The 144,179-nt window shown below is 39.9% G+C and overlaps 2 protein-coding genes and 1 long non-coding RNA gene across 4 annotated transcripts; 2 read left to right on the forward strand and 1 right to left on the reverse strand.

Annotated features, from left to right (window-relative positions):
• Positions 1-734: 734 nt before the first annotated feature.
• LOC147356075 (membrane cofactor protein-like) lies at positions 735-61,646 on the forward strand. Its single transcript, XM_086342207.1, has 11 exons — positions 735-931; positions 10,979-11,164; positions 11,499-11,598; positions 23,088-23,173; positions 27,866-28,063; positions 33,501-33,683; positions 41,846-41,893; positions 46,560-46,613; positions 47,319-47,354; positions 47,885-48,200; positions 61,484-61,646. The coding sequence occupies exons 1-11, from the start codon at positions 811-813 to the stop codon at positions 61,554-61,556; spliced, it is 1,401 nt and encodes a 466-aa protein (XP_086198333.1). The 5' UTR covers positions 735-810; the 3' UTR covers positions 61,557-61,646.
• A 20,813-nt stretch (positions 61,647-82,459) lies between these two features.
• LOC147356076 (membrane cofactor protein-like) lies at positions 82,460-115,620 on the forward strand. Its single transcript, XM_086342208.1, has 6 exons — positions 82,460-82,688; positions 82,992-83,094; positions 101,689-101,774; positions 102,536-102,730; positions 114,642-114,827; positions 115,451-115,620. The coding sequence occupies exons 1-6, from the start codon at positions 82,475-82,477 to the stop codon at positions 115,552-115,554; spliced, it is 888 nt and encodes a 295-aa protein (XP_086198334.1). The 5' UTR covers positions 82,460-82,474; the 3' UTR covers positions 115,555-115,620.
• Positions 115,621-136,885: 21,265 nt separating this feature from the next.
• LOC147356077 (uncharacterized) lies at positions 136,886-141,596 on the reverse strand. 2 transcript variants are annotated; one of them, XR_015142584.1, is made up of 3 exons: positions 141,457-141,596; positions 139,864-140,041; positions 136,886-137,244 (listed from the first exon to the last, which is right to left on the reverse strand). It is a non-coding gene; the product is annotated as an uncharacterized LOC147356077 (long non-coding RNA). The 2 variants fall into 2 exon arrangements; XR_015142585.1 differs by having other exon boundaries at positions 141,356-141,467.
• Between the last annotated feature and the right edge of the window lie 2,583 nt (positions 141,597-144,179).

Raw genomic sequence — 144,179 nt, forward strand, 5'->3', positions numbered from 1 at the left:
TGGTGCGCTGCAGACCATGGGGTCGCGAAGAGTCAGAAACGACTGAGCGACTTCACTTTCACTTTTCAGTTTTATGCATTGGAGAAGGAAATGGCAACCCACTCCAGTGTTCTTGCCTAGAGAATCCCAGGGACGGGGGAGCCTGGTGGGCTACCGTTTATGAGGTCGCACAGAGTCGGACACGATTGAAGCGACTTAGCAGCAGCAGCAGCAGCAACGCCAAAGACTGAGCAAGGGCCTAGGTGTCGGGACAGTCTGGAGGGCCCCAGGTCCAAAGTGGAGTCCTGAGCTGTGTCTGCCCCACAGGGATCCAGACTGTTTTCAGATGGAGGCGCTTGATTCTTTTTATTTAGTCCAGCGTTCTGGAAAAGGGCCAACGACGACTGCGCCTGCCCTTGATTCCTTCCCATCCTTCCTAAGTAGGGCAGTGACAGTGTGTTCACGAAGAGGCGGTGAACATTTCCCGCGAGCCGCTGAGGTTCTCCTTTAGGTCTGCAGACGGAGAAGTGATGTCCGGGCCGGGTCTGAGCAGGAGGTGCAAAGCGGCCCGCATGCTCACGGGTTAGACCTGGGCGGGGGCAACACCCCGACCTTCCCGGCCTAAGGACCGCCCCTGGCCCGAGGCCCCGCCTTGCAGCCCGCCCATTGGCCGGCCGGGCCGCGTTCCAGGCCACGCCCACCTCCGTGACAGCACCGGACTGGGTGAATCCGCGGATTGTTGCGCGCGGTAACTCAATTCGGAAAGGTCTGTCCCGCGTTGGTCTGCGGTGTCCCGCGTTGGTCTGCGGTGTCCCGCTGTTCGTCCCGAAAATGACAGCGTCTTGCGCGCCTCGCCAGGCACCTCCCGCTCGCCCCGAGAGTCCCCCCTTCCCTTGGTGCTGCGTCGGGATGCTCTTGGCGGCTCTAGTGCTCCCGTTACCCATATTCTCCGGTAGGAGCCTGTAGACAGCGTGCGCCCAGGCGGCGAACTGGAGTGGGTCGGAGGCGGGCAGGCCAGAACCCGGGGCGGGGGGCTTTGCTTGGTGGCGCGGGGCGCTGACACGGAGTTGGGTCCACCGGGGATCCTGCGGAGTTGGGGTAGAGGGCGGGGCGGGTGTTTCCCGGGTTTAGCTGTGCGGACACCTAAGGAGAAGGCTTGCTTGTTGGGGGGCACTGAGAGCTGCGCGATGGTGGGCTCGGCCTGGGTTCACCAGGGCCAGGCTGGTTCCCTGGCAAGAGCTTGTAGGGTGTTTACAGGACAGAGTCTGATGAGGACAGGTGCAGGGCCCTGGTGCTGGTGGGGAGGGCTTAAGTGTCTGGGGATGTTGCGAGGGGAAGAGTTTGCCTTGTGTTCCCTGAGCGGTTGAGGGGTGGGGGGTGGGTTGTGTCCCGCTGGGGGAGCCGGGAGAAGTGTATCCCGATATAAGCTTTGTGAAAGTCACCAACCCAGTGGTGCCCAGTGTGGGACTAGGAAGCTTACTGTTTGCTTTGCATGGGGCTTACCAAAGCAACCGAAAACACATTGGTAGTCAAACCTGGTGAGAAATGAGTATCCTGGAAATGAACTATAAATGATGTTCACCTGGTGTTCCCTTAAAGCTCATAAATTAGAGCTGAGACCCCATTCACTGTTTGTGTGTTTCATTGAATCAAATAAATAATACTTTAAATATGTACAAAAATACATGCTTATTGTATAACACATAAACAAGGACAACCATTTTTTAGTACTTTGGTATATTTCCTGGTCTTTGTCCACAGATGTGTTTCTATGCCCCGGATATTTTTTAGGATCTATTTCATGTAGTCTGTTTGCTGCAGTTTTTCTTAGCAGCATTCACTCAACAAATACTTGTCTTCTGTATGCCAGGTCCTGTCCAGGTCCTGAGGATGCACTGGTGAACAATAAACGCAGCATTCCTATTTTCACTCTCCTGATTTCACTGTTTGTCCCCCTCCCGCACACACATATGCGTGTATGCAGGGACTGAGTTTTGCTCACTGTTACACCCCCAGTGCCAGGCACACATTAGGAAATCAAATATTAATATTTGCTAGAATTTATTGGGAGTGGCAGACGGTAGCCAACACATAAGATTAATGAATATGTTATAACCCAAGAGAAGTGCCCAAGAGGAAAGAAGCGTGATTCTCTGATGGCATTTAACAAAGGGCTGGTGGGAGGGAAGACTTTCTGCTCAACAAACAGGCTAGACTCTGCCACCCTGTCTTCTGCACTTGCTGTTTCCTCAGAGGGCTTAGAAAATTCTTCTGCCTTATGCATAATTAACTCTTTCTTATTCTTCAAGCTCTGTGATGTCACCTTTCCAGAGGGACCTTCTCTGACCTACCATTCCCAGTGGACACACACACTTCAGTTTAGTCCCCCTGCTAACTGGTAGTCACCCACCCAAACTGTGTTCTCCATTCTCTCCTCACTAGAATGCAGAGATCTTGGCACACTCGTGGTTCAAAATGCCCAATTTTTTTTTTTTGCCTCAGTGTCAACACTCTCGTATAACTATCAAGTACTGGAAAATTAGAGGTAACTTTCAGCTGGGGCTTAGATCCCAGAAACAACTTCTCTTGCTTCCAGGAGGAACGTTCTCTAAAGAGCCACACTTAGGATGGCCTTTCTGTGATGCCTAAAAGCTAAGGCAGAGGCAGCTGAGGATCAGAAAGGATTTATATGCCCCTGATAGTAGACTCCTCAGGGCTCACACGACTATAGTCTTGCTTGTTACAGATCATTTAAAAAGTTTATTGCTCTGCAGGAGAGGTGTGAGTGATGGAACGGCCGTGCTATCAAGACATTAAAAGGAATTCTTTAATGATGTTTTAAATATGCTTAAGGCTAGAAGTTGAATGAGATGATGAAAATTGTTCAAAATAGAGAAAAAAAGATAAAATGAATAGATGAAAAGGTTATGTTTAAGGTTGAAAGGTAAAATCAGGATAGGTAGGAAACCTAAATAAGGTATAAATGGGAGCTCACTATACTGGGCATGGAAAGTATGTGGGTACTAACAGTCACAGAAGTGCCTCTTGAGGAGCAGGTTTAAGAAGTAGTAGTTGTTGTGCCTGAAGGAAATGGCAACCCACTCCAGTGCTCTTGCCTGGAGAATCCCAGGGATGGTGAAGCCTGGTGCGCTGCCGTCTATGGGGTCGCACAGAGTGGGACACAACTGAAGCGACTCAGCAGCAGCAGTTGTTGTGCCTGGAAGGCTTGCTAGCTCAGAGCTAGTTGCCAAATGGCAGGAGCCCACAGAAGGGACCAGTCTCATTCCTCCAGAGCAGGGTCTGTTTTTTGGGCCAAAACCTATAATTTCCTTTAATAGGTGATCTCTTCTGCCTATATTAAGTCTTTTCCTTCTTCCTAATGAAAGAAGCCAAGATCAGTAAATGCTTACATGATAGTTTCTTAGTTTTCCTACTCTTCATATTACAGTGCAAGAAAACAGTCCTTATCGGTCAGTTGCTAGGTTACCATACTACTGGGAGATAGACAACAAAAGAAATGATGTGGTCAAATACTTCTCCAGTGCATAAAGTTTTAAATGATTATTTTCAATGGTTGGATTTATTGTACTATATTTTTTACCATTGATTTCTGTTGAACGGTAGTGATACTTTGAAAACCAAAGTGTTTTGAAGAGTGACTGTGACGGACATGCTGTGTGAGATGATGTTGGCCACAGGGATGAAGGGAGTCCACTCTATTATGTGTTAAACATAAAATCATGTAATGAGAAGCATGCAGAGGAAAGTCCAAGTGCTGCTGAACTTCGGTTGGACGACTCACCGCTCAGAAGGTCAATACTTAAGAGACAAGTGCTGGTAGGAATGGAAAGGTTGCTTTAAGCAGAAGGCTGGCATCTGGGGAGAAGGCAGACTTCTGTCCCAGAACCTACTCTGAAGATTCTGCTTGGCCCTGGAAGTTTTTAAAGGGAAAGTAATCTCCAAAGTTAATCATTGTGATGGCCGTGCATGCTCAGTCGTGTCTGACTCTTTGCAACCCCATGAACTGTAGCCCACCAGGCTCCTCTGTCCATGGGGTTCTCGAGGCAAGAATGCTGGAGTTGGTTGCCATTTCCTACTCCAGGAGAATCTTCCTGACCCCAGAGATTGAACCCACGTCTCATACGTGTACAGGCAGATTCTTTACCACTGTATCACCGTGGAAGCCCAGTCATTGTAATAGGGAGTCGTATTTGTTGACATCTCCAATTGCCTGCAGACTTCTTGACTCCTTGTGATCTTTCTTTAGATTCTCTCTCCCAGAGTTTGCTCTCAAGATTACTGAAGGGAAAACTGGGGGAAAGAGCTGGCCATCTCTTAATTATTCTTCATTTCTATTTCTCGAACTTAGAAAAGAGCCAATAGGCAGAGTATTGTGTGATCAAAAGATGTGAAAAGTATGATTAGGCCAGAGGTTAGTTAAAATATAGCTTTGATCAAGTGACAAGCCAAAGGGGACCTCCTGCAGATAGCTCTTTCCTACAAAAAGCTGCTTACACAAGAGAAGGGACTGGTCACTGTCTCCCCAAGGAAGCAGAAACTACTTCCTAGAGGAGACGTTGAGTGAAAAAGGAAGACAGGAGCTGAAGGAGTTGCTCCAGAGCAGGAAGAAAGGTGTTCAGAGCAGAGGGAGGAGTGTGAGCAAAGGCTCAGAGAGATGACATGGCTCGGGGCAGTGGTGACCTGTCCAGCTACCCCACATGGCAGCAGTGGAGTGAAGAAGGCAAGAGGAAGGCAGCAGCATAGATCACAGAGTGAATAATTGTGGAGAAACAGGATAGTTAGGAATGAACAATTAAAATCCTAAAAATCAGATTACGATATTATTACTTGTTCTTTTTGGGCACCGTGAGACTTTTTGTGGGCTCTAGCAAATGCACATCTAAACTCTGCGTGTGTGTGTACTCGGTTGTGTCTGACTTTTTGCAACCCTTGGACTGCAGCCTGCCAGGCTCCTTTGTCCATGGAATTTTCTAGGCAAGAATACTGAAGTGAGTTGCCAGTTCCTACTCCAGGGGATTTTCTGACCCAGGGATCTAACCGGTGTCTCTTGCGTTTGTAGGCAGACCCTTTACCACTGCACCACCCAGGAAACCACATCTAAACCAGGTTGCTTTAATTTCCCCAGGCTCAGGATAAGACCATTTCTTAAGGACTAAATGCAAACGCTGTCGTTAACATAGAGGGTTTCAGATGACCGACAGTGAGGGAACACAGTGTTGGTAATGGAACCAAGATTCCTGGCTTGACCCTGGGTGTGCTACCTACTAGGAATGTATTCATGGGAAAGTTCCTTTACCTTACCATGGTTCAGATTGCTTATCTTGAAGAAGGGAAAGTAGCACTCAATTCATAGGAAGACTGTGAAGGATACGTTAGTTTAAAAAAACACGGAAACAATGATTGGCACAGGTAATGCCTGATTTGCTGTTTCTAAAATGATTGATATCACCAATGTTTTTGTAAGAAACATGTTCTGGAATTGTCCATTGCTAATCTTTAGGAAAAATATAACCTACAGTCTTTGAAGTTCACTTTTAATGTTAAAATACTATTTCTAGTCATAGAAGTGATATAAAATAGGTTTATAATAAAATATTGAAACAAATATTTTGACATGAAAGAAGTGAAAAATTCTGATAAAATGAAATTTTTGTAAAGAAACCCCCCAAAAATGGAAACAGACAAAAACAGCAGTAAAAAAAAAAAAAGGTGATGGTTTGAATATATTTCTGGAGCAGTTTGGCTGAAGAATAAAGAGTTTTAATTTTATCAAAAGTATGTAAAGCTGATAACAGTGCTCCTTCAGCTGTGGCGCTAGGAACTAGAAATGCAGTGATGAATGAGACATGGCTCCCAGGAAGGTTACCGTGTCCTAGGAATATAAGCAATGAGCAATCCCGGCATGAAAAGTGCTATGAAAGAAGTAAATTGTGGCAGCTGTGAGGACACTTGACCCAGTTTTTTGCGTGATAGATGTTAAGAGCCTCAGGGAAGAAGTGGCATCTAAGATGACACTGAAGGAGGAATGGTAAGGTCTCTGGTCAAAGCTGAAGTCAAATGATGCATAGAGGTCCAGAGTGCTACAGGAAGCTGAGTGACTTAATGGGCACTGCTGGTGGAATTGAATGTGGCTTAGATAAGTGTGCAAGAGTGAACAGATACTAAAGCTGTCTTAGCCATATCAAGGAACCTTATACATTATCATGAGGGAATAAGGGAGCCATTGAAATATATCTGACTTGGAAGAGCTCTGGTCATAGTATTAGTATTATATGGTTCAGTTCAGTTCAGTTCAGTCACTCAGTCGTGTCCGACTCTTTGCGACCCCATGAATTGCAGCATGCCAGGCCTCCCTGTCCATCACCAACTCCCAGAGTTCACCATCTCCCAGAGTTCACAGTGATGCCATCCAGCCATCTCATCCTCTGTCGTCCCCCTCTCCTCCTGCCCCCAATCCCTCCCAGCATCAGAGTCTTTTCCAATGAGTCAAAATTTTTTCCACTCTTTGCATAAGGTGGCCAAAGTACTGGAGTTTCAGCTTTGACCAGGACTGATCTCCTTTAGAATGGACTGGTTGGATCTCCTTGCAGTCCAAGGAACTCTCAAGAGTCTTCTCCAACACCACAGTTCAAAAGCATCAATTCTTCAGTGCTCAGCCTTCTTCACTGTCCAACTCTCACATCCATACTGGACCACTGGAAAAACCATAGCCTTGACTAGACAGACTTTGTTAGCAAAGTAACGTCTCTGCTTTTGAATATGCTATCTAGGTTGGTCATAACTTTCCTTCCAAGGAGTAAGTGTTTTTTTAATTTCATGGCAGCAAGACCAGTACGGAGACCTGTTCAGAAACTCTTGCAGCAGTTCAAATAAGAAATGATAGTGGCTTGAGTTTTTAGTAGAAGTAAAGGTGGAAATAGAGAACAGGCATTTCAGTTGTGGAAACTGGATATGAAGAGTCAAAAGAGACCACACTCTGGCTTCATTATGTTATTTGAAAAGGGCAACATCTTCCAAGTAGAGCTGTGTTGGGAGGGAATTGGATACATAGACTTGGCACCCCAGCTAGAGATCTGTGATGGATAGAGCAGTTTGGGAGGTAGCTCTTCTCAGTGTTAATGATGTCATGAGAGTACGTATTCTCACCCAGGGGGATTTGCAGAATGAAAATTAGGAACGTTCCTAGAATAACCCACAAGTAATGTCACATAATGCAATCAGACATAGAAGGAAGAGTAGCCAGAGGACAGACTGGACATCAAGGTCATCTGTTTCCTGAAAACCAAGGGAAAGAGCTTTTCGGGCATGAAGGAGCAAAGGAAAGTGTTAGGGTGAATTTACCTAGAAGGAGGCTACTTAATGACTTTGAAAGTATGTTATAAATGAGTGGAAATTTAGAAGTAAAATTGACAGATTATATGTTAGAATTTTCACTTTGAAGAAGCAAAGACATTTTAAAAATAGATAAGATTTGGGGGAATTATGTCTTGGGTCAGAGACCATGATTTCCTGAGGGGACTACATGAGAAGGGGTATGGGTGTATGCTTGTGTCAGAGACTTATTTTTAATTTTTGCAAGTGGGTAGGTGCCGGGATCCAGCCCCGGCTGATCCAGGGTATTCGAAGGAGAGACGGCCTAGGCGACTATTTATATGCTAATTAGAGATTATAAAGAGTAATAGAATGAGGATAGCTCAGTAGGAAAATTCAGTGGAGAAAAGAGGCTGAGTAGCTTGGTTTACGCAGAAAATCAATATAACCCGTGACACCAGGTTAGCTCTGACCACGGAGGCCGCAGGCACCCTCTCTAATAGCAGAAGGTGCCCCACCTTAGACACCTTCTCGAGTGGGTCTTAGAAGCCCAGGCAAATAAATGGTCGCAGAGGATATCCACGCTCCAGATGGAGACTTCAGCCAGAAGTTAAAGGGAAGAATGACATGGGGAGACCAAGCGTTGGTGAGCAAGGCCTGTAGCTTTATTTTTAACAGGGGCTTATATACCCTAAGTTACACATAGAAGATAATAGGGGATGCAAAGTCAGCAGTCTTTGAGTCTTATCAAAAACCAGGGTTTCTTTCCTGCAAATTTATCGTATACAAATGGTTTAGGTGATTTACATCATCTTCTGGCCAGAAGGCCTACTAACATTTTATGACTCTTGACAAGGACTTATCAACAAAGACTTATTTTCTCTAAGAGTAATTATTTTAAGGTTTGGCGCCATCTTCTGAAGATAAAATTGCATTCCTATAGGGCGGATGTGTAATGGGTTTACAACAAAGAAAATAATTTATTACCTTAAGGGTCTAAAGTTACTAACACCAAGGCCACTACTTATTTTTTCTATATACCAACTATAATTAATACATATTCAAGGATACAATTTAGGGGATGTGAAAACTTGGCAGCAAGCATTGGCTCATCAATGAAATCTTTTACTAGTTTTATTCTGACAGTTTCTAACTCTCTGAGAGGCTCTAAGCTATTTGAATATCTTAAGCTTCCCGGGCCTCTCGAGGCTGGGAGACTGTAAACAATTGTATGCATAGCTGTAGGAGTCCGGGTAAACTTGTCAGGCGAGTTAGAGAGCCATCTGAGGGGTTTGGATTTAAACACTCCTAATTGCCCAGGAACTTTATTAATTGGAGCTGTAAGTTAACTCTTTGACAGAGAGAGTGAGATGGTGGTAGGGGACAGCCCCCAGTAAAGTCAGGTGAGAGCACAAAGCAATAAGGTAGGCAGACTCTGGTTTTTGGGGGGTAGATGCTCGAGAATATCCGGGGGGACTCCTGAGGCTCGATCCCGCCTTTGCGTATGCCGAGCCTCCTTCCTCATGACCTTTGTCACGAGTGGAATGCCTCACCGGCTCCCGGCAGGTAGAAGGCGATGGCACCCCACTCCAGTACTCTTGCCTGGAAAATCCCATGGATGGATGAGCCTGGTAGGCTGCAGTCCAGGGGGTCGCTAAGAGTCGGACACGACTGAGCAACTTCCCTTTCACTTTTCACTTTCATGCATTGGAGAAGGAAATGGCAACCCACTCCAGTGTTCCTGCCTGGAGAATCCCAGGGACGGGGGAGCCTGGTGGGCTGCTGTCTATGGGTCGCACAGAGTCGGACATGACTGAAGTGACTTAGCAGCAGCAGCAGAGAGTGACTGCATAATTTTTGCAAGTGTGTAGAAAGTGAACAGTTCTCTTGATTCATAGCAGAGTACTATATCACTTTTCTATCACTTACCTGGAGTACTGGGGAATTTTCTGAATTCAGCCTATTATATTATGTAATAATACCTATTTTTAAAGTGTAATATTGCATTTCTTGCCTTATTTTTTGCTAATGACTTATTACTTGATATTTAGTTTGTATTTACTTGAGACTATAGAAATGACATTAGACAAAAAGCAAATTTGAGTGAATTTTTATTTGAGTTCGGGTCGTAAAGCATTGGAGACAACTTACAACATTAACACTCTATTTGGCCCTGGAACTGCTAACAAACGTACAGTGGAGTGGAAGTTCAAGAAGTTTTGCAAAGGAGACGAGAGCCTTGAAGATGAGGAGCATAGTGGCTGGCCATGGAAAGTTGATAATGACCAGTTGAGAGGATTATCAAAGCTTATCCTCTACAATTACACAAGAAGTTGTCAAAGAACTCAGTTTCGACCATTCTACAGTCATTCAGCATTTGAAGCAAATTGGAAAGGTGAAAAAGCTTGATAAATGGGTGTCTGATGAGCTGACTGAAAATCAAATAAATCGTCATTTTGAAGTGTTGTTTTCTCTTATTTTACACAGCACCAATGCAGCATTTCTTGATCAGATTGTGACATGCGATGAAAAGTGGATTTTCTATGACAACTGACAACAACCAGCTCAGGGGTTGGACTGAGAATCTCCAAAGCACAGCCCAAAACCAAACTTGCACCCCCTCAAAAAAGGTCATGGTCACTGTTTGGTGCTCTGCTGCCCATTTAATCCACTATAGCTTTCTGAATCCTGACAAAACCATTGCAGCTGAGAAGTATGCTCAGCAAGTCAGTGAGATGGACCAGAAGCTGCAGCGCCCGCAGCCAACACTGGTGAAGAGAAAGGGCCCAGTTCTTCTCCCCAACTGCACCCAACCACACGTCACACAAGCAGCACTTCAAAAGTTGAACATCCTCCATATTCACCTGACCTCTCACCAACCAACGGCCACTTCTCCAAGTGTCTTGACAACTTTTTGTAGGGAAAATGCTTCCACAAAAAGCAAGAGGTAGAAAGTGGTTTCCAAGAGTTCTTTGAATCCCAAAGCACGGATTTTTATGCTACCGGAATCAAAAAACTTATTTCTCATTGGCAAAAATGTGTTGATTGTAATGGATCCCATTTTGGTTAATAAAGGTGTGTTTGAGCCTAGTTACAATGATTTAAAATTCAGTGTGAAGCCACAATTACTTTTGTGAATATATAAAGTGAAGTCGTATTTTGAAATACATAGTCCACATCTATTTTGGTCTTTGAAATCCACAATGCTTAGTTAATAATCTCTTCCTACTACAGCAAGTCTTGAGCACCCAGTGTGTACAGAGTGTAGTAGAAAAAGAAAGTATATGATCCCTTCCCTCTAGAATCTTGCCTTCTGAGAGGAAACCGAGCCTGAATTGACAAGTGATCATATGCTTGTGTTTCAAACTATGAAAGAGTAATCTGAGCAGAGTGTTATAGACTATAAAAGAACTTTTAAGGTGAGAGGTGAGCTTTGAAATAAATTTAGAGAAAAAATATGTAAGGAAACATGTGCTATGCTGTGCTAAGTTGCTTTAGTCGTGCCTGACTTTTTTGCCACCCCCTGGACTGTAGCCAGCCAGGCTCCTCTTTCCATGGGATTCTCCAGGCAAGAACGCTTTAGTCTGTTGCCATGCCCTCCTCCAGGGGATCTTCCCAACCCAGGGATTAAATTCCTAATTTTCTGTTTTTATTCTCTTATTCCTAGTCCGCTGCATTGATCCACCAGTATTGGACAGTATGAAGCTTAAGGGTGTCATTAAGCGCCACTATTATCCTGGGGACAGAATAGACTACGAGTGTTACCGAGGATACTTTTATGTGTGGCCTTATCTCCTCTCAGCCACTTGTGAGCCTAATGGCTCATGGAGCCGTATCGAAGAAGCATGTTTAAGTAAGGAAACTAAACCATTTTTATTTCTTGTTTTTTCCATTCTCTAGAGATTTTTACACATTTTAAGAGTTAATTTTCCACTACAACAGTAATGATTTTCTCATAAGAAACTAGGTTGTAGATAGCAATCCATTTCTTCTGGTTTTGAGAAATCTCCAGGGAATCTTTCTTGGGGATTGGTCCCTCGATAAATGTGAATTTCAAGTTTGCCCTTATAATAATTAAATAAAGAAAATAATATTTCATCAATAGAAAAGAGCAGTGTAGAATTTTGATCTTGATTTAAACGTTTGGAAATTGGTATGAAAAAACAAATTTGAAAATTTTCTTTTAGGAAAATCATGTCCAGATCCACAAGTAAAACATGGTAAAGTAGTTGCCCCAAATGACACATTTGAGTGGGAATCAGAAGCTCACATTTCTTGTGATGAGGGGTAAGTTACTCTTTAGAAAGAAATAAGGTAAACATTGTGAATTTCATTTTTATTTGCTTCTCAACTTGATCATTTCCTTAAAGTTGATTTCATTTTTCTTTCTAGGTGGTAAGTTGACTTGAAATGATGTGTTATACTGAAATGATAAGTTACACTCAAAAAATGTGTAATTAATAGACAGAAATTTAAATTGAAGAAAAGCAAGATTGTATACTTACTATATATTAGAATAAGCCTATTGGATGTGGCAAAAATGTAATAATTATGATAGCTTTATCCTTAACTACAAAGTACACCTGTTTAAAATGGACATTCTCAGAGTTGAAGGAGGGCTCACAGAAATGACTGATATCAACAGTGTAGAAGGGCTCCTTTTTCTCCACACCCTTTCCAGCATTTATTATTGGTAGACTTTTAAATGATGGCCATTCTTACAGATATAAGGTAATATCTCACTGTAGTTTTGATTTGCATTTCTCTAATAATTAGCAATATTTAGCACTTTTTTTCATGTGCCTGAAAAAGACACTCGTATGCTTCTTTGAAAAAATGTCTGTCTAGTCCTTCTGCTCATTTTTTGATTATGTTGTTGTTGTTTTTGGTATTAAGCTGTGTGAACTCCATATATTGGAAATTAATCCCTTCTTGGTAGCATCATTTATAAATATTTTCTCCCAGTCCATAGGTTTCCTTTATTTATGATTTCCTTTGCCATGCAAAAGGGCTTCCCATTTAATTAGATCCCAGTTTTTTTATTTTTGTTTTTATTTTCATTACTCTAGGAGATGTACCCAAAAAAATATTGCCACAATTTATGTTAAAGAGTGTTCTGCCTATGTTTTCCTTGAAGAGTTTTATAATATCAGGTCTTACATTTAGGTCTTTAATCCATTTTGAGTTTGGTTTTGTATTTATTTGTATATGGTGTAAAAGAATATTCTACGTTCTATATGGTGTAAAGTGTTCTCTGTGTAGAATGTTCTATGTGGTGTAAAACAATGTTTCATTCTTTTCACATATAGCTGTCTAGTTTTCCCAGCACCACTTATTGAAGAGACTGCCTTATCTCCATTGTCTATTCTTGCCTCCTTTGTTCTAGATTAGTTATCAGTGTATGAGTTTATTGGTGGGCTTTCTATCCTGTTCTATGGTTCTGTGCATCTCCTTTTCTGCCAGTACCATACTATTTTGAAGACTGTAGCATTACAGTATAGTTTGAAGTCAGGGACCATGATTCCTCCAGCTCCATTCTTCCTTCTCAAGATTGTTTTGGCTGTTAGGGGTCTTTTGTGTTTCCATACAACTTAAAACATTTTTTACTCTAGTTCTGTTAAAAGTGCCTTTGGTAATTTGGTAGGGATTGCATTGAATCTATAGATTGTCTTGGGTAGTATAGTTATTTTGACAATGCTGATTCTCCAAATCCAAGAACACAGAATATCTTTCCATCTGTTTGAGTCATCTTCAGTTCCTTTCATCAGTATCTTATAGTTTTCAGAGTATAGGTTTTTTGCCTCCTCAGATATAGGTTTATTTCTATATATTTTATTCTTTTTGATGCAATAGTAAATGGGATTGCTTCCTTAATTTCTTTTTCTGATATTTCATTGCTAGAGTATAGAAGTGCAACAATTTCTGTATATTAATTTAGTATTCAGCAACTTTTCAAAATTCAATGATGAGCTCTAGTAGTTTTCTGGTAGTGTCTTTAGGATTTTCTATGTATAGCATCACATCATCTGCAAATAGTGATGGTTTTACTTCTTTTCCAATTTGTATTCCTTTTATTCATTTTTCTTCTCCATTTCCTGTGGCCAGAACTTCCAAAACTAGGTTAAATTAAAGTGATAAGAGTGGGCATGCTGGTATTTTTCCTGATCTTAGAGAAAATGTTATCCGTTTTCATCATTGAGTATGATATTAGCTGTGGATTTGTCATATATGGCCTTATTATGTTGAGCCATGTTTTCTCTAAGCTCACTTTCTGAAGAGGATTTTTAAAATCATAAATGGATATTGAATTTTATCATAAGTTTTTTCTGCATCTATTGAAAGGATCACATGGTTTTTGTTCTTCAATTTGTTAATATGGTGTAATGCACTGGTTGATTAATGAGTATTTAAAAATCATATCCCTGGGATAAATCTCACTGGATCATGATGTACGATCCTTTTAATGTATTGCTGGAGTTGGTCTGCTAGTATTTTGTTGAGAATTTTCATTTATATTTTCATCAGTGAGTGACAAAAAATTTTCTTTTTTGTGTGATATCTGGTTTTGGTATTAGGGTGATGCTGGTCTTATACGTTTGGAACTGTTCTTTCTTCTGCAAAGTTTTGGAATAGTTTCAGAAAGATAGATGGATGTTTGATAGAATTCACCTGTGAAGCCATCTGGTCCTGGAATATTTTGCTTTTTGGGAGTTTTTAAATTACTGATTCAATTTCAGTACTGGTGATTAGTCTGTTCTTACTTTCTATTTCGTCTTGGTTCAGTCTTGGGAGATTATCTCTTTCTAAGAATATTTCCATTTCTTCTACAGTAGATTGTCCATTTTATTGGCAGATAGTTGCCTGTAGTAGTCTTTTGTGATCCTTTGTATTTCTGATGTCTTGGTTGTAAGTTCTTTTCCCTTTCTGGTTCTATTGATTTGGGCCCTCTCCTCTTTTTTCTTGATGAGTCTGGCTAAAAATCTATCAATTTCTTTATCTTTTCAAAGAAGCAGCTTTTAGTTTCATTGGTCTTTTCTATTTTTTAAAGTTTATTTATTTAAATTGGAGGCTAATTACTTTACAATGTTGTGATGGTTTTGCCATACATTGACATGAATCAGCCATAGGTGTACATGTGTCCCCCATCCTGAACCCCCCTTCCACCTCCCTCCCCATCCCATCCCTCTGGGTTGTCCCAGTGCACCGACTTTGAGTGCCCTGGTTCATGCATCGAGCTTGGAGTGGTCGTCTATTCCACATACGGTAGTATACATGTTTCAGTGCTATTCTCTCAAATCATCCCACCCTTGCCTTCTCCCACAGAGTCCAAAAGTCTGTTCTTTGTATCTGTGCCTCTTTTGCTGTTTTGCATATAGGGTTATCGTTACCATCTTTCTAAATTCCATATATATGAGTTAATATACTGTATTGGTGTTTTTCTCTCTGACTTACTTCTCTCTGTATAATAGGCTCCAGTTTCATGCATCTTATTGGAACCGTTTTCGAAGTCTCTATTTCGTTTGTTGCTGCTCTGATCTTATGATTTCCTTCTTTTTACTGACTTTGACTTTTATTTATTCTTCTTTCTCTAGTTGCTTTAAGTGTAATGTTAGGTTGTTTATTTGAGATATTTCTTGTTTCCTGAGGTAAGTTTGTATCACTGTAACATTCCCTCTTACTGCTTTTGCTGCAGCCCATAGGCTTTAGATCATGTTTTCATTTTCATTTGTGTCTATGTATTTTTAAAAAATTTCCTCTTTGGTTTCTTCAGTGATTCATTGGTTGTTCTGTAGCAAACCATGTAGCCTCCACATGCTTGTGTTTTTTGCAGTTTTTTTTTTTTCCTTATAGTTGATTTCTGACCTCATAGGGTCATAGATAGATAGCATATTAAAAAGCAGAGACATTACTTTGCCAACAAAGGTCTGTCTAGTCAAGGCTATGGTTTTTCCAGTGGTCATGTATGGATGTGAGAGTTGGACTGTGAAGAAGGCTGAGAGCCGAAGAATTGATGCTTTTGAACTGTGGTGTTGGAGAAGACTCTTGAGAGTCCCTTGGACTGCAAGGAGATCCAACCAGTCCATTCTAAAGGAGATCAGTCCTGGGTGTTCATTGGAAGGACTGATGCTAAAGCTGAAACTCCAATACTTTGGCTAGCTCACGCAAAGAGTTGACTCATTGGAAAAGACTCTGATGCTGGGAAAGATTGGGGGCAGGAGGAGAAGGGGACAACAGAGGATGAGATGGCTGGATGGCATCACCGACTCGATGGACGTGAGTTTGAGTGAACTCTGGGAGTTGGTGATGGACAGGGAGGCCTGGCGTGCTGCGATTCATGGGGTCGCAAAGAGTCAGACACAACTGAGCAACTGAACTGAACTGAACTGAACTGAGGGTCATGGTTGAAAAAGATGGTTGGTATGATTTCAGTTTTCTTAAATTAGCAGGAACTGCTTTTTGGCCCAGCGTGTGATCTACGCTAGAAAATGTTCCATGTGTACTTGAAAAGAATGTGTATTCTGCTGTTCTTGGATGAAATGCTCTATAAATATCAATTAAGTCCATCTAGTTCAACATGTCACTTATGGCTCTTGTTTCCTTATTAATTTTCTGTCTGGATGATCTATCCACTGATGTAAGTGGGGTGTTAAAGTGCCCTACTATTACTGTATTACTGTCAATTTTCCCTTTTTGGCTGTTAGCACTTGGTCATATGTACCAAGATGCTCCTATATTGGGTGCATATGTATTTAAATTGTTATATTTTTCTTCTTGGATTGATTCTTTGCTCATTATATAGTGTCCTTCTTTGTCTCTTGTAGTTCAATTCAGTTCAGTCGGTCAGTTCAACCAGTCCTTCTGCCTCATTTACTCTACTATTGATTCCTTCTAGTGTAGTTTTCATTTCAGTTATTGTATTTTTTAATTGTATTGGTTTCTCTTTATGTTTTCTAATTCTTTGTTAAAAACGTCTAATTTTTCACTTTGTGCATCCAGTTCGCCTGAGTTCTTTGGTCATATTTACTCAGTTCAGTTCAGGCCCTCAGTTCTGTCCGACTCTTTGCGACCCCATGAATCGCAGCACGCCAGGCCTCCCTGTCCATCACCAACTCCCAGAGTTCACTCAGACTCACGTCCATCAAGTCAGTGATGCCATCAGCCATCTCATCTTCTGTCGTCCCCTTCTCCTCCTGCCCCCAATACCTCCCAGCATCAGAGTCTTTTCCAATGAGTCGACTCTTCGCATGAGGTGGCCAAAGGACTGGAGTTTCAGCTTTAGCATCATTCCTTCCAAAGAAATCCCAGGGCTGATCTCCTTCAGAATGGACTGGTTGGATCTCCTTGCAGTCCAAGGGACTCTCAAGAGTCTTCTCCAACACCACACTTCAAAAGCATCAATTCTTCAGTGCTCAGCCTTTTTCACAGTCCAACTCTCTCATCCATACATGACCACAGGAAAAACCATAGCCTTGACTAGACGAACCTTTGTTGGCAAGGTAATGTCTCTGCTTTTGAATATGCTATCTAGGTTGGTCATAACTTTCCTTCCAAGGAGTAAGCATCTTTTAATTTCATGGCTGCAGTCACCATCTGCAGTGATTTTGGAGCCCAGAAAAATAAAATCTGACACTGTTTCCACTGTTTCCCCATCTATTTCCCATGAAGTGGTGGGACCAGATGCCATGATCTTCATTTTCTGAATGTTGAGCTTTAAGCCAACTTTTTCACTCTCCTCTTTCACTTTCATCAAGAGCCTTTTGAGTTCCTCTTCACTTTCTGCCATAAGGGTGGTGTCATCTGCATATCTGAGGTTATTGATATTTCTCCCGGCAATCTTGATTCCAGCTTGTGCTTATTCCAGCCCAGCGTTTCTCATGATGTACTCTGCATAGAAGTTAAATAAGCAGGGTGACAATATACAGCCTTGACGTACTCCTTTTCCTATTTGGAACCAGTCTGTTGTTCCATGTCCAGTTCTAACTGTTGCTTCCTGACCTGCATATAGGTTTCTCAAGAGGCAGATCAGGTGGTCTGGTATTCCCATCTCTTTCAGAATTTTCCACAGTTTATTGTGATCCACACAGTCAAAGGCTTTGGCATAGTCAATAAAGCAGAAATAGATGTTTTTCTGGAACTCTCTTGCTTTCTCCATGATCCAGCAGATGTTGGCAATATGATCTCTAGTTCCTCTGCCTTTTCTAAAACCAGCTTGACCATCAGGAAGTTCACGGTTCACATATTGCTGAAGCCTGGCTTGGAGAATTTTGAGCATTACTTTACTAGCGTGTGAGATGAGTGCAGTTGTGAGGTAGTTTAAGCATTCTTTGGCCTTGCCTTTCTTTGGGATTGGAATGAAAACTGCCCTTTTCCAGTCCTGTGGCCACTGCTGAGTTTTCCAGATTTGCTGGCATATTGAGTGCAGCACTTTCACAGCATCATCTTTCAGGATTTGAAATAGCTCAACTGGAATTCCATCACTTCCACTAGCTTTGTTCATAGTGATGCTTTCTAAGGCCCACTTGACTTCACATTCCAGGATGTCTGGCTCTAGGTCAGTGATCACACCATCCTGATTATCTGGCTCGTGAAGATCTTTTTTGTATAGTTCTTTTGTGTATTCTTGCCATCTCTTCTTAATATCTTCTGCTTCTGTTAGGTCCATACCATTTCTGTCCTTTATCGAGCCCATCTTTGCATGAAATGTTCCCTTGGTATCTCTAATTTTCTTGAAGAGATCTCTAGTCTTTCCCATTCTGTTGTTTTCCTCTATTTCTTTGCATTGATCGCTGAAGAAGGCTTTCTTATCTCTTCTTGCTAGTCTTTGGAACTCTGCATTCAGATGCTTATATCTTTCCATTTCTCCTTTGCTTTTTGCTTCTCTTCTTTTCACAGCTATTTGTAAGGCCTCCCAGACAGCCATTTTGCTTTTTTGCATTTCTTTTCCATGGGGATGATCTTGATCCCTGTCTCCTGTACAATGTCACGAACCTCATTCCATAGTTCATCAGGCACTCTATCTATCAGATCTAGGCCCTTAAATCTATTTCTCACTTCCACTGTATAATCATAAGGGATTTGATTTAGGTCATACCTGAATGGTCTAGTGGTTTTCCCTACTTTCTTCAATTTAAGCCTGAATTTGGCAATAAGGAGTTCATGATCTGAGCCACAGTCAGCTCCTGGTCTTGTTTTTGCTGACTGTATAGAGCTTCTCCATCTTTGGCTGCAAAGAATATAATCAATCTGACTTCAGTGTTAACCATCTGGTGATGTCCATGTATAGAGTCTTCTCTTGTGTTGTTGCAAGAGAGTGTTTGGTATGACCAGTGCTTTTTCTTGGCAAAACTCTATTAGTCTTTGCCCTGCTTCATTCCATATTCCAAGGCCAAATTTGCGTGTTACTCCAGGTGTTTCTTGACTTCCTACTTTTGGTTGATCCCGGGGTTAGGAAGATCCCCTGGAGAAGAAAATGGTAACACACTCCAGTAGTCTTGCCTGGGAAAGTCCATGGACAGAGGAGCCTGGAGGGCTACAGCCCACGGGGTTGCAAAGTTGAACACGACCGAGCACACATGCACGGCAGGTATATCAGGGAACATTCATCTGTGTGAGCTCTCCCAGAGGCTGATATTTTGGCACCAAGACCTGGCCCCACCCAACAGTTTGTAGGATCCAGTGCACCGCTGGGATGCTTTGAACATTTCCTACAGAGGGTCACTTCTCCAAAATCAAAAAAGAGTAACCAACTTACCACATACAAAAACTACAAATAGCAAATTAAAGAAAATGAAAACAGAAAAATATATTTCAGATGAAGCAACAAGATAAAACCCCAGAAGAACTAATTGACATGGAGAAATGGAATCTACCCAAGAAAGAGTTCAGAGTAATGATAGTAAATATGACCTTCAAAGCATCCCAGCAGTGCACTCCCCTCTCATCACTCAAGGGCCCAGGATTAGCTGGCCTGCATTTGTTGACTCAATCTGCAGGCTGCAGGGCTGTAATGTTCTTGCTTCTAGTGTCAGCCCCATGGCCCCTGGAGGTGGATCTTGGTCCTCTGTTGGGCAGGGTCCTGTCTAGTGAAGTGAAAGTGAAAGTCGCTCAGTCATGTCTGACTCTTTGCAACCCCGTGATCTATACAGTACATGGAATTCTCCAGGCCAGAATACTGGACTGGCTAGCCTTTTCCTTCTCCAGGGGGTTTTCCCAGTCCAGGGACTGAACCCAGGTCTCCTGCACTGTGAGCAGATTCTTCCCCAGCTGAGCCACATGGGAAGCCCACATGAGGCTGTGGGCTCAGGAAGTCTTTAGGCGGCCTGTCTGCTCGTGCTCATTTGTTGTTTGGCCTGAGGTGTTTCCAGCACTGGATCCTACAGACTGTTGGGTGGGGCCAGGTCTTGTTGCCAAAATATCAGCCTCTGGGAGAGCTCACACAGATGAATGTTCCCTGATATACCTGCCGTGCATGTGTGCTCGGTCGTGTTCAACTTTGTGACCCCGTGGGCTGTAGCCCTCCAGGCTCCTCTGTCCATGGACTTTCCCAGGCAAGACTACTGGAGTGTGTTACCATGTTCTTCTCCAGGGAATCTCCCCAACCCAGGGATCAACCTGCATCTCCTACACTGACAGGGAGATTCTTTACTGGGCCATCTGAGAAGTCCTGTATATCTGCCACCAATGTCTATATTCCCAGAGTGAATCACAGCCACCCCCTGCTTCCTCAGGACACCTTTCAAGATCCATAGGTAGTTCTGACCCAGGATCCTATGAAGTTATTGCTTTTGCCTTTGTTCCTGGTGTCTATGAGACTTTTGTGTACCCTTTTAGAGTGAAGTCTCTGTTTCTCCCAGTCCTGTGAGCTCCTGTAATCAAGCTCTGGTGGCTTTCAAAGCCAGATGCTCTGGGATCTCCTCTTCCCAGTGCTGGAGTCTTGGGCTAGGGGCACGTCATTTGGACTCAGAATTCACTCTAGTGGTAAAACCTCTATAATTATTCTCCAATTTGTGGGGCACCCACCTAAGGGAATGGGATTTGATTATATTCCTAATCTGCCCTCCTACCAGTCTCTTTGTGGTTCCATCTTTTTGTTTCTAGCTCTAGGGCACCTCTTCTGGTAGGCTTCAGTCTTTTTCGATGATGATTGTCCTGTAGATTGTTGTGATTTTGGTATTCTTGTTAGAGGATGTGAGTTCAGGGTCCTTCTACTCTGCCATCTTAGCTGCTCTGTCTTTGTCTTTTGAGAGTTTGATTATTATGTGTCTTAGTGTGGACTTCTTTGAGTTCTTTTCACCTGGAAGTTGTATTTGTGTTTCTCATCAAGTTTTGGAAGTGGTCTGCCATTATTGTTAAAATGTTCTCTCTGTCGCTTTCTATCTCTCCTCTCCCTCTGAGATTCCCCCGGTGTGTATGATCCACTTGATGATGTCACACAAGTCCTTTAGGGACTGCTCATTTTTCTTTACTCTTTTTTCTTTCTGTTGCTCAGATTCAATAACTTCGCCCATTCTATATTTAGGTTCACTAATTCTTCTTTCTGTCTGCTCAAATTTTCTTTAAATCCCTCTACTGAATTTTTTATACCAGGTATTGTACTTTAAGCCCAGAATTCCTTCTTGATTTCTTCTTAGGTTATCTGTCTCCTCATGATGGGCTTCCTAGGTGGCACAATGGTAAAGAATCTGCCTGTCAATGCAGGAGACATGAGAGATGAGGGATGGATCCCTGAGTTGGGAAGATACTCTGGAGTAAGAGATGCCAACCAACTCCAGTGTTCTTGCCTGGAAAATTTCATGGCAGAGAAGCCTGGCAAGCTGCAGTCCATGGGGTCACAGTCAGACACAACTGAGCGGGCACACATGAGCATTCTCCTTATGACTGTTCTGCTTTGCTCATACATCATTTTCTTGATTTTCTGCACATCTTTCTTTAGTTGTTTGAGCATATTTAAGATAGTCCTTGTCTAATCTATCTGTCATCAGATGTTTTTCAGGAGCAGTTTCTGTTCATTTAATTTTATTTTTATTTTGAATGGGCCATACTTTCCTGTTTCTTTTTATGCCTGGTGATTTTTTGTGGAATACTGGACATTGGAATTTAATAATATGGTAACTTTGGAAGTCAGATCCTCCCCTTTCCCTGGACATTGCAGTTTTTGTTATTGTTTTTTGATTGCTGTAGGATATTTCTCTGCCAGAAATCAGCCTGAGTTGTAAACTGAAGGTCTTCTCAGGCCATTTCTGAGTTTTTCCCTGAATATGCACACTTACTTTCTAAATTTCCCCTCATATGCAGTTGTTTTTGAATGTCTAATCTTTAATTATTGGCTCCTGAAGCATTAAAATGAAGTTGAAAGCAAAAATCAAATTGGAAGCAAATGGTGCTCGATCTTTAAATCCCATGTAATTCACTTCAACCAACAAGGAAGGTCCTTGCAAGCATCAGCAAGACATGACAACAATGGCTACCCACCATTTCCTGTGATCAGGAACAAAAGTCAGCAATCAGAGTACAAATCCTTGGTTCTTGGAGGACAGTCCTTTCTGGGTGCTCTGCCTCCTGCAATCTGTGTGTGAGCTGCTCAGGAACACATGCACAGCTGCCTGCTACACTGCTGAGAGTGGGAATGGGTAGCTGCTATTTTCCTAAGAGCTAAAATTGACTGAAATGAATGTGATTTTCCTGTCTGAGTTTTCCTCTGGAACTTACAATTCTTCAACAGACTCCAAAGCCCAAAAATAGTGACATCAGGCAGACTCTGCCCTTGTAGTTTTTGTCGAGTTATGGAGACAGATTCCTAGTGCCTCCAACTCTGCCACCTTCTCCAAGTCCTCTCCTAAAACACTACAATATACAAAAAATGAGGGAACTTGATGGACAAGTCTACTAGAACCCTGTGCAAGCAGTTTCACTGATTAGTTTTAAATTGATCAAATAAAGATATTAGAACGTCCTGTCATAGATATAGAGAGCCTATTAGGCACTTTGAGAGGTTCCAAAAACTTAAAGCATAGACTGTTCTCAAAAAAAAAAAAATTGAAACACAATATATACTAGTATAATATATTAAAGCAAAATAGTAAATAAGAAGTGACGAATACATAAAATTATTTATGATCATTACAATGAGAGTCCAGAGGGAGGAGAGAGCACTGTGAATTTAAATTATCAGAAAAGATTAAGAGAAGATTGCATTAAGTAGCAGTCCTAAGCTGTTCCTAGGAAGATATTCTGATCTAAAGAATATTAAGAAGAGCTAAAACTTACCCAGCACTCACTATGTGTCAGATGCTACCTTATTCTCTAAACAATCCCATGAGGTATGCTATTGTGTCATTTACATAGATGAGGAAATTGAACAAGAAAAACAGTAGAAAGACTTTCCCAAGCTCAAATAACAAGTCCGTCATGCAACTAGAATTTGAATCCAGGCAGCCAAGCTCTAGAGCCTGGTCTCTCTTTCTCAGTTCTAACTGAACACAGTGGTGGGAGCAAAAGCTTAGAGGTGAAAGTGATGCATTTGCCAGAGAGAGCAAAGATGCCAGCCTGACAGCATGACAGTCATGGAGGCTTTTTGCTGTGGGCCAATGTGTGTTCACAGGCAATAACTCTTTATTTGATTAGAATTGCAGACTTGGTTAGCACTTTCATTTTTATCATGTCACTTAAGAAACGTCTCCCTCCAAGTACTAGAGTATAGAAAAACAGCCAGATACAAGTTTTCATTATTATGTGTGCTGTTAAAGAAATAGTAACCTTTTCTTTTTTCTATTTAGTTATTTCTTAAGAGGAAAACCTATTATAATTTGTAACCTTATTGGAGAGAATGTGTCTTGGAGTGATACAATTCCACACTGTGAAAGTAAGTAAATTCTCACTTTAGAATTCAGATCAAGAATGTTCAAACTTTTTGGCTTCAGGATCTGTTTTTGCTTTTATTTTTTTAAATTTTATTTTATTTAACTTTACAATATTGTATTGGTTTTGCCATATATCAAAATGAATCTGCCACAGGTATACATGTGTTCCCCATCCTGAACCCTTCTCCCTCCTCCCTCCCCATACCATCCCTCTGGGTCGTCCCAGTGCACCAGCCCCAAGCATCCAGTATCGTGTATCGAACCTGGACTGGCGACTCATTTCATATATGATATTATACATATTTCAATGCCATTCTCCCAAATCATCCCACTCTCTCCCTCTCCCACGGAGTCCAAAAGACTGTTCTATACATCAGTGTCTCTTTTGCTGTCTCGTATACAGGGTTATTGTTACCATCGTTCTAAATTCCATATATATGTGTTAGTATACTGTATTGGTGTTTTTCTTTCTGGCTTACTTCACCCTGTATAATAGGCTCCAGTTTCATCCACCTCATTAGAACTGATTCAAATGTATTCTTTTTAATGGCTGAGTAATACTCCATTGTGTATATGTACCACAGCTTTCTTATCCACTCATCTGCTGATGGACATCTAGGTTGCTTCCATGTCCTGGCTATTATAAACAGTGCTGCGATGAACATTGGCGTACACGTGTCTCTTTCCCTTCTGGTTTCCTCAGTGTGTATGCCCAGCAGTGGGATTGCTGGATCATAAGGCAGTTCTATTTCCAGTTTGTTACGGAATCTCCACACTGTTCTCCATAGTGGCTGTACTAGTTTGCATTCCCACCAACAGTGTAAGAGGGTTCCCTTTTCTCCACACCCTCTCCAGCATTTATTACTTGTAGACTTTTGGACCGCAGCCATTCTGACTGGCATGAAATGGTACCTCATGGTGGTTTTGATTTGCATTTCTCTGATAATGAGTGATGTTGAGCATCTTTTCATGTGTTTGTTAGCCATCTGTATGTCTTCTTTGGAGAAATGTCTATTTAGTTCTTTGGCCCATTTTTTGATAGGGTCATTTATTTTTCTGGAATTGAGCTGTAGGAGTTGCTTGTATATTTTTGAGATTAGTTGTTTGTCAGTTGCTTCATTTGCTATTATTTTCTCCCATTCTGAAGGCTGTCTTTTCACCTTGCTTATAGTTTCCTTTGTTGTGCAGAAGCTTTTAAGTTTAATTAGGTCCCATTTGTTTATTTTTGCATTTCCAATATTCTGGGAGGTGGGTCATAGAGGATCCTACTGTGATGTATGTCAGAGAGTGTTTTGCCTATGTTCTCCTCTAGGAGTTTTATAGTTTCTGGTCTTACATTTAGATCTTTAATCCATTTTGAGTTTATTTTTGTGTATGGTGTTAGACAGTGTTCTAGTTTCATTCTCACAAGTGGTTGACCAGTTTTCCCAGCACCACTTGTTAAAGAGATTGTCTTTAATCCATTGTATATTCTTGCCTCCTTTGTCAAAGATAAGTTGTCCATATGTGTGTGGATTTATCTCTGGGCTTTCTATTTTGTTCCATTGATCTATATTTCTGTCTTTGTGCCAGTACCATACTGTCTTGATGACTGTGGCTTTGTAGTAGAGCCTGAAGTCAGGCAGGCTGATTCCTCCAGTTCCATTCTTCTTTCTCAAGATGGCTTTGGCTATTCGAGGTTTTTTGTATTTCCATACAAATTGTGAAATTATTTGTTCTAGCTCTGTGAAGAATACCGTTGGTAGCTTGATAGGGATTGCATTGAATCTATAAATTGCTTTGGGTAGTATACTCATTTTCACTATATTGATTCTTCCAATCCATGAACATGGTATATTTCTCCATCTATTAGTGTACTCTTTGATTTCTTTCACCAGTGTTTTATAGTTTTCTATATATAGGTCTTTAGTTTCTTTAGGTAGATATATTCCTAAGTATTTTATTCTTTTTGTTGCAATGGTGAATGGAATTGTTTCCTTAACTTCTCTTTCTATTTTCTCATTATTAGTGTATAGGAATGCAAGGGATTTCTGTGTGTTGATTTTATATCCTGCAACTTTACTATATTCATTGATTAGTTCTAGTAATTTTCTGGTGGAGTCTTTAGGGTTTTCTATGTAGAGAATCATGTCATCTGCAAACAGTGAGAGTTTTACTTCTTCTTTTCCAATTTGGATTCCTTTTATTTCTTTTTCTGCTCTGATTGCTGTGGCCAAAACTTCCAAAACTATGTTGAATAGTAATGGTGAAAGTGGGCACCCTTGTCTTGTTCCTGACTTTAGAGGAAATGCTTTCAATTTTTCACCATTGAGGATAATGTTTGCTGTTGGCTTGTCATATATAGCTTTTATTATGTTGGGGTATGTTCCTTCTATTCCTGCTTTCTGGAGGGTTTTTATCATAAATGGATGTTGAATTTTGTCAAAGGCTTTCTCTGCATCTTCATTGCACTCCAGAGAGAAGAAATCCAGCTCCACCCACCAGAATACCGACACAAGCTTCCCTAACCAAGAAACCTTGACAAGCCACCTGTACAAACCCACACACAGTGAGGAAATGCCACAATAAAGAGAACTCCACAAACTGCCAGAATACAGAAAGGACACCCCAAACTCAGCAATTTAAACAAGATGAAGAGACAGAGGAATACCCAGCAGATAAAGGAACACAGGATAAATGCCCACCAAACCAAACAAAAGAGGAAGAGATAGGGAATCTACCTGATAAAGAATTCCGAATAATGATAGTGAAGTTGATCCAAAATCTTGAAATCAAAATGGAATCACAGATAAATAGCCTGGAGACAAGGATTGAGAAGATGCAAGAAAGGTTTAACAAGGACCTAGAAGAAATAAAAAAGAGTCAATATATAATGAATAATGCAATAAATGAGATCAAAAACACTCTGAAGGCAACAAATAGTAGAATAACAGAGGCAGAAGATAGGATTAGTGAATTAGAAGATAGAATGGTAGAAATAAATGAATCAGAGAGGAAAAAAGAAAATCTAATTAAAAGAAATGAGGACAATCTCAGAGACCTCCAGGACAATATTAAACGCTACAACATTCAAATCATAGGGGTTCCAGAAGAAGACAAAAAGAAAGACCATGAGAAAATACTTGAGGAGATAATAGTTGAAAACTTCCCATAATGGGGAAGGAAATAATCACTCAAGTCCAAGAAACCCAGAGAATCCCAAACAGGATAAACCCAAGGCGAAACACTCCAAGACACATATTAATCAAATTAACAAAGATCAAACACAAAGAACAAATATTAAAAGCAGCAAGGGAAAAACAACAAATAACACACAAGGGAATTCCCATAAGGATAAACAGCTGATCTTTCAATAGAAACTCTCCAAGCCAGGAGAGAATGGCAAGACATACTTAAAGTGATGAAAGAAAATAACCTACAGCCCAGATTATTGTACCCAGCAAGGATCTCTTTCAAATATGAAGGAGAAATCAAAAGTGTTTTTGCTTTTAAATCAGCAGTTATCCCAAAGAGCTTTTCTTTATGTGCCTTGCTGTGCTAAGTTGCTTCAGTCGTGTCCAACTCTGTGACCTATGGACTGTAGCCCACCCTGGGATTCTCCAGGCAAGAATGCTAGAGTGGGTTACCATGCCACCCTCCTTGGGATCTTCCCCACCCAGAGAATGAACTTGCGTCTCTTATGTCTCCTGTATTGGCAGACGGGTTCTTACTACTAGCGCCGCCTGGGAAACTTTCTTTGTGTGATTTATGTCTACTGGTATTCGTTTTACTGAAATTAGAATGAAAGTTTTTTAAATCATTTTTTATTAAATCAATTTTAAGACTTGTATAAAGTCAATACATGTTAACATATACACCATATTTTTATGAAAAAATAAAAAATTTCCAAAACAGTGAGAATAGTGGCATTGTTTTACATTTTTTTGCAAGTATCTGGCTTAAAGGAAGACATCTGGATTCAGTCTGTTTCAAATTCACAGAATTTGTAGATTCTGGGAAATTTCACTATACAGTTACAAGGATGACAGTGAAATAAGACTCTGATCTAGTGAATGGATATGTTTATAAATTATAAAGAATTTCTTAGCTAGTGGTGGATCTTATTATTATTTTTAAATTAATTAATTTTTTAAATTGAAGGATAATTGCTTTACAGAATTTTGATGTTTTCTGTCAACCTCAATATGAATCAGCCATAGGCTTACATGTATCCCCTCCCTTTTGGAACTCCCTCCCATCTCCCTCCCCACCCCACCCCTCTAGGTTGATACAGAGCCCCTGTTTGAGTTTCCTGGGCCATACAGCAAATTCCCGTTGGCTACCTATTTCACATATGGTAATGTAAGTTTCCATGTAGCCACAAGCATATTTTCTCATTAAATTTTCATCTCTTATGATGTCTAGAACAAAACTTTGCATGTCCTTATAGATAATATAGGAATTTCATATAGATACTTTAATAGGTATTTAAGGAAATGAGTTTGGTTCTTAAAAGTTAATTTCTATATGAGTTGAATTTGGGATAATACATTCTCTCATGGAAACTTTCTCTAAATGGGTAATGGATTCACAGTTAACTTCTAGAAATCCTAAGTTAAAGAGCGTATTGAAGGTAGCGCATAGGACTTTACTAATGCTGTCTTACTCTTTCGCCTTTCTTTTGCCTTCATTTGCTCTTTTTTTCCCTTTTTAAGAGATTTATTGTGGACAACCTCCAAAAATAAAACATGGAAAACACACCAATAGCTACAGGAATATATTTGAATATAACGAATTAGTAACTTATAGTTGTGATCCTTCAAATGGACCAGATGAATATTCACTTGTTGGACAGAACAAGCTAATTTGTATTGAACCTAACAAATGGAGTAGTGACCCTCCTCTATGTAAAGGTAATCATATTTCCATTTATCTCCTTTATTTGTAAATACTGTGGAATACTTTGTAAATAGTTTTGTTGTTGTTCAGTCACTTAGCTGTGTCCGACTCTTTGCAACCTCATGGACTGCAGGACGCCAGGCTTCTCTGTCCTTCACCATTTCTTGGAGCTTGCTCAAACTCATGTCCATTGAGTTTTACCAATAAGTAAATAATTTTTCCAATGAGTAAAACAATCATGAAAGTTTCCTCCTCTGTTTACATTGACTTCTAATTTAATTTAGGCCGAATTGAATAGAAAATAGTTCTAGTTGTGGGGTTTCCCACTCCTCACCCCAGATGTTACTGACATTCCAGTTTACACATTGTGAACTAATATGTGTGTGTGTATAAAAGTTGGGATTTTTTGCTTCAAAAACTAAAAAATTCAACACACACTGCCTTAAAAGTAAAGTTTTTCCTTATATTGCAAGATGTCTGAGCGTTCTGGCTACAAACAATGACAGGGCAGATTTTTAAAGGCTAACTCTCTCATTGATAATAATGACAAGCTCTGGACAAAATATATTTTTAAAACAATATTTAAGGCACTCGAGTGACATGAAGCAAGGAGATGCTAGAGGGGCTTTGACTCTTGGAAGGAAACAATCACTGAGCACAGGATAATGTTTACTCTTTTCAGCTGTGCAGGGAACATTTTCTAAGGGAGATCATACTCTACCACATTCCAAAGAATTAAAATCATTCTGAATACATTATCTGATCAAAATGGAATAAATGCAGAAATTAAAACATCTAGTCTAGAAAATTCTCAAATATTTGAAAATTATGAAAGATATTCATAAATAACCCATAGTTAAGTAACAAGGAAAGTTAGAACATATTCTGAATTGAATAAAAATGAAAAACATGATATATCAAAATAGCAAAATGTGTATGATAAGCAAAAGCATTGCTTAGAGGGAAATTTATAGCATGAATTTGTGTTAGGAAAAAGAAAAGTCTCAAGTCAATAATTGAAGCTTCCACCTTACAAAACTAAAAAAGAAAGAGCAAACAAACTCAAAATAAGGAGACATAAGATAATCATAAATAGAGAAAGATCAATAAAATTGTAAAGAGAAAATAATACAGAAAACCAATGAAACTCTGTGGTTCTTGGAGAAGATTGATAAAATAAATAAAGCTATAACTAGGCTGACAAGAAAGAAAAAAGATATTTAATAAATCAGAGAAAGAAAATTATCATGATATCATTTATATAGAAAATCTAAATAATAATACAAACAAGTAAATATAACAAAAAAGAAACAGACTCACAGATACAGAGAACAAGCTACCGGTTATTAGCAGGGAGAGGAAAGAGAGGCAATATAGGGGTAGGGAGCATGGCTATAAGACAGGCTACAAGAATGTGTTGTATGACATGAGGAACATAGTCGCTATTTTGTAATAACCGTAAATGGAATGTTCCCTTTAAAAGCTGTTTAAAAATTAAAAATAAACTTTTACAAAGAATATAAAAGAAGACATTGCTAATATATTATACAGACATTTAAAGGGATGATTAAAGAATACGATGATGATGATAGTTGTAATATCACAAATTCATGCTTATAAATTTGACAACAAATGAAATTAACAAATTTCTTTGAAGAAAAGTTTTCAAAATTCCTTTGAAAAAACAAAAAACAAACCACTTCAGTATTCTTGCCTTGAGAACCCCATGAACAGTATGAAAAGGCAAAAAGATAGGACAAAGAAAGATGAACTCCCCAGGTCAGAAGGTACCCAATATGCTACTGGAGATCAGTGGAGAAATAACTCCAGAAAGAATGAAGGGATGGAGCCAAAGCAAAAACAACACCCAGTTGTGAATGGGACTGGTGATAGAAGCAACATTCCATACTGTAAAGAGCAATATTGCATAGGATCCTGGAATATTAGGTCCATGAATCAAGGCAAATTGCAGGTAGTCAAACAGGAGATGGCAAGAGTGAACGTCGACATTCTAGGAATCAGTGAACTAAGATGGACTGGGATGGGTGAATTTAACTCAGATAACCATTATATCTACTACTGTGGGCAGGAATCCCTTAGAAGAAATGGAGTAGCCATCATAATCAACAAAAGAGTCTGAAATGCAGTACTTGGATGCAATCTCAGAAATGACAGAATGATCTCCATTCATTTCCAGAGCAAACCATTCAGTATCACGGTAATTCAAGTCTATGCCCCAACCAGTAATGCTTAAGAAGCTGAAGTTGAACAGTTCTATGGAGACCTGCAAGACCTTCTAGAACTAACACCCCAAAAAGATGTCCTTTTCATTATAGGGGACTGAAATGCAAAAGTAAGAAGTCAAGAAATACCTGGAGTAACACACAAATTTGGCCTTGGAGTACAGAATGAAGCAGGGCAAAGTATAATAGAGTTCTGACAAGAGAACGCACTGGTCATAGCAAACACCCTCTTCCAACAACACAAGAGAAGACTGCATGTGGACATCACCAGATGCTCAACACTGAAATCAGACTGATTATATTCTTTGCAGCCAAAGATGGAGAAGCTCTGTACAGTCAGCAAAAACAAGACCGGGAGCTGACTGTGGCTCAGATCGTGAACTTCTTATTGCCAAATTCAGACTTAAATTGAAGAAAGTGGAGAAAACCACTAGACCATTCAGGTATGACCTAAATCAAATCCCTTATGACTATACAGTGGAGTGAGAAATAGATTTAAGGGACTAGATCTGATAGACAGAGTGCCTGATGAACTATGGATGGAGGTTCATGACATTGTACAGGAGACAGGGATCAAGACCATCCCCAAGAAAAAGAAATGCAAAATAGAAAAATGGCTGTCTGAAGAGGCCTTACAAGTAGCTGTGAAAATAAGGGAAGTGAAAAGCAGAGGAGAAAAGGAAAGATATACCCTTTTGAATGCAGAGTTCCAACGAATAGCAAGGAGAGATAAGAAAGCCTTCCTCAGCGATAAATGCAAAGAAATAGAGGGAAAAAAATAGAATAGGAAAGAGTAGCGATCTCTTTAAGAAAATTAGAGATACCAAGGGAACATTTTATGCAAAGATGGACTCAATAAAGGACAGAAAGAATACACAGAAGAACTGTACAAAAAAGATCTTCATGACCCAGATAATCACAATGGTGTGATCACTCACCTAGAGCCAGACATCCTGGAATGTGAAGTCAAGTGGGCCTTAGGAAGCATCACTACGAACAAAGCTAGTGGAGGTGATGGAATTCCAGTTGAGCTATTTCAAATCCTAAAAGATGATGCTGTGAAAGTGCTGCACTCAATATGCCAGCACATTCAGAAAACTCAGCAGTGGCCACAGGACTGGAAAAGGTCAGTTTTCATTCTAATCCCAAAGAAAGGCAATGCCAAAGAATGCTCAAACTACCACACAATTGCACTCATCTCACACGCTAGTAAAGTAATGCTCAAAATTCTCCAAGCTAGGCTTCAGCAATACGTGAACCGTGAACTTCCTGATATTCAAGCTGGTTTTAGAAAAGGCAGAGGAACCAGAGATCAAATTGCCAACATCTGCTGGATCATTGAAAAAGCAAGAGAGTTCCAGAAAAACATCTATTTCTGCTTTATTGACTATGCCAAAGCCTTTGACTGTGTGGATCACAATAAACTGTGGAAAATTCTGAAAGAGATGGGAATACCAGACCACCTGACCTGCCTCTTGAGAAACCTGTATGCAGGTCAGGAAGCAACAGTTAGAACTGGACATGGAACAACAGACTGGTTCCAAATAGGAAAAGGAGTTCACCAAGGCTATATATTGTCACCCTGCTTATTTAACTTCTATGCAGAGTACATCATGATAAATGCTGGGCTGGGTGAAGCACAAGGTGGAATCAAGATTGCTGGGAGAGATATCAATAACCTCAGATATGCAGATGACACCACCCTTATGGCAGAAAGTGAAGAACTAAAAAGCCTCTTGATGAAAGTGAAAGTGGAGAGTGAAAAAGTTGGCTTAAAGCTCAACATTCAGAAAACTAAGATCATGGCATCTGGTCCCATCACTTCATGACAGATAGATGGGGAATCAGTGGAAACAGTGGCTGATTTTATTTTTCTGGGCTCCAAAATCACTGCAGATTGTGATTGCAGCCATGAAATTAAGACACTTACTCCTTGGAAGGAAAGTTATGACCAACCTAGACAGCATATTAAAAAGCAGAGACATTATTTTGCCAACAAAGATCAGTCTAGTCAAGGCTATGGTTTTCCAGTGGTCATGTATGGATGTGAGAGTTGGACTATAAAGAAAGCTGAGTGCCAAAGAATTGCTGCTTTTGAACTGTGGTGTTGGAGAAGAGTCTTAAGAGTCCCTTGGACTGCAAAGAGATCCAAGCAGTCCATCCTAAAGGAGATCAGTCCTGGGTATTCTTTGAAAGGACTGATGTTGAAGCTGAAACTCCAGTACTTTGGCCACCTCATGCGAAGAGTTGACTCATTGGAAAAGACCCTGATGCTGGGGAAGATTGAGGGCAGGTGGAGAAGGGGACGACAGAGGATGAGATGGCTGGATGGCATCAATGACTCAAAGGACGTGAGTCTGAGTGAACTCCGGGAGTTGGTGATGGACAGGGAGGTGATGGCATGCTGCAGTTCATGGGGTCGCAAAGAGTCGGACACGACTGAGCGACTGAACTGAACTTGAAGAAAAATATACCAAAATATCTCCACACAAAGATGTAGGTAGCCTGAATAGTCTTATACCTATTAAGGAAATATAATTTGTATTTAAAAACCTTCCCACAATGAGAACAGAGACCTCCTTGATCTGAGAGATGGCCTTCTTGGGGAATTTACCATACACTGCAGGAATAAATAATAGCACCTCTACACAAACTCTTCAAGAAATTTGAGAAACAAGTGCTTCTCAAATCATTTCATGGGGACTTTACCCTGATACCAAAGGCAGACAAAAAATGTGAAAGAAAATTATAAACATGATCCTTACTTAATATAGAACTTCTCAACAAAGGGAAGTCCTGCATGCCACAGTCCATGGAAGTCCTGCATGCCACAGTCCATGGGGTCACAAAGAGTTGGATACAACTGAATGACTGAACAACTACATTGGAGAGAAAGAAATAAAATAGTCCGTATTCACTTACAACACGATTGTCTCAAAAACTGATGTTTTAGCAAGATCGCAAACTATAGGATCAACGTACAAAAATTGTAGGGAGCCAATCAACTATAACAACAGTCTCTTCTACGTGGAAAAAATACTGTTTTTCTAAATCTGTTTCCCTGGGATTCAATGCACAAATGAAGTCTTCTTTTCCAGTTAGCCTCTTGCTTTTTACTCCTGGCCTCTTTCTTCCCACTTTGCACTGGTTTTTCAGGTCCCGTGTGAAAGCAGCTTTTTATTAATTCTGGATTTTCTCCACTTTCCAGTTGTCAAATGTCAACGGCCATTTCTCGAACATGGAATAATGGTGTCAGGAAGTAGAGACAAATTTTCGTACCAGTCAGTGGTGGTGTTTGAGTGCCTCCAGGGTTTTTACCTGAATGGCAGCAACCTAGTGTTCTGTGGTGGTAATGACACTTGGGAACCTGAGATGCCAACCTGTATTAAAGGTACAAGTGGTTTTTTACTTTTTCTAATTTTGTCTTTTAGTTTTTAAGACTAATTGAAACATTGATAATAATTGAAAAAAATCTTTGTACTTAACTCTGTCTTGTACCCATTTCCATGGCAGATGTATGTCAGAATTTACATAGAATTCTATTGTGATTTGGTATGCTTTATGGAGTCTTAGCACGTTCTGTTTCAAATAACAGAGGAGTATGTATTTCTCTTGTTCAGTATTTTTATGTATAAAAATAAATGGGGAACCATCTTTCAAAGTAAACTGAAGCATGAGAATTTTTATCTATTGAAGTCAAGAAAAGAATGAGAGGCGTAATTCATGTAAATGAAATGAAAGCTGTAATCTCACATGGTTGGCCCTACCTTATTTCTTTTTCAGTGGTGATTTCTCTCAATACAAAGATCACAACTTTGAGCCATTCAGATTTAGTATCTTCTTGCTTATATTTTACAAAAAATTCTTTAAATTCATACAATTTACACTCATTCATCATTTTCAGTAATAAAAAGAGGAAGAATATATTCACAGCCATTTAGTTACACTTAGTGATTCTAAAAGTATTTGTTGAGGTCTGCAGATATCAACAGGTATGTAAACTTGGGCAAGGTATGTAAGCTTTACATATGCTTACTTCCATGTAAAGGTTTGTGCTTTCCTCACTGGGTGAAGCAAAGTTAAAATAGGCCCATTTAAACCCTGTAGCACAGTGCCTGGATTTAGAAAGCTCTTTAAAGGCAGCTTGTGTGACTTCCAGCATCACATTTAGAGAATATTTTCCAGATCCAAGACTGTGTTTCATTATCCAGACTGCACCCACTTCTTTTCATAAAACTGGGTAATTTCTGCTGTCACCAGAATAATACCAGTATTTCTACCACCCCCATCATTCCCACCTCATACAATTATTATTTTTCTGTTTACTGGGCATTTTTATTTTGCAACAGAATGTAAATTTTTAACAACTGAAAAACAGGAAAAGTCCTTACTGAAATGACATGGAGGATTTCTGGCAGGGACTATTTGTCAGCTGCTCTTCCTAAGACTTAAGAGACTATTTGATATGGTGGAAGAAATTGTCTTCCTAATTTCGGGGTTGCTTTATCTGGCTGCTTCTATTTAGTTGCATCAGAAGCTAGAGACAAGAGGAACACTCGGAAGAGGGTTAGCCTGGGCAGGTGCTCTCAGGGTCCTAGCTGGCTCTGCTCAGTCAAATAACATCATTTCTGTGGGTTCTAGTTTCCTGTTGTCCATTGACACAAACAAATGTCACTTACTGGCTTCTAATGTGTTTCCTATTGTCCAAATAGTTTAGAGTATTGAGGGGCATTATTCATGTTAACATGGTAATTAGAACTCCTTTTTGTAATTCCTGTAAACCTGGTACCCAGTAGCCTCTTTGAGTACTTTGGTGAGTGCTATGAAGTTTTGTGGGGAAAAATATGTTTTTCTGATGGATGAGATATATATGTATATCTCATATATTTATATATAAATATATTTATTTATTTAGAACTGGACATGAAACAACAGACTGGTTCCAAATAGGAAAAGGAGTATGTCAAGGTTGTATATTGTCACCCTGCTTATTTAATTTATATGCAGAGTACATCATGAGAAGTGCTGGACTGGAAGAAACACAAGCTGGAATCAAGATTGCCAGGAGAAATATCAATAACCTCAGATATGCAGATGCTGCTGCTGCTGCTAAGTCGCTTCAGTCATGTCCGACTCTGTGCGACCCCATGGACTGCAGCCTACCAGGCTTCTCCGTCCATGGGATTCTCCAGGCAAGAACACTGGAGTGGGTTGCCATTTCCTTCTCCAATGCATGAAAGTGGAAAATGAAAGTGAAGTTGCTCAGTCGTGTCTGACTCTTAGCGACCCCATGGACTGCAGCCTACCAGGCTCCTCCATCCATGGGATTTTCCGGGCAACAGTACTGGAGTAGGGTGCCATTGCCTTCTCCATATGCAGATGACACCACCCTTATGGTAGAAAGTGAAGAGGAACTAAAAAGCCTCTTGATGAAAGTGAAAGTGGAGAGTGAAAAAGTTGGCTTAAGGCTCAACATTCAGAAAACGAAGATCATGGCATCCGGTCCCATCACTTCGTGGGAAATACATGGGGAAACAGTGTCAGACTTTATTTTTGGGGGCTCCAAAATCACTGCAGATGGTAACTGCAGCCATGAAATTAAAAGACACTTACTCCTTGGAAGGAAAGTTGTGACCAACCTAGATAGCATATTCAAAAGCAGAGACATTACTTTGCCAACAAAGGTCCATCTAGTCAAGGCCATGGTTTTTCCAGTGGTCATGTATGGATGTGAGAGTTGGACTGTGAAGAAGGCTGAGCACCGAAGAATTGATGCTTTTGAACTGTGGTATTGGAGAAGACTCTTGAGAGTCCCTTGGACTGCAAGGAGATCCAACCAGTCCATTCTGAAGGAGATAAGTCCTGGGATTTCTTTGGAAGGAATGATGCTAAAGCTGAAACTCCAGGACTTTGGCCACCTCATGTGAAGAGTTGACTCATTGGAAAAGACTCTGATGCTGGGAGGGATTGGGGGCAGGAGGAGAAGGGGACAACAGAGGATGAGATGGCTGGATGGCATCACTGACTTGATGGACATGAGTTTGAGTGAACTCTGGGAGTTGGTGATGGACAGGGAGGCCTGGCGTGCTGCGATTCATGGGGTCGCAAAGAATCGGACGCGACTGAGCAACTGAACTGAACTATATAAATTATAAAATTTTATATATAAATTATATAATTACATATTTTATGTAAATATTTTATATATTATATTATATATATGAATATTGCATATTAAATCTATACTCACAGTCCCACCCATGTTTACTCATATGGTTAGTGAGACTATGCACTGTGGTATACAGTGTTTGTCGATATGCCTTTTTCAAAGTTGACCATAAACATTTCATAAGAAGAAAAAGCAATACAAGATGGCAAAGTGATTGTCTGAGGAGGCTTTACAGATAGCCATGAAAAGAAGAGATGCTAAAGGCAAGGGAGAAAAGGAAAGATATATCCAACTGAATGCAGAGTTCCAGAGAATAGCAAGGAGAGATAGGAAGGCCTTCTTAAATGAACAAAGAAAGAGGGAAACAGTAGAATGGGAAAGACTGGAGATCTCTTCACGAATATTGGAGATATCAAGGGAGCATATTCTGCAAGGATGCAGACCACAAAGGACAGAAACAACAGGGCGCTAACAGAAGCAGAAGAGATGAAGCAGAGGGAGCAAGAGTACAGAGGAGAACTGCACAGACAAAGGTCTCAATGACCTGAATGACCGCATCGTGTGGTGACTCACCTAGAGCCAGGCATCCTGGGGTGTGAAGTCAAGTGGGCCTCAAGAAGTATTATATGAGCAAACCTAATGGAGGTGATGGAATTCCAACTGAGCCATTTAAAGTTCTAAAAGATGTGACTGTTAAAGTGCTGCCCTCAATATGTCAGCAAATTTGGAAAACTCATCAGCGGCCACAGGACTGGCAAAGGTCAGTTTTCATTTCAATCCTAAAGAACGACAATGCCACGAATGTTCAAACCATCGTACAAGGGTGCTCAGTTCACATGCTAGTAAGGTAATGCTCAAAATCCTTCAAGCTAAGCTTCAGCAGTATGTGAAATGAAAACTTCCAGATGTAAAAACTGGGTTTAGAAAAGGCAGACAAACCAGAGATCAAATTGCCAACATCCATTGGATCATACAGAGCAAGGGAATTCCAGAAAAGCATCTACTGATTCACTGACTATGCGAAAGTCTTTGACGTGTGGATCAAAAAACTGTGGAAAATTCTTAAAGAGATAGGAACACCAGACCAGGTTACCTGCCTCCTGAGAAACCTGTATGCAGAGCAAGAAGCAACAGTTTGAACTGGACATGGAACAACAGACTGGTTCAAAATTGGGAAGGAAGTACATCACGGCTATATATTGTTGCCCTGCTTATTTAACTTCTATGCAGATCACATCATGCAAAATGCTAGGCTAGATGAAGCATAAGCTGGGATCAAGATATCTGAGAAAAGTATCAACAACCTCATATGCAGATGATACCACTCTAACGGCAGAAAGTGAAGGAGGAACTAAAGAGCCTCTTGATGAAATTGAAAGAGGAGAGTGAAAAAGCTGGCTTAAAACTCATCACTGATAAAACTAACATCATGGCATCTGGTCTCCCCACTTCATGGCAAATAGAAGGGATAAAAGTAGAAGCAGTGACAGATTTTATTTTCTTCAGTTCCAAAATCACTGTGGACAGTGACTGCAGCCATGAAGTTAAGATGCCTGCTCCTTGAAAGAAAAGCTATGACAAGCCTAGACAGTGTATTAAAAATCAGAGACATCCCTTTGCCAACTAAGGTCCATATAGTCAAAGTTATGGTTTTCCAATAGCCATGTACAGATGTAAGAGTTGGACTGTAAAGAAAGTTGAATGCTGAAGAACTGATGCTTTTGAATTGTGGTTCTGGGAGGACTCTTGGAGTCTCTTGGACAGCAAGGAGATCAAACGAGTCCATCCTAAAGGAAATAAACCCTGAATATTCATTGGAAGGACTGATGCTGTTGATGCTGAAGCTGATACTCCAATATTTTGGCCACCTGATGCAAAGAGCTGACTCATTGGGAAAGACCCTGATGCTGGAAAAGATTGAAGGCAGGAGGAGAAAGGGATGACAGAGGATGAGATGGTTGGATGGCATCACCAACTCAATAAACATGAATCTGAACAAACTCCAGGAGACAGTGAAGAAGAGGGGGGCCTGGCATGCCGCTGTCTACAGAGTGGCAAAGAGTCAAACGTGATCAAAGAAACTGAACAATAATCAAGGATTTTTAAAACACTGATACAGTTTACTGTTCGAAGAAGAGGTGAATATTTTGTGAGAAAAAGCACATGAAAAGACTACAGGGATCTTTCCTTTACTAATAAAAAATAAACTTTCATTATATAATTGTCAATCATTTTTTATCCTCAGTTAGAGAAATAATCCAACAAAGGATCACTAGCAATATATAATGGTGTTAGTTCAGACACTCAGTCCTGTCCAACTCTTTGCGACCCCATTAACCGCAGCATGCCAGGCATCCCTGTCCATCACCAACTCCTGGAGTACACCCAAACCCATGTCCATTGAGTCAGTGATGCCATCCAACCATCTCATACTCTGTTGTCCCCTTCTCCTTCTGCCTTCAATCTTTCCCAGCATCAGGGTCTTTTCCAATGAGTCAACTCTTCGCATCAGGTAGCCAAACTATTGGAGTTTCAGCTTCAACATCAGTCCTTCCAATGAACACCCAGGACTGATCTCCTTTAGGATGGACTGCTTGGATCTCCTTGCAGTCCAAGGGACTCTCAAGAGTCTTCTCCAACACCACACTTCAAAAGCATCAATTCTTTGGCGCTCAGCCTTCTTCACAGTCCAACTCTCACATCCATACATGACTACTGGAAAAGCCATAGCCTTGACTAGACGGACCTTTGTTAACAAACTAATGTCTCTGCTTTTCAATAAGCTGTCTAGGTTGGTCATAACTTTCCTTCCAAGGAGTAAGCATCTTTTATTTCATGGCTGCAATCACCAGCTGCAGAGATGTTGGAGCCAAAATAATAATAATAATAATAATAATAATAATAAAGTCAGCCACTGTTTCTGCTGTTTCCCCATCTATTTGCCATGAAGTGATGGGACTGGATGCCATGATCTTAGTTTTCTGAAAATTGAGATTTAAGCCAACTTTTTCACTCTCCACTTTCACTTTCATCAAGAGGCTCTTTAGTTCTTCACTTTCTGCCATAAGGGTGGTGTCATCTGCATATCTGAGGTTATTGATATTTCTCCCGGCAATCTTGATTCCAGCTTGTGCTTCTTCCAGCCCAGCGTTTCTCATGATGTACTCTGGATATAGGTTAAATAAGCAGAGTGACAATATACAGCCTTGATGTACTCCTTTTCCTATTTGGAACCAGTCTGTTGTCTGGTTCCAACTGGCATGTCCAGTTCTAACTGTTGCTTCCTGACCTGCATACAGGTTTCTCAAGAGGCAGGTCAGGTGGTCTGGTATGCCCATCTCTATAAGAATTTCCCACAGTTTATTGTGATCCACACAGTCAAAGGCTTTGGCATAGTCAATAAGACAGAAATAGATGTTTTTCTGGAACTCTCTTGCTTTTTCCATGATCCAGCAGATGTTGGCAATTTGATCTCTGGTTCTTCTGCCTTTTCTAAAACCAGCTTGAACATCTGGAAGTTCACAGTTCATGCATTGCTGAAGCCTGGCTTGGAAAATTTTGAGTGTTACTTTACTAACATGTGAGATGAGTGCAATTATGCAGTAGTTTGAACATTCTTTGGCATTGCCTTTCTTTGGCATTGGGATGAAAACTGACCTTTTCCAGTCCTGTGGCCACTGCTGAGTTTTCCAAATTTGTTGGCATATTGACTGCAGCACTTTCACAGCAACATCTTTCAGGATTTGAAATAGCTCAACTGGAATTCCATCACCTCCACTAGCTTTGTTCGTTGTGATGCTTCCTAAGGCCCACTTGACTTCACATTCCAGGATGTCTGGCTCTAGGTGAGTGTGAGTGATCACACCATCATGATTACCTGGCTCATGAAGACCTTTTTTGTACAGTTCTTCTGTGTATTCTTGCCACCTCTTCTTAATATCTTCTGCTTCTGTTAGGTCCTTACCATTTCTGTCCTTTGTTAAGCCATCCTTGAAATGTTCCCTTGGTATCTCTAATTTTCTTGAAGAGATCTCTAGTCTTTCCCATTCTGTTGTTTTCCTCTATTTCTTTCCATTGATCACTGAGGAAGGCTTTCGTATCTCTCCTTACTATTCTTTGTAACTCTGCATTCAAATGGGTATATCTTTCCTTTTCTCCTTTGCTTTTCGCTTCTCTTCTTTTCACAGCTATTTGTAAGGCCTCCTCAGCCGTTTTGCTTTTTTTGCATTTCCTTTTCTTGGGGATGGTCTTGACTCCTGTCTCCTGTATAATGTCATGAACCTCCGTCCATAGTTCATCAGGCACTCTGTCTATCACATCTAGTCCCTTAAATCTATTTCTCACTTCCACTGTATAATCACAAGGGATTTGATTTAGGTCATACCTGAATGGTCTAGTGGTTTTCCCCACTTTTTTAAATTTAAATCTGAATTTTGCAATAAGGAGTTCATGATCTGAGCCACAGTCAGCTCCTGGTCTTGTTTTTGCTGACTGTATAGAGCTTCTCCATCTTTGGCTGCAAAGAATATAATCAGTCTGACTTTGGTGTCGACCATCTGGTGATGTCCATATGTAGTCTTCTCTTGCGTTGTTGGAAGAGGGTGTTTGCTATGACCCGTGCGTTCTCTTGGCAGAACTCTATTAGCCTTTTCCCTGCTTCATTCTGTACTCCAAGGCCAAATTTGCGTGTTATTTTAGGTGTTTCTTGACTTCCTACTTTTGCATTCCAGTCCCCTATAATGAAAAAGACATCTTTTTTGGTGTTAGTTCTAGAAGGTCTTGTAGTTCTTCATAGAACTGTTCAACTTCAGCTTCTTCAGCATTACTGGTTGGGGCGTAGACTTGGAATACCATGATATTGAATGGTTTGCCTTGGAAACAAACGGAGATCATTCTGTCATTTTTGAGATTGCATCCAAGTACTGCATTTTGGACTCTTTTGTTGACTATGATGACTACTCCATTTCTTCTAAGGGATTCTTGCCCACAGTAGTACATATAATGGTCATCTGAGTTAGTGGTGTTAAGTCAGATCTAAATGTGCTAATTTAGATCCAAGAAATCCTTAGTGAAAAAGAAGAAGTTTGGAATATGGTACTACCTGGATTTTTTTAAAGAAACATAAATTTTATGATTTATTATTAGTTAATTAACTACTTGGATGTTCTTTATAAAATACTTAGTTGTAGTGAACATTTTACACATACATCCTTATGTGCTTGTGCTAATATTTATTTAGGTTAAACCCAGAAAGAGAAGCGCAAAGTTCTGAGCCTATGTTGTTATTTGTTTTAAGAAATAATTTTTAAAGAATAAAGACCAAAATTAAATTCATAATTTTGTATTGATATGGCTGGTTAATGAAGTCAAATTTATGTTTCCAGGTTACAAGCCAACTCATCCAACGAAGACTCCACTTTCAAAATATCCAGGTTCAGTAATTCTTTATCCTACTTCTTAAGAGCTTTATAAGGTGCAAAAGTTGCTTTATATGGGTGCAAAATCATATGTTTTATTTTAATTTGCATTTCTTTAATCAGTGAGACTGAAGTTTTATTGTCTATATTTATTTATTCATGTTTTTTGTTCATTTTTCTATTGTTTCTAAAATATTTTTTATTGTTAATTTGAACTTATAAAATCCTTTAATATGAAATTTTTCCCTAGGGTTGTTAGTTTATTTTTTCTTTCTTTTTTTTTTTGCTTTATTTTCACTAGTCACTAGTTTTATATATGAATATATGTTTTTAAATTTTCAAATATTACCAATGTGTACAGAGTAAAAGGTGAATTCTTCTTTTCTTTCTATAGCCTATTACTATTATCATTCTTAATAATTTAGGGTGTCTTCATCATATAAAAGTAGACAGTTCTGAATTGATTGGCTTTCTAAAGTATCTTTGATATTAATTTCTCATTTTGATATCAGTTTCTCATTTAAATACTTTCTTCTCTGCAATTGCCTTCTGTGTTTTTTGTCTTAACTTCATTGAAGCTTTCAAATGGCTAAGTCAAAGATTTCTCTTGGTAAATGTCACATTGCTCTTGAAACTATGCAGGTTAGTTTCAAATATCTTTTAATAATGATTTCTAGCATAATTCCACAATAAGAGAATAGACTCTGTATGATTTCAATACCTTTAAACCATGAAATTTTTGCACCTTAAGTCATTGGGTATGTTCCAGTGTCTCCTGGTTTATAGTCTATGGAAACTTGAATAGAATTTGTATCCTGCCTTTGTGTGAAAATTATATAAATTTAATTATGTTGAATTGGCTCATAGTGCTTTTCAGGTCTACTATATCCTTCTACTTTTCTGTCTACTCATCCTATTAACTTTTGAGGTTTTGATATTGAAACTCTAACCAAAAATCTTAATTTATCTACTTAAAAATAATTATAATATATAGTAGAACTATATGTAACTTTGTTCTGTATTTTCCAAGTCTCCTGAAAATGTGTTATTATGCTTTCATAATTTTTTTTCTTTTTAATTTTATTTTTTAACTTTACAATATTGTATTGGTTTTGCCATATATCAACATGAATCTGCCACAGGTATACATGTGTTCCCCATCCTGAACCCTCTTCCCTCCTTCCTCCCTATACCATCCCTCTGGGTCGTCCCAGTGCACCAGCCCCAAGCATCCAGTATCGTGCATCGAACCTGGACTGGCGACTCATTTCATATATGATGTTATACATATTTCAATGCCATTCTCCCAAATCATCCCACCCTCTCCCTCTCCCACAGAGTCCACAAGACTGTTCTGTACATCAGTGTCTCTTTTGCTGTCTCATATACAGGGTTATTGTTACCATCTTTCTAAATTCCATATATATACGTTAGTATACTGTATTGGTGTTTTTCTTTCTGGCTTACTTCACTCTGTATAATAGGCTCCAGTTTTATGCTTTCATAATTAAGAAAATTTTAAAAATTAAAACTAAAAACAAAGAAAAATAGTTTAAGGTGTCTTTGTATCTATTTCTGTATATCAAAATCCTCACATGTGTAGCTACACATTTAATTTGGTGTGTTTCTCTTTTTCTTAAGCAAAAATGACATCATACTGTTCATATTTTTCTGAAACTTGATTTTTTCTACTTAATGTCTTGTATTGGGATTATAGTTTGTGTTATTCTTATCCTTTTAAATGATGACTTTAATATGCACCATTATATTTTATTTAACTATTCTCCTATCAGAGGTCATTTATATGTGCAAAAGTTGTATATTAATAGGTAGCCGGATGTATGGATCTTTTGTCTGACGGCTATGAGTGTTGTGTCTTTCTTATAAAAGCTTTAGGATTTCCCCATGCCAAAACTTTATAAACATATCAACCATGCATACTGACTGCATCCTTTGGTACGCCTGAAATTTATTATGATATGGAATGAGATCAGATCCCTCTTCACTTCACCCAACTCCCATCCAATGGCAAAGTGACACCATTTGTTGAATAACTTGTCTTTTCTCCGAGTGTTTTGAGATCAACATTTATGTACTTTTCCTTACCACTTCAGCCAATTCAGTAGCATTAAACGTATTCACATTGTTGTACAACCATCACTACTATCTCTCAAACTTTTCACCACCTCAAACTAAACTTTATACCCATTATAAGCAGTAATGCTTCTTTCTCAACCATCATCCCAGCTTCAGTAACCTCTATTCTAATTTCTGTATCTATGAATTTAACTTACCTAGATAGCTCATTTAATTAGAATTTTGCATGCATCTTTTTGTGTCTGGGTTATTTCTCTTAGCATAATGTCTTCAAAGCTCATCTACCTTATCTCAGAACTTTATTCCTTTTATGGCTGAAAATATTCCAGTGTTTGTATATACCACATTTTATTTGTAATTTCATCTGTCAATAATACTGGGTTGTTTTTACCTTTTTACAATTCTAAATGATGCCTCTCAGAATATTGGCATCTAAGTATCTATTTAGAGTCCCTGTTTTGAATTTTGGGAGTGGGTATATACCATGGACTGGAATTATTGGGTTATATGTTAATTCTTGTTTAATTTTCAGAGGAACTGAAAATACTGTCCTCCATTTTTTAAAAAAATGTTTTAAATTGGTTGCACCATTTTCATTACCACCAGTGAAAAGTTTCTAATTTCTTGCCCTCTTTTCCAATACATGTTAATTTCTGGTTTTTATAATAACCAAAATTATCTATGTTAGTTAACAGGTGTGAAGTAGTATCTCATGGCTTTTATTTGCATTTCCCTAATGATTGGCGATGTGAGCAGCTTTTCATGTGCTACTTGGCCATTTATATATCTTCTTTGGAGAAATGTCTATTCATGTCTCTTGCCTATTTGTAAAATGGCTTTGTGTTGTTGTTGAGTTTTAGAAGTGTATGATATATTTTGGATATTAATCCCTTATCAGGTTTATTGTTTGCAGATGTTTCTGCTCGTTCTGTGAGTTGCTTTTCACTCTATTAATAGTGTCCTTTGATGCACAAAAGTTTTTAGTTTTGATGTAGTCTGATATATCTATTATTCTCTTTGTTACATGTGCTTTTGATGTCACATCTAAGAAATCGTTTCCAGTTCAATATTATGAAATTGTCCTCGTTATTTTCTTCTAAGAGTTTTATAGTTCTATGTCCTTTGTTTTTCAATTCATTTTAAATTACTTTTTGTATATAGTATAACATAGATGTCAAATTTCATCCTTTGCATGTGGATATCCAGTTTTCTGAAAATCGTTTGTTGAGAAAAGCTGCCCTTTCCCCACTGAATGCTCTTAGCACCCTTGTGAACAATCATTTGACCATATAAGCAAGGGTTTATTTCTGGGCCCTATATTCTATACCATCGGTCTGTATGTCTGTCTGTATACCAGTATTGTCCTGATTATTGTCCTGATTTTGGTAAGTTTTGAAATCTCCTTCATTCATTTAAGTCTTCTTCACTTTCAGCAATTTTCTTATAGTTTTCAATGTACAAGTCTTCTATCTTCTTGGTTAAACTTATTTGAGTATTTTCTTGTTTTTGATGCCATTGTTAATGGAATCGTTTGCTTACTTTCCTGTTTGGATTGTTCATTGTTAGCGTGTAGAAACACAGCTGTTGTGTGTGTTGATTTTGTATCCTTCAGCTTTGAGGAATTAATGCACTAGTTCTAGCAGCTGTGTGCATTTGTGTGAATGTATGTGTGATCTTTAGAGAGCTTTCTATGTGAAAGACCATGTCATCTATAAACAGATCATTTTATTTCTTCCTTCCCATCTGGATATTTTTAACTTCTTTTTTGCACAATGACTGTGACCCAAACTTCCAATATTATGTTGACTTGAAGTGGCACATGCAGGAATTCTGTCTTGTTCTTGACCTGAAAATAAAGTTTTAGTCGTTCGACATTGAGTATGATGTTAGCTATGAGTATTATATAAATGGCCTGTATTATGTTGAGGAGTGTACTCCAGAGCAATTTCCAAATCACTTTTAAGCTCTCCTCTATCTAGAATCCGGAGAAGGCAATGGCACTCCACTCCAGTACTCTTGCCTGGAAAATCCCATGGACGGAGGAGCCTGGTAGGCTGCAGTCCATGGGGTCTCGAAGAGTCAGACACGACTGAATGACTTCACTTTCACTTCTCACTTTCATGCACTGGAGAAGGAAATGGCAACCCACTCCAGTATTCTTGCCTGGAGAATCCCAGGGACGGGGAAGCCTGGTGGGCTGCCGTTTATGGGGTCGCCCAGAGTCGGACACAACTGAAGTGACTTAGCAGTAGCAGCTATCTAGAATCACATTGAATTCAAGGCTGATTTTGAGACTATGCTGATGATAAATTTGCTTGCTGTACATAGAGTTAGTCACAGGACTATCAATAGACCAGAAGAAGAATGCTAATGGCATTGAATATAATAATATAATATAAGTTAAAATAAAAATTTATAAAATTTAATGATGCAACTTTGAATGAGAAACATTAATATAATTTATAAGGAAAATTAAATTATAATTATGAATTATAAAAAGGTACAAAACCAACAGCAATGAATTTATAGATCTTTAAGATTTATTTAGTCTTCCTTTTAACTTATTTCCAATTTTTTCCCCTAGGATACCCCAATCCCAGTGACGAAATACCATCACTTGAAGACTTTGAGGATTTAGGTATTATTTTGATTATTAATAACCTGCATTACGAAACCTTAGATTTCTATATAGAAACATCATGGTTAAATCATTTGTAGGTAGGGAAGAAATAATGTGTCACAAATAATTGGTAATAATTGACATTTACAATTGTGTTATTAATGTAGATACCACAACAGATGTTAAGTGGTGGGATATAGAGACACATGTAGGTAATTTTCTCTAATCTAGTGGATTCTAATAGTCTTGGCGTGCTTGTATGCTAAATCACTAAGTCATGTCCAACTCGTGACCCCATGGACTGTAAGCCTGCCAGAATACTGGAGTGGGTTGCCATTTCCTCCTCCAGGGGATTTTTCCCAACCCAGGGATTGAACCCTGTCTCTTGCATGTCCTGCATTGGAAGACAGATTCTTTACCACTGAGCCACTTAGGAAGCCCCTGATAAGCTGTACTCGGTAACCTGGAGTGGTAGCTATAGCAGAACACAATGAAAAGGGAGGTTCCTGTTAAGAGTTTAACAAGATGGATCCTGTACCTGGAATCTATTTAAAAGGGTTCTGTGATCAAAATGACTTGGATGCACTCAGCAGTCATGTGCAAACTAGATTGATAAACATTTTTGCTGTAGTTCTTAGATGATCTGATCAAAATTAAAGTATAGCTGCTATCTGGGATCCATATGTGTTCCATATCTTCAAAACTTTTAAAACTTTTTCTCAGATGCAGGAATCATTGCTCTGGCTATTCTTACTGCAAGTAAGTATCTCAGATTTTAATACCACTTAAATAATGATGTAATATGAAGATGAGATGTGCATTTTTTCAATGATTTTCCATTACTATAGTTTTTACAGTAGAATAGTCTAATAATATCTGACCTTTTCTATGATATACTGCCTTATGTTGGTGATTGTATATTGTTTTATATTCTACATATCCTCTTAGTAACAAGCCCTAAATAATACATGTTTTTCCAGTTGGTCATGGAAATGACCATGACGATTGGTCATGTGAGTCTATTTCCCAAATATGCTGTGGATAATTTTCTAAATTAAGTAAGGGCTCTAACTTACTGTAGACTGTTCAAGTGATTCCAGGGGGCTGGATTTAGATACTGAAGAATCAAGATGGAATGTAAATGTACACGGGCTTAAATAAAACAGTATTTTCTGATGATAGAAATGGTCAGAAATAAACATAACTAACACTGATTTCTTCTGCTTGGTCTGGAATCTTGGCAGTTAGTTTCCAGAGTCACACGCCATTTGCTTCCTGTTTTCTTGTAGTTGTTGCTGTTGTAGTAGTTTGCACGTGCCTGTACAGATGTCTTTTCAGTGGGAAGAAGGAAGAGAAGGATATGAAAGAGAAGGCGAAGGAAGTAAAGGAGAAGGAAGTGAGGGATATGAAAGAAGAGGAGGAGAGGGAGAAGGAGGAGAAGCAGAGGAAGGAGGAGAAGGAAAAGGAGGAGAAGAAAGAGAAGGAGAGGAAGGAAAAAGAGAAGGAGAGGAAGGAGAAAGAGAAGGAGAAGAAGCAGAAGGAAAAGGAGATGAAGGAGAAGAAGGAGAAAGAGAAGAAGCAGAAAGAGGAGAAGGAGATGAAAGGGTAAATCAAAACACATTTCTTCTAACTTATTCTAGCCTTTTTACTTTTGACATATTTTTATGCAGTTTTTGTTTGTCTTCTGTATTGCATGCTATATATTTTTTTAATTTTTATTTTATTTTTAAATTTTACAATATTGTATTGATTCTGCCATATATCGAAATGAATCCACCACAGGCATACATGTGTTCCCCATCCTGAACCCTCCTCCCTCCTCACTCCCCATACCATCCCTCTGGGTTGCCCCAGTGCACCAGCCCCAAGCATCCAGTATCATGTATCGAACCTGGACTGGTGACTCGTTTCATATATGATATTATACATATTTCAATGCCATTATCCCAAATCATCCCACCCTCTCCCTCTCCCACAGAGTCCAAAAGACTGTTCTATACATCAGTGTCTCTTTTGCTGTCTCGTATACAGAGTTATTGTTACCATCTTTCTAAATTCCATATATATGTGATAGTATACTGTATTGGTGTTTTTCTTTCTGCCTTACTTCACTCTGTATAATAGGCTCCAGTTTCATCCACCTCATTAGAACTGATTCATATGTATTCTTTTTAATAGCTGAGTAATATTCCATTGTGTATATATACCATAGCTTTCTTATCCATTCATCTGCTGATGGACATCTAGGTTGCTTCCATGTCCTGGCTATTGTAAACAGTGCTGTGGTGAACATTGGGGTACACGTGTCTCTTTCAATTCTGGTTTCCTCAGTGTGTATGCCCAGCAGTGGGACTGCTGGATCATAAGGCAGTTCTATTTCCAGTTTTTTAAGGAATCTCCACACTGTTCTCCATAGTGGCTGTACTACTTTGCATTCCCACCAACAGTGTAAGAGGGTTCCCTTTCCTCCACACCCTCTCCAGCATTTATTACTTGTAGACTTTTGGATCGCAGCCATTCTGACTGGCGTGAAATGGTACCTCATTGTGGTTTTGATTTGCATTTCTCTGATAATGAGTGATGTTGAGCATCTTTTCATGTGTTTGTTAGCCATCTGTATGTCTTCTTTGGAGAAATGTCTATTTAGTTCTTTGGCCCATTTTTTGATTGGGTCATTTATTTTTCTGGAATTGAGCTGTAGGAGTTGCTTGTATATTTTTGAGATTAGTTGTTTGTCAGTTGCTTCATTTGCTATTATTTTCTCCCATTCTGAAGGCTGTCTTTTCACCTTGCTTATAGTTTCCTTTGTTGTGCAGAAGCTTTTAAGTTTAATTAGGTCCCATTTGTTTATTTTTGCTTTTATTTCCAATATTCTGGGAGGTGGGTCATAGAGGATCCTGCTGTGATGTATGTCAGAGAGTGTTTTGCCTATGTTCTCCTCTAGAAGTTTTATAGTTTCTGGTCTTGCATTTAGATCTTTAATCCATTTTGAGTTTATTTTTGTGTATGGTGTTAGAAAGTGTTCTAGTTTTATTCTTTTACAAGTGGTTGACCAGTTTTCCCAGTACCACTTGTTAAAGAGATTGTCTTTAATCCATTGTATATTCTTGCCTCCTTTGTCAAAGATAAGGTGTCCATATGTGTGTGGATTTATCTCTGGGCTTTCTATTTTGTTCCATTGATCTATATTTCTGTCTTTGTGCCAGTACCATACTGTCTTGATGACTGTGCCTTTGTAGTAGAACCTAAAGTCAGGCAGGCTGATTCCTCCGGTTCCATTCTTCTTTCTCAAGATGGCTTTGGCTATTCGAGGTTTTTTGTATTTCCATACAAATTGTGAAATTATTTGTTCTAGCTCTGTGAAGAATACTATTGGTAGCTTGATAGGGATTGCATTGAATCTATAAATTGCTTTGGGTAGTATACTCATTTTCACTATATTGATTCTTCCAATCCATGAACATGGTATATTTCTCCATCTATTAGTGTCCTCTTTGATTTCTTTCACCAGTGTTTTATAGTTTTCTATATATAGGTCTTTAGTTTCTTTAGGTAGATATATTCCTAAGTATTTTATTCTTTCCGTTGCAATGGTGAATGGAATTGTTTCCTTAATTTCTCTTTCTATTTATCCCTGTTAGTGATAGGAATGCAAGGGATTTCTGTGTGTTGATTTTATATCCTGCAACTTTACTATATTCACTGATTAGTTCTAGTAATTTTCTGGTGGAGTCTTTAGGGTTTTCTATGTAGAGGATCATGTCATCTGCAAACAGTGAGAGTTTTACTTCTTCTTTTCCAATTTGGATTCCTTTTATTTCTTTTTCTGCTCTGATTGCTGTGGCCAAAACTTCCAAAACTATGTTGAATAGTAATGGTGAAAGTGGGCACCCTTGTCTTGTTCTTGACTTTAGAGGAAATGCTTTCGATTTTTCACCATTGAGGATAATGTTTGCTGTGGGATTATCATATATGGCTTTTATTATGTTGAGGTATGTTCCTTCTATTCCTGTTTTCTGGAGGGTTTTTATCATAAATGAATGTTGAATTTTGTCAAAGGCTTTCTCTGCATCTATTGAGATAATGTGGTGTATCACATTGATTGATTTGTGAATATTGAAGAATCCTTGCATCCCTGGGATAAAGCCCACTTGGTCATGGTGTATGATCTTTTTAATGTGTTGTTGGATTCTGATTGCTAGAATTTTGTTAAGGATTTTTGCATCTATGTTCATCAGTGATATTGGCCTGTAGTTTTCTTTTTTTGTGGCATCTTTGTCTGGTTTGGGTATTAGGGTGATGGTGGCCTCATAGAATGAGTTTGGAAGTTTACCTTCCATTGCAATTTTCTGGAAGAGTTTGAGTAGAATAGGTGTTAGCTCTTCTCTAAATTTTTGGTAGAATTCAGCTGCGAAGCCGTCTGGACCTGGGCTTTTGTTTGCTGGAAGATTTTTGATTACAGTTTCAATTTCCGTGCTTGTGATGGGTCTGTTAAGATTTTCTATTTCTTCCTCATTCAGTTTTGGAAAGTTGTCCTTTTCTAAGAATTTGTCCATTTCTTCCACATTGTCTATTTTATTGGCATATAGTTGCTGATAGTAGTCTCTTATGATCCTTTGTATTTCTCTGTTGTCTGTTGTGATCGCTCCATTTTCATTTCTAATTTTATTGATTTGATTTTTCTCCCTTTGTTTCTTGATGAGTCTGGCTAATGGTTTGTCAATTTTATTTATCCTTTCAAAGAACCAGCTTTTGGCTTTGTTGATTTTTGCTATGGTCTCTTTTGTTTCTTTTGCTTTTTAAAATGTGCCTGCATGAGTACACTGTCTGAATTTCATTTCATTACTAGAAATGTTTTTAGCTGCTTTTAATATCACTGCAACAGGAGGAAATTGTGCAGGATTTTATCAGCTACTATGACTAAGAAAAATTTCTGTGGAGTTTGAGGTTTAAGTTCTACAGCAAATCATGAACGGTTATGGGGTTTTTCCCACCCTAGGTATACCCTCCTCCCTGGATTGGACTAGTGGCCCAGATGAATTTTTAAATGGTTCACTGTGAAGACTTTGGCATTTGTATTCACTAGAATTTTTATGATGAAGATCTCCATTTGTCTGTATAACTTAGATCATTGTAAGAAGCTGTGTAGCTAAAAACAGATTCACTTAGAGTTGTTATTTATGTTATACTGAAGAACTAAAAGCAGCATTTTTTATTTCCCTTTATGTTTTCTTAATTTGCTAAGTTGCAGTGAAACTGATGGGGTTAAAATTACTGAAAGGAGTAGGATTTACAAGGCATCTCATTAGTTTTGTCTTGATCTATAAAAATGAAAAGTCTGCTAGGGGGACTGAGAGTTTAAAAAGTGCACAAATTCATATTGTTTAAGGAAAATCGAGGTTTTAAACATAAAACTTAAATTTTAAGGAAATAATTCACAGTTTAATGAAATATTTAGAATAAGTCATGGCTAATAAACCTGATTAACATAGGCACAAAAAATCCTTAACAAACAGAATTCAACAAAACATTAAATGGATCACACACTGTGATCAAGTAGAATTTGTAGCAGTGATGCAAGGATGGTTCAACATCTGCAAAATAATCAATGTGCTATACCACATTAACAAAATATAGAATAAAAGTTATACAATCTTATCAATCAGTTCAGTTCAGTTCCATTCAGTCGCTCAGTCATGTCTGACTCTTTGCGACCCAATGAACCACAGCACGCCAGGCATGCCTGTCCATCACCAACTCCCGGAGTCTACTCAAACTCATGTCCATTGAGTCGGTGATGCCATCCAACCATCTCATCGTCTGTCATCCCCTTCTCCTCCTGCCCCCAATGCCTCCTAGCATCAGGGTCTTTTCCAATGAGTCAGCTCTTCACATCAGGTGGCCAAAGTATTGGAGTTTCAGCTTCAATGTCAGTCCTTCCAATGAACACCCAGGACTGATCTCCTTTAGGATGGACTGGTTGGATCTCCTTGGATCTGGTATTCCCATCTCTTTCAGAATTTTCCACAGTTTATTGTGATCCACACTGTCAAAGACTGGCATGCAAAGTCAATAAGCAGAAATAGATATTTTTCTGGAACTCTCTTGCTTTTTTGATGATACAGTGAAGGTTGGCAATTTGATCTCTGGTTCCTCTGCCTTTTCTAAAACCAGCTTGAACATCTGGAAGTTCATGGTTCACATATTGCTGAAGCCTGGCTTGGAGAATTTTGAGCATTACTTTACTAGCGTGTGAGATGAATGCAACTGTGCGGTAGTTTGAGCATTCTTTGGCATTGACTTTCTTTGGGATTAGAATGAAAACTGACCTTTTCCAGTCCTGTGGCTACTGCTCAGTTTTCCATATTTGCTGGCATATTGAGTGCAGCATTTTCACAGCATCATCTTTCAGGATTTGAAATAGCTCAACTGGAATTCTGTCACTTCCACTAACTTTGTTCATAGCAATGCTTCCTAAGGCCCCCTTGACTTCACATTCCAGGATGTCTGGCTCTAGGTGAGTGATCACACCATCGTGAAGATCTTTTTAGTACAGTTCTTCTGTGTATTCTTGCCACCTCTTCTTAATATCTTATGCTTCTGTTAGTTAGTTAGTTCAGTCGCTCAGTAGTGGCTGACTCTTTGCAACCCCATGAATTGCAGCACGCCAGGCCTCCCTGTCCATCACCAACTCCTGGAGTTCACTCAAACTCACGTCTATAGAGTCCGTGATGCCATCCAGCCATCTCATCCTCTGTCATCCCCTTCTCCTCTTGCCCCCAATCCCTCCCAGCATCAGAGTCTTTTCCAATGAGTCAACTCTTCTCATGAGGTGGCTAAAGTACTGGAGTTTCAGCTTTAGCATCATTCCTTCCAAAGAAATCCCAGGACTGATCTCCTTCAGAATGGACTGGTTGGATCTCTTTGCAGTCCAAGGGACTCTCAAGAGTCTTCTCCAACACCACACTTCAAAAGCATAAATTCTTCAGTGCTCAGCTTTCTTCACAGTCCAACTCTCACATCCATACATGACCACAGTAAAAACCATAGCCTTAACTAGATGGACCTTTGCTGGCAAAGTCATGTCTCTGCTTTTGAATATGCTATCTAGGTTGGTCATAACCTTCCTTCCAAGGAGTAAGAATCTTTTAATTTCATGGCTGCAGTCACCATCTGCAGTGATTTTGGAGCCCAAAAAAACAAGTGTCTGTAAATACTTGAAGTTAACAAATGCCAAAGGTAATATAACAAAGCTGTAATTAGTAATTCATTTTTGCATTTTAATCATCTTCAAATACCTACATTGTTATGTCAAATGAATATTTAAGTTTATACTAATGCTATTTATCTTTCTCACATATTAGTATTCTATTTATAACTCTATTTTAAAAAAGGATTCCATTAGAAAAATATAGTGATCAGACCTAACTATTGAATCTCTCTCCACAATAACCCTGAGGAAATAGCAGTGGAACAGGTGCTGTGCTGGACAGTGCTGGTTCACAGTGATGCCTCTCCCACCAGGGGAAACATTAGAGTCTCCAGCATTAACATGGTTAACTCTTACACGAAGTAGGCACCCCAAGGGTTTGCTGGGGCAGGCACACTGTAAATAACCAACGGGTCCACGTTTGGTTCCCTTTGTGGTTCTCTGGTGGCTCAGTTGGTAAAGAATCTGCCTTTAGGCAGAAGATAGGATAAGTGAGGTGGAAGATAGAATGGTGGAAATAAATGAAGCAGAGAGGAAAAAAGAATTAAAAGAAACAAGGACAATCTCAGAGACCTCTGGGACAATGTTAAATGCCCCAACATTCAAATCATAGGAGTCTCAGAAGAAGAAGACAAAAATACTTGAGATAATAGTTGAAAACTTCCCTAAAATGGGGAAGGAAATAGCCATCCAAGTCCAAGAAACCCATGGAGTCCCAAACAGGATAAACCCAAGGTGAAACACCCCAAGACACATATTAATCAAATTAACAAAGATCAAACAAAAAAGAGCAAATATTAAAAGCAGCAAGGGAAAAACAACAAATAACACACAAGGGGATTCCAATAAGGATGACAACTGATCTTTCAGTAGACACTCTTCAGGCCAGAAGGGAATGGCAGGACATACTTAAAGTGATGAAAGAGAAAAACCCACAATCCAGATTTTACTGTACCCAACAAGGATCTCATTCAAATATGAAGGAGAAATCAAAAGCTTTACACACAAGCAAAAGCTGGGAGAATTCAGCACCACCAAACCAGCTCTTCAACAAATGCTGAAGGATCTTCTCTAGACAGGAAACACAGAAAAGGTTTATAAACTCAAACCCAAAACAACAAAGCAAATGGCAATGGCATCATACTTATCAATAATTACCTTAAATGTAAATGGGTTGAATGCCCCAAGCAAAAGACAAAGACTGGCTGAATGGATACAAAAACAAGACCCCTATATACGTTGTCTACAAGAGACCCACCTCAAAACAAGGGACACATACAGACTGAAAGTGAAGGGCTTGAAAAAGATATTTCATGCAAATGGAGACCAAAAGAAAGCAGGAGTAGCAATATTCATATCAGATAAAATAGACTTTGAAATAAAGGCTGTGAAAAGAGAGAAGGACACTACATAATGATCAAAGGATCAATCCAAGCAGAAGATATAACAATTATAAATATATATATATATATATATATATATATATATATATATATGCACCCAACATAGGAGCACCACAATATGTAAGGCAAATGCTAACAAATGTGAAAGGGGAAATTAACAGTAACACAATAATAGTGGGAGACTTCTATACCCCACTCACACCTATGGATAGATCAACTAAACAGAAAATTAGCAAGGAAACACAAACTTAAAATGATACAATGGACCAGTTAGACCTAATTGATATCTATAGGACATTTCACACCAAAACAATGAATTTCACCTTTTTCTCAAGTGCACATGGAACCTTCTCCAGGATAGATCACATCCTGGGCCATAAATCTAGCCTTGGTAAATTTTTTAAAAATGAAATCATTTCAAGCATCTTTTCTGATCACAACGCAGTAAGATTACATGTCAACTACAGGAAAAAAATATTAAAAACACAAACATATGGAAGCTAAACAACATGCTTCTGAATAACCAACAAACCACAGAAGAAATCAAAAAAGAAATCAAAATATTCACAGAAACAAATGAAAATGAAAACAACGACCCCAAATCTATGGGATTCAGTAAAAGCAGTGCTAAGGGGAAGGTTCTATAGCAATACAAGCTTACCTCAAGAAACAAGAGAAAAATTAAATAAATAATCTAACTCTACACCTAAAGCAACTAGAAAAAGGAAAGAAGAACCGTAAGGTTAGTAAAAGGAAAGAAATCATAAAAATTAGGGCAGAAATAAATGAAAGAGAAACAAAGGAGACTATACCAAAAATCAACAAAGCTAAAAGCTGGTTCTTTGAGAAGATAATAGCCAGACTCATCAAGAAAAACAGGGAGAACCAAATAAACAAAATTAGAAATGAAAATGGAGAATCACAACAGACAAGACAGAAATACAAAGGCTCATAAGATACTACTATCAGCAACTATATGCCAATAAAATAGACGACTTTGAAGAAATGGACAAATTCTTAGAAAAGTATAACTTTCCAAAACTGAACCAGGAAGAAATAGAAAATCTTAACAGACCCATCACAAGTATGGAAATTGAAACTGTAATCAGAAATCTTCCAACAAACAAAAGCCCAGGACCAGATGGCTTCACAGGTGAATTCTACCAAAAATTTAGAGAAGAGCTAACACCTATCCTACTCAAACTCTTTCAGAAAATTGCAGAGGAAGGTAAACTTCCCAACTCATTCTGAGGCCACCATCACCCTAATACCCAAACCAGACAAAGATGCCACAAAAAAAGAAAACTACAGGCCAATATCACTGATGAACATAGATGCAAAAATCCTTAACAAAATTCTAGCAAACATAATCCAACAACATATTAAAAAGATCATACACCATGACCAAGTGGGCTTTATCCCAGGGATGCAAGGATTCTTCAATATTCACAAATCAATCAATGTGATACACCACATTATCTCAATAGATGCAGAGAAAGCCTTTGACAAAATTCAACATTCATTTATGATAAAAACCCTCCAGAAAGCAGGCATAAAAGGAACATACCTCAACATAATAAAAGCCATATATGATAAACCCACAGCAAACATTATCCTCAATGGTGAAAAACTGAAAGCATTTTCCCTAAAGTCAGGAGCAAGACAAGGGTGCCCAGTCTCACCACTACTATTCAACATAGTTTTGGAAATTTTAGCCACAGCAATCAGAGCAGAAAAAGAAATAAAAGGAATCCAGATTGGAAAAGAAGAAGTAAAACTCTCACTGTTTGCAGATGACATGATCCTCTACATAGAAAACCCTAAAGACACCACCAGAAAATTACTAGAGCTAATCAATGAATATAGTAAAGTTGCAGGATATAAAATCAACACACAGAAATCCCTTGCATTCCTATCACTAACAGGGATAAAACAGAAAGAGAAATTAAGGAAACAATTCCATTCACCATTGCAATGAAAAGAATAAAATACTTAGGAATAAATCTACCTAAAGAAACAAAAGACCTATATATAGAAAACTATAGAACACTGATGAAAGAAATCAAAGGTGACACAAATAGATGGAGAAATATACAATGTTCATGGATTGGAATAATCAATATAGTGAAAATGAGTATACTACCCAAAGCAATTTATAGATTCAATGCAATCCCTATCAAGCTACCAATAGTATTCTTCAGAGAACTAGAACAAATAATTTCACAATTTGTATGGAAATACAAAAAATCTTGAATAGCCAAAGCCATCTTGAGAAAGAAGAATGGAACCGGAGGAATCAACCTGTCTGACTTCAGACTATACTATAAAGCTACACCCATCAAGACAGTATGGTACTGGCACAAAGACAGAAATATAGATCAATGCAACAAAATAGAAAGCCTAGAGATAAATCCACGCACCTACTGACACCTTATCTTTGACAAAGGAGGCAAGAACATACAATGGACAATCTCTTTAACAAGTGGTGCTGGGAAAACTGGTCAGTTCAGTTCAGTTCAGTTCAGTCGCTCAGTTGTGACCAACTCTTTGCGACCCCATGACTTGCAGCACACCAGGCCTCCCTGTCCATTGCCAACTCCCAGAGTTCACCTAAACTCATGTCCATCGAGTCGGTGATGCCATCCAGCCATCTAATCCTCTGCCGTCCCCTTCTCCTCCTGCCCCCAATCCTTCCCAGCATCAGAGTCTTTTCCAATGAGTCAACTCTTTGCATCAGGTGGCCAAAGTATTGGAGTGTCAGCTTTAGCATCAGTCCTTCCGATGAACACCCAGGACTGATCTCCTTTAAAATGGACTGGTTGGATCTCCTTGCAGTCCAAGGGACTCTCAAGAGTCTTCTCCAACACCGCAGTTCAAAAGCATCAATTCTTCGGTGCTCAGCTTTCTTTGTAGTCCAACTCTCACATCCATACACGACCACTGGAAGAACCATAGCCTTGACTAGACGGACCTTTGTTGGCAACATAATGTCTCTGCTTTTGAATATGCTATCTAGGTTGGTCATAACTTTCCTTCCAAGGAGTAAGCGTCTTTTAATTTCATGGCTGCAGTCACCATCTGCAGTGATTTTGGAGCCCAAAAAAATAAAGTCTGACACTGTTTCCACTGTTTCCCCCTCTCTTTGCCATGAAGTGACGGGACCAGATGCCATGATCTTAGTTTTATGAATGTTGAGCTTTAAGCCAACTTTTTCACTCTCCTCTTTCACTTTCATCAAGAGGCTTTTTAGTTCCTCTTCACTTTCTGCCATAAGGGTGCTATCATCTGCATATCTGAGGTTATTGATATTTCTCCCGGCAATCTTAATTCCAGCTTGTGCTTCTTCCAGCCCAGTGTTTCTCATGATGTACTCTGGATGTAAGTTAAATAAGCAGGGTGACAATATACAGCCTTGACGAACTCCTTTTCCTATTTGGAACCAGTCTGTTGTTCCATGTCCAGTTCTAACTGTTGCTTCCTGACCTGCATACAGGTTTCTCAAGAGGCAGGTCAGGTGGTCTGGTATGCCCATCTCTATAAGAATTTCCCACAGTTTATTGTGATCCACACAGTCAAAGGCTTTGGCATAGTCAATAAAGCAGAAATAGATGTTTTTCTGGAACTCTCTTGCTTTTTTGATGATCCAGCAGATGTTGGCAATTTGATCTCTGGTTCCTCTGCCTTTTCTAAAACCAGCTTGAACATCTGGAAATTCACGGTTCATGTATTGCTGAAGCCTGGCTTGGAGAATTTTCAGCATTACATTACTAGTGTGTGAAATTAGAGCAGTTGTGCGGTAGTTTGAGCATTCTTTGGCATTGCCTTTCCTTGGGATTGGAATGAAAATTGACCTTTTCCAGTCCTGTGGCCACTGCTGAGTTTTCCAAATTTGCTGGCATATTGAGTGCAGCATTTTCACAGCATCATCTTCCAGGATTTGAAATAGCTCAAGAATGAAACTAGAACACTTTCTAACACCATACACAAAAAGAAACCCAAATTGGATTAAAGATCTAAATGTAAGACCAGAAAGTATAAAACTCCTAGAGGAATACATAGGCAAAACACTCTCTGACGGAAATCACAGCAGGATCCTCTGTGACCCACCTCCCAGAGTAATGGAAATAAAAGCAAAAATAAACAAATGGGACCTAATTAAACTTAAAAGTTTTTGCACAGTGAAGGAAACTATAAGCAAGGTGAAAAGGCAGCCTTCAGAATGAGAGAAAATAATAGCAAATGAAGCAATTGACAAATAATTAATCTCAAAAATATACAAGCAGCTCTTGCAGCTCAATTCCAGAAAAACAAACGACCCAATCAAAAAATGGGCCAAAGAACTAAACAGACATTTCTCCAAAGAAGACATACAGATGGCTAACAAACACATGAAAAGATGCTCAACATCACTCATTATCAGAGAAATGCAAATCAAAACCACAGTGAGGTACCATCTCACACCAGTCAAAGTGGCTGCTATCAAAAAGTCTACAGACAATAAATGCTGGAGAGGGTGCAGAGAAAAGGGAATCCTCTTTCACTGTTGGTGGGAATGCAAACTAGTACAGCCACTATGGAGAACAGTGTGGAGATTCTTTAAAAAACTGGAAATAGAACTGCCTTATGATCCAGCAATCCCACTGCTGGGCATACACACTGAGGAAACCAGAAGGGAAAGAGACACGTGTACCCCAATGTTCATCGCAGTACTGTTTATAATAGTCAGGACATGGAAGCAACCTAGATGTCCATCAGCAGATGAGTGGATAAGAAAGCTGTGGTACATATACACAATGGAGTATTACTCAGCCATTAAAAAGAATACATTTGAATCAGTGCTAATGAGGTGGATGAAACTGGAGCCTATTATACAGGGTGAAGTAAGCCAGAAAGAAAAACACCAATACAGTATACTAACACATATATATGGAATTTAGAAAGATGGTAACGATGACCCTATATGTGAGACAGCAAAAGAGACACTGATGTATAGAACAGTCTTATGGACTCTGTGGGAGAAGGTGAGGGTGGGATGATTTGAAAGAATAACATTGAAACATGTATATTACTGTATGTGAAATAGATTGTCAGTTCAGGTTTGATGCATGAGACAGGGTGTTCAGGGCTGGTGCACTGGGATGACCCTGAGGGATGCGATGGGGAGGAAGGTGGGAGGGGGGTCTCAGGATGGGGAACACATGTACACCTATGGCCGATTCATGTCAATATATGGCAAAAACCACTACAATATTGTAAAATAATTAGCCTCCTGCAATGCAGGAGACCTGAGTTCGATCCCTGAGTTGGGAACATCCCCTGGAGAAGGGAACAGCTACGCACTCCAGTATTCTGGCCTGGAGAATTCATGGACTGTATAGTCCATGGGGTCACAGAGTTGGACATGACTGAGCGGCTTCACGATTCACTTTGTCTGTTGTAGTCAGTTTCCTAAGCAGGGAGTGGAACTGCGTTTTCCAGCTCCAGAGCCAGTGGCTGCCAAGGACATCAAAAGTGTTTCATTCTATGTAAAATGAGCTTGAGTGCACAGTACACATCAGATTCAAAGACCTAATACAAAATATGTACACTCCATGAATACTGGATTAGGCAAGATATAATTAAAACTAATTTTCCTGCTTCTTTTTGTTTTTTTAAATGTAGCTTCTAGAAAATTCAAAATTACCTATATGACTCGCACTGTATTTCTTTGGGCAATGATGGTCTTGGATAATAAATATTATTAAGCTGTCCACTGTTTCCCAAAACAGTGTAATGTGAGTTTTAGTTACTTAGGAGACTCTAACCAGAACATGTGCTTTCCTTACAGTGAGGGATAAATGAGGCATTACTGAACTTTAACATGCTCAATATCATTACCTTTGTAAAGGTTTCATCTCAGAGCCAGAATTAAAATTGCATTTTAGGGAAAATGCATGTTTCTCTCTAGCCTTTCCCACTGGTCCTAAACTAAAATAGGGAAATATTTACTGAGTATATGCAACTGCTCTATTTCTTGTTTTAGAGGGAATCAAAAGTATAATGCAGATATAGAAAGGGGATTTCTGGAGTGAGACTAATTGAACATTTGAAATTTCTTTAAAAGAACCATTTTAAAGAAACCAAATCATTTTTAAGAAAGAAATCATTTCCCAGTTCAGTGACTTTTTGTGTTGAAAATGCATTTTTTTTCATTGTTTCCAAATGGGCTGCTAGAGTTTAATTTCTGTACTTAACTATGTTTACCTCTGATGCTGTCTTTTTGTCTTCCCTTGTAGGAAAAAGGGAGTTGGTGCTGGACCCACCACTCAGCAGAAAAAACCTACCAGTCCAGTGGTGCAGAAGCGCTAATTATTTTCCACAAACCCGTGCATCAATTTATATTTTGATTATACTAATATGTTAAGATCTACAGTAAACTCATACATCAACTATGGAAAACAGTATACAGGTTCCTCAAAAAGTTAAAAATAGCACCACCATATGATTCCATAATTCCACCGCAGGTATATGCCCAAAGGAAGCAAAATCACCATATGGAAAAGATAACTACACCTCCCTGTGTGTTGCAGAATTATTTATAATAACCGTGACATGAAAGAAATATCAGTGTTCACTGCCAGATAAATGGGTAAATAAAACGTGAGATATATAGATTTTATATATACACACACATACATGTACGTGTATGTACATACACATATATACACATACAGTGGAATACCATTCAACATAAAAAATAAGGAAATCCTGTCATTTGCAACAGCGTTTGTAGAACTCTAGGGCATTACACTAAGTGAATCAGTCATACAGAAAGAGACAAATACTGAATGACCTCACTGATACATGGAATCCAAAAATCTACACTCACAGGAAAAGAAACCAGATTTCTGGTTTTCAGAGGCAGGGGCTAAGGATGATGGAGGAACTAGGTGAAGGGTGTCAAAAGGTACAAAATCCCAGTTATAAGATAAACAATACTGAGACACAATGTACAGCATCTGTTCAGTTCAGTTCAGTCGCTCAGTCGTGTCCGACTCTTTGTGACCCCGTGAACTGCAGCACGCCAGGCCTCCCTGTCCATCACCAACTCCTGGAGTTCACCCAAACCCGTGTCCATTGAGTCAGTGATGCCATCCAACCATCTCATCCTTTGTCGTCCCCTTCTCCTCCTGCCCTCAATCTTTCCCAGCATCAGGGTCTTTTCAAATGAGTCAGCTCTTTGTGTCAGGTGGCTAAAGTACTGGAGTTTCAGCTTCATCATCAGTCCTTCCAAAGAACACCCAGGACTGATGTCCTTTAGGATGGACTGGTTGGATCTCCTTGCAGTCCAAGGGACTCTCAAGAGTCTTCTCCAACACCACAGTTCAGCATAGTGACTGTAATCAGTGATGCTACATTGTACAACAGTTGACATCCTGACAGTTGCTCATTCCCAGATAGAGAGAGCTGCCGGTGCTGTGCCATGTTAAAGGACTGGCGCATTCAGATTTTTATTTGCTGGGGAAGGAATGGGGGATCCGGAACCAATCAGCCTCAGATCCAAGGAATGATGGCCCTGGCAAATTGCTAAGAGAGTAGATCTTAACATTTCTAACCATAAGAATGATTGGGTGTTAAGAAATGTATTGTCATAACTATTTCATAATGTATACATTATCAAATCATGCTATACACCATGAACTTGTACAGTGTTATATAGCCATACCTCATTATCCTGTTTTGTTGCACTTTGCAGATACTGCATTTTTTTGTTTGTTTGTTTTTACAAATTGAAGGTTTATGGCAGCCCTTTATGAACAAGTTTATTGGTGCCATTTTCCCAATAGCATTTGCTCATTTCATATATCTGTTTCACATTTTGGTAATTCTTGCAATAATTCAAATTTTTAAAATTATTTTTCTGTTTGTGATGGTGATCTGTGTTCAGTTAGCATTCCGGTTACTGCTATGACTCACTGAAGGCTCAGGTGGTGATTCGCAATCTTAGCGATAACTTATTTTTAGTTAAGACTTGTACTTTTTTGTTAGACACAAAAAACTGCACACATAATAGACTGAAGGACAGTTTAAACATAAAACTGGGAAATAGAACAATTTACACTACTCGCTTTATTGAGATGCCCACTTTAACACAGTAGTCTAGAACCAAGCCCACAATGTCTCCAAGTTATGCCTGTATGTCAGTTATGTCTCAGTGAAAACAGAAGGAGAAGAATAATCCACAAAGTTTATTCTCCAGTTTCTTTTTAGTCTCACGAATGCATCTGTTAAGTCACAGTGCTAGTATTTTACTGTGGCTTGAACATACTCACCATCCTTTACACTTTTCTGAAACATGTAGTTTGAGTGAACTCCAGGAGTTGGTGATGGACAGGGAGGCCTGGCGTGCTGCGATTCATGGGGTTGCAAAGAGTCGGACACGACTGAGCGACTGAACTGAACTGAAACATGTAGGATTTGGAACTGAATGTTGTGTGTGTTTTCCCTCAAATAACAGTTGAATTTATAAGGGCAAGTCAACACAGCATCCCTGGTAGTATTAGGTGAAGAAATTTTTAAGAAATAAAATCTCCAAACTCAGAGAAATATAATTCAAAATGAAACTGCATTTTGTTTCTTAAAGAAAATGATTTTGAAAGGATTTTTGTTCAAAGATGAATGCTGACTATTGAGTAATTATTTAACACCCACACAATGTATTTTATATGTTTATCATAAAAAGCCTTTAGAAATATATGTACACCACATCAGCCCTTAGACAGTAAAAAGGACAACACTGCAGATTTGGAATTTGAACAAGTCTGACTTCCTTAACTAAGCATATTGCTAGAAAATATGCTTAGAGTAGTAGGGTAAAATTCTGTGTTTAAAAATTAGTTGTAACTTCCTAATGATTTAGAAAAGCAATAAAATTTATGTCTGGCATTTGTTCTTCACCCTTTTAATAACAGTAAACCAGTCTAAGAAATCAAAAAGAATTCAGCATCAGTTTCAGGCTTCTGTAAACAGAGGGCTCCTACTCGTAGCAGGAATGCCAGCTCAGGCCAAAGTGAACACAGCAGGCTTGATGTTTTCTTAACAAAGAATTCCACTCTTTAAGAGAATTGGAATCCAGTCTAAATTCTGGCTGTAGATGGTATTCTCTCCCTACTTTAATAAAGGAGATGTCTTACTTTAAACATGTTACCTGAATGTCAGCAGTCTGTAAGGCCACATCAGATAACCTCAAGTTGCATGAGAGTCTTTGTGGGCTCCTCACCTCATCTATAAAGGGCGGAGTGAAAATGAAGCCCCGTATTTCAGAAAAGCAGGCTTACCTGGATTCAAAAAAAAAGAAAAAAAAAAAAAAAAAAGAAAAGCAGGCTTTGCGGATTTGCTGTAGGTCATACAACAGAATGTGGAGAAAGAAATGGCAACCCACTACAGTATTCCTGCCTGGAGAATCCCAGGGACAGGGGAGCCTGGCGGGCTACAGTCCATGGCATTGCAAAAGAGTCAGACGTGCCTGAGTGTGCATGCATGCAGTGGAATGGAAAGAGGAAACAGCTCAGGGGGGTCTGAACACTCGGGTGGGACAGACCTCAGCCCTCTCCTCTGTCCTCATGCCAGCAGCCACAGAGGAGGGACTCTGCTCTAACTCAGATTATGTTTTTATAGGTGTTGTCTCAGACTTTTATAGGTAGTAGCATAAACTGGGCCAAAGAAATGTTGCCTTGAGAAGGATATAAATGAGAAATTAAGAGTGGACCAGAGTAAATATTGTTTTACTCCTTAAGGACATATTTGAGGTCCTTCCCTTTGTAATCTCTGGTGAGGAACTTTAGGTAGATAAGTTTGAGCAGAAATGAACAGGATTTCTGAAATAAATACAGAGTTGAAGTTGCACTTGTAACCATTTTCACATCTTTTTCAAGAACGGAGCACTTGCTTAGAAGCAAGGGGTGACTGTATGATTTATCTTTTTAACCCTGACTGGGGAGTTTTTCAAACAAAAGTTTTATGCTAATCAAAATAAATTGACTTTTATAGTTGTTTGTTTTATATGTGAGATTGATATATGTATATTAATATAAATTATGTTCTATGTGTCAAATGATTTGTCAATTACCTAAATATATAGTGACACTTTTTCTCTAGGAAAGTTTGTTTAAATGAGAGAGGAAACATGTATTTGAGTTCAAAGGTGTCTTAAAACTGCAAGAATGTATCCCCCGTGGTCTAATGTCTGTGTAGTGTTCTTTTTTTTTTTTTTTTTTTTAGAATTGGATCTTCAAGTCTATTTAAAAAATAAAATGTCCTTTTGGAGAAGTTACGTTTGGAATGGTGCATTGATTTCTAATGCGTTTTAACTCAAATGAGAGAATGCTTCTAACGGGGCCCACCTTCTCTGAACATGCCCCCCGCCCCCCCTGCCCCGTCACCACTCCCGTCCCTCCCGTCTCAGAGTCGGCAGTATGTTCAGCCTTCTCTCCGCGTCGGTCCTGTGTCTCGCCTGCTCAGAGGCGTTCAGTCCCGCCACATTACCTACAGCACGAAGTTCAACTTTCTTTCGTGATACTCGAAGACTTTGAACCACTAAATCCCAGCTTTTCGCTTCCAAGCCGCCTCTTTCTGCTGCACTTCAGATAACCTGCTCCCAGTCCAGCTAGACCATCTGCTCCCCGCTCTCCGCGGTAATCCTAGCTCACTGTTGTCCGAAGCGCCCCCTCTCCTGTCTGATCCTGAGCATCCTTCAAGGCCCAGCTCACGAAGTGCGCTCCGGGATTCTACCCAGCTCTCATAGTCTCTATGATCACCCGGCCTTGAGAGAACCACATTTTAGTATCTAAGTACACATGTTTGGTAGAAGACCTATCTTCCACTTCACATTATTGCATGCCTATAGCTGAGTAAAATCCCAAGGTCCAACCACGAAAGCATAACATGTTTCTGTATGGAACTAATAATGGAATTTGTTTCAAATTATGCAAAAAAAAAATGCTTTCTTGGCAGATTTGAATCTCATTGCTATACCTTGAGATCCATCCTCGGTCTTTCTGAACCACAGCTGTGCCCTGGAATATCCTGGGAAGTTTTACTAATGCCTGGATCCCACCCCTCTGAGATCCCACCCCTCTGAGATCCCACCCCTCTGAGATTTGACATGTTCTTGACCTGGAGTGTGACCTAGGCATCATTACAAGCTTCCCAAGTGATTATAACATGTGAGAATGTCCTCATTATTGGTTTTCAAATCCCAGAGTCCACTTCTGCATATGAACTTATAAAGACATATGGTAAAAATGATTATAATTACAAAATATAACCATGGTTTTGCAATTCAGCTTATTAAAGAAATTTTTTTAAAAAAATCTGAAACGTGAATAAAATCTTGTTTCCTGCCTAACCAAAGGAGACTATCTGTGGTTTAAAAAGCAAAACAAAATAAAACAGAAGCAATATTTCTAATATCCACACTGGATGAACATTAGTTTGGCTATAATTTTAAAATGTGTTTTATCAAAATTTTTCTTTAACTTGAGACTATAGTTTATTTTTTAAGTTGGTATTAAATACACAGGAAGCTCTTTTAAAGTGAGTAATAAAAGTCCTGTACAAGAATTCTGAAGACAGCTGGTGTAGGCAGGAATTTTTAAATTGTTGAAGAACATTCTAGGCCTAAGGAAAATAGGCAAATCTGGCATTCTAAAACTTTAATTCTTGGCAATATTGTAACCAAGAATGAATAATTTTGTATAATAAAAGTGTATATATTTGTACTCAAGAGCAGAATTTAACATCGTCTATTGACTTCCAGAAATATTACAAAACTGAGTGAGCACACACATTTTTTCCCCTAACCTGCATTGCTTTCATCACTTCCCAGGCTCATCCATTCAGAAACGCTTACCCTGGAATGGTCCGGCTTTATAGTCTTAGCGCTGCTGCCCTCATGTGGACTATTAAGGTATTTGACAGTCCCTTCCTTACATTGGTCAGGTTTCCGACATTGCGGATTCCCAGAAGCCATTTTTTATTTTGTTTTAATTAATTATCTATTTTCTGCTTGCCTTCTAGGAAATTAACTATTTTTTTTTTGGAAATTAACTTTTGAAAAGAGACTAACATCTGTGTGGTCAATCAACTGTTTTTCCTTCCCTCTGGCTTAAAAATCTAAAGAAAGTGACCAAATTGCCTTAAGTATGAATCACACTGAGAAAGGAACCTCCCTGATTCCTGACTTGCTAGCCACCCGCAACCCTCCCAGAAAACAAACTTGTTTGGGGTAGTAAACTCATATTAGCTGGGCATCAAACTTAGGCACTCAGCCTTTTTTATTGTCCAGCTCTCACATCCATACATGACTACTGGAAAAACCATAGCTTTGACTAGACGGACCTTTGGTTGGCAAAGTAATGTCTCTGCTTTTTAATATGCTGTCTAGGTTGGTCATAACTTTCCTTCCAAGGAGTAAGCGTCTTTTAATTTCATGGCTGCAGTCACCATCTGCAGTGATTTTGGAGCCCCCAAAAATAAAGTCTGACACTATTTCTACTGATTCGCCATCTATTTGCCATGAAGTGATGGGACCAGATGCCATGATCTTAGTTTTCTGAATGTTGAGCTTTCAGCCAACTTTTTCACTCTCCACTTTCACTTTCATCAAGAGGCTTTTGAGTTCCTCTTCACTTTCTGCCATAAGGGTGGTGTCATCTGCATATCTGAGGTCATTGATATTTCTCCCGGCAATCTTGATTCCAGCTTGTGCTTCTTCCAGCCCAGCATTTCTCATGATGTACTCTGCATAGAAGTTACATAAGCAGGGTGACAATATACAGCCTTGATGAACTCCTTTTCCTATTTGGAACCAGTCTGTTGTTCCATGTCTAGTTCTAACTTGCTTCCTGACCTGCATACAGATTTCTCAGGAGAAAGGTCAGGTGGTCTGGTATTCCCATCTCTTGAAGAGTTTTCCACAGTTTATTGTGATCCACACAGTCCAAGGCTTTGGCATAGTCAATAAACAAGAAATAGATGTTTTTCTGGAACTCTCTTGCTTTTTCCATGATCCAGCGGATGTTGGCAATTTGATCTCTGGTTCCTCTGCCTTTTCTAAAACCAGCTTGAACATCAGGAAGTTCCCGGTTCATGTATTACTGAAGCCTGGCTTGGAGAATTTTGAGCATTACTTTACTAGCATGTGAAATGAGTGCAATTGTGTGGTATTTGAGCATTCTTTGGCATTGCCTTTCTTTGGGATTAGAATGAAAACTGACCTTTTCCAGTCCTGTGGCCACTGCTGAGTTTTCCAAATTTGTTGGCCTATTGAGTGCAGCACTTTCACAGCATCATCCTTCAGGATTTGAAATAGCTCAACTGGAATTCCATCACCCCCACTAGCTTTGTTCGTAGTGATGCTTTCTAAGGCCCACTTGACTTTGCATTCCAGGATGTCTGGCTCTACGTGAGTGATCACACCATCGTGATTATCTGGGTCGTGAAGCTCTTTTTTGTACAGTTCTTCTGTGTATTCTTGCCACCTCTTCTGAATATCTTCTGCTTCTGTTAGGTCCATACCATTTCTGTCCTTTATTGAGCCCATCTTTGCATGAAATGTTCCCTTGGTATCTCTAATTTTCTTGAAGAGATCTCTGGTCTTTTCCATTCTACTGTTTTCCTCTATTTCTTTGCACTGATCATGAGGAAGGCTTTCTTATCTCTCCTTGCTAGTCTTTGGAACTCTGCATTCAAATGGGTATATCTTTCTTTTTCTCCTTTGCTTTTTGCTTCTCTTTTCACAGCTATTTGTAAGGCCTCCTCAGACAGCCATTTTTCTGTTTTGCATTTCTTTTTCTTGGGATGGTCTTGCTCCCTGTCTCCTGTACATGTCACAAACCTCAGTCTATAGTTCATCAAGCACTCTATCAGATCTAGTCCCTTAAATCTATTTCTCACTTCCACTGTATAATCATTAGCGATTTGATTTAGGTCATACCTGAGTGGTCTAGTGGTTTTCCCTACTTTCTTCAATTTAAGTCTGAATTTGACAATAAGGTGGAGAAGGCAATGGCACCCCATTCCAGTACTCTTGCCTGGAAAACCCCATGGAGAGAGGAGCCTGGTAGGCTGCAGTCCATGGGGTCGCTTAGAGTCAGACACAATTGAGCGACTTCACTTTCACTTTTCACTTTCATGCATTGGAGAAGGAAATGGCAACCCACTCCAGTGTTCTTGCCTGGAGAATCCCAGGGACGGGGGAGCCTGGTGGGCTGCCATCTATGGGGTTGCACAGAGTTGGACATGACTGAAGCTTCTTAGCAGCAGAAGTTGGCAATAAGGAGTTCATGATCTGAGCCACAGTGAGCTCCAGTCTTGTTTTTGCTGACTGTACAGAGCTTCTCCATCTTTGGCTGCAAATAATATAATCATTCTGATTTCAGTGTTGACCATCTGGTGATGTCCATGTGTAGAGTCTTCTCTTGTGTTGTTGGAAGAGGGTGTTTGCTATGACCAGTGCATTCTCTTGGCAGAACTCTATTAGCCTTTGCCCTGCTTCATTCTGTACTCCATGGCCAAATTTGTGTGTTACTCCAGGTGTTTCTTGACTTCCTACTTTTGAATTCCTGTCCCCTATAATTAAAAGGACATCTTTTGGGGGGTTTTAACTCTAGAAGGTCTTATAGGTCTTCATAAAACTGCTCAACTTCAGCTTCTTCAGCATTACAGGTCAGGGACTTGGATTACCGTGATATTGAATGGTTTGCCTTGACAAAAAACAGAAATCATTCATCGTTTTTGAGATTGCTGGGGTTCTGTATTTCTTTGTGTTCCATACACTGTTTGTGGAGGATGTCTAACAGCCTCCAGAGGTATCTGAGTCCTAATGCCTGCAAACTGGGAATGTTTTCTTTTAATTAAAAAAAAAGGTCTTTGAAGAAAAGATCTTGGATGAGAAGATTATCCCCCCACCCCCAGGTGGGGCCCTAAATGTAACCACATTTAATCCTCACGAGAAGCATGCAGAGGGAGACCTGAGAACAGCAGAAAGGTGGTGAGACCGCTGAGGCCGCGTGCCAGGGTGCTGGCTTGGAGGACGCAGGAGGGGCCGCAAGCCACAGCATGCCGCTCTGGAAGCTGAAGAAGGCGTGGAAACGGATTCCCTTCCAGTACATCTTGCGGGGAATGTGGCCCTGCCTGTAACCTGATCTCAGACTCTGACCTCCAGAACTCAAAGAACACAGATGCGTTGTTTTAAACAGTAATTGTGTGAGTGTTTGCATCACATCGAAATTTCTGTTAAAATACTACTCCAGAGGTGACAGCATTAGCCAGTGGGGGCCACTGAGAAGTGATTAGGTCACGAGGGTGGAGGCCTGATGACTGGGGTTAGTGTCCTTATGGAAAAAGACCCAGTAAAATTTGCTCACCCTGCTGCCCCAGGAAGTTACCGCTAGAGGGCACTGTCTGCAAACCAGAAAGCTGGTTCTCCCCAGACACCACCTCCGCCAGGGCCTTGATCTTGGTCTTCCCAGATTCCAAACTGAGAGAAACAAATCTGTTGTTTCCAGGCTGCCTTGTCTGGAGTGTTTGTTATAGCCGCCCGAAGCCACTACGACAAACACCAGGTTTGCTGTACTTTGTGAAAGCAGCCACAGAAAAGCTAAGACAGAGGGGCTCTCGCCGCTGACCGCACAGCAGCATAACCTGGGCAACTCACAAATCAGAACTGTAGGGGTGGGACCTGAAAACCGCTACTCTGACGGCCCCTTGGGTGATTGTGATGGGAAGGTGGGTAGGACAGACTCACATTAGAATAGACACAAAGCATACGTTCCTTGTGTTCAAGGAAAACTCTCAAACTGCCCCAAAATGTAGACACACTAGTCTGCTGCTGCTGCTAAGTTGCTTCAGTCGTGTCCGACTCTGTGCGACCTCATAGAGGGCAGCCCACCGGGCTCCCCCGTCCCTGGGATTCTCCAGGCAAGAACACTGGAGTGGGTTGCCATTTCCTTCTCCAATGCAGGAAGGTGAAGAGTGAAAGTGAAGTCACTCAGTCGTGTCCGACCCTCAGCGACCCCAGGGACTGCAGCCCACCAGGCTCCTGCGTCCATGGGATTTTCCAGGCAAAAGTACTGGAGTGGGGTGCCATTGCCTTCTCCGTTGGGACTTATAAGTAATCTCAATTACTTAAAAGAAAGATGTCACGTAGGGTTTCTGCTTACATCTTTGTCATCTTTCTTATGTTCAAATGTTTATAATATAGAAGGGAGTCATCAAGGAGAATTTAGAAAATGCAGGAAGATAATATGTAACACGTATCAGTCACATGTACTTATACTACTCAATGATAACCATTATTAATTCTTTAATTTTCTTGTAATCTTTCTTTATATTTCTTTATACACATATACCTTTTTAAAATAGCTATTATTTTTATAGTTATTATTCTTAAAGTTATTATTATTTTATAGATTTATAATATATTTCCTGTAGACAGACTAAAGTAATATATATAGTGTATCAGTTTTTTCCTTTCTTAAGGGAAAAAATGTAATTGCAAGAGATCCATGATTTTTTTAAAACTTCAGTTATCTATGGAAATACTGTATTAACTATGGATGAAATACTATATTGCCTAACTTTACTTGTAGTGTTGAGCAACTCTGTTCACCTCTGGCCTTACATTTTTTATCTGAAAAGCAGGAACTGCAACAATTGGTCTGGAAGCTATCCCTAGTGACAGCATTCTAATTTTGTTTCATTTGCTTTTTTGTGTGGTTAAGCGTGAGATGTAAGTCAGTTTAAGTCTACGATGTTTAAATGTACTGTCTCCAGCATTATAATGAGAAAGGAATAAAAGATACTATCTTTGCAAGGCTACTTCTGGAATACGGTTTGTAACGTAACATATTTACAGTGTGAAGCTTCCAAAAACCAAGAGGAAAGAAAGCGAGTGCGTGGTCCTTCTGAGCAAGGCCCTCCTCCCTGCGCCTGGCGGTTCCGGATCCCTGTGTCGGGTGTGGCTCCACAAGGATCCTCCTGAGGTCTGGCAGGTGCCTACCAGGTGCAAGCAGAGGTGGCGGGGCTCCCAGGACCAACATCAGAAAGGCGGCTTAACTATGCTTCGTTAAGCCATTCTCTTTCAGGTTTCCGCAAACGCCCAACCTGTAGAGAGGGGGGCAAGCCCCTTCTGAGAGCGTTCACAGGTCCCTTCATGTTGCTGTGCCCACTTCTGAAAAGCAGAATGCAAATATACCCATTGAGGAGGCAAAGGATCATCTAACATTGTTCATTTAACGAAGTCCGCATCGGTTCATTTATTTTTATTCTTTGGTTGCACTTAGTCGCATACAAGAGCTTAGTTAGTTCCCTGGCCAGGGATAGAACCCATGCTCCCTGGTGGAAGCACAGAGTCTTAACCACGGGACCTCCAGGAAGTCGCTGCAACTCTTCATTTAATGACATCCCCAGACACCTCCCTCTACCCTATCATCATTCCTAAAGTTTGCAGGAGAGCTACTACAGAGCTCAAAGCCTATACTCTCCGTTCTCTCCTCATTTTCTCATTGGCACTTTCACAAAATCTTTAGGGGGATTTGGAGGAACCACTAGTGTTTAAGCCCCTACTTCACTCAGAGCCTTGACTCTTAAGTTCTATTCCTCTCAGGACCTTACGAAGTTCACAGTCAATAACCCCCCACCCCTTTGAACTCTGTCACTAAAATTATCTCAAAGCTAAGGGTTAGACAGTGAACAGATCCACTTCATAGGTCAGCTTGTCTGCCTGATTTAGGAAAGTTTTCTGTGCAGACACTTGTAGGTCATTTTTTTCAGAGGCAAATCCTGCTTTGTTCCCAGAACCTACCATTATTAAAATCTCTCATAACCTTCCCAAGATTTGGTAAATCCACACTGGGGGAGGAATAGTAGAGACATGTTAAATGCATCTGACAGCAACACCCATTTATTTTATTCAGCATTTAATGGTATGTATTATGCACCTAATATAGGTCCAGAACTGTCTCAGTATTGGAGATACAGCAAGAAAACTATCTCTGCCCAATGGAACTCATACAGAAAAATAGAAAACAAGACTCAAAACCTTGCAACCTTGGAACTTCCTTTTTGTCAAATCAAAATAAGCTGAAGAAATCCATGTGAAAGTTTTTAATCTAGAATAATTTGATGGATCCCAGGTGTAGAAATTTTAGAGATCATAAGAACATTTCAGTAAAACCCAACCTTTAAATCTGATATACCAACTGAAACTAGGAAACCAAAAAATAGCCTTATCTCTTTCCTACCTTTTTTTTTTTTTCTGTTTTATTTTTTTAATTTTATTTTATTTTTAAACTTTACAATATTGTATTAGTTTTGCCAAATATTGAAATGAATCCGCCACAGGTATACCCGCGTTCCCCATCCTGAACCCTCCACCCTCCTCCCTCTCCTCCCCTCCCTCTGGGTCGTCCCAGTGCACCAGCCCCAAGCATCCAGTACCGTGCATCGAACCTGGACTGGCGACTCGTTTCATACATGATATTATACATGTTTCAATGCTATTTTCCCAAATCTCCCCACCCTCTCCCTCTCCCACAGAGTCCATAAGACTGATCTATACATCGGTGTCTCTTTTGCTGTCTTGTACACAGGGTTATTGTTTCCATCTTTCTAAATTCCATATATATGCGTTAGTATACTGTATTGGTGTTTTTCTTTCTGGCTTACTTCACTCTGTATAATAGGTTCCAGTTTCATCCATCGCATTAGAACTGATTCAAATGTATTCTTTTTAATGGCTGAGTAATACTCCATTGTGTATATGTACCATGTAACATATGTATGTTGCATACATGTACCTTTTAAAAATCGGATGAGGAAACACACAACTTACTTACAAACCTAAAAATACACAGGAAACTTTTCTCAGTTTTATTGAAATATAATTAAATGGATTCTCCTTTCACAAATAATTGCCAACAGTAAACCACAGATTATTTCTGTTATATCACTCTTCCACAAATACAAGAATTAAAAGAAATTTCAGTTCTCTCTCATTGTGTTTCCTTTCATTGTCTTTATAATTATAACTCCATTAATTGCATTATCATGGATGGAATATCTGGCTTTTACAACCCAAGACACTAAGGTATTTCTTTTATACATCACACCAACACTTTGGGTTTTATATGCTCTTCCAAGAATTCAAAAAATTGTGTTGGTCTGGGAGGAAGAAGAAATTCCATGGTTTGTGTATCCCAGAATATCTTTAGCATATTTGATATAAAATTGCTTAAATGTTTATAAAGTATAATAGTTCCACCTGATACATTTGACTTTATAAGGAGAATTTTCATTTCCTCACAATCCTCTCAAACCTTTACTCTGTGATACAGGCTCTGTCCCAGCCATTCTATGAACAAAGTAACATTTGAAATGCAGGTTACATGTAAATTTTTTTCTTTACCTGGTTTGAATGTAACATAGGGTCAATATAGAAAGCTGAAAAGCACAAGGAAAATGAAATATCCATAATCCTATCAACTATTACTTAATTTTGGAATATTTCCAGCTAATCCCTTTATGTGTATCAAGTAGTACTTTTGTTTTAATGGAAGGAATGACAAACGTTATGAAGTGGTTTGGAGTCTGTTTTGTCCACTTAAAATATATCATAGTTTCCCACATTGATATTTTTTAAGCTGCTGCACAGAATTCCATCCTTTAAATTACCTATCATAGAATCCTTAAGACTTCTGCTAAGTACATAGGGCTTAAATTTTTTCCCAAAACTATAAATCTTTGCTCATAGATGATTCTTTGGGATAAACTCTAAATGGGATGGCTAAATTGTTAAGAAGTCATGTTCATTTTAAAACTTGTGGCATATAAAATGTTATGTTAAATATAAAAATTTGAGAGTACTGGTCTCCCAATATGTTTACTCACATTGGTTGCCCTTTTTAGTTTTTCTCAACTAAGAATAAGAAACTGTCAACTCCTTTTGTCTGCTCTTTACTGCCAGTCATGTTACTTTTGTCTTTCTTCTACTAAGCATACAGGTTTACTTATAACTTTACAAATAAATTGTGCTCACTCTTGATTTTGCAGCATCTTTGCAAGACTGTTTCAACAGAAAAGTTCTCCCCCTTGCCACTTCACCTAACCAATTCCTACCCCTCCCAACTCTAATGACATTCATTGCTTCCAAGAATTTTGCACTTAATGCATCCTTGTCTTCACCTTTTCAATAAAAGTGTATTTCATCTTTAATAAAACATTTAGTCATTCAATGACAAGGGTTCCTGAGAGTAGAAACCCATAAGATCATGGCATCTGGTCCCATCACTTCATGGGAAATCGATGGGGAAACAGTGGAAACAGTGTCAGATTTTATTTTGCGGGGGCTCCAAAGTCACTGCAGATGGTGATTGCAGCCATGAAATTAAAAGACGCTTACTCCTTGGAAGGAAAGTTATAACCAACCTAGATAGCACATTCAAAAACAGAGACATTACCAACAAAGGTCCGTCTAGTCAAGGCTATAGTTTTTCCAGTGGTCATGTATGGATGTGAGAGTTGGACTGTAAAGAAAGCTGAGCGCCGAAGAATTGATGCTTTTGAACTGTGGTGTTGGAGAAGACTCTTGAGAGTCCCTTGGACTGCAAGGAGATCCAATCAGTCCATTCTAAAGGAGATCAGTCCTGGGTGTTCTTTGAAGGACTGTTGCTAAAGCTGAAACTCCAATACTTTGGCCACCTCATGCGAAGAGTTGACTCATTGGAAAAGACTCTGATGCTGGGAGGGATTGGGGGCAGGAAGAGAAGGGGACGACAGAGGATGAGATGGCTGGATGGCATCACGGACTCGATGGACCTGAGTTTGAGTGAACTCAGGGAGTTGGTGATGGACAGGGAGGCCTGGCATGCTGCAATTCATGGGGTTGCAAAGAGTCGGACACGACTGAGCAACTGAACTGAAACTGAACTGAACTGATGCTAACGGCCTATGTTATTTAATAATTTACCTTCCCAGGGCACTCTCTCGGAAATATGTGGGAGACTGACTGATCCTAGCAATTGGGAGAGCAGTGGGCAAATCTTTTCTGATTCTGAAATCTATCAGGCCATGAGAGATTTCAGTAGTAGACGCTCAACCACAACTATAATAGTTTCCTGAATTATTCCTAACTAATGCCAAAGACTGAACAAAGGACCCAGGTGTCCGGACAGTCTGGAATGCCCCAGGTCCAGACTGCAGTCCTGAGGGGTGTCTGGCCGACCGTGACACGCTGTCTGGGCTTAGGTTTTTATCCTCAGGTTGATTCTTTGAATCAGGTTGATTCTGCACTTGATTCTTTAATCCAGACTTCCAGAAAAGGGACAATAATGACCCCGCCAGCCCGTGATTCCTTTCCACCCTCCCTGCGTAGGGTGATAACAGTCTGTTCACCAAGAGGCGGTGAACCAGATATTCCCGTCGAGTCGCCGCGGCTCTCCTTCAGGTCTGCAGGGAGAGGAACCAGAGACATCCCGTGTGTCGGCGGAGGCGCACAGACGTCTGCGAGCCCACCGGGAACCCTCTGCAGCGCCGCGCCCCGCCCCTCCAGTCGCGGGCGCCACCAGTCCAGGCGCACAGACCGCCCCTCCGGGCACACAGATCGCCCCTCCGGGCACTGGAACCTCCCCTCCGGGCTCGGAGACCTCCCCTCCAGCGCGGGAACCGCCCTCCTCCGGGTGCGGGGACCGCCCCTCCGGGCGCTGGAACCTCCCCTCCGGGAGCGGGGGCCTCCCGTCCAGGCGCACGGACCGCCCCGCCGGGCACACAGATCGCCCCTCCGGGCACTGGAAGCTCCCCTCCGGGCTCACGGACCGCCGCCCGGGAACAGGGACCGCCCCTCCAGCGCGGGAACCGCCCACCCGGGTGCGGGAACCGCCCCTCCGGGCTCTGGAACCTCCCCTCCGGCCTGGGGCCGCCCCTCCAGGCTCACGGAGCTCCCCTCCGGGAGCGGGGACCGCCCCCCCCGCGCCGAGGCCCCGCCTTGCAGCCCGCCCACTGGCCCCGCTAGACCCTCACCCCGCCCCCGGCACGGCCCAGCCACGCCCTCGGCCCCCCCCTCCCCCCCCCTCCCCCCCCCCCCCCCCCCCCCCGCGTTACCACTCTGGACACCTTGTGAGTCTGGGGATTGTTGCGTCTGACAACCGAGCTGATCTCCGCCCGGCTGGGCTCAGCTTTCCCGCTGGTCTCCCCGAAAGTGACAGAGGCTTTCGTATCGCGCAAGCCCCCTCCTGGTCGCCCCGAGAGTCCCCTTTTGCTGGTGCCTCGTAGGGATGCTTTTGGTGGTCCTCGTTCTCCTGCTGCCCTCCGTCTCCGGTAGGAGCCTGCAGAGTGTGCGCGCTGGTGGGGAACCGGAGCGGCTCGCGAGGCCGGCCGACTGGAACCGAGGGTGGGAGGAGATTTGCTTTTAGTCTCTCGGGAGAGTCGTGGGGCTGCGTCCACTCCGGGGTCATAAGGAATTGCGGTAGAAAGCGTGACCAAAGGGGACCACGTAGCGCTAGAAGAGACGCCTTGCTTGTTGGTGCGCACTCAGCGGTGCGGGGTGATGCGCGCAGCCGGGATTTACCAAGGGGCAAACTGGGTCACTAGCAAAAGCTTGCAGGGTTTCTGCGACTGAGCCACTTGGGGACGGGCCTGCTGGCCTGTTGGTGGTGGTGATGGCTTGCTTTTGAGTTCTCAGGTGCCTGGGGATATTGGTAGAGTGGTTCTGTGCCTGTGTATGTGTGGAGGGAGGGGAGAGGGTGGGCGGGGAGGTTTGCTGTCTGTACTCTGGGCAGGTTTCTAACAGGAGTGAGTATTTGTATCCTGCTCCCTGGGCTGGGGAGGGGGGGGGGGGTGTCCGTGTAGGGTGTTCTCTAGTGTGACTTTTGTAGAAGTGGCCACCCAGCGGTGCCAAGTTGGGAACCTCGTGTGGTGCATATAATGGCCAGGTGGGAGAAGTCGCTGTGTACTCTGCCTACACCCCCACGTTCCCAGCCCCGCTTGGTGATGGAGGCTGTGGGCTCAGAATCCAGGAGGCAGCATAAGAAGTCCCCATCCTTGTGCCCCGGGTGCTCATACCATTGACACTGGCAGCAGAAAGGCACCAGTGGCCACAGTGGCATAAGAAGTGATAAGGTGGCCACTGGGCATATTATCCTGACAGAGGCAGTGAGGGTGAAAAGTGCTCACTTGCCTTGATTGCCAGAGGCGGCGCTGGACCATCCAGCTGACTCAGCGGTAAAGAATCTGCCTGCGATACAGGAGACGCCACTCTATCCCCGAGTGGGGAAGATCTCCTGGAGAAAGGCGTGACAACCGACTCCAGTATTCTTGCCTGGAGAATCCCACGGACAGAGGAGCCTGGCAGGCTACAGCCCATAGCCTCGCAAGGAGTTGGACACGACTGAAGTGGCCTAGCATGCACGCACATAACGTCAAGCGGACTGTCATAGGTAACCCAGAGCCCCCAGCCACCCCAAGACCCAGTCTTGCCCACCAGAAGGCTGAAGACACAGCCTTACCCAAGAGTAGGCCCACATTAACCCTAGGATCCCTGGCACCCCAAAACCAGGCGTAGAACAGGGTCTTGTCTGCCAGAAGGTCAGCATAGATCCCTGACCTGGCCTAATCCATGAAAAGATGGACATCAGCCCCAAGAGCCCCTGAGCCTCAGCCCACCCACTGTGTGTTAACCCCAACTCCAGGACCCTGTCCCTGAAAGCAGGGTCCCTGGGACCTGGTCCTGCCCACCTTGAGCCTGGTACTGCTCACCAGCACCAATACCAAGACCCACAGAGCCCCAGCCCACCAGCAAGCTGACACAACCTCCAAGATGCCTTGAGCCCCTCAGCCAGCCATGTTGGGATCTGACCTTACCCATCAACTGGTCAACACCAGCTATGGAACCCACCTGTGCCGTGACCCCAGCCACCAGCAGGCTGACACCAGTTCTGGGGCCCCTAACCCTGCAGCTGCCACCCTGAGACCAGGTTCTATTCCTCCCCCCACCCAAACAAAAACACCCACACACATCTCCACATCCAGCCACTTTGTGACCTGGTCCTACCTATCAAAGCGCTGGCTCCAGGACTGGGATTCCCCTGACCTTGCAGCAAATCATACGAAGATCCAGACCTACACACCAGTGACTAGCAGCCTCAACACAGAACAGAGCCTGGCAGTCATCCAGACCAGGAGCCCGGCATTCCTACAGTCGTGCACTCAGTAGTCAGACCACCACAGCAGAGGTGTTTGGACAGCCCAACCTACAATTTCTGAAGACAAGATATGGCTTGGCATTCAGTACCTTTCCTTTACAACTGATGATGTGTCTGCAATCCGGTTTCATCTTCCCCACCAACTAGAATCTTCTTTATGTGGCACTTTTTTCAAGTTTGATTAAAAAAAAATGTGTTGTAGGATATAGATATTCTTGCTTACGAGCATTCTATCAGCCTTTTAGAATGTTAGTTTCTTAACATGGACTTAAGTTCCAGTGAAATTTATTTTGGTATTCCTTTTAAAAAGTAGTTTGTGTGGACAGTGAGAGAAGGGGCAGGATGGTCAAGTTTCATTGAGGTCCCACTTTGATCAGAGACCGTAATTATCCTGAAGTTACCATCTGGGCACAGATCTGGGTTTGTGCTTGAGTATGAGAGTTATTTTTAAATTTTGCAAGCAGGTAGAGAGTCCTTGCCCGACTTTTGCAAGTGTACAGAAGATGAACAGTTCTCTTGATACGTATAGAGACTGTTTCATCTTCTTTAAACTCATCTGGAAAATTGAAAAACTGGGGATTTTCTGAATGCAAATCTATCATATTCTATAATGGCATACTATATAATGCTTCTTGTAAAAGTATAGCATTGCAGGCCAATAATAATTGTACTGTAAACCATCTGGAAAAAAGTCTTAGTCAAGATATGTTTACTTTGAAAATCCTCACAGGAATAAAGAATCCAGTATTTTGAATAAGAGAAGAAATTATTCAGATACATAAAGCAAATCAAATACATGAAACAAACAACACTTGTATAATTTAATTATGGGCATGCTATTAACTTGATTTCTTTCTTGGTTCCAGGAAGCTCTGAATGATGTTATACATTTCTATCTAGAATGGAATTGCATAGCATTTCTAGTCCATTTTTTCCCCTGATGTAAAATGAGAACGTATAGCTCAAATTGAGTAAATTTACTGTTATTAGTAAAATCCAACTCTATTTTTAATAACTGCATCCTTTTTGTTTATTTGTTTTTTGCTTTTGTTTTGGGCAGTTGATGGAGGTGCATTCATATATTCAGATCAAAATACTGGAAATGTTGAAAACATTTTGCCGATAGGTGGATTTCAGCACATGGTGTAAATGAAATGTCGGACAGAGTATCAAGAGAGAAATATGGAATTTAGAAAATGATAACAAAGGAGAATAATACTTCACTTGTTTAGAGTTCTCTCTTGACTAGTCTGTCAATCTGAAGACCTAGATCCAAGAAGTAATTACAGTAAAGTTTCCTCAGGGATCAAAATAGATCTATCTCCCTTCTCCTTTAGGTCCTTAACCTTATAGGAGAGGCCTCTGCATTCTTTTAGCACTTTAGGACTTTAAATATCGTAATATTTTACATCATTTCTAGAAGATTCATAAGATTTCCAAGAGCACAGATAATTAAAAGGAAGAGGACTTCCTGAAGCAGGAATAACACTGTTCTAGGGAAGAACCCCCCACATAAAAAGGCCAGAGGTAAAAAATTCTAAAATCATAGCAATATAGTTTACTGTCAGGATACATTGGATAAACAGCCACTGCAGGAAGATTTTAAGGGCATGTACAATCCATTAATCAGTGGATGAAGATTAAATCATGTTTACAGTAACATCCAAGAAACCAATTTTTTATGTGAGGTTATTCAAAGTAATAAAATTTGGTATTTAAAGGGTATCCATTTATTTATAAAATGTTCAATTCACTAACCTAGACAGCGTATTAAAAAGCAGACACATTACTTTGCTGACAAAGGTCCTTATAGTCAAAGCTATGGTTTTTCCAGTAGTCATGTATGGATGTGAGAGTTGGACTATAAAGAAAGCTGAGCACCAAAGAATTGATGCTTTTGAACTGTGATGTTGGAGAAGACTCTTGAGAGTCCCTTGGATTGCAAGGAGATCAAACCGGTAAATCCTAAAGGAAATCAGTCCCAAATATTCATTGGAAGGATTGATGCTGAAGCTGAAGCTCCAATATTTTGGCCACCTGATGCGAAGAGTGACTCATTAGAAATGATGCTGGGAAAGACTGAAGGCAGGAAGTAAAGGGGACGACAGAGGATGAGATGGTTGGATGGCATTACCAGCTCAGTGGACATCAGTTTGAGCAAGCTCTGGGATATGGTGAAGGGCAGGGAAGCCTAGCATGCTTCAGTCCATGGGGTTGCAAAGAGTTGGACGTGAGTGACTGAACAACAACAATTCACTAATACAAAACAAATAGAAAGAAGTTACATTTTTAAATACTTTAGTCCGTATTTATTTTGACCTATGAAATTCACAATGTTTATTTGATATTACTCTTACCCAGTGTGGACAGAGGGTAGTACAGAAAGAAGGCATATGACCTCTGCCCTCTAGGACATTGCCTTCTGAGAGGAAACTGAGCCCAAACCATGGAAGAGTAATCTGATCAGAGAGCCATATACCTTACAAGACTTCTTAGGGAGAGGTGAGTTTTGAAATGATGAATTTAGAAAGAAGAGGGAAGGACACATACCTATAAATACATTTTAAAACCCAAAACATAGATGCTATCTTTTCAATTGTGTTGAATGAAAGTTCACCTTAAAAAAAAAAAAAAAAGAAAGAAAGTTCACCTTATTCCTCAACAAACCAAAAAAGCTCATAGACGGTTATTTAAAGTAAGCAAGGCGCATCCTTTGCTACTATTACCACATGGGTAAAAGCATGGGCATGTATGCGTGCTCAATTGTGTCCAATTCTTTTCGACCCCATGCACTATAGCCTGCCAGGCTCCTCTGTCCATGGGATTTTGGATTGCCATTTCCTCTTCCTGGGGATCTTCCTAACTGAGGGATCGGATGCAGATCTCCTGCATCTCCTACATCCTCAGGCAATTCTTTACCACTTAGCCACCTGGGAAAGCATGGGACAGTCATTGAATCTATTCTGTAGTGCCTACCTGAGGCCAGGCTGCAGTCCCCGGCAGATGAAAGAGATAAAGTACTTCACTTGCATGTTCTTATTTTCTCTGTTCCTAGAGGCTTGTGGTGATCCACCAAGATTTAAAACTATGATGCTCCAAGGTGAGCCTAAACCCAATTATCGTCCTGGGGAATGTGTACAATACGAGTGTCGTCTAGGTTTCAAGCCCAAGCTTCCTGCTCTCCCCAGATCTGCTGTTTGTCAAGATAATAATACATGGTCGTCTCTCCAGGATGCCTGTGTAGGTAAATAAACAAACAAAAATGTTTTATAGCGCTGGATATTTACACACATCTTAGTGTGCCTATGTTTTTAGATATCTGTGCATTTGTTCAGGCTTTGAAAAATCCCCAGGGAATCTTTTTCTTGGTAATTGTTTACCTGGGTAAATATGAATCTTGTTTGGCCATATAATATGGAAAGAAAATAATAGTTAAATGAATAATAAGATTCCCATGAATTCAAACAAGCAATATAGACTTTTGAATTAGATTTAAATCTATTTTTTAAATTAGTATAAACCAACATATTTGAATATTTTCTTTTAGGAAAATCATGTCCTAATCTAGGAGATCCTGCGAATGGCCAAGTTAACTTCGTGAATGGAAGTGTTCTGTTTGGTTCACAGGCTCACGTTTCTTGTAATCCAGGGTAAGTAAGATGCTCATTACAGAACCTAAGGTTCAGTATTACTAATTCCATTTTTGTTTTGCTCCTCTTTTTAAACATTTCTATAAACTAGATTTCATTTTGTTTTCTATGTGACAAGTTGTACTTGTAGCCAAACAATTATTGCATTATTTATGAAGACCTGAAAAATGTGTAATTAGAAAGAAGCTTAAATTGAAGTAAAGCAAAACTGTACACTTACTATGTGTGTGTTCAGTCGCTCAGTTGTTTCCAACTCTTTGAAACCCCATGGACTGCCAGGGTTCTGCCAGGCTTCTCTGTCCAAGGAGCTTTCCAGGCAAGAATACCTGGATGGGTTGCCACTTCCTACTGCAGGGGATCTTCCCAACACAGGGATCGAACCTGCATCTTTTGTGTCTCCTGCATTGACAAGGGGATTCTTTAACACTAGCATCACCTGGGAAGCCCATATAACTTACTATATGTAATAACAAACCTATTGTATAAATTAAAAATGTAGTAATCATGGTAACTTTATTCTTGACAATAATTTAAAATTGCCAATTCTTAGAGTTGAAATGGGGCTTATGGAATTAGGAAGTAGAACTGTCAACCAAAGATACTATTATTTTGAGATAATCTGTAGTTTTAAGGATCTAAATTGATTTGCTTAGCCTGGATGATAATGTTGATCATAATCTCTTAATTGGAAAACTTTATTTTTGACGCTGCTACAAAGGAGTGAAACATCTCAAAAAGAGGTACTGAGCATTTAATAATAGCTTTTTTCCCCCTATAGGGCTCCTTTAATATTACATATTGGAGATAATGGGCATTTATTTGAAAAATATGATTTTAGAATTAAAATGTAATACACTGGAATGCAACAGGTTTTCTTAATATTAAGCATCTTTGCCTTTGTTCATCTTAGAGGAAAAATTTTGTTTGTCACCACTGAGTATGATATTGTGCTGTGTGTTTCTCGTGTATGGTATTGATTACCCTGAAGGAGCTTCCATCTGTTCCTAGATTGTCGAATATTTTTTATCATGAAAAATGTAGAATTTTGTCAAATGATTCTTCTTCATCAGTTGAGATGATCATGTGGGTTTTTCCTCTTCCTTCTGCTGATGTGATATATTGCATTGATTGATCTTCATGTTGAACCATCCTAGCATTCCAGGAATAATTTCTTCTTGGTCATGGTTTTTAATCCTTTCTATATGCTGATGAACTGTTTGCTAGTATCACATTGAGGATGTTTACATCAGTATTTATAAGGAATACTGTTCTGTAGCTTGGTTACTTGTAATGTCTTATTCTAGCTTTGGTGTCATTATTACGCTGGTATCAGAATAAATTCAGAAGACTGCCTTCCTCTTCAATTTTTGTAAAACTTTAAGCTAAGAATTGGTATTACTTCTCTTTTAAATGTTTGGCAGAATTAAACAGTGAAGACATCAGATCCAGTACTTTTTTCATTATTGGGAAATTTTTGATTACTGATTCAATCTCCTCACTTGTCATAATCAATTCAGATTTTGTATTTTTTAATGAAGTCTTGGTAGAGTTTGTGTTTACATGAATTTGTCTTTTATATCTAGGCTGTCCATTTGTTGTCATAAAATTGTTCATAGAAGTCTCACAATATTTTTGAATTCTGTAGAACTAAGGGAAATATCACCATTTCCATTTCTGATTTAGGTAATTTGATCTTCCTTTTTGTCTTAGTCCATCTAGCTAAGGGTATATCCGTTTTCTTCCTCTTTTGGAAAACCAACTTTTGGATTCATTGGTATTCTCTACTAATTTCCCTTCTGCTCTAATCTTTATTGTTTACTTCTTTCTGCTGGTTTTGTGTGTATATCTTTGTTCACTAGTCCCTTAAGTTGTAACATTAGGTTGATTATTTTAGAGCTCTCTTCTTACTTTTAATTAAAGACTAGTTTATACAAACTAAATTAGTCCAGGTGCATCAGATAGGGATTTGATATTTCTATACATTTCAAAGTGATTAACATGATAAGTCTAGATACAATTTATCACCATACAAGGTTATTACACTTTATTGACTATTTTCCCTATTATATCCTTGCAACATCTCTTTTGTAACTAGAAATTTGTACCTCTTAATATCACTCATTTAATTAATTTCTCCCTCCACCCCTTCCCAGGGCAAACACTGTTTTGTTTTTTGTAACTGGAGTCTTTTCATACTGTTCATGGGGGGAGGCCTGGCATGCTGTAGTCCATGGGGTCGCAAAGAGTCGGACACGACTGAGCGACTGAACGGAACTGAACTGAGGGCGGAGTCAGTTTCTGTTTTTTTGTTTCTTCATTTGCTTTGTATTTAAATTGCAAATATAAACGATATCATGCAATATTCTATTTTTCTGTCTGACTTGTCTCACTTAGCATGATATTCTATAGGCCAATCCATGTTGTCACTAATGACAAGACTTCCCAGCTTTTATGGCTGACTTATAGTCCATTGTGTGTGTGTGTGTGTTCTTAATCCAGTTAGTCTATTGAAGGGTCTTTAAATGAATATAATCATTTTATATTAGTTTAGTTCAGTTCAGTTCACTCTCTCAGTCATGTCCTACTCCTTTCGACCCCATGGACCTCAGCACGCCAGGCCTCCCTGTCCATCATCAGCTCCCAGAGTTTACTCAAACTCATGTCTATTGAGTTGGTGATGCCATCCAACCATCTCATCCTCTGTCGTCCCCTTCTCCTCCTGCCTTCAATCTTTCCCAGCATCAGGGTCTTTTCAAATGAGTCAGTTCTTTGCATTAGGTGGCCAAAGTATTAGAGTTTCAGCTTTAGCCTCAGTCCTTCCAATGAATATTCAGGACTGATTTCCTTTAGGATGGACTGGTTGGATCTCCTTGCTATCCAAGAGACTCTCAAGAGTCTTCTCCAACACCACAGTTCAAAAGCATCAGTTCTTCAGCACTCAGATTTCTTTATAGTCCAACTCTCACTGGAAAAACCACAGCTTTGACTAGATGGACCTTTCTTTGCAAAGTAATATCTCTGCTTTTTAATATGCTGTCTAGGTTGGTTACAACTTTTCTTCCAAGGAGCAAGCGTCTTTTCATTTTATGGCTGCAGTCACCATCTGCAGTGATTTTGGAGCCCAAAAAATAAAGTCTGCCACTGTTTCTACTGTTTCCCCATCTATTTCCCATGAAGTGATGGGACAAGATGCCATGATCTTTGTTTTCTGAATGTCGAGTTTTAAGCCAACCTTTTCACTCTCCTCTTTCACTTTCATCAAGAGGCTCTTTAGTTCTTCTTCACTTTCTGCCATAAGGGTGGTGTCATCTGCATATCTGAGGTTATTGATATTTCTCTTGGAAGCCTGTGCTTCATATTAGTTAGCCTACTAAAATGAATATAATCATTTTAACAGTGTTTAACTCTTCTAATCAATGAGCATGGTATATCTTTCCATATTTTTCTGTCATCTTCAATTTCTCTCATTGTACATTACAGTACCCCAAGTAAAGTAGAGGTCTTTTACTTCCTTTCTTAAGTTTATTGCTAGGTACTTTATTCCTTTGATGCAATTATAAATGGGATTGTTGTATTAATTTATCTTACTGATAGCTTCTTTTCAGTGTATAGAAACACAACAGATTTCTGAATACTAATTTTTTATCCTTCAACTTTACTGAATTTATTCAGTTCTGTTCAGTCACTCAGGCATTTCCAACTCTTTGCGACCCCATGGACTACAGCACGCCAGAGTTCCCTGTCCATCATCAACTCCCGAGCTTGCTCAAACTCATGTCCATTGAGTCAGTGATGCCATCCAACCATCTCATCCTCTGTCATCCCCTTCGCCTGCCCTCAATCTTTCCCAGCATCGGGATCTTTTCCAGTGAGTCAGTTTTTCGCATCAGGTGACCAAAGTATTAGAGCGTCAGCTTCATCACCAGTCCTTCCAATGAATATTTAGGGTTTATTTCCCTTAGGATTGACTAGTTTGATCTCCTTGCTCTCCAAGGGACTCTCAAAAGTCTTCTCCAGCATCACAGTTTAAAGGTATCAAATCTTCAGCACTCAGACTTTTTTATTGTCTGGCTCTCACATCCATACATGACTACTGGAAAAACTGTAGCTTTGACTAGATGGACCTTTGTTGGCAAAGTACTGTCTCTGCTTCTTAATACACTGTCTAGGTTTGTCATTGCTTTTCTTCCATGGGGCAAGCATCTTTTAATTTCATGGTTGCAGTCACTGTCCACAGTGATTTTGGAGCCCAAGAGAATAAAGTCCGTCACTCTTTGCGTTATTTCTCCATCTATTTGCCATGAAGTGAGGGAACCAGATGCCATGAACTTCAGTTTTTGAATGTTGAGTTTTAAGCCAGGTTTTTCACTCTCCTCTTTCACCTTCATCAAGAGGATCTTTAATTCCTCTTCACTTTCTACCATAAGGGAGGTGTCATCCGTGTACCTGAGGTTGTTGATATTTCTCCGGCAATCTTGATTCCAGCTTGTGCTTTATCCATCCTGGAATTTCACAGGAGGTACTCTGCATATAAGTTAAGTAATATATTATCTTGAATATTACCTATATTATACTGAGGTATGTTCCCTTTATGGGGAATGTCCCAGGTGGTTCAGTGGTAAAGAATCTGCCTCAATGCAGGAGCCATAGGAGATGAAGGCTCAATCCCTGGGTTGGGAAGATACACTGAAGAAGGAAATGACAGCCCACTCCAGTATTCTTGCCTAGAGAAACCCATGGACAGGTGAGCCTGGTTGGCTACAGTCCATACAGTCACAAAGAGTGGGACACACCTGAGCATGCGTACAGTGCTTTCTTCCTTCCCTCTATATCCATGTTGTTGAGAGTTTTTATCATAGATGGATCTGGAATCTGTTAAAAGCTTTTTGCATCTGTGAGATAATCTATGATTTTTATTCTTCAGTGTGTTATTATAGTGTATCACATTGACTGATTTGTGACTTTGAACCATCCATGCTGCCCTGATAGGGCTTTCCTGGTAGCTCAGCTATTAAGGAATCCACCTGCAATGCAGGAGACCCCAGTTGGATTCCTGGGTGGAGATCCCCTGAAGGAGGGCATGTTAATACACTCCAGTATTCTTGCCTGGAGAATCCCCATGGACAGAGGAACCTATAGGGTGACAGTCCATGGGGTCACAAAGAGTCAGACATGACAGAGCGACTAAGCACAGCACATGCACCCCTCAGATAAATCCCACTTAATCATGGTGTATGACCCTTTTAAAGTATTTTTTTTATTTATTTGCTAATATTTTACTAAGCATTTTTGTATCTAAGTTCATCAAGGATATTGGTCTGTAATTTTCTTTTGGTGTCTTTGTCTGGCTTAAGTATTAGAGTGATTCCAGCTTTTTACAATGCATTTGAAAGTGTTTCTTTCATTTAAATTTTTTGAAATAGTTTCAGAAGGATAGGTGTTCTCTTTCAATTCAATAAGGCATAGTTAGTTTGCAGTATTCTATTAGTTTCAGCGGTTCAGTTCAGTTCAGTCACTCAGTCAGGTCTGACTCTTTGCAACCCCATGAACCGTAGCACATCAGGCCTCCCTGTCCATCACCAACTCCCGGAGTTCACTCAAACTCACGTCTGTCGAGTCAGTGGTGCCATCCAGCCATCTCATCCTCTGTTGTCCCCTTCTCCTCCTGCCCCCAATCCCTCCCAGCATCAGAGTCTTTTCCAACGAGTCAGCTCTTCGCATGAGGTGGCCAAAGGACTGGAGTTTCAGCTTTAGCATCATTCCTTCCAAAGAACACCCAGGACTGATCTCCTTTAGAATGGGACTGGTTGGATCTCCTGTACAATAATGTAATTCAAAACTTTTATAGATTAGACTTGATTTATCATTATTATAAAATATTGGCCATATTACCTGGGTTATACAATATATTGTTAGTTTGAGAAGGATAAGTGTCAACTCTTCTCACAGTGTTTGTTAGAAGTCACCTCATGTGACTTTTGTTTGTTGAGAGTTTTTTTGTTAGTGACTTAATTTCATTACTGATAATGAATTAGTTAATATTTTCTCTTTCTTCCTGGTAGAGTCTTAGGAGATTGTGCCTTTCTAGGAATTTGTGCATTTCTTCTTAGCTGTTCATTTTATTGCCGTATAGTTGTTCATGGTAACCTTTTATGATCCTCTTTGTTTCTTTACTGTTGGTTGTAAGTTTTCCATTTTGATTTCTGATGTTACTGATTTAGACCCTTTTTTTTTTTAAATTGATGAGTCAGACTTAATGTTTTAACATTTTTTTTAAATGTTTTCCAAGTACCAGGTCTTTTTTTCTTTCATCTTTTTTTTTTCTATTTCATTTATTTCTGCCTTGATCTTTATGATATTTTTTTCCTTCTACTAACTTTTGATTTTGTTTGTTCTTCATTTCCTACTTTCTTGAGGTATAAGTTGGTTTGTTTAATTGCGATTTTTCTTGTTTCCTAAGGTAAGCTTCTATTGCTATAAAGTTTCCTCCTGGAACTGCTTTTGCTGCATCTCATAGACTTTAAGTCATTGTATTTTTGTTTTCATTTGTCTCCAGTTTTTAAAAAAATTGTTCTTTGGTTACATGAGTGGTCCGTTCATTGTTTATTAGCATAATGTTGAGCCTTGTTAGTGTTTATAGCTGATTTCTGGTCCCATGTCTTTGTTGTCAGAAAGAATGCTTGATGTGATTTCAATTTTCTTTACCAAAGCTTGTTTTGTGGCCTAGAATATGACCTATCCTGGAGGAAGTTCCATGTGTCCTTCAAAAGAATATATATTCTTTTGCTTTTTGGATCTATGTTCCATACATATTTATTAAGTTCATCTGATATAATGTATCATTTAAAGCTAGTGCTTCCTTACTGATTTTCTGTCTATATGTCCTTTGATGTATGTGTGTTGTTAAAGTCCTGTTCAATTGTTGTGTTGCTGTCAATTTCTCCCTTTGTATCTGTTATATTTCCCTTATATATTTAGCGGATTGTCTATTGTATACATATGTATTTACAATTGCCATTTTCTGGGGTCCAAAATCACTGCAGATGGTGACTGCAGCCATGAAATTAAAAGACGCTTACTCCTTGGAAGGAAAGTTAGGACCAACCTAGATAGCATATTCAAAAGCAGAGACATTACTTTGCCAACAAAGGTTCGTCTAGTCAAGGCTATGGTTTTTCCAGTGGTCATGTATGGATGTGAGAGTTGGACTGTGAAAAAGGCTGAGCACCGAAGAATTGATGCTTTTGAACTGTGGTGTTGGAGAAGACTCTTGAGAGTCCCTTGGACTACAAGGAGATCCAACCAGTCCATTCTGAAGGAGATCAGCCCTGGGATTTCTTTGGAAGGAATGATGCTAAAGCTGAAACTCCAGTCCTTTGGCCACCTCATGCGAAGAGTTGACTCATTGGAAAAGACTCTGATGCTGGGAGGGATTGGGGGCAAGAGGAGAAGGGGACGACAGAGGATGAGATGGCTGGGTGGCATCACTGACTCGATGGACGTGAGTCTGAGTGAACTCCGGGAGTTGGTGATGGACAAGGAGGCCTGGCGTGCTGCGATTCATGGGGTCGCAAAGAGTCGGACACGACTGAGCGACTGATCTGATCTGATATCTTCTTCTTGGACTGATCCCTTGATCATTATGTATGGTTCTACTTTGTCTCTTCTACAGTCTTTGTTTTAACTCTATTTTGTCCGGGATAAGTATTTGTATTATAACTTTCTTTTGCTTTCCATTTACATGGAATACATTTTTTTATTCCTCCATTTTCAGACTTTGTGTCTTTATATCTGAAGTGAGTCTTTTTGATGCAGCATATCATTAGATCTTCTTTTTTACCCCTTTGCCCACTCCATGTCTTTTGACCATTGTTTCTTTTACATTTAAAATAATAATTGGTAGGTATCCATGTTTTGTCATTTTCTTAATCATTTACTTAATCGTTAATCGTTAATGATTTTCTTAATCATTTGTTACTGCAGTTCTCCTTCATTCTTCTTTTGCTATCTTTCTTTGTGATTTGATGAGTATCTTTAATGTTGAGTTTGGATTTGTTTCTTTTGTGTGTGTGTGTGTGTATTATAGATTTTTGGTTTGTGATTATCATGATATTTTTATATAAAACTTCATGATTGCTTAACATTGCTGATTTCTTAAGTTCAAATGCATTCTAACTACACTTATTTTTACTCTTCTCCTCTCATGTTTGATGTTTTTGACATCATATTTTATAGTTCATTGTTTTGTGCATCCCTTACCTTATTTTATACCTGTGTGTGTGTGTGTGTGTGTGGGTGTGTATGATTTGACTACTTTGGTCTTTTAACCTTCCTACTAGTTTTATAAATGGTTTATCTACTACCTTTCCTGTATGTTTCACTTTACAAATAAGATAATTCCTTCATAATCTTCATATTTTTTAGTTGTGGTCTTTTCTTTTTTACTTAAAAAAAATCCATTTAACATTTTTTTGTAAAGCCCATTTAGTGGTGCTGAATTCTTTTAGTTTTGCTTGTCTGTAACATTCTTTCAAATCTAAATGATATCTTTGCCAGGTACAGGATTTTTATATATAGATTTTTAGCTTTCATCCCTTTAACCTTATCATGCTACTGCCTTTTGATTTTCAAGTTTCTTCTGAAAATGCTTATAATCGTATGGGAATTTGTTATATGCAGCCAGCTGCTTTTCTTTTGCTGCTTTTAAGATCTCTCTATCTTTAATTTCTGCAAGTTTCATTGCAATGCATCTTGGTGTGGGTCTCTTTGGGTTCACTGTGTTTGGGACTCTGCTTTCTGGACCTAGAAATCTATTTCCTTTCTGATGTTAGGGAAATTTTCAGTTATTTGTTCTTTAACTAAATTCTCTGCTTCTTTCTCTCCCTCTTCTTCTTCTGGGGCCCCATGATGCAAATTATTTAGTATGTTTGATATTGTCTCAGAGAGCTCTTAAACCATCTGCATTTTTTTTCCATTTTTTTTCTCATCAGCTTTAGTGATTTCCACTATTCCATCTTCTAGTTGCTGATCCATTGTTCTGAATCATGTAATCTACTGTTGAATCCTTCTGGTGTCATTTTATTACAACTATTGTATTCTTCAGCTCTGTTCAGGTTTTTAAAATATTTCATCACTTATTAAATTTCTTACTATATTCATACATTCTACTTCTGACTTTTTTGAACTTTCTTATAATCATTACCTTGAACTTTTTATAAGGTATATTGCTTGTCTCCACTCCAGGTAGTTCTTTTTCTGGGCTACTTCCTTGCCTTAAAGGCTACTTTTCTTGCCTTATTTTACCTAATTCTCTGTGCTTTCTTTTAGCTTTTTTGTTCCTAATTTCCAGCATTACTTTTTTCTTTTGTGTCTAGTTGATTTTTAAAGTGAAATGAATAGTTTCTGCATTATTTCCTTTTTTGTACATTCTATAGCTATTTTGTTTATGGTTACCATTGGGATTACATTTAACTTCCTACAGTTACAGAAACTCAAGTTGAATTAATGCCAAATTAACTACAAAAACTGTACTAGCAAACCACCTGTAATCCAATGCTAACTTTTAAAATTGCCTATGAATTTACTTTTAGTGAGATCTTTATTTTTCCACAACAATTTGAGTTACTGTCTAGTTTCCTATTATTTCATCTTGCAAGACTCCCTTAAGTGTTTCTTACAGTTGAGGTCTCAGTAAGTTCAGTCACTCAGTTGTGTCCAACTCTTTGCAACCCATGGACTACAACATGCCAGACTTCCCTGTCCATCACCAACTGCCAGAGCTTACTCAAAGTCATGTCCATAGAGTCGGTGATGCAATTCAACCATCTCATCCTTTGTCATCCCCTTCTCCTACCCTTCTGCCTTCAATCATTCCCAGAATCAGGGTCTTTTCCAATGAGCCAGTGACTCATCAGGTGGCCAAAGTATTGGAGTTTCAGCTTCAGCATCAGTCCTTCCAATAAATATTCAGGATTGATTTCCTTTAGGATTGACTAGTTGGATCTCCTTGCAATCCAAGGGACTCTCAAGAGTCCTCTCCAACAACATAGTTCAAAATCATCAATTCTTCAGCACTCAGCCTTCTTTATAGTCCAACTCTCACATTCACACATAGCTGTGGAAAAACCATAGCTTTGACTAGACGGACCTTTGTTGGCAAAGTAATGTCTCTGCTTTTTAATATGCTGTCTAGGTTGGTCATAACTTTCCTTCCAAGGAGCAAGCGTCTTTTAATTTCATGGCTGCAGTTACTATCTGTAGTGATTTTCGAGCCCCAAAAGATAAAGTCTTTCACTGTTTCCATTGTTTCCCCATTATTTGCCATGAAGTGATGGGACCAGATGCCATGATCTTAGTTTTCTGAATGATGAGTTTTAAGTTTTTTCACTCTCCTCTTTCAATTCATCAAGAGGCTCTTTATCCTTCTTTGCTTTCTGCCATAAGCGTGGTGTCATCTGCATAACTGAGGTTATTGCTATTTCTCTCCACAATCTTGATTCCAGCTTGTGCTTCATCCAGCCCAGCATTTCTCTTGAAGTCTTCTGCATATAAGTTAAATAAGCAGGGTGACAATATACAGCCTTGACATACTCCTTTCCTGATTTGGAACCAGTCCATTGTTCCATCTCCAGTTCTAACTGTTGCTTCTTGACCTGCATACAGATTTCTCAGGAGGCAGGTCAGGTGGTCTGGTATTCCTATATCTTTAAGAATTTTCCACAGTTTGTTATGATCCACACAGTCAAAGGCTTTACCATAGTCAATAAAGCAGAAGTAGATGTTTTTCTGGAACTCTCTAGCTTTATCATGATACAACAGATGTTGGCAATTTGATCTCTGGTTCCTCTGAGTTGGTTCTAAATTCAAGTTCTAAATCCAACTTGAACATCTGGAAGCTCACAGTTCACGTACTGTTGAAGTCCGAATTGGAAAATTTTGAGCATAACTTTACTAGCATGTGAGATGAGTGCAATTATGCAGTAGTCTGAGCATTCTTTGGCATTGCCTTTCTTTGGGATTGAAATGAAAACTGACCTTTTTCAGTCCTGTGGCCACTGCTGAGTTTTCCATATTTGCTGGCATATTGAGTGCAGCACTTTCACAGCATCATCTGTTAGGATTTGGAATAGCTCAACTGGAATTCCATCACCTCCACTAGCTTTGTTTGTAGTGATGCTTCCTAAGGCCCACTTGACTTTGCATTCCAGGATGTCTGGCTCTATGTGAGTGATCACACCATCATGGTTATCTGAGTCATGAAGATCTTTTTTGTATAGTTCTTCTGTGTATTCTTGCCACCTCTTCTTAATATCTTTGCCTCTATTAGGTCCATACCATTTCTGTCCTTTATTTTGCCCATCTTTGAATGAAATGTTCCCTTGGTATCTCTAATTTTCTTGAAGAGATCTCTAGTCTTTCCCATTCTACTGTTTTCCTCTATTTCTTTGCATTGATCACTGAGGAAGGCTTTCTTATCTCTCCTTTCTATTTTTTGGAAATCTGTATTCAGATGGGTATATCTTTCCTTTTCTCCTTTGCCTTTTGCATCTTTTCTTTTCTCAGCTACTTGTAAGGCCTCCACAGACAATCATTTTGCCTTTTTGCATTTCTTTTTCTTGGAGATGCTCTTGATCCCTGCCACCTGTACAATGTCATGAACCTCCATCCGTAGTTTTCAGGCACTCTGTCTATCAGATCCCTTGAATCTATCTGTCACTTCCACTGTATAATCATAAGGGATTTGATTTAGGTCATACCTGAATGGCCTAGTGGTTTTCCCTACTTTCTTCAAATTAAGTCTGAATTTGGCAATAAGGAGTTCATGATCAGAGCCACAATCAGCTCCCAGTCTTGTTTTTGCTGACTGTATAGAGCTTCTCCATCTTTGGCTGCAAAGAATATAATCAATCTGATTTTGGTATTGACTATCTGGTGATGTCCATGTGTAGAGTCTTCTCTTGTGTTGTAGGAAGAGGGTGTTTGCCATGACCAGTGCGTTCTCCTGGCAAAGCTCTATTAGACTTTGCCCTGCTTTGTTTTGTACTCTGAGGCCAAATTTTCCTGTTACTCCAGATATCTCTTGACTTCCTACCTTTGCATCCAGTCCCCTGTAATGAAAAGGACATCTTTTTTGGGTGTTAGTTCTAGAAGGTCTTGTAGGTCTTCATAGAACCATTCAACTTCAGCTTCTTCAGCATTAGTGGTTAGGGCATAGACTTGGATTACTGTGATATTGAATGGTTTGCCTTGGAAATGAACAGAGATCATGCTGTCATTTCTGAGATTGCATCCATGTACTGCATTTTGGACTCGTTTGTTTACTATAATGGCTACTCCATTTCTTCTAAGGGATTCTTGCCCACAGTAGTAGATATAATGATCATCTAAGTTAAATTCATCCATCCAGTCCATTTTAGTTCGCTGATTCCTGAAATGTTGATGTTCACTCTTGCCATCTCCCGTTTGACCACTTCCAATTTGCCTTGATTCATGGACCTAACATTCCAGGTTCCTATGCAATATTGCTCTTTACAGCATTGGACTTTACTTCCATCACCGGTCACATCCACAACTGAGTGTTGTTTTTGCTTTGGCTCCATCTCTTCATTCTTTGGAGTTATTTCTCCACTGATCTCCAGTAGCATATTGGGCACCTACTGGCCTGGGGAGTTGATCTTTCAGTGTCCTCTCTTTTTGCCTTTTCACACTGTTCATGGGGTTCTCAAGGCAAGAATAATTAAGTGGTTTTCCATTTCCTTCTCCAGTGGACCATGTTTTGTCAGAACTCTCCATCATGACCCGTCCGTCTTGGGTGGCCCTACATGGCATGGCTCATAGTTTCACTGAATTAGACAAGGCTGTGGTCCATGTGATCAGATTGGTTAGTTTTCTGTGATTGTGGTTTTCATTCTGTCTCCCCTCTGATGGAGAAGGATAAGAGGCTTGTGGAAGCTTCCTGCTGGGAGAGATTGACTGTGGGGGAAACTGGGTCTTGTTCTGATGGGTGGGGCCATGCTCAGTAAACCTTTTAATCCAATTTTCTGTTGATGGGTGGGGCTGTGTTCCCTCCCTGTTGTTTGACCTGAGGCCAAACTATGGTGGAGGTAATGAGGATAATGGCCACCTCCTTCCAAAGGTCCCATGCACGCACTGCTGCACTCAGTGCCCTCAGCACTGCAGCAGTCCACGGCTGACCCACACTTCTGCTGGAGACTCCTGAACACTCACGGACAAGTCTGGGTCAGTCTCTCGTGGGGTCACTGCTCCTTTCTCCTGGGTCTTGTGTGCACAAGCTTTTGTTTGTGCCCTCCAAGAGCCTGTTTCCCCAGTCCTATGTAAGTTCTGGAGGCTCTGTGGTGGGGTTGATAGCGACCTCCTCCAAGAGGGCTTATGCCATACCCAGGTCTACTACACCCAGAGCCCCTACCCCTGCAGCAGGCCACTGCTGACCCGTACCTCCTCAGGAGACACTCAAACACAGTTCTGGCTCAGTCTCTGTGAGGTCTCTGGGTCCTGGTGTGCACAAGGTTTGTTTGAGCCCTCTGAGCATCTTTGGTGGGTGTGGGGTTTGATTCTAAACGCATTTTCACCCCTCCTATTGTCTTACTTAGGTTTCTCCTTTGCCCTTGGATGCGGGGTATCTTTTTTTGGTGGGACCCAACATTCTCCTGTTGATGGTTGTTCAGCAGTGAGTTGTAATTTTGGAGTTCTCAGAGGAGAAGAGGAGTGCACATCCTTCTACTCTGCCATCTTGGAGTCAAATATAAATCACACTTCTAGTTTTCATTCCAATCCCAAAGAAAGGCAATGCCAAAGAATGCTCAAACTACCACACAATTGCACTCATCTTACATGCTAATAAAATAATGCTTAAAATTCTCCAAGCCAGGCTTCAGCAATACGTGAACCGTGAAATTCCAGATGTTCAAGCTGGTTTTAGAAAAGGCAGAAGAACCAGAGATCAAATTTCCAAATTCCGCTGGATCATCAAAAAAGCAAGAGAGTTCCAGAAAAACATCTACTTCTGCTTTATTGACTATGCCAAAGCCTTTGACTGTGTGGATCACAATAAACTGTGGAAAATTCTTCAAGAGATGGGAATACCAGACCACCTGACTTGCCTCTTGAGAAACCTATATGCAGGTCAGGAAGCAACAGTTAGAACTGGACATGGAACAACAGACTGGTTCCAAATAGGAAAAGGAGTACATCAAGGCTGTATATTGTCACCCTGCTTATTTAAGTTATATGCAGAGTACATCATGAGAAACACTGGGCTGGATGAAGCACAAGCTGGAATCAAGATTGCCGGGAGAAATATCAATAATTTCAGATATGCAGATGACACCACCCTTATAGCAGAAAGTGAAGAAGAATTAGAGAACCTCTTGATGAAAGTGAAAGAGGAGAGTGAAAAAGTTGGCTTAAAGCTCAGCATTCAGAAAACTAAGATCATGGTATTTGGTCCCATCACTTCATGGGAAGCAGATGGGGAAACAGTGGAAACAGTGGCTGACTTTATTTTTCTGGGCTCCAAAATCACTGTAATGGTGATTGCAGCCATGAAATTAAAAGACATTTACTCCTTGGAAGTAAAGCTATGACAAACCTAGGCAGCATATTAAAAAGCAGAGACATTACTTTGCCAACAAAGGTCCGTCTAGTCGAGGCTATGGTTTTTCCAGTGGTCACGTATAGATGTGAGAGTTGGACTATAAAGAAGGCTGAGGGCTGAAGAATTGATACTTTTGAACTGTGGTGTTGGAGAAGACTCTTGAGAGTCCCTTGGACTTCAAGGAGATCCAACCAGTCCATCCTAAAGGAGATCAGTCCTAGGTGTTCATTGGAGGGACTGATGTTGAAGCTGAAACTCCAGTACTTTGGCCACCTGATGCAAAGAGGTGACTCATTTGAAAAGACCTTCATGCTGGGAAAGACTGAGGGCAGGAGGAGAAGGGAACGACAGAGGATGGGATGGTTGGATGGCATCACTGACTCAATGGACATGGGTTTGGGTGGACTCGGAGTTGGTGATGGACAGGGAGGCCTGGCTTGCTGCGGTTCATGAGGTCACAAAGAGTCAGACACGACTGAGTGACTAAACTGAACTGAAGAGCATGAGAATGAGTGTTCATTACATTTGTTGTTATGTTCAACAGCTATAACCCAAAATATTCTTAAAAGGTCAGAAATTCTGAGACATGTCCAGGTTCTCTGTTCCAAAGCACGGCCAGCACCACACACACCTCTTTTCCCCAGAAGTCTGTGCGTGTCCAGGAGTCTCCAGTGAAGGTATGGGTCAACAGTGACCTAGTGGTCACGGTCTCTCCGTTTTTATTCCTGGAAAGGTCCTACTTTCTCCATAACTTTCGAAGAACAGTTTTTTTCTGGATAGAGGATTTTTGTTTGATAGTTGTTTTTTGTTTGTTTGTTTGTTTATTTTTCTTTTAGTACTTTGAGTATATATTCTCACTGTCTTGGGGTTCTGAGTTCCTAATGAGAAATTTCATAATCTTGTTTAGAATCCTCTCTATGTGATTATTCTCTCTCTTTCTTGCAACTTTCAATATTCTCTCTTTGTCTTTTGAAAGCATGAGTATTATGGATTTCTTTGAGTTCATCTTAGGGTGAATTGAGATTTTGTCATGTTTATATTCACATCTTTAATCAAATTTGGATAGTTTTCTGCCCTTATTTTTTCAAATGTTCTCTCTCTCTCTCTGCTGTCTTCTCTACATTGTCTTTCTGAGAGTCCTACATTGTATATGTTGGTAAATCTGTTGGTGTTCCACAGTTCCAGAGATTTTTTAGGCTCTGTTCATTTTTCTTCAGTCTTTACTCTTTCTGTTCCTCAGAGACACTAATTCCATCATCCTGTATTCGAGTTCTCTGATCCTTTCTTCTTTTTGGTCAAATGTGCCTCCCATGGATTTTTAAAGTCCATTATTGTGCTTTTCAACTCCAGAAGTTCCTTGAGCTTTCTTTCTAGTTCTTCTGCCTCCTGTTTGAGATTTCCATGTTTCACACATATTCTCTTGACTTCATGATTTCTTCCTTTACTTCTTTAAACATCTTTAAGCTAGTCATTTTGTTTTTGTTTTTCAAATATTACTGAGGGCCTACCCATGGGGGTTAGGCTGGAGGCCTCTGTGAAGTCAAAGTAGGCGCTGGTGGAGAGGCATTATTTGACCTCCTTCTGGAGGCAGTTTGTTGGTACGGCCACGTTTGTTCTTGTGGCAGGTGGCGGCATGAAGATTTAGGTGAGCATACACTTGTGGGAGATCATTTGCAGCAGTATATTTTGGGGCAACCTTGCAGAAGGAAGTTCTCAATGATGCCACCCCACAGGCAAAGCACCAAATGCAAGGTGGATTAATTTTTTTAATTGTTGATTAATGGCTCTGTGCTGAATATCAGCCTGATGTACAAACTGAGACATATTTCTGGTCTTTCCTGAGCCATCCCCTAGGCACACACTGTCACTTTCTCATTTTCCTGCATGTGCAGTTGCTTTTGAATGTCCTAGTAGTTAATGTCTGGCCCCTATAAGGGGAAAACTAAAAAGGAAGTGGGGAACAAAGGGCACTTGATATTTAAGCCCCTTGAAGGTTACTTCAGCCAGGGCAGAAGGGGATTACAAGAGTAGGGGGAGGTGTGTCAAAAGTGACTACCTGTTTCTTTGTCTAATTATCTGTGATCAGAAGCAGCTATTAGTGATAAGAACACAGATCCTCATATTTGGAGGACGGGGTTCTTTTTGAACACCTTGGCTCCCACAAGTAACTTGTAAGCTGCTCTGGGAACACATGCAGAGAACCCTGCCACACGGCTATGGGTGAGGATGAGTAGCTACCACTGTGCTAAGGTAAGAGTTGAAATGGACCAAAATAAGCCAATTTACCTAAGTCTTCACCTGGACATTGTAAACCATCAACAGAAGTCAGAGTTCCAAAATAGTGACATCAGGCAGATTCTACCTGTGCAATTGTTATCAAGGTGGGGAGACAGATTCCTGATGCCTCTTAAATTGCCATCATACCAGAAATAAACATAATCTAGAATCAATGAGTGAGTCTTGTAGAAGAGTCAGCTGGAAGCAGATAGGGTATATTTAATTTAATCAATTAGAAATAAAGGAACATTCAGTGAGTATTTATAGAGAGAGACCCTGCTAGGTACTTTGAGGAATGCCAAAAGTTTAATACATAGATTCTTCCTAAAGAGGTTGTATCCTTTTTGAGAAATACAGCATATACAGAGAGGCATCAAAGCGTAATAGTAAGTAAGAAGTAGTATCAAATACATAGAATCACTCACAATCATTACAGTGAACTTCCAGAAGGAGGAGAGCATATTGTGAATTTAAATCATCAGAGAAGATTTCATCAAGTAGGAGTATTCCTGTGCTACTCCTAGGAAGGTGAAGACATACCTCGGAGATATTACAGGTTCAGTTCCAGACCACTGCAATAGAGCAAGTCAAATGAATTTTTTACATATGTTTGCACTATACCATAGACTACTAAGTATGTAATGGAATTATGTCTAAAAAGTGTACATATCTTAATTTTAAAATGGCATATTGCCAAAATTGTTAGGGCTTCCCTGGTGACTCAGATGGTAAAGAATCTATCAGCAATGTGGGAGACCCAGGTTCAATCCATGGGTTGGGAAGATCCCTGGAGAAGGGAATGGTCATAATCTGAACCTTCAGTGAGTCATAACATTAAATACTGTTGATCACAGATGACCACAACAAATATAATAGTAGTAATAAAGTTTTAAATATGTGATATTTATCAAAATGTGACAAGAGAAATAAAGTGAGCAAACATTGTTGGGAAAATGGCACAAAGAAACTTGCTTGATGCAGGGTTGCCACACACCTTCAGTTTGTTAAAATCTCAAAAAGTTAAGAGCAATAAAATAAGGTGGGTTTGTATTCTGATCTAAAAAAAAATTAATAAAAGTTAAAATTTACCTAGTACTCACTATGTGCCAGAGACTAACTCATCCAATCCTCAGAACAATCCCACTAGTTATGTAGGGGAAGCTTTAAGGAAGCATTAAGGGATTTCCCAGAGAAGGAAATGGCAACCCACTCCAGTATTCTTGCCCAGAGAATCCTGTGGACAGAGCCTGGTGGGCTGCTGTCCATGGGGTCGCACAGAGTCGGACACAACTGAAGCGACTTACCAGCAGCAGCAGCAGCAAGGGATTTCCCAAGCTCAAGGCAGTCATGGAGCTGGAACTTGAATCCAGGCAGGCAAGTTCTAGGGCCCCGATCTCTCTGCTCAGCCCTTACTGAGCAAAATGGTGTGAGCAAAGAGTAGAAGTCAGTGTGTAACACACTTGCCAGAGGGAGCAGAGGGGCTGCACTGACCAGCGTGACAGTAATTTACACATTTTACTGTAGGCCAAAGTGGGTCCACATGCAGAAACTCTTTGAGTTGCAGATTTAGGACATCCATTATATTAAGAAATTTATCACTCAAATTACTATAGTACAGAAAAACCATCATATAAAACATTTTTTATTATTATATACATCTTGTAATTGCTTAAAGGACATGCTAACTTTTTTCTCTCATTTAGTTTTTATCTGATTGGAGCAAAAGTTATATATTGTGAAATTTCTGGAGATAATGTGAACTGGAGTGATAATCTCCCAATTTGTGAAAGTATGTATGTCTTCTCTTTAGGATATAGAGCAGCAGTTCTCAAACTTTATGACCTCTTTATGCTTTTAAATTAACATAGACACCAAAGAACTTCTCTTCATATGGATTATGTCAATTGATATTTATTATATTGCAATTAAAAATGAAAAGTTTTAAAAATAATTATTAATTCATTTTTAAGAAGTGTTAGCTGCAATACATATAAATATACATATATACATATTTTTATGAAAAGTCAAGATTTTCCAAAACAAATAGTAGGAATTGTGTCATTGTTTTATATTTTTGCAAGTTACTTCAATATCTGGTTTAACAGCTGTATATGAAAAATTTAAGCATACATCATCAGAATGAAAGTGAAAAATTATAGTAATACTCAATGTGAACAACCAATTTGTGAATGGAGATATTTATAAATCATAAAGTATTGTTCAGCTAGCACTGAGTTACCTTTTTAATCACAAGTATATTTTAGCATTAAATTGTCAGCATCTTTCATGATGATAAGAGCAAAACTTAGCATGGTCTTGCAGATAAATATGTATTTCATATTTCAGAAAATAAGTTTTTTCTACATTAATGGCTTGAATTTGGGATAACTCATATTCATATAGAGGCTTTCTTCTAAACAGATATTGAATTCAAAACTGGAGTATATTAATCATATGTTAATGAATTATATGAAGGCAATTCATAGGACTTTGCTAATGCTGTCTTAATATTTTACTTTTACTTCATGTCCTTTTTCCTCCCTTTTTAAGTAATTCTGTGTGCAACACCTGGAAATATAACAAATGGAAGGTTCACCCAGTATAAGGAAGTATATCAATACAGTGAAGTGGTAATATACAGGTGTAATCCTTCTCATGGACCAGATGAATATTCTCTTATTGGGGAAACCACCCTTATTTGTGTTGATCATAACAGATGGAGCAGTGACCCACCAGAGTGTAAAGGTAATAATATTTCCATGTATTTCCTCCTGAATCTAAATACTGTGGAAACACTTCAAAAATATGTTTATCTACAAGTAAACAAAAGATTCCCATGTAATTGCTCTTCCTACTAAATTGACCTCTAATTTAATTTAATATTGCTCAAATCAAATTTAAAAAGTTCTAATTGTAGAGTTCCCCACCAGTCACTCAACATGTTCTTGGCATTTCAACTCATATGTCATGAACTACTGTGTATGTGCATGAGCTAGAGCTTTTGGATTTGTTGTTGTTGTTGTTTGTTTGCAAGCATCAGAAAACTGAACACACTGTGGCTTAAAAAACAAGCAAGTTTTATCTTGTAGAATAAGACCTCTGAGAGCTCGGGCTTCAGGAACATTAAAAGACTAACCTTCTCACTGATAAGATTGTTAAACTCTGGACAAAGCTTATTTTAACAACTTCACATTAGCTAAAAGTGGGGAGACACTGGAGGGGATGTGGCTCTTGATGAAGGATCCACTGAATGATAGCAAAATATTAGTTTCTCCCAGTGTACAATGGGACATTCTGTAATATCATTTTTAGGTAATATTTTTAACATATTTATTTCCATAACATCGAAACTAGTACCAGTACATTAACCTGATCACAATGGGATGAATGTAGAAATCAAACCAAATACTTGAAAAGTGTGCGAGACACTTTTAAGTAACCCATGAGTCAAAGAAGCAGTCACAAGGGAAATAGAAACTGTTTTTAATTGATTAAAAATGAACAGCATATTTACATACCAAAATTTGTGGGATACAGCAAAAGTTTTGCAAAAGTTTTGCTCAGAGGGTATTTATAATATGAAATACTTATGTTGGAAAAACAGAAATCAGTCATCTGATTTCTAAAATCAGTCATCTATGCTTCTACCATTAGAAATTTAAAAAGAAGAGCAAATTAAATCTAAAATAAGAAAACAAAAGGAAATAATAAAATTGGAGAGCCATGAAATTGAAAAGAGAAACAAAACAGAGATAATCAAAGAAATCAGCCTGGTTTTTGGAGAATATGGATAAAATAGATAAATCCATAGACAGTCTGACAGGAAAACAAAGACAAAATCACCAATATCAAGATTGAAAAGGAGAACATCATAAAATATCCTATTGACGTTTAAAGAATAATAAGGAGTCCAAAAGACTGGTCTATACATCTATGTCTCTTTTGCTGTCTCGCATACAGGGTTATCATTACCATCTTTCTAAATTCCATATATATGTGTTAGTATACTGTATTGGTGTTTTTCTTTCTGGCTTACTTCACTCTGTATAATCGGCTCCAGTTTCATCCACCTCATTAGCACTGATTCAAATGTATTCTTTTTAATGGCTGAGTGATACTCCATTGTGTATATGTACCACAGCTTTCTTATCCATTCATCTGCTGATGGACATCTAGGTTGCTTCCATGTCCTGGCTATTATAAACAGTGCTGTGATGAACATTGGGGTACATGTGTCTCTTTCCCTTCTGGTTTCCTCAGTGTGTATGCCCAGCAGTGGGATTGCTGGGTTGTACGGCAGTTCCATTTCCAGTTTTTTAAGGAATCTCCACACTGTTCTCCATAGTGGCTGTACTAGTTTGCATTCCCACCAACAGTGTAAGAGGGTTCCCTTTTCTCCACATCCTCTCCAGCATTTATTGCTTGTAAACTTTTGGATCACAGCCACTCTGACTGGGGTGAAATGGTACCTCATAGTGGTTTTGATTTGCATTTCTCTGATAATGAGTGATGTTGAGAATCTTTTCATGTGTTTGTTAGCCATCTGTATGTCTTCTTTGGAGAAATGTCTATTTAGTTCTTTGGCCCATTTTTTGATTGGGTTGTTTATTTTTCTGGAATTGAGCTGCAGGAGTTGCTTGTATATTTTTGAGATTAGTTGTTTGTCAGTTGCTTCATTTGCTATTATTTTCTCCCATTCTGAAGGCTGTCTTTTCACCTTGCTTATAGTTTCCTTTGTTATGCAGAAGCTTTTAATTTTAATTAGATCCCATTTGTTTATTTTTGCTTTTATTTCCAATATTCTGGGAGGTGGGTCATAGAGGATCCTGCTGTGATTTATGTCGGAGAGTGTTTTGCCTATGTTCTCCTCTAAGAGTTTTATAGTTTCTGTCTTAGGACTCTGTGGGAGAGGGAGGTGGGGGGGATGATTTGGGAGAATGGCATTGAAACATGTATAGTATCATATAAGAAACGAATCGCCAGTCCAGGTTTGATGCAGGATACAGGATGCTTGGGGTTGGTGCACCGGGATGACCCAGAGGGATGGTATGGGGAGGGAAGCAGGAGGGGGTTTCAGGATTGGGAACACCTGTACACCTGTGGCAGATTCGTGTTGATGTATGGCAAAACCAATACAATATTGTAAAGTAATTAGCCACTAACTATAATAAATAAATTTAAATTAAAAAAAAAGAATAATGAAAAAAACAAACCACTGTATGCCTATAAATTTGACAACTTAAACCTTCTCAACAAAGAGTACTGCAAACCGTGTATCCTTACTGGTGAACTCTACCAAACATTTAAGCAATAAATAGTGGCAGTTCTACACAAAGCCACTGGGCCTCCCCAGTGGCTCAGCAGTAAAGAATCCACCTGGATTGCAGAAGTGTCAGGGGCCACGGGTTCCATCCCTGGGTTGGGAAGATCCCCTTGAGGAGGCATGGCAACTCACTCTAGTATTCTTGCCTGGAGAGTCCTATGGACAAAGGAGCCTGAGGGGCTACAGTCCATAGGGTCACAAAGAGTTGGACACGACTGAAATGACTTAGCATGCACACACACACACACACACACACACACACAAAGCCTTAAAAAAATACAAGAGGAGAGAATCTTTCACAATTCATTTCAAGGACAGCATTGCCCTAATGCAAAAACCAGATGTACAACATAATGATTCCACATTTACATACATAACAAGATGATCACCATGATGTCTAGTTCCCATCTGTCACCATTTAAAATAAGTACAGAATTGTTGACTGTATTGTCTAGTCTGTGTATCATAACCTCATAACTTATTTTATAACTAGAAGATTTTGCATTTTAATCCACTTATTTTCTTCCTCTTGCCAGCCACCTCCTCTCTGCCAATCGCTAGTTCTCTGTATTCATGAATCTGTTTCCTTTTTGTTTTATTAGTTTATTTTTTTTTATTTTGTAGATCCCACATATAACTGAAATCACATGGTGTTTCTCTGACTGACTTATTTCACGTTGCATAATTCCCACTATGTCCATCAACGCTATTGCAAGTGGCAAGATTTCATTCTTTTTATGACTAGGTAATACTCCATTTTATATACACCATATCTTCTTTATTCATTATTCTATCAGGACACTTAGGTTGCTTTCATATCTTCAGTTCAGTTCAGTTCAGTCGCTCAGTTGTGTCCGACTCTTTGCAACCCCATGAATCGCAGCACGCCAGGCCTCCCTGTCCATCACCAACTCCCGGAGTTCACTCAAACTCACGTCCATCGAGTCCGTGATGCCATCCAGCCATCTCATCCTCTGTCGTCCCCTTCTCCTCCTGCCCCCAATCCCTCCCAGCATCAGAGTGTTTTCCAATGAGTCAACTCTTCGCCATGAGGTGGCCAAAGTACTGGAGTTTCAGCTTTAGCATCATTCCTTCCAAAGAAATCCCAGGGCTGATCTCCTTCAGAATGGACTGGTTGTTCTCAAGAGTCTTCTCATATCTTAGGTATTGAAAAAAAAAAATGCTGTAATGAAAATAGGGCTGCACAAATCTTTTCGAATTAGTGTTTTGTTTTCTTTGGGTTAGTACCCAGAAGTAAAATTGCTGGATCATATGGTAGTTCTATTTTCCTCAGTCTTTGGCTCATTTTATTTGTTCCTATAGAGTGTCTTTTGAAGCAAAATTTACCTATTCTTTAAATGTGTAATAGAATTCATCTGCGAACCCACGGAGTCCTAGATTTTGTTTGCTGGAAATTATTTACTAATTCAATTTCATTACTAGTAATTGTTCTATCCCCATTTTCTATTTGGAGATGGCAATGGCACCCCACTCCAGTACTCTTGCCTGGAAAATCCCATGGACGGAGGAGCCTGATAGGCTGCAGTCCATGGGGTTGCTGAGAGTCGGGACACGATTGAGCAACTTCACTTTCACTTTTCACTTTCATGCATTGGAGAAGGAAATGGCAGTCCACTCCAGTGTTCTTGCCTGGAGAATCCCAGGGACAGGGGAGCCTGGTGGGCTGCCGTCTATGGGGTCGCACAGAGTCGGACACGACTGAAGCGACTTAGCAGCAGCAGCAGCATTTTCTATTTTTTCTGGACTCAGCATTAGCAGATAATATCTTTTTAGGAATTTATCCACTTATTCCAGGTTTCCAATTTTGGATATATAATTATTCATAGTATTCTCTATGATCCTTTGTATTTCTGTGGTATTGATAGTAACTTCTCTTTTACTTTTTATTTATTCGGATCCTTTCTTTTGTTTCTTGATGAGTATGGCTATGTGTTTGTCAATTTTATCTTTTCAATGAACCAGCTCTTATTTTCATTGATTTTCAGTCTCAATTTCATTTATTTCCACTCTTTTCTTTATTATTTTAACCTTCCACAAACTTGCAGAGAGGGTTGTTCTATTTTTTGTATATAGGTGTAAATTTAGATTGTTTACTTGAGATTATTCTTGTTCTTAAGGTAGGCCTGTATGGCTACAAATTTCTGTCTTAGAACTGTTTTTCCTGTGTTACATAGATTTGGGATGGACTGTCTCTATTTTCGTTAGTCTTAAGATATCTTTTATTTCCTTTTTAATTTCTTCAGTCAACTACTGATCGTTTAGAAACATGTTTCTTTTGGTCTCCATGTGTTTTTAGCCATTTTTCTTCTGGTGGTGGATTTGCAGTTTCATACTATCATGGCTGGAAGAGGTGTTGGATCACAGATTCAAATGTAAAACCTAAACTGTAAGACTTATGAGAAGACAGAAAATATTTGTAATTAGCAGAGATTTCTTCAAAAACCTTAAAAGCATTATTCTTTAAAGAAAAAAAAAAGACTGGATTTCTTAAAAACTGAGAACTTCTCTCAAACACACTGTTTGAAGAAAGAAAAAAACTTGTCATAGACTGGGAGAAAATGTTTGTCAGGAACATTTCTGAATGGACTTCTAGCTATGATGATAAAGAACTCTCAAGACACAGTAAGAGGAAAGCAGCCCAGTTTACAAAAAAAGGGGTAACATATTTGGATAGAATTTTTCCCACCGAAGAAGAATGTGGATGTTAAAAAAAAGTACATGAAACATTGCTCAGTATCATTAGTAATAACAGAAATGTAGTTGAAAACCATGATGAGAAACCACTAAGAACTTATTAGAATGCATGAAATTAAAAAGAAAAAATTAACAGTTCCATGTTTTGGAGAGGATATGTTATATTTGGGACTCTGATAGCACTGCTGATGAAAATGCAAGTGGTATGACCATTTGGAACACAATTTAGCAACTTCTTATACAATTAAACGTATACTTAAGGTATAATTCAGCTACCCAGGGTAAAATGATAACATGTACACATAAAATCTGCATGAGAATATTCATAGTATCCTTAGTCATAATCATCCTATACTGGAAACAACTTTTATGTCCTTGAACTGGTAAATGGAGGAACATCATTGGTACATACAGATAGTTATAATACTCTGCAGGAAAGGATGATGAGCTTTTAATTCAGACAACAGGAATGAATCTGAAACGCATTGTCCTAAGTAAGTAAACTCAGAGGATGTGATTCCGTATGACATTCTGGAAAACCGACACTACTGTAGTCACTCAGTTGTCCGACTCTGTGAGACCCCATGGACTGCAGCACGCTAGGCTTCCCTGTCCTTCACCGTCTTCTGGAGCTTGCTCAGACTCATGTCCATTGAGTCAGTGATGCTATTCAATCATCTTGTCCTCTGTTGTCCATCCCCTATTCGGCCTGCCTTCAATCTTTCTGAGCATCAGGGTTGTTTCCAATGAGCCGGCGCTTTGTATCAGGTGGCCAAAGTATTGAGCTTCAGCTTCAGCATCAGTCCTTCTAATGAATATTCAGGATTGAGTTCTTTAGGATGACTGGTTTGATCTCTTTGCTGTCCAAAGGACTCTCAAGAGTCTATTCCAACACCATACAGTTCGAAAGCATAATTCTTTGGTGCTCAGCCTTCTTTATGGTCCAACTCTCACATCTATATATGACTACTTGAAAAACCATACCTTTGACTAGACGGACCTTTGTTGCAAAGTAATGTCTCTGCTTTTTAATACATGGTCTAGGTGTGTCATAACTTTTCTTCCAAGGAGGAGCATCTTTTAATTTCATGGCTGCAGTCACCATCTGCAGTGATTTTGGAGCCCAAGAAGATAAATCCCATCACTGTTTCCATTGTTTCTCCATCTATTTGCCATGAAGTGATGGGACCGGATGCCATGATGTTCATTTTATAAGTGTTGAGTTTTAAGCTATTTTTTTCACTCTCCACTTTCACCTTCATCAAGAGGCTCTTTGGTTCCTCTTTACTTTCTGCCTTAAGGGTGGTATCATCTGGATATCTGAGGTTATTGATATTTCTCCCAGCAATCTTGATTCCAGTTTGTGCTTCATTCAGCCCAGCATTTCTCATGATGTCCTCTGCATATAAATTAAATGAGCACGGTGATAATATACAGCCTTGACGTACTCCTTTTCCTATTTGGAACCAGTCTGTTTTTCCATGTCCAGTTCTAACTGTTCCCCTTTGACCTGCATGCAGGTTTCTCAGAAGGCAGGTAAGGTGGTCTGGTATTCCCATCTCTTTAAGAATTTTTCACAGTTTGTTGTGATCCACACAGTCAAAGGCTTTGGTGTAGACAATAAAGCCAAAGTAGATGTTTTTCTGGAACTTTTGTCCTTTTTCAATGATCCAATGGATCTTGGCAATTTGATCATTGTTTCATTTGCCTTTTCTAAATCCAGCTTGAACATCTGGAAGCTCTCGGTTCATGTACTGTTGAAGGCTCGTTTGGAGAATAATGAGCATTACTTTGCTAGCCTGTGAAATGAGTGCAATTGTGCATCAATTTGAACATTCTTTGGCATTTCCCTTCTTTGGTATTGGAATGAAAACTGACCTTTTCCAGTCCTGTGGCCACTGCTGAGTTTTCCAAAATTTGCTGGCATATTGAGTGCAGCACTTAACAGCATCATCTTTTAGTATTTGAAATAGCTCAACTGGAATTCCATCACCTCCACTAGCTTTGTTCGAAGTGATGCCTCCTAAAGCCCACTTCACTTCACACTCCAGGATGTCTGGCTCTAGGTGAGTGATCACACCATCATGATTATCTGGGTCATTAAGATCTTTTTAGTACAGGTCTTCTGTGTATTCTTGACACCTCTTCTTAATATCTTCTGCTTCTGTTAGGTCCATACTGTTTCTGTCCTTTATTGTGCCCATCTTTGCATGAAATATTCCCTTGGTATCTCTAATTTTCTTGAAGAGATCTCTAGTCTTTCCCATTCTGTTGTTTTCTTCTATTTCTTTGCATTGATCACTGAGGAAGGCTTTCTTATCTCTCCTTGCTAGTCTTTGGAACTCTGCATTCAGATGGGTATATCTTTCCTTGTCTCCTTTGCTTTTTGCTTCTCTTCTTTTCTCAGCTATTTGTAAGGCCTCCTCAGACAGCCATTTTGCCTTTTTGCATTTCTTTACCTTGGGGATGGTTTTGATCACCACCTCCTGTACAACGTCATGAACTGTAGTTCTTCAGGCACTCTATCAGATATGATTCCTTGAATCTATTTGTCACTTCCACTGTATAATCGTAAGCTATTTGATTTAGGTCATACCTTAATGACCTAGTGGTTTTCCCTACTTTCTTCAGTTTAGCTCTGAATTTTGCAATAAGGAGTTCATGACCTGAGCCACAGTCAGCTCCTGGTCTTTTTTTTTTTTTTTTTTTTTTGCTGACTGTACAGAGCTTCTCCATCTTTGGCTGCAAATAATATAATCAATCAGTATTGACTATCTGTTGATGTCCATGTGTAGAGTCGTCTCTTGTGTTGTTGGAAGAGGGTGTTTGCCATGACCAGTGCATTCTCTTGGCCAAACTCTGTTAGACTTTGCCCTGCTTCATTCTGTACTCCAAGCCCAAGCTTGCCTGTTACTCTAGGTATCTCTTGACTGCCTACTTTTGCATTCCAGTCCCCTATGATGAAAAGGACATATCTTTTTTTGGTGTTAGTTCTAGAAGGTCTTGTAGGTCTTCATAGAACCATTCAACTTCAGCTTCTTCGGCATTAGTGGTTGGGGCATAGACTTGGATTACTGTGATATTGGATGGTTTGCCTTGGAAACGAACAGAGATCATTCTGTCGTTGCACCCAAGTACTGCATTTCAGACTCTTTTGTTGACTGTGAGGACCACTCCACTTCTTCTAAGAGATTCTTGCCTACAGTAGTAGATATAATGTTCTTCTGAATTAAATTTGCCCGTTACAGTCCATTTTAGTTCACTGATTCCTAAATTGTCGATGTTCACTCTTGCCATCTCCTGTTTGACCACTTCCAGTTTACCTTGATCATGGACCTAACATTCCAGGTTCCTATGCAGTATTGTTCTTATAGCATTGGACTTCACTTTCAGCACCAGTCACATCCACTACTGGGCATTGTTTCTGCTTTGCCTCAGCCTCTTCATTCCTTCTGGAGCATTTCTGTTTTTCTCCAGTAGTATATTGGGCACCTGATGACCAAACAACACTATAGGGATTGAAAATTGATTAGTGGTAGGCTGGGTGAGGAAGGCAGAGTTGTTGGTGGGCATTGTTTACAAAGTGGCATGAGGAAATTTGGCGGGGTATGGAAACTTTCTATGTCTTTATTGTATTGTTAATACATGATTATTTGCATGTATTAAACAGCAAGCAGTTGTACACTTTTACTGTTTAACTGTATGTAATACAGTTAAAACTCAACATTCAGAAAACTAAGACCATGGCATCTGGCCCCATCACTTCATGGCAAATAGATGGGAAACAATGGAAACAGTGAGAGAATTTATTTTGGGGGGCTCCAAAATCACTGCACCTGGTGACTGCAGCCATGAATTTAAAAGACGCTTGCTCCTTGGAAGAAAAGCTATGACCAACCTAGACAACATATTAAAAAGCAGAGACATTACTTTGCCAACAAAGGTCCATCTAGTCAAAGCTATGGTTTTTCTAGTAGTATGTATGGATGTGAGAGTTGGACTATAAAGAAGACTGAGTGCAGAAAAATTGATGCTTTTGAACTGTGGTGTTGGAGAAGATTCTTGAGAGTCCCTTGGACTTCAAGGAGATACAACCAGTCCATCCTAAAGGAGATCAGTCCTGAATATTCATTGAAACGGAGAAGACAATGCAACGCACTCCAGTACTCTTGCCTGGAAAGTCCCATGAATGGAGGAGCCTGGTGGGCTGCAGTCCATGGGGTAGTGAAGAGTCGGACATGACTGAGCGACTTCCCTTTCACTTTTCACTTCCATGTATTGGAGAAGGAAATGGCAACCCACTCCAGTGTTCTTGCCTGGAGAATCCCAGGGACAGGGGAGCCTGGTGGGCTGCTGTCTATGGGGTCACACAGAGTCAGACACGACTGAAGCGACTTAGCAGCAGCAGCAGCATTCGTTGGAAAGACTGATGCTGAAGCTGAAAGTCCAATATTTTGGCCACCTGATGTGAAGAACTGACTCATTGGAAAAGACCCTGATGCTGGGAAAGATTGAGGGCATGAGGAGAAGGGGATGACAGAGGATGAGATGGTTGGATGGCATCACCAACTCAACGGACATGAGTTAGTTTGCGTAAGCTCTGAGAGTTGGTGATGGACAGGGACGTCTGGCATGCTGCAGTCCAAGGAGTCACAAAGAGTCGGACACGACTCAGCAACTGAACTGAAACCTAACTTAAAGAAAATCATTAGCACAAGTATCAGCAGTGTTGCACAACAGAGAAAAGATCAGTGAACCTGAAATCAATACAATACAAATGTAACCTGATTTCAAAAGAAATATTACATAAGAGAGAGAGAGAAATGTATACACCTGTGGAAAAGTAGCAAGCAGTAAATGTACGTGTAATTGGAGCGTCATAGAAAAGGTACAGTATAGACTCTTATTCGTCCGTTTTATATTGGAGTATAGTTGCTTTATAATGTTGTGTTAGTTTCTACTGTATGGCAATGTGAATCAGATGTATGTGTGTGTGTGTGTGTGTGTGTATAGAGAGATATATATACACACACATATATATCCACGATTTTTCAGGTATTCTTCCCATTTACATCACCCAGAGCATTGAGTGGAGCTCCCTTTGTTATACAGTAGTCTCTCATTAGTTATCTATTGTAAGCGTAGTAGAGTATACATGTCAATCCCAATCTCCCAATTCATCCCACCCCTGTTTTCCCTCTGGTACCCGTAAGTTTGTTCTCTATTTATTTTTTATTCTCTATTTATTTTCTTCTGTATTATTTGAATTTGAGCCACAACATTCACCCCAGAGATTCACCCCAGGGAATTTATTGACCCTAGCAGGATAAATAAATTCTAAAAATGTACCAAAGAACCCCCATTAGACTAAAAACAAAAGAAAAAGCTGCCAGTAAGAGAGGCAAAGAGCACGTTACATTCTTCCTCACCTCAAAGAAAGAGTAACAGCTGACTTCTCTCAAGACACTGTGAAGAACAGAAGACAATAACTTCTGCTAATGTGCTGAAAGAATACCCTAGAATTCCCTCTCAAGGAGAAATCTTTCAAAACTGAAGCTGAAATAAATGAAAACTGTTTCAGATGAAGACGAGCTAAGAGAATTTGTCATTAGACTACCTGAACTAAAAGAATTGATGAGTTCTCCTGGCTGAACAAAAATTATACCTAATGAAAATTCAGATCCACAGGAAAGGAGAAAACATCTTTCTGGCTTAAAAGGCTATATTTTTGGCCCTCGCCTATTGCTCAGATTAATCTCATAAAATGTTCTCTTGAACTCACTTCCCTGCCCAGCGTTTTTACAGATTTGTTTTGTTTCCAAATTCTGCAAAACCCATTAGTAGATCTGAAGTCAATCTAGAGGGCCCTGACCTTTAATTTACTTCTGGAGAGGTAGATAGAATGGAATATACCACAGTACACTGTTGTGGGTGCTAAATATTAACTTCTAGCATTATGCATGTGTTTGCATACTGGTTTAACACTTAAAATGTGTTTTAAAACTTAAAACGTGTTGATCTCTGGGTTTACAATCCAAAATATTTGGAAAACACTGCCCTAACTCTACTGACCTTTGTATTTCTTGAGCACGTCAGTTCCTGTATGTTTTTGCCACCTGAGAACTATTTCCTTTTTTTTTTTTTTTTTTTAATGGCTAGCTTCTTTTCAGGTTTTAAATTTGTACTCAAGTATTACCTTCTCAAAAACGTCTTTACTATCTTTCTAAAAGAACATGGTACTATAATTAGTGTCAGCGTGACCTGAAAAAAATCCTAGAGCTAAAGAGCATCAAAAGTCATTTTTGAACTTACCCTGAGTTTGTATCTGATCGTCAGACCTTTCGCAATACATGTCAGTACTGGAAAAAAATGTAGGAAAGCCAAAAACTATTATGATAGACTGTTTTGGTAGAAAAACATTATTAGATTTCTCTACATCTGTTTCCCTGGAATTCCAATGCACAGAGTCTTGTGTTGTTTTACTTACTTTTTTTTGATTAACATCTTGCCTTTCATTCCTCATTTCTTCCTCTTTACTGGAAGTTATTATTTGCACTAGATATTTGGTCTTATATGAAAGCAAGCTTTCAGTAATTATGGAATTTCTCCACTTTTCAGTGGTCAAATGTGACTATCCAATCGTCGAAAATGGAGCAATAGTATCAGGATTTAGAGGAAAATATTACTACAATATGCAAGTCGTATTTCAGTGCCATGATGGTTTTCACCTTCACGGGAGTAGCACAATTGTCTGTGGTGCAAACGGGACCTGGGAGCCCGAGCTACCAAAGTGCTCTGCTAAAGGTATGAAGGTGTCGGTTTCCTTTTTCTTTTTTAAAAGATTTTATTTTTTCCACAATAGATTTCAATGATATGGAGCAATTGGAAAGAAACAGTTTTAGTACTTTTGTCTGTCTTATATTCATTTCCATGTTACATGTTTGCCTTCTAATTCACAAAGAAACTTGTTTTGATTTTCCTTTTATAGACTCTTAGCATGTTGCATACATCACACAGATGCATAAATTTCTCTTGTTCAACATCTTTACATGTAAAATAGATCACAAGCATTTTTTAGTGTAAATTAAAGTGTTAGTAGCTCAGTTGTGTCCAACTTTTTGCAACCCCATGATGGACTGTAGCCCACCAGGCTCCTCTGTCCATGGAATACTCCAAGTAAGAATACAGGAGTGGGTTGCCATTCCCTTCTCCAGGGGATCTTTCCTATCCAGGGATTGAACCTGGGTTTGCATTACAAGCAGATTCTTGACCATCTGAGCCACCAGGGAAGCCCAAATTAACACATGTGCATTTTTACCTAAATAAGTATGAAAAACATAATTCATGTAAGTGAATATTAGTAGAAAGCAATAAATCCCAAGTAATTAAATGAGTTTATATATATTTTTTGTCTGTTTGTTTTCCAGAAGCAATTGCTACCACTACGGTGTCTGCAACTTCCAATGCCTCAGGTTTCATAAAGTCCTGCTTATATTTGTCAATATCCTTTAAATTCCTTGTGATGTTTTAAAATCCTTTAAATGTCTGGTGATTTACACTCACTAGAACTTTTAGTAATAAAAGGAGGAAGAATGCATTTATAGCCATTTTTGCTATTATACTTAGTGAATCTAAAATTATAGGTCATAGTCCACAGATGTAAAAAGGTTTGTAAACTTAGGTAATTTATGTAAACTTCTTTACATACGTGTGTAATGATTGAATGCCTCCCTCACTGTGTGATAGTAAAGTTAATAGCGGGATGCATTTAAAGCTGTGAGCACAGTGTCTGGTGTCTAGAAAGGTCTTAAAGGTAGCTCACCTAATTTACAGTTTCATTGGAGTCAATATTAATGTAGAAATCAATATTAATTAAGGTCCATGGCTTCTGTTTTTTAATATGCATGTTTTCTGTGTCATCAACATTGATAATTTATTCATTGTAAAAGTGATCTGTTGACATCTGTACAGGGTATCATCTGGGTTCAGGAATGTTTCATTTTCCTGCCAATAGCCAGTTTGGTTCTTTTTATAGAGTACAATTTTAACTGGGAAATTTCTACTGTCTCCAGAACAAGATTTGTATTTCTACTCCCCATCCCAACCTAACCACTTCATACAATTATTTTTTTCTCTTTACTGGCTTTTATTTATTTATTTATTTATTTTTGGCAACAGAAAGGGAATTGCATAACAATGGAAGGGCAGCAAAAGTCCTTATTTGTGGAAATGAAATGGAGGATCTCTGGCAGGGTTTACTGAGCAGCCGCTCTGCCTAAGACTTGAGAGGCTATTTTGATTCGGTGAAAGGGATTATCTTCCTGCGTCCAGGCTGTTATCTTTGGCTTCTTTTTGGATGCAACAGGAGCAAGAGAACAGTGGCAAGAGCGTTAGCCTGAGCAGACCGCTCTGCTTACTCAAGTAACATCATTTCAGTGGTTTCTAGTTTCTCACTGTTGAATGACTCAAACGAATGCCAATCACTGCCTTCCAATTTGTTTACTTCCTATTGTCCTGTAATTTTAAGGATTGAGGGGAATTATTCATATTAGGATGGTAATTAGAATACCTGTTTATAATTCCTGTAAATCTGGTACTCCGTAACTTCCTCGAGTACCTTGGGGGTGCTGTGAAGTTCTGTGAAGAAAGCAATGTCTATGGATGATACATGAAAACTGCATATGAAATCTACACTCACTGACTCACTCATGTTTGCTCACATGGCCCTAGTGGGAACGTGCACTGTGGTATGTTATGCTTATTGATGCGCTCTTGAGAGTTGAACATAAGCATCTCATAACGATTTTCTAAAACATGTATTCAGTTTTAGAAATAACAGGAAGTAACAGGAGAATTGTGAGGACAAGTTTATACAGGTGATAAACTATAGGGATTTTGTTTTAAATATCATAAATCAAAGTTCCTTGTGAGGTTTTCAGTCATTTTTTGTCAGTAAGCGAGAATCAAGAGCATCATTAGTGACATATAGTGCTGATAAGATAGATCTAATTATGTGAATGTGAAAAAATTGGGGCAAATACGAAGTGACAAACTAAGAATACAAATTATGTAATATGACACTGTGTGGGTGGTGTTTTTTTAAGATTTGTGAACTTATTCTGGACACATAACTTCTATGATTTATTATTGATTAATTTCCAGGGTTTCCACTATGTAATACGGAGCCATAGTGCATATTCTTATGCATACATGCTAATGTACTTGTATAAATATGTATTTAGGTTAACTCCCCAGAAATAGAATAGCACCATTTGGAAAGTATGTATATTTTCATTCTGAGAAGTAATTCATTGCGAGAAATAATTTTCTTCAAAAATAAAAATAATCAAAGTTAATTCTATAATTTTGTATTGATAAGACTGGTGAATTGAATCAAAATTAATTTTTCCAAGTCCTCAAACAACTACAGCTCCAGAGTCAAGTCCTACAGATTCAGTGCCTCTTTATCTTGCCAACATTGTTTAGAACTTAATAAGATGATGGGTGAAAAGTAATGTCATGTACTAATTGTATATTGAAATTATCAGTGAAGCTGAAATTTTTTGGTTTGCAGTCATTTATATTGGTCTTTTGTTCACTTTTCTATGTGATTTCTGAAATATTTTTCATGTTGATTTAACAAAGCTCATTATAAGTTAAAATCCTTTTATCAGGAAGCAGAATTTTTCTCTAGTTTGTCATTATTAAAAGTCAGTTTTCTTTGAAGATTTTACACTATTAAAAATTGATTGCTTTCTATACCTTTTAACTATATTAGTATACTAATCTGAGGGGCTTCCCAGGTGGCTCCTAGCAGTGAAGAATCCACCTGCCACTGCAGGAGATGTGAATTCAATCCCTGGGTCAGGAAGATCCCCTGGAAGAGGAAATGGCAACCCACGCCAGTATTCTTGCCTGGAAAATCCCATGGACAGAGGAACCTGGCGGGCTACGGTCCATAGGGTAGCAAAGAGCTATATACGACTGAGTGACTGAACATGCACACATACTAATGTGAATTTTTAAAAGTTCAGATGTTACAAAAGCGTAAATAGTGAAAAGATTGGTTCTCCACTTCTTTCTCTCATCTAATTACTAAAGTTAATATCTTTGTAGTTTAGGGAGTCTTTTTAATCTGCTTCTACACATAAACATCCTTATTTGTGTAGGTTTACATATTTGGCTTTATTCTTATCCAAAAATGTCATCATGCTGTTCATATTTTTCTGAAACTTGCACTTTTTCCACTTAATGTCTTGAGTCGGAGCTGCAGTTAGATTTATTCCCATCTTTTTATATGATTTTAATATGTACCATATTTCACCTGATTTTTCTATCACTGGCCATTTAAATGTACAGAATATTTATATTAATAGGAAGTTGGATGTGTTGATGTTTTCCCTAATGGCCAGGAGTGTTGTGTTTTTCTTATAAAAGCTTCAGGTCTTCTCCGTGCTGAAATCATGTAACGTTGCCATCATAGTGCTTTTGTGATTGCATCAAATCATTGATTCATCTCATTTCTTTAGGGTATCTGAAATGCGGTTGGGTTTCTCTTTACTCCACTTATTTATGTCCAGTATGAAATAGCTCCATTTGTTGAGTAAGTCCTTCTCTTTCCAGCTTTGTTGAACTGTCAGTTTTTATCACACATAAAATTCATACATGATCTGATCTTTCTGTTCCCTTGAATTCTGCCCATTCCTGCCCCAACACCAAATCAACACTTTGATTACAGAATGATGATATGTTTTGATATCTGGCAGAACACTTCCTTTTCAGATGCTCAGGCTACTCTCTGTGCTAATTCTTCTAGACCAACTTCTATTTTATTTAACTGACAATTTTGGCTAATTTAATTGTACATTTCAGTGGCATTAAGTATATTCACATTTTTGTGCAGCCATTACTACTATCTATCTCTAAAACCTTTAATCACTTCAAAATGAACATTATACCTGTGAAACAATAACTCTCCATTCTCCCTCCTCCCAGCCATGCTAACCACTACCTATTTTCTATGTTGATTAATTTGACTGTTCTACATACTGCATAGACTTGGATCACTTCTGGATTATTTCACTTAGCATACTGTTTTCAAGGTTCATCCACCTTGTAACATGTATCAGAATTTTATTTCACTTATGACTTGGTAATATTTCTTCATATATACCACAATTCCTTAATTCATTCATTTGTTGGAAGACCCTTTGACTATGCCAAAGCCTTTGACTGTGTGGATCACAACAAACTGTGGAAAATTCTTAAAGAGATGGGAATACCAGACCACCTGACCTGCCTCCTGAGAAATCTGTATGCAGGTCAAGAAGCAACATTTAGAACTGGACATGGAACAATAGACTGATTCCAAATCGGGAAAGGAGCACATCAAGACTGTATAATGTCACCCTGCTTATTTAACTTATATGCAGAGTACATCATGAGACACGCTGGACTGGAAGAAGCACAAGCTAGAATCAAGATTGCTGGGAGACATATCAATAACCTCAGATATGCAGATGACACCACCCTTATGGCAGAAAGCAAAGAAGAACTAAAGAGCCTCTTGATGAAAGCGAAAGAGGAGAGTGAAAAAGTTGGCTTAAAATTCATCATTCAGAAAACTAAGATCATGGTACCTGGTCCCATCACTTCATGGCAAATAGATGGGGAAACAGTGGAAACAGTGACAGACTTTATTTTTAGGGGGGTCCAAAATCGCTGCAGACGGTGACTGCAGCCATGAAATTAAAAGACGCTTGCTCCTTGGAAGAAAAGTCATGGCCAACCCAGATAGCATATTAAAAAGCAGAGACATTATTTTGCCAACAAAGGTCCATCTAATCAAAGCTACGGTTTTTCCAGTAGTCATGTATGGATGTGAGAGTTGGATTATAAAGAAAGCGGAGTGCCGAAGAATTGATACTTTTGAACTGTGGTGTTGGGGAAGACTCTCGAGGGTCCCTTGGACAGCAAGGAGATCCAACCAGTCCCTCCTAAAGGAAATCAGTCCTGAATATTCATTGGAAGGACTGATGCTGAAGCAGAAACACCAGTACATTGGCCACTTGATGTGAAGAACTGACTCATTGGAAAAGACCCTGATGCTGGGAAAGATTGAAAGTGGGAGAAGGGGACGACAGAGGATGAGCTGGTTGGATGGCATCACCAACTCAATGGATATGAGTTTGTGTAAGCTCTGGGAGTTGATGATGGACAGGGAGGCCTGGCGTGCTGCAGTCCATGGGGTTGCAAAGAGTTGGACACAACTGAGCGACTGAACTGAACTGAACTGAATATCTTCATATAAACCACAATTCCTTAATTCACTCATTTGTTGAAAGACCCTTGGTTTGTTTCCGCCTTTTGGCTATTCTGAATAACGCTACTCTGAACAGTGGCATTCAGCTATCTGAGTCCCTATTTTTAATTTTGGTGGTTACATGCTTAGGAATAGAATTGCTGTGTTATGTAATAGTATGTTGGGCTTCTCTGATGGCTTAGATGGTAAAGAGTCTGCCTGCAATGTAGGAGACCCAGGTTTGATCCCTGGGTCAGGAAGATCCCCTAAAGCACAGAATGGATACCCACTCCAGTATTCTTGCCTGGAGAATTCCATGGACAGAGGAGTCTTGTGGGCTACCATCCAGGGATGGCAAAAAGTCTGACATGACTGAGTAAATAACACTTTCACTTTTTGCTCATAGTATTACTATGTTTATTTTTTTGAGGAACAACCAGGGAATCTTCCAGGGAATCTTCCCCAGTGGCTACACAATGTTACCTTCCCTCCAGCGATGCACAAAAGTTTCAATTTCTCCACCTTTTTGCCAGCACTTGTTGTCTTTCTTTATTTCTTTTTTTTTGGATAAAAGCCATACCAGTATATGTGAAGTACTAACTCATCGTGGTTTTTCTTTGCGTTTCTACAATTATTAGTGATTGATCATCTTTTCATGTGCATATTATTGGTCTTTTGTATATGTTCTTTGGAGAAATATCTGTTCAAGTCCTCTGCCCATTTTTTAATGTAATTTTTTTCCATTTTTAAATGCTCATAATATATGTTGAAGGTTAATCCCTTATCAGATATATAATGCAGTTCCCCCCCATTCCGTGGACTGCTCTCTCTCTGATGACAGTGTCCCTTCTTAAACAGCTTGTGTTTGGTTTTGATGAAACCCGGCGTGTCTGTGCTTTTGGTGTCACATCCGCGAAATCCCTGCAGACCCCACATCCTGAAGCTGTCCTCCGTGTTCTCTTTAAGAGTTTCATAATTTTAGCTCTTACGTTTATGGTTCATTTTTGTTCCTTTCTTTTTTTTCCTCTCTTCACTTGTGGTTTAATGAGTATCTTTAATGTTATGTTGGATTCCTTACTCTTTCTTATGGGGTATCTATTTTAGAGTTTTGTCCTTCTCATGAGGTCTATATGTAGCTATATATATATATACACATGATTATTTTAGGTCGCTCATCTCTATTTTGTACACATTCTAACAGCTCAGCACTTTTCTCCATACCACCACATTTAACGTTCGTAGCATCATATTTTACCACTTTCTGTGTTTTCATCCTTTAGCTACTTCCTGTGGTTATTGATGTGCACTACTAGGGTGACTCGTGCTGACCACCTGGCTGCTGGAGCTGGGTCCTGGGGCAGCCGGCTGTGGTCTCAGCAAGTGTCGGCCTACTGGTACGTGGGGCTATGGCCTGAGGGATCCGAAGGCTGGTGTCACCCTGCTGGCAGGCAAGGTCATTTTCTGACTTGGCTGATCGTAGTGTCCAGGGGGTCCTGGAGGTGGTGTTGGCCCACAGGTGGATGGGTCTGCCTTGGGGAGGCTGGTTGAGGGGCCCAGTGTTCCTGGAGCTGAAATCTGACTGCTGGGCTTGGGCCTGTGGGCTTCTGGGGCTGATGTTGGCCCACTGGTGAGCAGAGCTGGGTGCTGGGGTCTGGTTGTGGTGTATTGGGCCTTCTAGTGGATAGGGATAGGTCCAGGCAGCTGGAGGATGAGGGGATTTAAGGCAGTCAGCCTGCTTGTGGGTCAGGCTCTGTCCCTGCTCCAATAACTGCTGGGCCTGGGGTGTCCCAGAACTTGTGCCCATCTGCTGGGGGGCAAGGTCATATTGTGGTGCTAATAAGCTAGAGGGAGGATTCCCAACTGCCGCTCGCCAGCCCCAGACTCCTTTTGGTATGCACTCCCACCAGTGGCTACTGCCAGAATCTCTGTCCGCAGAGTGAGTCCACGTTGTCCTCCGCCTCTCCAAGATGAGCAAGTCAGTCTGACCAAAACTCCTTTCAAACAACTGCTTCTGCACTGGGTCTCAAGAGTGTGTGACATTTTGTCCGTCCCCCTTAAGAGCAGATTTTTTCCTACAGCCCCTTGGATCTCCCAAAAATATGCCGTGTTGGCTTTCAAAACCCAGCATTCTAGGAGCTTGTCTCCTGCAGGGCCCCTGCGCTGGGGAATCTGATGTGAATCTCAGACCCTGCCTTCCTTGGGGAGGACTTGTGCGATTGTCATGATCCCCCTAGTTTGTGGGTCACCTGCCTGGTGTTATGGGTCTTGTGTGTGCCATGTCTCTGGTCTTCTTTCCTGTCTCATGTTGGTTCCTTTTTCATATCTCTGGTTGTAGAAGATCATTTATGCTAGTTTTCAGGTCATTCTCATCCACTGTTCTGCAAATAGTGGAGATGTTCATGTGCCCAAGGAAGGATGCAAACTCAGAGTCTTTCTACTCTACTGACTTAACAACTTCCCTAGGCCTTAAGTTTAGCTCCTGATCTTTTAAATTAATTTTTCTGTATGGTGTCAGGTAGGTGTCAAAATTCATTCTTTTGCATATGGATATCCAATTTTCCAAAAATCATTTGTTGAAAAGATTGTCCATTCCCCATTAAATGTTCTTAGAACCCTTGTGAACAATCATTTGACCATATTAGTGAAAGTTTATTTCTGGTCTCTCTACTCTTTTATTTTTTTTAATAGAAATACAGTTGTTTTACAATATTCTATTATTTCCAAACATAGAGATTCAATATTTTTAAAGTTTAACTCCAGGTAAAGCTATTACAAAATAATAACTATATTTCCCTGTGGTGTACAGTATATCCTTATTGTAGCTTTTTAGTAAGTTTTGGAATTGGGAAGTGTGAGTCCTCTCAACTTTCCATTTCTTTATTAAGATTACTCCCTTCAGATTCCATATTAGGTTTAATTTGTCTATTTTGCAAAACACATTTTCAATATAGTCAAAGGGCTGCATTTAATCTGTGGATTGCTTTGTGTGGTATTGACATCTTAACAGCATTATCTTTCAATCCGTGAATGCAGGATGTCCTTTCATTTTCTTATGTCTTCTTCAATTTCTTTATGCAGTGCTTTGTGGTTTTCAGGGAATAAGTCTTTCACTTCGTTAGTTAATGTTTATTCCTAAGTACTTTATCCTCTTTGCTGCTACTGTGTGTGGAGTTGGTTTTTTAAATTTTCTCTTTAGACTCTTCATAGGTAGTGTATAGAAATGCAGCTGATCTTTGTTGATTTTGTAACCTCTGACTTTGTTGAATTAATTTATTAGTTCTATTTAATAGGTTCCTGTATGTGTGTGTGTGTGTGTGTGTGTGTGTTTTGGTGTGTGAGCATGCATAATCTTTAGAGTTTTCCATTTAAAAGATTATATAATCTGGGACAGAGAGAGTTTTATTTCTTCTTTCTCAGTTTGGATGATTTTTTATTTTTTTCTCTTACCACTGCTCTCACTAGGCAAGTTATAAGTTAAAATATTTTGTTGTATTGATTGAAGTGACAAATGTGAACATCCAGTATGGCTCCTGACTTAAGGAAAATAAATTCAGTCTTTCACTATTGAGTATGATGTTATCTATGCTTTTTTTAAAATAAGTGGCCTTTAATATGTTGAATTTTATTCTATTGCAGATAAGCTCTTAAATGGTTTTAGGCCATTGTATGTCTTTTGTTTTTCAATCTTTTTTGTGTGTTTTGATTGGAAGGAAAATTGCTTTATAATATTGTATTGGTTTCTGCCATAGTGAGTTGCTCAGTCGTGTCCGACTCTTTGAGACCCCATGGACTGTAGCCCACCAGGCTCCTCCATTCATGGGATTTTCCAGGCAAGAAGACTAGAGTGGGTTGCCATTTCCTTCTCCAGGGTATCTTCCAGACCCAGGGATTGAAGCCAGGTCTCCCTCTTTGCAGACAGACACTTTACCGTCTGAACCACCAGGGAAGCCATATAACAACATATATCAGCCATAATTATGCATGTATCACCTCCCTCCCCTCTCCCCATCCCACCCTCTAGGTGATCACAGAGCAGCAGGCAGGGATCCCTGTGCTATACAGCAGCTTCTCACCAGCTAGCTATTTTACACATGGTGGTGTTCTTACGGCTGTGCTATTTTCCCCTTCCTTCCACTCTCTCATTCCTTCCCCTACTGTGTCCACAAATCCATTCTCTATATATGCATCTCCATTCCTTCCCTGAAAATAGGTTCATCAATAACATTTTTATAGATTCCATAGATATGCATTAATATATGATATTTGCCTTTCTCTTGCTGACTTTCTTCACTCTGTGTAACAGGCTCTAGGTTCATCCACCTCACTGGAATCCATTCTTTTTTATGGCTGAGTAATATTCCATTGTATATATGTAATTAAAAAAAAAACTAAACTGTATGTAATTTTTTTAAAAGACATTAAAAATATGTAATTTAAAACAAACGAAAACTAAAGGAATAGTTAAGAACCACATTACAACAATACAAAAAATATATATAGAGAGAGAGACCAGTAGTATGAAGAATGTCCTCCGGAGTTCTCCTTTGTCCAGTCCGCACAGTGAGCACCAGCCAATCTACCTATCCAGAAATTCCTCCAATATTTCTAGGAAGGTCTCTGGACCTGCTGTGGGCTCTGTGGGGTCAGCTCTGACTCAGATCTGGCCTCACTCCAGCTTGTACTTGCTCCCAAAGCCCACAATTTCCCCCAGAGTCCACAGCCTCGCTAATTACGGGGATCTTGTCAGCTGCACCTGCGGCTGCCGGGGTGAGTTCCCTTCCTTGCGCTTGCGCAGCCCCTGGCGCTCTGCTCTGCTTTGGCGCCTGCCTCTGTTTGTAGGCCTCCCTCCGGCGCCTGTTCCCCACCCAGACCAGAGCAGGCAATAGTAGCGGCTTATTAAGGTCCACTTGCTCAGTCGGCCTGGGGAGAGGAAGGGGTGTGGAGGCCACAGCTGGGGTGTTTGGGGGTGCCTGCTGCAGCCAAGGCCCGCAGGAAGTTGCTACAGTCTGAGGCGGGCCGTGTGCTCTCCCAGGAGGATTGGGCAGGGGTCTGGTGTCCCTTGGCAAAGCCAAGCTGCACAGGCTCCAGGAACCTGTGCGTCATAACCTGGGCCTGTTCCTGGCTTGCTGACAGCTGCAACCTCTGAGACTGGCATTTTGTTCCCTGCCTCAGGCGCTCAGCCTTGGCTTTTTATGATACTACTTTTAAAGAGATGCATTGAGATAATGCATGTAGGGAAAGGGAAATTATCAGGGGTTTTGTACAAAGGCAACAAAAAAAATATCAAAACCCATAAATGTATAGGTCTTTAAGCTTTATTATTTTCTTTTTCTACCTTTTATTCTTATTTCCATTTTTTTTTTTCTTTTTCCAGCATATCCCAATCCAAGTGATGATTTACAGCCTGAAGGTTTTGAAGATTTAGGTATTATTTTGGTTATAAGTAGCCCTGCATTATGAAACTCCAGAGTTCTACATGGAACTATTGCAATAACTAGAGAAGAAATAACACATCACAAATTGGTGTTAATTGGCAATCATGTTATTTTAATAGTGTAGATCCCATGATAAATTTAAGTGGTGGTATGTAAAGTGGAAAGTGTTAGTTGCTCAGTTGTGTTTGAGTCTTTGCGACCTCAAGGACTGCAGCCCACGAGGCTCCTCTGTCCATGGGATTCTCCTGGCAAGAATACTGGAGTGGGTTGCCATTTCCTTCTCCTGTGTAGACTTGTAACTAACACAATTTTCAAGAAGTGCCCCTACTGAGGATTCCCAGTGGAGTGAGATAACTTTCTTAAATGCTTTGGTCACGTGCAGGTTAAAATATATAAAATGTAACTGGTTTATCATGTGATAGTGTTCTTTTATCCTGGAGATTTGTAGATAAATTTTCTTTCTTTAGGTATGTTGTATTCACAAGCCTTATGTACCATATTTTGGGATAGTTTTTCTATAACAGGCAGGGGTAGCACACTTTAGATTGTCTCCCGTAGTTCACACAATATGTGTTAAAGAACATGGTGAAGTATAGTGGTGAAGTTAGTTGGAATATAAAGATTTCTTGATAAGAAAAGATCTATTACTTTCCTTTGTATCAGAGTGAGGTAGTCAAGTTTATCTTTTCATCAAATGCACTTCAGGCTTGGTACGTTTCCTTCTGAAAACTGTGGTCCAGTTGCCAGTCTGCCAGGTGAACCCAGGGCCTTTTTTTTTTTTTTTTTTTTTTGGTGGCGGGGTAAAGCTGCTTGAGCTTTTCTTCTCTCAGATGTATTTGTGTATTTTTATTTTTGGTTGCACTGGGTCTTCACTGCTGCATGTAGACTTTCTTTAGTTGCAGCGAGCGGGCACTCCTCCGTTGCGGCATACAGGCTTCTCGTGGCGGTGGCCTCTCTCATTGCAGGGCACAGGCTCTGGGCACACGGGCTCAGTAGCTGTGGCTCACAGGCTGAGTAGTTGAGGTTCGTAGGCTCTAGAGCTCGGTAGGTGGCACCCGGGCTTAGCTGCCCTACAACATGTGGAATCTTCCCAGAGCAGGGGTCAAACCTGTGTCCCCTGCATTGGCAGGCGGATTCTTAGCCACTACACCACCAGGGGAGTCCTGGTGTCATCATAAGATGGTTACAGTTAACATTTATGAAATAAAAAGAGCAGAACTACGATGGCATTTTATACTCTGAGTTAAAGGTAGAAGCAGAGGTCCTACTGACGAACATTTATAAAAACATGTTAGTATTATTTCTTGCCCTTTGGATCGTCAAAAATGCATGTTTACATTTTGGCACAAAATTTTCATCCACATGCCCTGATGTTTCATTAGCATTATTACACAAAATCTTCTTGTAATTAGGACTGTGTCTTAATCTGGGGACAGGGAAATAAGAAGGGTTGATGGTAAGTTAAAGCATTGTTTGTGAAGACTGCAAATAGCATTTGTGTGATAAGAGTTATAGAGCTTTATTGTCATTTATTCAAAAATCACACTATTGGAATAGTGTGTTAAATTCTTAATAAAATCATAAGGACTAGATTGAATACCAAACTATAATAATAACAGAAGCAGAAGATATTAAGAGGTGGCAAGAATACACAGAAGAACTGTACAAAAAAGATCTTCATGACCCAGAGAATCATGATGGTGTGATCACTGACCTAGAGCCAGACATCCTGGAACATGAAGTCAAGTGGGCCTTAGGAAGCATCACTACGAACAAAGCTAGTGGACATGATGGGATTCCAGTTGAGCTACTTCAAATCCTGAAAGATGATGCTGTGAAAGTGCCGCACTCAATATGCCAGCAAATTTGGAAAACTCAGCAGTGGCCACAGGACTGGAAAAGGTCAGTTTTCATTCCAATCCCAAAGAAAGGCAATGCCAAAGAATGCTCAAACTACCGCATAATTGCACTCATCTCACACACTAATAAAGAAATGCTTAAAATTCTCCAAGCCAGGCTTCAGCAATACGTGAACTGTGAACTTCCAGATGTTCAAGCTGGTTTTAGAAAAGGCAGAGGAACCAGAGATCAAATTGCCAACATCCGCTGGATCATCGAAAAAGCAAGAGAGTTTCCAGAAAAATATCTATTTGTGCTTTATTGACTATGCCAAAGCCTTTGACTGTGTGGATCACAATAAACTATGGAAAATTCTTAAAGAGATGGGAATACCAGACGACCTGACCTGCCTCTTGAGAAACCTGTATGCAGGTCAGGAAGCAACAGTTAGAATTGGACATGGAACAACAGACTGGTTCCAAATAGGAAAAGGAGTACGTCAAGGCTGTATATTGTCACCCTGCTTATGTAACTTATATACAGAGTACATCATGAGAAATGCTGGGCTGGAAGAAGCACAAGCTGGAATCAAGATTGCTGGGAGAAATATCAATAACCTCGGATATGCAGATGACAGCACCCTTATGGCAGAAAGTGAAGATGAGCTAAAAAGCCTCTTGATGAAAGTGAAAGAGGAGAGTGAAAAAGTTGGCTTAAAGCTCAACATTCAGAAAACGAAGATCATGGCATCTGGTCCCATCATTTCATGGGAAATAGATGGGGAAACAGTGGCTGACTTTATTTTTCTGGGCTCCAAAATCACTGCAGATGGTGATTGCAGCCATGAAATTAAAAGACTTTTAATCCTTGGAAGGAAAGTTATGACCAACCTAGATAGCATATTCAAAAGCAAAGACATTACTTTGCCAACAAAGGTCCATCTAGTCAAGGCTATGGTTTTTCCAGTGGTCATGTATGGATGTGAGAGTTGGACTACAAAGAAAGCTGAGCACCTAAGAATTGATGCTTTTAAACTGTGGTGTTGGAGAAGACTCTTGAGAGTCCCTTGGACTGCAAGGAGATCCAACCAGTCCATCCTAAAGGAGATTAGTCCTGGGTGTTCATTGGAGGGACTGATGTTGAAGCTGAAACTCCAAGTACTTTGGCCACCTGATGCAAAGAGCTGACGCATTTGAAAAGACCCTGATGCTGGGAAAGATTGAGGGTAATAGGAGAAGGGGACGACAGAGGATGAGATGGTTGGATAGCATCACCGACTCGATGGACATGGGTTTGGGTGGACTCCAGGAGTTGGTGATGGACAGGGAGGTCTGGCATGCTGCAGTTCGTGGGGTCACAAAGAGTTGGACATGACTGAGCAACTGAACTGAAAATAGGATAATATATTTTAAAACAATTTTCTTCTAGTGAATTCTAATTGTTTCAGCTACCTTACTAAATAACCTGGTGTGGTCGCTACTGCACACTGTAAAAAGTAAGGTTTCTGTTAAGAATTTCATGAGATAGATCCTAACCCCGGAATATATTTTGAAGTGTTCTGTGGTCAAAATGACCTGGATGCACTAGCAGTCATGCTAAAACTAGATTGGTAATGTTTTTCTTTGCTGTAATTATAGCTGATCTATGATCAGATCATTAAAATGCAGCAGCTATTTGAAGACACGTGTGTGTTTAATTATCATCAATTTTTTTTATTTTCCCCAGATATAGCACTCATTACAACAATTGTTCTTTCTATATGTAAGTATTCCAAACTTTGATACAACTTATATCGAGATGTTACTGTGAAGTGCATTATCTTATTTAGTGTTTTTTCAGTTTCTTTAATTTTAATAGTGTGAAATTAAGTAAAGCAGTTTATGAAAAATAGCCTTTTATATAATATACTACTTTTTGTTGGTGATCGTATATTCTTTTATATTCTATATGTCCACCTACTAACAATCATACATGTTGTCTCAAGATGCATAGCCATATGAGTTTGCATCCCAAATATGCTTTGGGTAATTTTCTAAATTAACCAAGGACTGCTCTGACTTACTGTGAACTGTTTAAGTGATTCCAGGGAACTGGATTCAAATAGTAAAGAGACCAGACAGAATAAAAATGTATATGTTGTTAAATAAAATATCATTTTCTGACCACGGAAATCTAACCAACATTTTTTCCTTATGTTAGATTTTGAACGTTAAGCAATGATTTTTCAGTTACATGCTATGTGTTTCCTGGTTTCTTGTAGTTGGTGCTGTTGCAATAGTTACTGCCTGTCTGCACAGATTTTCCACATGGCCAGAGAGGGTACATTAAAGCATTTTTGTTTCATTTATTGGTCTTTCTCACTCTTGACATAATTTTATGCAGTTTTATTTATACTCTGTTTTATATGCCAACTTAAAAAAAAAAAAAAAAAGTGCCTGCATGTGTATGCTGTTTGGGTTGCATTTCTTTACTAAAAATATTTTTAGCTGCTTTTAATGTCAATTCAAGAAAATAATCCGTGCTGGTCACTTTCGCTATTGTGATGTAAGAAAATTTTCTGTGGGACTAGAGGTTTAAGTGCTACAGCAAGTCATGAACTGTCATGGGGCCTTCCCTGCCCTAGATACACCCTACTGCTCTGATTGGACTAATATCCAAGGTTAAATCTGAAACAGTTCACTGTGGACTTAAAAACTCTAGTCCCTGATATTTTTATGGTAAAAGTTTCATTTGCCTGTGTAACTTAGGTAGTTGTAAGAAGGTACGTAGCTGTCAAATTCAAATACCTTGTTTTTTTTTCATTTAGAGTTGTAATTTATACAAGTTAAACTAAGGAATTAAAAGCAACACTATTTGATTCCCCTCTTATGTTCTTAATTTGCTGGGTTGTAAAGCTGATGGGGTTAAACTAAGTTGCTGAGTGGGATAAGATTTACACATCACCTCATTAATATTATCTATTTATCTAAAAAAGTGAAGAAAAAGGAAGGGAACTTAGATTTTTTTCCAAGTACAAATGCATATATTCTAAGCAGAATAGGGTTTTTTAATTAAGCTTGGATTATAATGAAGTAATTTACAACTCAGTGAAAGACCTAGAATAAATCATGAAGCATAGACTAAGATTATGATTTATGATTTTTAATGATTTCTTTCCCCCTTTAATGCTTTGGAACTGGTCTTGAAATCAAACTAATACTTTTAAGACTTTTGCAACTCATGGTTTATTTGTGATTTTAATATATAATTTTTATATTAATGGGTTTACTTGTGGTTTTAATATTGTATAATTTTTATATTGATGACTGGGCTTGGACTAAGTATAAAAATATCTTCTTCACTCATACAGAGCTCAAATTTTTTCAGTGTTGCCTGGTTATCTTTTTAAAATACCCACAGTGCCTTGATTTGGATCTTAAACCTTATATTTATCGAATACATGATGGGCATATTTGATTTCTCTGTCCGTGTATATTTTTAAAAATACACGAACACAGCAGTCTGGATGCAAACTTCTGTGGATGATCTTTTTCCTTTTCTTGACTGTGCTATGCCCTCGTTGCAGCCCGAGGGCTTTCACTGCGCCCTGTGGGCTTTCTCTTGCTATTTGCAGGCCTGTCCTGTCGCAGAGCACGGGCCCTAGAGCGTTCAGGCTCAGCAGCTGTGGCCCACAGAATTAGCTGCCCTGAGGCCTGTGGGATCGTAGTTCTCTAACCAGAGATCGACCCTTTATCCCCTGCAGTGGAAGTTGGATCCTCCATCACTGGGCCACCGGGGAAGTCCTAGGTGAAATATTTCTAAAGGTCCAAAAGCCTTGTGTAGAAATAACCTCTAAAGAAACAAAACAGAGTAGCTTTCTGCTCCTCACTCTCTGTCTTTTTTTAAAACATCACTGCGCCAAAATACTTAAACGTTCTCCAACAAGTGTTAACCAAGCGCTCTCTCTCTGATGAGAGAGCTCTCTATAACTCACTGTAACGCGTCTTTTAAGCCAAACCGTTATCTGAGCATCTTACCCCCAGGATGCAGTGCCAGTGACACTAGCTTTCTGAGACCCCGTTTCTAATGAGCCCCAGTGAGGCTGCTGCCAGGCCTGACGCCGCCGAGAGAAACCAGCATGTAGGCTGCTACTGACGTGCCCACGCTCTTTAGCTTTGAAAAATCACCAAGCTTACTGAGAAATGGCTCACCTGTTCAAGATGACAGGATTTTTGAAAGACTGCTCAGCTATGTGTGTGCTTTCCAAAAGAATGTGGGGGTAATAACCTAGCTTTAGTTTGCTTTCCTTTTAAAAAGATGAATATTTTTATTATGTTATTTGCACTGTTGAATGCCCACTTTCTCTCCAAAATTACATTTGTTGTCCATTTAAATTATGACGAAAAATGGCCACAAGGTTTAAGCGTTCTGCTGTAGCTTTCTGTTTCTTAGCTCTCATCTAAGAATAGAACAGGATCCCAGTTGGTCTGATGGGCTCCATCTACACCCTTTTCCCTCCCAGGCTGCTTTCTTAACTAATGCTTCTAACACACTTTCCAGCCTTGGGAATCACAACCTTTGCCATCTCTTTTGCCACTGCCTGAGTCCTATCATGCAAGTCCGGACTGTGGTTCCAAAAACAAGATACCCTTTGTTTATATAATATTTTCACTTATTTGTAGTGATTTTTCTTTCATAAATGAATGATTTTGCTTACTCCAATTAAATCACCACAGGATAAATAAGAATTTGCTGAGTTCATTAGAATTATTCTGAAATGTATGTATTTTATAAACTAGGACAAATTTTTTTTCCATTAAGGAGATTTATTATTTGTTTTAAATTAATTTATTTTATTGAAGTGTAGCTGGTTTGCAATGTTGTATTAATTTCTGCTGCCCAGAAAAGTGATTTGGTTATACATATAAATACATTCTTTTCATATTCTTTTCTGTTATGGTTTATTACAGGATATTGAATACAGTTCCCTGTGCTGTGCAGTAGGATCTTATTTATTCATCCTATATATGATAGTTTGCATGTGCTAATACCAAACTCACAAGCTATCCCACCTCCATCCCCTTGCCCTTGGCAACTACAAGTTTGTTCTCAGTGTCTTCCAATACACTGATCTTTGCTTTGTTTTCAGTCCCTTATTGCATTTTTCAATATAATAAGTCATGTCCGACTCTTTGCGACCCCATGGACTACAGCATGTGAGGCTTCCCTGTCCATCACCAACTCCCGGAGCTTGCTCAAACTCATGTCCATCGAGTCGGTGATGCCATCCAACCATCTCATCCTCTGTCATCCCCTTCTCCTCCCGCCTTCAATCTTTGCCAGCATCAGGGGCTTTTCCAATGAGTCAGTTCTTTGCATGAGGTGGCCAAAGTATTGGAGCTTCAGCTTCAGCTTCAGTCCTTCCAATGAATATTTAGGACTGGTTGCCTTTAGGATGGACTGCTTGGATGTCCTTGTAGTCCAAGGGACTCTCAAGAGTCTTCTCCAACACCACAGTTCAAAAACATCAACTCTTTGGCACTCAGCTTTCTTTATAGTCCAACTCTCACATCCATACATGACTACTGGAAAAACCATAGCTTTGACTAGATGGACCTTTGTTGGCAAAGTAATGTCTCTGCTTTTTAATATGCTGTCTATGTTGGTCATGACTTTTCTTCCAAGGAGCAAGTGTCTTTTAATTTCATGGCTGCAGTCACCATCTGCAGTGATTTTAGAGCCCCCCAAAATAAAGTCTCTCACTGTTTCCACTGTTTCTCCACCTAGTTGCCGTGAAGTGATGGGACCAGATGCCATGATCTTAGTTTTCTGAATGTTGAGTTTTAAGCCAACTTTTTCACTCTCCTCTTTCACTTTCATCATGAGGCTCTTTAGTTCTTCTTTGCTTTTTGCCATAAGGGTGCTGTCATCTACATATCTGAGGTTATTGATATTTCTCCCAGCAATCTTGATTCCAGCTTGCGCCTCATCCAGCCCAGCATTTCTCATGATGTACTCTGCATAGAGGTTAAATAAGCAGAGTGACAATAAACAGCCTAAACATACTCCTTTCCCAATTTAGAGCCAATCTATTGTTCCATGTCCAGTTCTAACTGTTGCTTCTTGACCTGCATACAGATTTCTCAAGAGGCAGGTCAGGTGGTCTGGTATTCCCAGCTCTTGAAGAATTTTTCAGTTTGTTGTGATCCACACAGTCAAAGGCTTTGGCATAGTCAATAAAGCAGAAGTGAATGTTTTTCTGGAACTCTCTTGCTTTTTCAATGATTCAGTGGGTGTTGGCAATTTGAACTCTGGTTCCTCTGCCTTTTCTAAAACCAGCTTGAACATCTGGAATTTCACAGTTCACGTACTGTTGAAGCCTGGCTTGGAGAATTTTGAGTGTTATTTTGCTAGCATGTGAGATGAGTGCAATTGTGTGGTAGTTTGAACATTCTTTGGCATTTCCATTCTATGGGATTGGAATGAAAACTGACATTTTCTAGTCCTGTGGCCACTGCTGAGTTTTCCAAATTTTCTGCCATATTGAGTGCAGCACTTTCACAGCATCATCTTTCAGGATTTGAAATAGCTCAACTGGAATTCCATCACCTCCACTAGCTTTGTTTGTAGTGATACTACCTAAAGCCCACTTGACTCTGCATTCCAGGATGTCTGGCTCTAGGTGAGTGATCACCTCATCTTGGCTATCTGGGTCATGAAGACCTTTTTTGTATAGTTCTTCTGTGTATTCTTGCCACCTCTTCTTATTATCTGCTGCCTCTGTTAGGTCTATACCATTTCTGTCCTTTATCGAGCCCATCTTTGCATGAAATATTTCCTTGGTATCTCTAATTTTCTTGAAGAGATCTCTAGTCTTTCCCATTCTTCTGTTTTTCTCTACTTCTTTGCATTGATTGCTGAGGAAGGCTTTCTTATCTCTCCTTGCTATTCTTTGGAACTCTGCATTCAAAAGGGTATATCTTTCCTTTTCTCCTTTGCCTTTCATGTCTTTTCTCAACTATTTATAAGGCCTCTGCAGACAATCATTTTGCCTTTTTGCATTTCTTTTTCTTGGGGATGGTCTTGATCACTGCCTCCTGTACAAAGTCATGAACCTCCATCCATAGTTCTTCAGGCACTCTGTCTGTTAGATCTGATGCCTTAAATCTATTTCTCACTTCCACTGTATAATTGTAAGGCATTTGATTTAGGTCATACCTGAATGGTCTTCTGGTTTTCCCTACTTTCTTCAATTTAGGTCTGAATTTGTCAATAAGGAGTTTGTGATCTGAGCCACAGTCAGCTCCCAGTCTTCTTTTTGCTGACTATACAGAGCTTCTCCATCTTTGGCTGTTACCAATATAATCAATCAGATTTCAGTATTGACCATCTGGTGATGCCCGTGTGTAGAGTCTTCTCTTGTGTTGTTGGAAGAGGGTGCTTGCTATAATCAGTACATTCTCTTGGCAAAACTCTGTTTTTTTTTTCCCTTTGTCTTTATAGTAGATGAAATGACCACCTCTCTCAGTATTGAGGGAGTAGTTTCATGTAGGAAACAAACTATGTTCAACTCTTTCTTTCTCAGCTCCTCATTTTCTCTCAAATCTCTGTGCTTGGCCAAGCTACGCACTGTATTTTTAATAACTCCCAACAGTTAAGGATGTGCCAAGCCATGTCAGTGACCCAAAAGGCAGGATCTCAGCACCTAGATTCAGGCTGACTAGAAGACAGACTGTCAGGCATCAGCTTTTAACAGTGTGAAATACATGCAGTCTTTTGGGACTGCAGGCATAACCTCCACTGATCACCAGAGCCAGCCAATCTGGAGGTGCCCCCTGAGAAACCATCACAGACATTAGGGCTTCAGACAAATGTATAAACTGTTTTCTGGTCCATGGGGTCACAGACTCAGACACTGAACTCAGACTGAGCGACTGAACAACAACATGATCCTGCCTAGTCAGATTCCCACCCCTTGAGCAGAATTCAGGATGACCAGTTTAAAAACCTTCACAGAAAAACCAAGCTCCTGAGCCTGTTGCCTCTTGCTGTGGCCAGGGGATGGTGTTTAAAAACTCTGTCTCCATGGATTACAGGCCTGTGACACCCACTAGGGTAGGTCCCACTGGCCTCCAGAGCCAAGTGTTGAAGTGTCCCCTGGCAGCAGTCTGAAAAATCGGGGCACCAGATAGAGATATGAGATCCTTTCTGGGTGACACCAAATATTAAAGAAACAAACGTTAAAGAACAGGAACACAAGCTCCCCCCAGAGAAATGAGCCATGGATGAAGAGATGTTCCCAAGAAAGAAGCCACAAAAAGTAGGAGCACTAGACACATGGAAAAGTTCCCCTCCCGGAGACAGCAGTGATCTGGAGCACAGCAACAGGATGAGGATGCCACACAGCAGCCTGTTCTCGGGGTGCTTGAGGCTCCAAACATCTGCCTAATTAGATGCCTCCCCCTTAGGCCTCGGCTGGAATGTAAGAAGATGACCCTTTTCACTTTAAGTCTGGACACTATTGGCTGACTATGAGCTGGGCTCTGGGGTGGGCAGCTCTGAGTGGGAGCCCTTTAAGAGTGGCCTGTCATATCGCTGCTGTCTTGTGGGTCTTAGGAAGTGATCCCATTGGTTTTCAAAACCAGATAATTGGAGGCTCCTCTCTCAACTGTATGTCTGCAAAGTGGGAATGCCCGATGTGGGGTCTGAAATCCCTGCTCTTCAGGGAGAAACTCGAGGTTCAAAGGTCCTCCTGGTTGTGGAACACCATACTGAGGTAGGGTTTATGGTAAGATGGGTTCCTGGGGTCTCCTACCCACTTCGATGTCCCCAGGTGACTTTGGGCAATGTGTCACTCAGCCAGGTCTTCACATGATTTAAGAGGAAATTGTTCATACGTAGCTATAGATTCAAGTGTGTCCGTGGGAGGATGTGAGTGCAAGACTTTCTACGCTTTCATTCTGAAATAGGACCTATTTTTAATTCATTTGTAATACCTTGCATATGGTTAAGATAGAGACTCAAATGTGTTCTGATGCCATGAGCACACACCAATTGGGCTGTGAATGGAGGCAGCTACAATTTGAGTCAAAATTTGCTCTACACAGGTGGTGCTAATGGTAAAGAACCCACCTGCCAATGCTGGAGATATAAGAGAGGCAGGTTTGATCCTGGGTCAGGAAGATTCCTTGGAGGAGGGGATGGCAACCCATTCCAGTATTCTTGCCTGGAGAATCCCATGCACAGTGGAACCTGGTGGGCTACGGTCCATAGGGTCACAAAGAGTCAGACACGACTGAAGTGACTTAGCACACATGCATGCTCTATACAATATATTCTCAAAGTGGATAGCTTTTTTTCTTTTATGGAGATTTTGTTCCTGATGGCTTCTCTTGCCTTCTTATGCTGAAATGACTGATTTAGCTGTGGAATGGGAAGGAAACAGGCTGAGATATACAGACCAAGCAGAGGCTTACAGTCCTGGAGGAGAAGCCAGGAGTAAAGATGAAGGGGGATGCAAGGCTGACATACAATAAGCTAGGCGAGGGGCCTGTTCAATGACACTTGGGCAAAGGTGTCCCCTGTTGAGTCCAGAAAGGGGAGCTTTCTAGAAAGTGTAAGAGTGGAACAACCCACCAGCACTCAGTTCTGTCCTGCATAGCCAGTCCTGGAAAACAAAGGAAAATTCTGCTTGTAGTCTTTGGAATATTTTAGTAGAAAGCAACACAGACAAGGTGTTGGAGAATCGTTCATACTCACAGCTCTGCCCCATGGCGTTAGTTTGCTTATCAGTAAAACATGGGTATTCTCACAGCAGATCTTTGAGATCCACATTCTGTAAGTCAGATCTTTAAGCTCCCTAGTAAGCACAGGGCTTCCCTGATAGCTCACTTGGTAAAGAATCCACCCACAATGCAGGAGGCCTGGGTTCGATCCCTGGGTTGGGAAGATCCCCTGGAGAAGGGAAAGGGTACCCACTCCAGTATTCTGGCCTGGGGAATTCCATGGGCTGTTTAGTCCATGGGGTCGCAAAGAGTTGGACACGACTGAACGCCTTTCACTTTGACTTTCAGTGCAGGATGCAGCAGAAACTATTCTGCATGGTTGACAGGCACTTTGCTGCTCTTTCCTCACTATGCCAACCACCTCCAGAAATCCTGTCTGGTCAGCACATCCCAAGACACAAGGCTGAATTTAGTCCTGGGCGGGAAGTATTTCACAGCTGTGAGCCTGGCTGTGGTGTCAGGGAGGATGCTTCTCTGCACTGTTCCTCCCAGTGAGAGTGGAACCGGGCAGCCCCCAGAGTACTGGCGCCCATATTCTCATCTGGTTTAAGGATCAGCCTGTCTCTCCCCCGTGTGGATGTCTCACTCCTGTGTTATTTTTCCCTAGTGAAAGCATGTACTGACTTCCTGGACCCACTCCTTAATGGACACATGCTCTTTCCACTTCATTTCCAACTTAGCATAAAAGTATCCTTCTTTTGCGATGAGGGAATCTTAGAATGGAGGCCAGACCCTGTGATGAATAGTGACTCTCTTGGGTTCTGAGGTTAATCCACAAAGGGATGCTGGCCTATGGAATAGAAGTACCCAGACTGACTGACTGACTACCCAGCAGTTTTGAAAGAAAGGGGGCACCACTATTAAGGACATAAAGAAAATGCCACATGTGATTCAACGTTGAATACAACCATAAATATAGACACTGAGTTTGAATTCATGGTTAGAACTTGAAGGAAATGGGGAGATAGTAGTTTGAAGGCAGGAGCATGTAATTTTCTGGGAAATCTGCTATATATATAGGACATATATTGGCCATATAGGACAAAAATTGTTTGAAATGTGATAAATCAGGCAAAGGTTGTTTCGGGAAAATAAAAACCAATCAAAAGTGGAATTTGTAATAGTGTATGGATAAGAACTAATTCAGTCACGTGTTGCATCAGCCACGTGTTGGATTGGGGGATTATAATGGCCAATGTCACTGTTTCAGGGAGTAGTATTAGTTTCTGGATCTAGTCCTCTTGGTAAAATTCAGTCTGTGGGAGCTAATGCCATTGGCCACTATGGTAGTTAAACAATTTCCAATGAATCTTTGATGTTTACAAAGTCTGCCACCCAATAATAATGAGCAGATTTCATAAGAACAACAGGATACAATAATAATCTGGGCATTTCAGCATGGCAGAGACCTCTGTGAGCCTCTTTCGGCCATTACAGCCATAGTGGTAAGAACAACGTTGGTTCATTTCTGGATGTTCTCTGCTTTGCTTCCCCAATCAGGAGCCATTCTTGCTCAGGACCCAGTAATAAAGATGACAGGGATGCCAGAGGTCTGTCACTGACACACCGGTGAGGGTCTCGGGCACAGTGGAGAATCCAGTCAGAGTTCAGAAACTCCTGAAGTGACACTGGGATATGATGTCTGTTTGACTATTAAGTGTGCACATTCCGATTCTTTGTCTGTCACAGGACACCATGACACTTCAGCATAATTTGGCTTCTGAACTTCTGGCAGCTACTAAATTCAGGTCCCTAATGAACCGAGACTTCCAACTTGTTCTGAGCCTAAGAACCAAATGGTGTTTAGGCTGAAGTGAGAAAGCTGAGCATGTATCAGTGGAGAGATGGAGAGACGGGAATTTCTCCCCTGCTTGCTACCCTTTTTTCCTTAGGTTCCAATTAAAAGGCAGCTCTGCTAGTCATTGTGTTTTGGTTGGAATGAAAAGCCCTTGGAACAGCAGCATTCCTGTGTGTGAACAGCAGTGTTCCTATGAGTATAAAGAATAACCCTGCAGCCTGGGTATCTCGTTTTGGTTTTTTTCCACTTCGTGAAATCACCTGTTGCCTGGATCTATATTTAACTGAATTACTGGCAAAACACTTCTTTGTTGTAAGAATTTTTAAAAGATCTGGTATGTCTTATACATCATATGCTCATGTTACTAATATGGTAAGTCATTTGTTTCCTGCCAGTGTTGAATTTTGTAGAGAATATGTGGGGAGAAAGAAAACATAACTGTACATCAAACTTTAGTTACTTGCTTTTTTTAGTTTCACTGCGAAGGAGTAATCTCTCTTAAAATTTTTGTGTCCTTTTATCCCCTCACATATTTGAACTATTTATCCAGCCTCTCATTTAGTCCATAGTATTTATCAAGGAGGGCTTCCCTGGTGGCTCAGTTGGTAAAGAATCCACCTACAATGCAGGACACTTGGGTTCAACCTCTGGGTTGGGAAGATCCCCTGGAGGAGGGCATGGCAACCCACTCCAGTATTCTTACCTGGAGAATCCCCATGGACGGAGGAGCCTGGCGGGCTGCAGTGCATGGGGTCACAGGGTCAGACAGGACTAAGCGACTGAGCACATTGATCAAGGAAGGCTCTCCATGTGCCAGAACTGTCCATGTTGGGAGAGTGCTAAATAGGAGAGTCTTATCCCTCCTTTCACGGAGCTCATTTCTATTTGGGGAGAAAGAAAATAAATCAGTAAACAAGCTTAAAAATGAATATATAAAATGCCATGTTATGATAAAATATGATATGTTATAGGGAAAAGAAAACAGTTTATCATAAAATTAGTATGGTATAAGGAGTTGAGTCCCTTGGACTGCAAGGAGATCAAATCAGTCAATCATATAGAAAATCAGCCCTGGAAGGACTGATGCTGAAGCTGAAGCTCCAATACTTTGGCCATCTATATAAGAGGTGGCCAATAAGAGCCAACCCATTAGAAAAGGTCATGCTGCTGGGAAAGATTGAAGGCAAAAGGAGAAGAGAACAGCAGAGGATGCGATGGTTGGATGGCATCACCTACTCAATGGACATGAGTTTAAGCAAACTCCAGGATATAGTGAGGGACAGGGAAGCCTGGAGCGCTGCAGTCCATGAGGTTGCAGAGTCAGATACAACTTAGCAACTCAACAACAACAACAACAAGGAGGTGAGACAAACTGAAATGAAATAAGGTGCCCTAAATCCCCAAACCATACACTACAACAAAATATTCCAAAAATTCAGTCATTGAAAACAGGTAAAAGTGTTTTATATATCAATACATTACTGATTTATCCTACGCTATTTACTAGAGCAAGGCAAGATTTTAAAAAAATTTTTTTTCTTGATGATTTAAAAATGTTCATTTCATTTTGGTATTTGTTAAAATAGCTTGCTAGAAATCTATTTGGACATCTTATAGGATTATGGTAGAACTTTACAAGAACATTCAATGTGTATAAAACTCAGATATACAACAAACTCAACCTTCTAGAGACATAAAGCTGAATATAAGTAAGTAATATAAATATATAAATATACAAGGGGGTATGTAGCCAAGATGATAGAGCAGGAAAAGCCTGAGCTCATCTCCTGCCACAGGAGAACAAACTTTACAGCTATATCTAGAACAGCTGTGAATGAGAGACTGGAAAGCTAGTAGAAAATATCTTCTCCAACTGAAGTTCTAACGGAGTCAAAATAAGCTAGGAGGGGCAGAAACATGGGTATAGTGGGGTTAGTATACGGGTATAGTAAAAACCCATACACCCCCAGGGGGGCAACCCACATACAAGAGGATAATTGCAATTGCAGGGTTCTCTCCAAGGAGCAGGGGTTCTGAGCCCCCATCAGGTTCCACGGCCCAGGCATCCTACACCAGGAAGATGTACCCCCAGAATGTTCGGCTTTAGAATTCAGAGAACTTCCATTTGGGAGACCCAAAGGGCTGTGAGAAATAGAGACTCCACTCTTCAAGGGCACACACAAAATCTTACATACTCTGGTACCCAAGGCAGAAGCAATCGTTTAAAATGATCCCGCGTCGACCTGCCTGCTGAGTTTAGAGAGTCTCAGAGAGGCAGGATGCAATTGTAGCTCACCTTGGGAACACAGACCCTGGCAGCAGTCATTTGGGGGAGCTCATTCTATCATGAGGACGCTGGCAATGGAGCTCCTCCCTCTAGCTTATTAGCTTCTGGACCCAACCCCCCTCCCCAGCCTGTCAGCGCCAGTGATGGGATGCCTCAGGCCAAGCAGCAAGCAAAGCAGGGACACAGCCCCAACCGCCAGCAGGCTGGCTGCCTTAAGATCCCTTGAGCACTGAATTGCTCAGGTCATGGCCCTGTCCATCAGAGTGTCCACTCCCCACACGTCTGTGCACCAGAACAAGCCCTAACGCACCAGACACCCTGCAACCAGAGACTCTGAGAAGAAGCCTCACTCACCAGTGGGCCAGTACTGGCCCCAATACCAGCCTCACCCACCCACGGAGCTGTGTTGGAGCTGTTGTTGTTTTTTAATCATTCAGTCATTTCCGACTGTGATCCTGTGAACTGAAGCACACCAGTCTTCTGTGTCCTTCACCACCTCCCGGAGTTTGAAATCACATGAGCAAGTCACAGACAGCAGTAACAATCACAGCTCAGTTTTTGTTCCAGCAAAATGTAAGTAATTACTAACGTGGTTAATGCAGTTATTTTATGATTCTGGTGATCAAACACAAAGAATTTGTAATTGACGTAATTACCATTTAGATAGTAAAAGCTCTTTAATAAATATAATTAAACCTATCCTGGAGTTGCTCAAACTCATGTCCATTGAGTCACTGATACCATCCAGCTGTCTCATCCTCTGTTGCCTCCTTCTCCTCCTGCCCTCAATCTTTCCCAGCATCAAGGTCTTTTCCAATGAGTCAGTTCTTCGATCAGGTGGCCAAAGTATTGAAGCTTCATTTTCAGCATCAATCCTTCCAGTGAATATTCAGGGTTGATTTCCTTTAGGAACACTAACAGTAAAGATAGTCATCCAATCACAGGGGAAGAGGACAAAAGAATAAAAAATACAAAATAGAACTTAAAAAAAAAAACAAAATAATAAAATAGCAACAATTACATACCTATCAATGGTTACTTTATATGTAAGTGGACTAAATAATCGAAACACATACACCGACTGAATAGACATAAAATAAGACCCATATATATATTCTGCCTACAGGAGATTCAGTTCTGCTCCAAAGACACACACACACAGAGAAAGCAAGAGGGTAGAAAATGGTATTCCATGCAAATGAAAATCAAAATAAAGCCAGGGTAACAATACTTGTATCAGTCAAAAGAGACTTTAACACAAGACTGTAAGAAGAAACAAAGAAAGCCATAAGATTAAGGGATCAATCCAAGTTGGAAATATAGCAATTGTAAATAAATATGTATATCAAATTGGCCACCTAAACACATAAAGCAAATATTAACAGATAAAAGAAGACATGGACAGCGATTAAATAATAATAGGGACTTAATACCCCACTTACATCAATGGACAGATCATCCACATACACACATACGTGTGTACATATTCTATATATTATACATATAGAGAGAGAGATGGAGAGAGAATACTACTTAGCCAGGAAAAAATATGATATCGTGACAATTGCAATGACATGGGTGAACCTTGGGGGTATTATACTAAGTGAAATAAGTCAGATGGAGAAAGATAAAGACATATGATTTAGTCACACGTGGAATATTAAAAATAGCAAAATAAATAAACCAAGCAAAAAGAACAGGTAGACACAGAGACTGAGGAGCCGTTAGCAGAGGGGAAGAGTAGAGGGGAGAGTGAAATACGCAAAGGGATTAACTGTGTGATGAGAGATGGAAACTAAATTTTTGATGGTGGACCTGCTTTAGGTGTACAGAGCTAGGAATAAAATGTACACATGAAATTTATATAATGTTATATGTTACCTAAATTTACATTTTTTTCTTTAAAAAAATGGAGAAATCAAAAATTTACAAATAAAGTAATGACATAATGTTAGTGATTATTTTCAAAATGAATCCGATAGGGGAAAATGGAGTGTCTGGATAAAATATGATTATCCATATGTTGACACTTGTTGAAAGGAGTGATGGGGACACTGGGTTCATTACCTTCTCTCTCTGCTTTTGTATATGTTTGGAAATGAATTGGGAGCTAAAAAATAGAAAGCTACAGCCGAATGCTTTAACCTTGTGGCCATTTTTCATCATAATTTAAATGAACAACAAAGGCAATTTTGGAGAGAAAGTGGGCATTCAACAGTGCAAATAACATAATAAAAACATTTACCTTTCTAAAAGGAAAGCCAACTAAAGCTAAGTTATTACCCCCACATTGTTTTTGGAAAGCCCACACACAGCTGAGCAGTCTTTCAAAAATCCAGTTATCTTGAACAGGTGAACCATTTCTCAATAAGCTTGGTGATTTTTCAAAGCGAAAGAGCGTGGGCACGTCAGTAACAGCCTACACGCTGGTTTCTCTCAGTGTCGCCCAGGCCCAGCAGCAGCCTCACTGGGGCTCATTAGAAACGGGGTCTCAGAACACTAATGCCACTGGCACAAGGAGTCACAGGGTGTGATGCTCGTGACCTGTGTGTATTCTGAAATGAGGCTCTTTTTATTTAGTTGCTCAACTCTAATGAACACTTTTTTGCTGACGAAAGGAGCTATGCAGAAAAGTCAGGTTACTCTTTCTCTTCTATACTCAGTGTCTCAGTTTATGCCACACTTTCTTGCACTCAACATAGAGACCACAGGGCATGTGTGTCGGTCAGTTC

Source organism: Bos grunniens, chromosome 16 (genome assembly GCF_055505025.1).
Source record: "Bos grunniens cultivar Pamir isolate PY7600 chromosome 16, Bosgru_T2T1.0, whole genome shotgun sequence".
Lineage (NCBI taxonomy): Eukaryota > Metazoa > Chordata > Mammalia > Artiodactyla > Bovidae > Bos > Bos grunniens.

Coding starts and splice junctions, on each gene's coding strand:
- LOC147356075 (XM_086342207.1), top strand. CDS start 811: ATGACAGCGTCTTGCGCGCCTCGCCAGGCACCTCCCGCTCGCCCCGAG. Junction 11,599..23,087: donor CACATTTCTTGTGATGAGGG/GTAAGTTACTCT, acceptor TTTTCTATTTAG/TTATTTCTTAAGAGGAAAAC. Junction 23,174..27,865: donor TACAATTCCACACTGTGAAA/GTAAGTAAATTC, acceptor TCCCTTTTTAAG/AGATTTATTGTGGACAACCT.
- LOC147356076 (XM_086342208.1), top strand. CDS start 82,475: ATGTTCTTATTTTCTCTGTTCCTAGAGGCTTGTGGTGATCCACCAAGA. Junction 102,731..114,641: donor TGACCCACCAGAGTGTAAAG/GTAATAATATTT, acceptor TCCACTTTTCAG/TGGTCAAATGTGACTATCCA. Junction 114,828..115,450: donor ACCAAAGTGCTCTGCTAAAG/GTATGAAGGTGT, acceptor TTTGTTTTCCAG/AAGCAATTGCTACCACTACG.